The 144,179-nt window shown below is 31.9% G+C and overlaps 6 protein-coding genes and 1 long non-coding RNA gene across 8 annotated transcripts in view; 2 read left to right on the top strand and 5 right to left on the bottom strand.

Annotated features, from left to right (window-relative positions):
- The window catches only part of LOC134724658 (transient receptor potential cation channel subfamily M member 3-like), a 17,892-nt gene extending 9,140 nt beyond the window's left edge, over positions 1 to 8,752 (bottom strand). For both annotated transcript variants that reach the window (XM_063587813.1, XM_063587814.1), the window contains exons 1-3: positions 8,617 to 8,752; positions 7,564 to 7,818; positions 6,181 to 6,355 (exon numbers count right to left, since the gene is read on the bottom strand). In XM_063587813.1, the coding sequence (XP_063443883.1) occupies positions 6,181 to 6,355; positions 7,564 to 7,818; positions 8,617 to 8,742 (556 nt within the window). In that variant the 5' untranslated portion in view covers positions 8,743 to 8,752. The remainder of the gene's footprint in view (positions 1 to 6,180; positions 6,356 to 7,563; positions 7,819 to 8,616) is intronic.
- Positions 8,753 to 29,390: 20,638 nt separating this feature from the next.
- LOC134726840 (uncharacterized) lies at positions 29,391 to 44,167 on the bottom strand. Its single transcript, XR_010108653.1, has 3 exons — positions 44,061 to 44,167; positions 30,654 to 30,822; positions 29,391 to 29,425 (listed from the first exon to the last, which is right to left on the bottom strand). It is a non-coding gene; the product is annotated as an uncharacterized LOC134726840 (long non-coding RNA).
- Positions 44,168 to 63,404: 19,237 nt separating this feature from the next.
- LOC134726171 (uncharacterized) lies at positions 63,405 to 63,845 on the top strand. The gene has a single exon (XM_063590573.1). The coding sequence runs from the start codon at positions 63,405 to 63,407 to the stop codon at positions 63,843 to 63,845; it is 441 nt and encodes a 146-aa protein (XP_063446643.1).
- Positions 63,846 to 69,233: 5,388 nt separating this feature from the next.
- Positions 69,234 to 94,183, bottom strand: LOC134726170 (C-type mannose receptor 2-like). The gene is made up of 8 exons (XM_063590572.1): positions 94,132 to 94,183; positions 93,022 to 93,110; positions 92,736 to 92,841; positions 92,246 to 92,474; positions 71,595 to 71,661; positions 70,483 to 70,588; positions 69,573 to 69,801; positions 69,234 to 69,264 (listed from the first exon to the last, which is right to left on the bottom strand). Exons 1-8 carry the CDS (start codon positions 94,181 to 94,183, stop codon positions 69,234 to 69,236), a joined length of 909 nt encoding a protein of 302 aa, XP_063446642.1.
- Positions 94,184 to 96,547: 2,364 nt separating this feature from the next.
- Positions 96,548 to 101,076, top strand: LOC134726169 (perlucin-like protein). The gene is made up of 5 exons (XM_063590571.1): positions 96,548 to 96,599; positions 98,022 to 98,110; positions 98,710 to 98,815; positions 99,507 to 99,735; positions 101,046 to 101,076. The coding sequence occupies exons 1-5, from the start codon at positions 96,548 to 96,550 to the stop codon at positions 101,074 to 101,076; spliced, it is 507 nt and encodes a 168-aa protein (XP_063446641.1).
- A 3,444-nt stretch (positions 101,077 to 104,520) lies between these two features.
- LOC134724657 (uncharacterized) lies at positions 104,521 to 119,580 on the bottom strand. The gene is made up of 6 exons (XM_063587812.1): positions 119,460 to 119,580; positions 113,101 to 113,287; positions 108,429 to 108,508; positions 106,410 to 106,487; positions 105,377 to 105,391; positions 104,521 to 104,892 (listed from the first exon to the last, which is right to left on the bottom strand). The coding sequence occupies exons 1-6, from the start codon at positions 119,509 to 119,511 to the stop codon at positions 104,678 to 104,680; spliced, it is 627 nt and encodes a 208-aa protein (XP_063443882.1). The 5' UTR covers positions 119,512 to 119,580; the 3' UTR covers positions 104,521 to 104,677.
- Positions 119,581 to 128,270: 8,690 nt separating this feature from the next.
- Positions 128,271 to 128,687, bottom strand: LOC134726168 (uncharacterized). Its single transcript, XM_063590569.1, has one exon. The coding sequence runs from the start codon at positions 128,685 to 128,687 to the stop codon at positions 128,271 to 128,273; it is 417 nt and encodes a 138-aa protein (XP_063446639.1).
- Between the last annotated feature and the right edge of the window lie 15,492 nt (positions 128,688 to 144,179).

Raw genomic sequence — 144,179 nt, 5'->3', positions numbered from 1 at the left:
CGTTTTACGGCCTGCAACGCGATAACGTTACGATTATTTCGACGTTTTGTTGGATTTTTTCACTTAGAACGCAACTTTGAATGATGAATATCGTAAAAACGAAGTCGGTGACCCTATCTTTATTTTGCATCATTATTACGGAAATTTGTGTATCAACAACATATAGTTTTTTAAGAAAAATCTATGGAGTAGAATTAGAGATTTGGCGATTTTAAGACAAATTTTAGAAGGGTTTTCGCCGATTTCATGTGCTTTCTATACAAATGTTCACCCATTTTGTAAGAATTCAATCAGTAATATTTCAAATAATAATTGAGATAAATGCATTATTTTTTCGATTTTCAGTTGTAGTTCAACAAGCCAAGGTTGTATGCAAATTTTTAGCAAAATCTGCGACATAGCCCATTTACTGTTCCTTGACCTTAAGTTATATAAATAAGTATTTGGAAGAATATGCTCATGGTATCATCAAATAATCATATTTATTTTTTACAGTACTTGCATCATTCATGACCTTAGGTGTGACTGGTTGACTGGAACTTCATTGATCTGTGAATGATCGGTGAATAATTTTCGACTGATCGATGACCCATAGAATCCGTCAGCTACGTAAGCTATGTGACAATGGTCAGCGATTGGTCCGTAAATCAATTGCATGAACGGATAGAAGCAAACTTTTTATATTGTCCTTTCGGAGTCTCGTATAGCTGACTATGTGGTATGGGCTTTGCTCATTGTTCAAGGTCGTACAGTGGCATATCGTTATTAATTTCTGTGTCATTTTCGTCTATTGTGGAGAGTTGTCTCATTGGCAATCGTACCACAATTTGTTTTATATCCACAGTTTTTGCATCCTCAAGCACGAATCTCTACGATTACAACTTAAATAACTAATTTGTAACCAGAATTCATGGTCACAACTAGATATAATAGCCATATATACAGTAATCAGAATATCGCCCGCCGAGCAAAATAAACGGCAGGGCAATGATGTGGTTGTCAGTAATGAAGATGATATATACCAAAATCCTTCCAACAGAATAACTACTTAGAACAATTACATTTAGATTATCGGACCGTGTAATTATTTTCGGGTATTAATATTCAAAGGTGCAGAAAAATATAAAGTATTGTAAACAAGACATTCGTGAAAAAAAAACATATGATTGATATTCATGTAACACCGAAGTGCTGACTACTGGGCTGGTGATAAGATGTGGAACCAAACAACTTGCTAAACCTGGTTTTGCTATTGTTTGCAGCATTGCTTTTGTCAGGTTGTTCCAATTTCCTGGATTTTTTACATCGTATTTTGGAAACGTAAAGAGCTAAAGAAGGAAAATGAAGGTATGTTTAAGGTGCAGACATAGATGAACAGAATTTTGTTTAATTGTAACCTTATTTAAACGTTACAAACTCATATAATCGAATGATTTACACTTATTAGTTTACATGTTATGTCAGTTGAAATGTGATAAGATGAATATTTTGAATATAATATGTAAAGATTAAGAGTGAAATTATTAGCAATTACAAAAAATCAAAATAAATCAAAAGAAGAGAATAAACAACATTCACTTTGGGATATCGGGTGTTGTAATTAAATAAAATATGGTACTACGATACAGCAGAGGGATATTTAAAAGGTTTAGTTTTATAAATACGTTCATAATTATTAAGATTTTTATAAAAAAAAATTCAGTATGAAAATTTTGTCAAATTATTATTCTTATAAAAACGGTGTAACCGGTTGCATATAATTGGGTGCTTTTTCCCTCCAAATTGCGTTGGATTTCATTAATTAATTCAGCTCAAACTTTTGTATTCAAAGGGAACTAACTCTTTCTATTAAAACAATTGTTAGTTTAAAATTAGGATCAGTTATGTCATAAAATGGAATCCACCACAACAGGAACATATATATGTTAGACATACTGTTCCCAGACCACAACAATAGTATTCTTCAAATATCGTAATATTTATTATATTTAAATGTTATTCTTTATTGTTCCTTAAAACAGCTCAGTATAACAAAAAAAAATCAAAAATGCACAACATTGGAGAATTGTATAATTCAATATGTACATGCAGATATTGTTCTTGTTTTAAAATCATTATAGAAAGGAATGTTAGTTCTTTCATATGTCATGTATTTGTAAATTGAAAATAAAGAATAAATTTAGTTAATACGTTATACAATTGTTTTTTTATTCAGGTTTTCGCTTTAGTCAGGCAAAGTCTCCATTACAGACAGCTTGTTTCTCTCACTGTTATTATCTCATATTTTGAGGCAATCATGAGTCTTTGATTCGAATTATTGGTTGAGGTAACTTAGGTTGAACAATTATGGCTTCATTTGTAATACTGGCGAATTTTTGCTGACTATGCGGTATGGGCTTTGTTCATTGTTGAAGGCCGTACGGTTACCTATAGTTTTTAATGTTTGTGTCATGTTGGTCTTTTGTGGATAGTTGTCTCATTGGCAATAATACCACATATATTTATATATTCTGTAGTGCATTTGCAGATCAATTGGCATATATTTAGTGCAACAAACACGAATAATACACATATTTGTTTATAGCATATGGAGTCAAAACGAGTTTCAATTTGAAGTAAATCTAGTTATATCACACATTAAATCTTTAAACATGGAGTTGAAACTGATTTCAATTTGCATTAAATGAAAATTTATTGTTGTATTAAATTTGCAACTCGATGTTTAATCAGAATTAAAACCACAGTAAACAGCTTTCTGTTTGGAATATCTTTGACTTTAATTTGTAGTAAATCATGTTATACAGATATCCTCTACATTAAATTTGAAGTTGTATGTCTATTAAACTTCAATAAATTTGAAAAATACTGGACAGTAAATCAGGTGTCGATTCGTGAACTTACTGCATCCAGTAAACTATTTGTAAACTACTATTAAATATTGCGTTTACTTGACCAATAAACTACCAGGAAAATAATAAACTCGGAACTTACAACTAGTTTTCAAGTAGTTTATTGATTCCTTAAACTAATCATTTCATGCAGTGTATTTTTTTACCTGTTTTGTCAATTGAAACTAATGGCCTACTAGTATATATTATACATGTATATAAATGTTCAATTCACAAATTATATTGGTAAATATTCATAAATGCACTGTTGTAACACGTCACTGTTGGTGGCATGTATTTATTATTTCATTCACTGTCAATTTAATTCCCATAAAAACAAAATATGTCAATAAATCTTGTGACAAATAAACAGAGAAAACAAATAAGCAGCTTATTCTTGTAAATATTTTAAAAGTGTTTTTACATTAATGGTAAATGTACCTAAGGTTTATTTATAAAAGTACTTAGTACTACTTTTATCAAACATTTTCATTGTCTAGTTTAAATTTTGATTTGAGACTCGTATCGAAACATTCGGCTTTAATGTTTACAAAAGAAAATGTAATAAACTATTGTAAGTACAGTTTACATTTCTAAATATATGCAAAAAAAAAAACCACGATAGAAATATCAAAATAGTTCATTAACTACTGTATTTTATATTACATTTTTCATCAAATACCGATTGTTCATAATTATACAACACATTATGTACAATAGCACTGTATAATTTTCTTATGTACATTTTGTTGAAAACAGAATCAATCCAATGCAAACAAGGTGAATTATGTTGAAATATCCAGGTTATCATCAGAGTTAAATTTATGAAGACACTGTAGATATAGGGAACGAAGCAACATCAACAATAATATTGATATCCCATGGTATGATAAAATGTTTCGATGCATTGGGCAACTTTTTAATTCACCTTCTAGTTAAAATAACGTTTTCCTTTCTTTTATTATAGCTGCATGTTATCTATCACACGGGTTTTTATAGGCGACATTGTTTTACTTATATATTAATGTGAAATGAAAAAAATGTTTAAAGTTGAATATGTATCATATCTATATAGGTATATTTCGCCCCTCTTCTATATATATAGAGTCTAACGGTCAGGTCTTATATGCAAAGTCTTAAAAGCGGGACGAAAGATACAAAAGGGACAGTCAAACTCATAAATCTAAAACAAACTGACAACGCCATGGCTAAAAATGAAAAAGACAAACTTAAACTGGGAAATCGGTCATAAGCAGACCTGTCCACATGTCTGGTAAAGAGAATACCTGCCCACAGGTCTTACCAGGAGCAGAACTGTCTACAGGAGCAGATACGTTATAAGAATCAATCAATAGCAGAATTATCCACAGTTTGGTCTGGAGCAGACTTGTCAAAATGTGTGCAGCAGTCCTAAAAAAACAAACCTCAGGTCTCGTCTACCAACGACGAAGTTAACTTGCTGTTCTGCTTAACATTTTTCAAGTTGAATAGCAAAGCAGTCAACAAGCCTGCTCCAAGTTAACTTTTATACAGGATAGGACTGCACTCATCTGTACTGTAAGCAATAAGTTATTTCAAGTGCATTTGGATACTTACTTTTTTAAATAAAATTTGATTAATAAAGGAGTTTAGATATTGAAATGCTTCTTTGTGTTGGGATATACATTTTTTTCTTCATTTATTACGATCTAATCACACCAAAACAATCGTGGAATATAGTTACTTTTGTTGTATTGTTCAATAAAAATATGATGATTTTTTTGGTAAAACATACTTAATATTTTGTTTGCATTTTTTGTGTTCTTCTACCGGAAAATGTAGTTATTAGTCGCAATGAACAACATTTCAACACTCATTGGGTTTGAAAAAAATCATAATATAAACAAACAATACTTGAATACTATTTAAATTTTGTTTTATTTGTATATTTTTCTTCTCTTTTTCTTCTAAAACTTCTCTTTATGATTAAAAATAAAATGTCGAGCTTCTGTACTTGAACGATTCGACATTTCCTGTGGCGTCATTTTAATTGAATGAAACGAAAGATATATTCCTTAATTTATATGAATTCAATATGTGGCACACAAGGGTTCAATTCAACAGAAAGGTCAATCCGTCTGACCTGGTCAAAGATTTTAACTATTAGTCTGATGGATCGGTGACTGATCGATGACCAATGATTTATCGCTAAAATAATAATGCCTACGGGTAAAAATACTGTAGTAATGTCCTAGCTAGGCTGGCCATATAACGAGGAAACTATATCTTTTTTTTTTATTCTTATAAATTCGTAAATCATCGAATAATTAAATATTCAGTGAATGAGAGACAACATTTGAATACTAGATGTTCAAATCTGGCCAACTAAAACAAGATAAAAAGAAATTCATTCGGTCAGAATTGATCGAATTCTGAGGTCTCGGTTTTGTTCTCGTCCTGATCATGTTTGTAATAGTTGAATATGATATTAAAAAAACTGTCAATAAATCAATCAACATGGCTCATGTATAAACGATATGAATACAGCTAAGTAGCCAAACAAAAAACCCACCTAAAACTAATCATATTCATTATGCACATAATTTGTTTTACACATTTAATGCAAACACAGACGACGCAAAAGAAAGATATTCAAATTTGCTTTAACTTGTGATTTTGTATTCTGAATTTATTATTACTGCATGAGTTCTGGAAAAGTCTATGGTTGGTGTACAGTGTCAATTGTGGATTGAAATGAATTTTCTTTGATTTAGTCTTATCACAAATTAGGAGGCAATTCATTTATGCATCCAACAATGCTACCCTTATTGACTTCTTAAAAACGAAACTGTTCTTTATAAGAATAAGATTCTCATTAAGTTTATAGAAGTTAAAAAATATGAAATAAACGAAAATCTCGTTTTTTATGTTTCGTTCTAACTAGAAAAGTTTCAATTATTTCCCTTTGGGAAACCAAAAACAAATGTGTTGCATTCAAGATCTGTGAGATAACATTGTGTATGAAATGTGCTGCTTTAGTTATATTATTAAATTTTAAAGTATATTGTGCTAAATCAAAACGAATGATGAAAACACTTTTTTTTACAACCCAATACTAGTATCTGAAAGACTCACATATACATGGACCTAACATTAATCAATAATCAGTTATGTCAACATAGAAGTGTGTCTTAAATTCAAATTCATATAAAGCAAACATTATTCGTTATATAAATCGTAATCATATAAATTAATTACAAAACCACAAAAAAACACAAATATTTATCAAAATTTTCATTTTGCAACGCTTTACCTTCCATGTTATCAAGAAATAACTCTCCGTACAGTTGCCAGTATGGCAAGTAAACAATCTTTTTCAACAACTGCCATTCAAGTTCAGAATTTGGAAACAGGTTAGCTTGTGTTATAATCCCAAAGCTTACAAGAACGACCATAAATATCATGATGAAGAACTGTATGTCTCTTACCTAAAATGATAATAATTGACAAATAAATCAGTTCAAGTTCTAGACGGGTATTTAATTTATTGCATAATTTGTTATTGATATCTGAAAATAATGTTTGTATACTAAATTATATTCTTATTGTAAATGCTTACAATGCACGAAAAGTACCTCAATAAAAGTACTTTTCTGCTGATCATTTTATTAAAAAAACATAGTTTTAAAAAAGATTCATTGATTGATTTTTCGTTGTTTAAATTTGCCCCTGACATCTGTGTAACGTCTTTTACTTTTTATCGAGCTTAGAAACACTAACGCCCTTTTAAACAAAACTGCATGACTGTATAAAATTCACACATTCGGTCATCCATTTACAAAAATAGTGTTACAGTGTTATCAAACTGCACATATGTGTTCGTACTTTACATTCTTTTCACCTCTAGAGTTATATGTTAAAATTTCATTTTTTTTCAAAAAAAAAACAGCTTTTCAGCCTGTCACGTTGATGACTTGTAACCCTTTTAAAGCCGACTTCTTGGTTTGAGTTTTTCCAATAAATGACGTTGTTATAGATCTTTAATTTGTTATTTTGACAAATTAGAATGGATCGAATTGTGTTATTTGGACTAATTATGGTAAACAGAATCATTTGATTGTCTATTTTGATGAACAGTGCCAGCAATACAAAAAAAGGTAAAACCCGATTACGTTGAATGGTTACTGCTGCCTGCATGTAAATACTTCACTAAATAGTGTTGTCGGTCAACATTGTCAAAATTAACACCTCACTATCAAAGGTTCAAAAAATCAAAACATGGCTAAAAAAACACACCTTCCTAGCCATCCCTTTTTGAAGTAACACTCAACCTGAGTTAGAAATAGTAGGTCTTTAGTGTCTGCGTGTCTGGTAACTTGAGAAATCTTTAGATAAACTTTGGTTAGCATGATAGCAAATTACAGAGTTAGCTCCCTTAATTGGTAATTTCTAGTGCATTGTAATCAAATTTTAACTCCAATTACCAGAACAGGACAATGAAACGAGTGGTATATTTTTGCATCATAATACATTTTGAACATAAATTAATGTCAACCCGAGTGGGTTTTTGTTTTTTGTCATGTTTTCACCACTGCCTGATTCTTAGGTAGACTAGCACTTAATAAGATTGAATGAAATTTTCGTTTTTTTTTTATATATAGATGATGTTACAGCGTATCAATTTATTTTTACTTACCATTTTTCCAATCATGATAACTTTTGGGCCAGTGTACTTAGCCACATAGAAAAAATGCAATGTGCGCAAAATAAAAACTGCCAGACTGATACTATATGTCATAATCGCCAACCAGAAGTTTTGCACAGAACACACGAGTCTTAGTATAAATGCTAGTATGAAACATAAGTACATTGCCGCATCAAATTTGTTCCAAGCATTTCCCCACCAGCTTTGAACTTTGTACCATGCCGAATATTGCTCATGATTCCATATCTAAACAAAATACAAAAAATATGTTATGAGGTAAATAATTCCATCCGCTTTAAAAAATCAATTCAATACCTATTTTATTCCATGACAAGCTTTTCTGAACTAACCTTCAACAGGATCGCATTAAATTTGAAAACTGAAAACTTTTTAAAAGTATCTATATTTTACTTTTATTGTGTCTTTATACTGCATATTGTGTCAATTAATGTTACCTTATGCAATACAAATGTAGATATTCCCATCTGTCTTAACATATGAAATTGTTTTATGCACAATACAACATACAAACGTGTTGGTGCAATAGCAATTCAGAAAAATATCCATTATAATAGAGAAAATGACCTACATTCACGCAATTACATACAAAATGTATCACCCATCAGTCCTTAATGACAGGTTTAACCGTTACCATTTAATCTAATATAAATGAATCAACTTGACGATTTAGAAAACCAGCGGCATACTTTATGACGAAACAGTCAAATAATAAAATAGTTCATTTCTGGGCTTCTGTCTCGGATCATGCCCACGAAGAACGTTCCGGTGTAACTATAACACTTATATTCTCAAAGACAAAACAAATCAATCAGTATAAGTTTAATCGATTGACTTTTAATTCGTACATTTGCACTAGCCGATTTTATATGATTTCATCGAATGTTACGTTTAAAATGAATTTATGGGGAAATATATTCTAGTAAATTCCATTATTTACATGTAATAGGGAGTCTTATATAATCTTTTTCAACAAACATGATTATCCGTTTAAATATTTTTTCTAACGTGGGATTCCAATTATACCTGTCGCATTTCTTCTAATATTACTGTAAAAATCCACAAAAGTGTAAACATTTCGAGCGAAGACGGTGGTTTTACGGACACTGGGTGACAATCTGTTAGCACAAACGTTGCAAAACAACACACCATACAGAAATAAGCAATCTGAAATAAAAATAGCACCAACAAATCAATATTGATAGCAAAAGTATCATTATCTTGGAATTCGCTTATTCATCCTTATTCATATTATCATCCATTTGTATTTCATTGCTTTACATTGACAGCATATTGAAGTTGTTCCAGAAAAAGACAATTGTTACTCAATCCGTTTAAAATCAATCAAAAACAAACATAAATTTAACAAATACATACACACACACATGTATATTGTCAACGTCACATATACTTTTTCACTTTTTTTGTCTTTGGAATATGTTGTTTGTGCTGTATTTAGACCCTGTATTTTAACATGCACACGTATACAAATTGCGTTTTTTTATCCAACGCAATTATAAGTTTGAACGTAGTTGTCAATTAAGACTTGTTTATATTTTTTCGTTTGGGCTTGTATCATATTTTCCTTTCGGTTTATATGATCCATTCATCATATTTTGACTCTTTAAATTCAAGAGTGTATCTTAAATTGAGGGAAAGTATATGGCCTTCCAAATACCGTTTCGATTCATAACATCACTGAATAGATATTTATTGTCGAAATCCGGATCTGGTGTTTTAATGTTTTTGCACCTCATGCTTGTGGTATAACATCTTTACCGCATGTTTATTGTTTTGTGTTTAATATTAAATTAATATTAAGATCCATTTTGTAACATCTTGTGATCAATTGTGATTGTGACAACCGCCAATTGCAGTCAGTAGGGTTTCAGAACATCAGTTGTTCGACCTGTTAGTCAAATGCGTTTTGTTGAAATATACTTTTCACTTGTTTTGGTCTTTCGAAAACAACGAAATTGTTTTCATATGCACAGATATAAAAATTGCGGTTTTTTATCCAACGCAATCATAGGTTTGAACGTAGTTTTCAATTTAGACTTGTTTATATTTGTTTATATTTTTTATTTATGATCTGTTCATCCTATTTTGACTCTATTCTAAATTGAGGTAAATTATATGGCCTTCCAAATACCGTTTCGATCCCTAATATCAATGAAGAGACATTAATTGTCGGTAACAGAATCTGGTGTACAAGTTGTTTTGCACCCTAATATGGTAGTATAACATCTTTGCCGCAAGTTTATTGTTTTCTGTTTAGTATTAAATACAATGTAGACTTGTTCATATAAATATATCTGACGTTGAAAGGTAACACCCTGCCAATGAAAGCTTCGTTTTGATGAAGCCCATGTGGTCGTGTGGTCTAGTGCGCCAGTTACAGTGCAGGCGATTTGGTGTCACGATATCTCAGTAGCATTGGTTCCTATCCCGGCGAGGGAAGAACAAAAAATTGATAAAGCAAATTTACAGATCCAACATTGTTGGGTTGATATTCAGATGTTTATTACACAGCCATATACACCATCACTGCTGGTGATCCGATGGATACATCTGTTGTAGAGTTGTCACTGGTTCAGGCATACTTATAAATATAATTATTTCTGTGAATGTATCTTACTTTAATTTGTAGGATCCTTTACTAACTATAGATACTTTAGCTGATCTGTAAAAATAACATCTTCATGCCTTATATATCATATACTGTAGTACGACGCTAGATTAAAACTGACGTGGAAAGGTTACACCCGGCCAACGGAAGCTTCACTTTTACAAACTATTAAAACCACGTGAAGTTTGTAGGAATATGATTGTAATTGACTTTCAAATATGTCCTGCTGGCAGAAATCTTTACATTTTCTGCTCAATTCAAACCGTTGTAGGAAATTAGAACTAACAGGAGAGCTAAAGCGCAAGAAATACATTGTACCTAGGTTATTCAGCTATGAAAAATCAAGTTAAATATGAAACATTCCTGACATTTTATCATGTTTATAGAATGGACTGTCTATGACAAATTTGGATGAACCAGAGCTGTGATATATACACATATGTTTAGTTTCTGACACTATATACTTGCCATTGCACTGCATCAAAATAAAACCCCTATATTAAAAGAGACAAGAAATAACTTTGGCATTTTCAGCATTGAACTGTATGCCCAAAGGCTTGAAGTTCAACCTTAATGATAACTATGAGGTTAAAAGATAGTATTTTCAGAATTCTATAAAATAAAAAGGTTAGAGTCACCTAAGTATGTTATAGTAACACACTCAGGGTATATGGCTCATATTCTATAAATTTAACTTGTTCCAATGAGCTCACTTATTTTTCTTTGGTGTGGGATATATACGGGTGGGTCTTGAAATTTTAAAAGGCGTTTTCAAGGATGAGTGCTGTCCAAAATTTGTAAGAGGTTTAGACTTTATTTATTTTTTTCTAGATTTGTTTCAAGTACTTTTCTTTAGACAGTCAATCTATTGTTTTTTTTTTAGAATTCAACACCACAAGCAAGTATTGATACATATTTTTTTTATCTTCTGTGCCACATTAATTGTTTTCATTAAAGTGGGCGTCAGAATAATTTTTTTATGAAAAGAACATATACAATTATCATTCCTTTATTTTTGACACAAGTTGAGAAGGTTTTAAACCCGCCACATTCTGTATGTTTCTGTACCAAGTCAGGAGCCTGTAATTCAATGGACCTTGTTAGTTGCTATATATCATATTTGTTTTCCGATCAATATTTTATTGATGTATAACATGTATAATTAAGGCTGTTACTTTTTTTCCTTTGAATTGTTTGATAACATTGTTTCTTGGCCTTTTATACATTGTAGCTCACTATGTGATATTGGTTTTTACTAATTTTTGTAGGTCCTGCCTGACCTTTAGTTTTTGAATTCCGTGTAATTTGGTCCCTTGTTGAGATTTGTCTAGAGAGTTGTCTCATTGGAAATCATACCACATCTTATATAATTTCAATTTTGTGTGTTGTCCCTATTATATAATGCATCCTTCCCCCCCAAAAAAAAATGTCTCTACTGAAAAAGTTTGTTTTGACATTCTAAATAGAAATACTTGTTTTCTCCAGGTCTCTTGATAGATAATAAAAATGTAAATTTAGAAATTTAAAAACTAATATTAGATCTTATAAAACAAAAGTGAACAATACAAAAAAAGGTTTGAAGTTTTGAAGTATAAACTGTGAAATGACAGATCATATGTTGGAACCAGCTCATTCAAAGCAAGAGTTTCAGCTGTAGTTCTATAAAAGAATTATGTTTTATCTGGGTTAACAAGATATTGTGTTACAGCTTATATATTATAAATGTTTCCTATTTCATTTTCCACCTGTAACATAAACGTACTATATTGTTTGTGATCTGTCATTTCCTTCATTTCCAGTTTTTCGAACTATAATTTGAAAACTGATACAGTGATTTTTGTCAAATTTTATCCAAATGTGAATGAACTTACAAAATTGATCAAGTTAAAGTTGGATTGTATTCCGCTTTTTCTAAGGAATGATGTTAATTTAGTTATAACTTGTTTAAATTTAAAGCAGTGATTTGTTGAACTTCATGTGACCTGATCCAAAGGTCAAATATGAAATGTAAAAAGGAGGGATATGTCATCTAAAACATGTCTCACTAAGTTACCTTGTTACAGGTTAACAAGAAAGCATTGCTGGCACCAGGCACAATTTATCGTAGACAGTTATCAAAGATACCATAATTATAATTTAGTACGACAAAACCTTGACAAAAAGAGACTTTGGCAAAAGAAGAATAGCTCCTTAGTTCATTTAAAACGTGACATATTTAAAAGAAAGGTAAAGCTTCATGGCATATAATTAGTGACAGCCATATAATAAAAAAGAAAGGATATATCGTATCCAGTACATGCACAACAAACACCACATAAAAAGCTAAGGAACAGTTCTTTTATTGCGGTTCTTCATCTAAAAGGGCCCCAACACGGAGAAAATCAAAATCTTACCTCACTACAATTTATTTCTAATTTTGATGAAACAAAAATATACGATTAAATTCTAAAATTGAAGGCATATTTAGTCTGTTTCTCAGTTATGATGTGCCGTGTTAGGTGTATCCCAAAATGTATTAACCAGTGCAGAACCCTTTGCTGTATAATATCAGATTATTACATGACATTTTTCATAACGCATGTATTATCAGCCGAAGAGCAGCATGGCTGCTATTGACCGAGGGCGGATAATACATGCGATATGAAATATGACATGTTATGATCTTTTTATCACATGCTTCAACAATAGAGAAAAATCAGAGATGCATATACTGATCCTCTTACGTGGTTCCCAAATAGAAGTTCAAAGAGTGAAAAATTCACGGATTTCGGACCCCAAATTTGGTACATTCAGTATGAAATCTTTATTATCATATGCCTCAACAGAGAAGAAAAACATTTAAAAATTGACGAAACGACAAAAAAAAATAATTCAAGTATACATAATGACACTGTTCGCTTAAGTCAACTTTTTTGTAAAGTAACTTTCTAAATTATGTTTGGAACTTTTTAAAAAATGCATTTATTTAATAATTTGATTGTAATTTTTTTTTTTTTTTTTCTTCATTATTTTACAAAATACACTTTCCAGTATTCTAATAATTGTTTTGTACACTACTTTGTAATATTTTTCAATGAAAACGTAGCATTGATGTGTATTTTCCGCAATTTGCAGAGTATCACCGGAAGGCCATGCGATATTGTTACGGAAAGGCATGTGATAACACTCGAAGCATGTGATAAACTTTTCATATCAGCCCGCTTAGCACCAATTCGACAAATATGGAATATACGTTAATTTAATGCTATTATCATACAGTATAAATCATATGTTATTCAGTCTAAGTATCTGATAAATATAGGTATATTGATATCGCTTTCATGAAATGTTTTGGAGTGAAAATGTCAACGTGGATAAGAACGAGGGTCAAAAATACGTGGTATGCGTCTCATTTAAATTTTGTTATATACTATTAGTTTAAAATAAAAAGCATGATGTGGCATATATAAGAGAAGTTATATTAAAAATAATTACACCAATTACTTTAAAAATACAGAAGACTAACATATTGATAAGCACAGGGACATGGTGAAACTGATATGAATTGTGTTAAATTGTAAAATTAGTAAAATTGGTAAACCAAAGACAATATAAATTGAAATTTGCCCCCCCCCCTTCCCCCCCAAAAAAAAAAGAAAAACAAGATGATGTCATTTAAAAAGAATAATATGGTTAAAAAGAGTTATATTCTCGTTATCAAGAACCTCTGATATAACACAAATATCGGCATATGATGGGACGAACATGCTAAACCTTTATGTGTCTCCACAAACAACTATTTCATCAAATGTCAGTGGTTATTGGTATTAATTTCTCAGTTGTATTACCAAGGTGTTCCAGTGGAAAGCGTTTGTATAGTAAAAGCCTTACTTCAACTAATTGAAATGATACATAACAAATCTCGTCCTGTGGTGGTTGGTCATAACATCCATTCATATAATGTACCTGTGCTAAGAAATGTGTTGCAATTGTTTAATCTGCTGAGTTCTTTTGATAACTTAATTCATGCATGCATTGACATTTGAAAATTGCGAAACATGAAATACCAAATGCTGAAGTTCAAAATTATAAGCAACACATATTAGTTTAAAAGTTCCTTGAGATTGTTTATGATGCTCATAATTCTGAGGAATATGTAAGAATTGTATATAAACGTTTCCATCTTAAACTAAAACAGGCATGCCTAAACATGGTTTGAAAGGGAAAACAGCAAAAGAGTTCAAGAAGGTTTTTTTTTCTAAAAGAGAGGAATAGACTGTACATGTGCTTAAAGACTGTGAACATTTGCCATTTATATGCTAGAATTCTGTAGATGTTTGATTTAAAAAATTTACCTTTTGAAACACCCCTTAATAATAGTTAATTATGAATAAAATTAAAAGTTTTAACAAAAAACTGAGTACCAAATATTAGGGATATGTTATAAAAATTGCTATATCCTTTAGTAATTACTCTGTCTGTACGTCTGTCACAGTTTCCTATTTTGTACAACAACTCAAGTTAACAAAAATATATACAAAGGCAGGTATGAAATAATAGGCAGATAATATTCAAATAACAAATTTCCAGTAGTCTAAATCATAATATGTGACTGTAACTTATTAAACAACTTAGTGTATATATATAATGGCACATCTCTTAAAATGTACAAAAAATGATTGGATAAAACAAGGGAGACGTTTAACTTTATCCCATGGCTGAGCGGGAGACATTTTCTTTAGTTTTACCCTCTCGTGCAGACAAAGCAAAAAATCGTTATTTAAAATGCAATACATCAAATGATTAAAGACAATGATCCAATTCTACGTTTTTGCCCATAATGAAAAAAGAAAACACATTGCTTCACCACTGCTGATTTTTAAATGTCTGTACTATGTTATTATGTACGTGAAATCATGGTCAAATACTTTGATTTTGAAATTTAACAATATAAGTCAATAATGATAGAAAATTTGCATAATAAATTAAATAACACATAAAAGATAATTGTAATTGTGCCTGTAATTGTTAAAACGTATGATATAAGTTTAAGCCTATAAGATAATACACACCAGATTATATATAAAGAAAATGTAAATGTTTCATTTTAACCAAAAATAGAAATTTAGTAATATCAGTTTGACTGTTTCTTTCCACGACTCTTAAACACATTTATTCTTAATTGTGACATATTACTTTTACCTTGAGTTTTCCAAATATGCAGTGCCAAGCTCTAACTGCTCTTGTGACTCCGCTAGATTTGATAATGATTTAAGCAATGCACTTGCAAACAATGCTGCATCTACAATATTAAATCGAATACTCTTTAGAAAAAAAAATTGAAATGATTTACACAGCTTGCTCAATATGTTGTGTTTAATATTCCCCATATCAATTTTTTCCTACTGACTATTTGATTCGAGCTTCAACAATACAAAATGTAGATCTTATATGAAAAATGTATGGCGTACTGAATATTAAATTCAGTAGATTATGTAATATGTATATAATCATGGAAGTAAAAATGATAATGGACACGGTGTTTGAGACACATCAACCCAACCAAAGAGCAGAAACAGCCCAAGACCACCAATAAGACTTCAACACATCCTCACCCAGAAAGATGCTTCAGCTGGTCTATAAACAGGGTAAATAGTGTTGGTTCGTTTAATTGTATAAATGATGATTTTATCTTACTATTTATAAACATGCATTCAAACGGAAGAAGTTGGAGTCATACACATGTATAGTTGTGTCTTGATGTCATTGTTAATTTATAAGCTCATAATTACAAATAATATTTTGCTCCTTTTTCTGCAATAGATGAAGTATACAATCTTTCCGGTTCATCAAAATTGTCAAAATCAGGAGATCTGTGTCTTCAACATGTTTACATGTCACATTTGACTTAACCTTTGATTTATCTGAAAATAATATTTTTTAATCGAAATAAAAGATATATGATTTGTTACGACCAATAGACATTTGCGGAAACTGTCATACACCTACGATAAGGGTTACAATTACACTGACAGGTAATATTTAAATCTTGGGCTTTCTCAAAGTGTAAATATAAACAGTCGATTCAAAACAATGTAACGAAGGTGATGTTTTTCTGTAGTTGAACAACGCCTTTTTTTCCTTTATATGTGCATCAATGAATAAACATTAATAATTATATACGGTGCTATCTAGGTTGAAATACTCTAACTGTACAAAGTATGGTAGAATGAATATTGCTTGGATTAACAAGTACCTCGTACACTGTGTTTTTGTTTGATGTATTTCTAGATGTGTCCTTCTGATGGGTTAAGCCTCTTTGAACTAGTTTTGATATTTCGTTCTTATGTTGTAACATGTTCAATCCGCCACATTCTGTATGTATGTTCCTCAGTGTCCTAAGACACTAGCCGGTAATTCAGTGGTTGTAGTTTGTTGTTGTATTACATGCTAGTATTTGTTTTTCGTTTATATTTTTACAATGAATAAGGCCGTTAGTTTTCTCGCTTGAATTTTGTTTTACATTTGTCCTTTCGGGGCCTTTTACAGCTGACTATGCGGTATAGGCTTTCATCATTATTGAAGGACGTGCAATGACATCTAGTTGTTTAATTGTCATTTCGGTCTTTATTGGATGGTTGTCTCATTGGCAATCATACCACATCTTCTTTTTTATAAATCTATTTTAAACTAAATTTAACATGAGACATACAAAAATATTGCAATTGTCGTTGTAGAAGCTAGATAGGACAATTGCTGAAAAAAAGTCAGCAAGACTTAGTGTCAGGAAAGGTGCAATAAACGGGCCCCAATAAACCATGAAGTATTTTGGCATGTTTATGTTAAGACATACATTCTCACTTTTATTTTGTTTTAAAGAGAATGAAGAAATACAGCGGACGGGTGGTTTTGATCTATTTATTCTTCATGAAATTCACTTGCCGTTCGGTATATTTTCGAAATCTTTCATTTTTCACGAAGGGGACACAAACTTTTGTCTACGTTATTGGTTTCAATAGAAAAAAAAAAACTTTTCGAAGAAAAAAAAACAACAACATAAAAAAACTAGTAATTAACGAACTTATCTAAAGAGAATGAAGAAATACAGCGGACGGGTGGTTTTGATCTATTTATTCTTCATGAAATTCACTTGCCGTTCGGTATATTTTCGAAATCTTTCATTTTTCACGAAGGGGACACAAACTTTTGTCTACGTTATTGGTTTCAATAGAAAAAAAAAAACTTTTCGAAGAAAAAAAAAACAACAACATAAAAAAACTAGTAATTAACGAACTTATCTATGTCGGAAATATAATTTAGACTATTCGCCGGACTAAGTTGAAATGTACGATTAATAGGTGTACTCAAATAGTTTTAAAACCTTATCTATATTTTATCAACATGAGCATTAACACCTGTTCCGAGACTGACACTATTTTCATGGAATTATAATATAGAGTGCACTGACGACGCAGCGGTAGATCCAGCCATTTTCAAAAGGGAATTCCAACACTGGTTAAAAAGGGGGAAGGTCCGACCATTTGCCACCATTCAAAAGCATTGATTGTCAAAAAAAGGGGTGTTCCAACCACGTGCACCGGAACAGCCCGGGATCTCTTACAGCGACGTTGTTCATTTCAACACAAAGTTTATACGCAAATTTGATCAATTGATTGATAGGGACAAAAAAAATATGCAAAAGTGTAGCAGGCGAGAAGAAATGGTTAAAAAGATCACAATCTATGTATGTCGGCAAAACAACAGTTGTGGATACAAAGTTGCAATCGTGCATAACAAAACGACACCAACATTACTATTTCAAATGTACTGCACTGCTGCGAGTGTAACCGTCATGTTATGTCACTTGCTCATCGCATTTCCCTGAAAGTTTCAAAGGCAAATAAAAGTTTGTAGAGTATCATCTAGCGGTTAGAATGGTCAATATCTAGAAAATCGCTTTGGACACATACAATTTTAACGTGTTGCTTTCATTTTTTTTAAACTTGAGCAGACACCAGAAATAAATGTTGTTTTTTTTTGCTATTTTCTTTATGTATCTTGTTTAATTTTGTTTTGTATATTGAGATGACCCCTTGTTTTTGTCACCCGTAAACGTAAGTCTAAAGTGTAATCCTAGTTATAACCCTAGTTTCCGCAAATGTCTACTTATAACAAAGTAACAGGAATACTTGAGATGTATTCATGAAGATTGTAATTTTTTTTTTCTCAATTGTGACCGAATCAAAATTAATTCGATTCTAAAATTATAATTACGTATTCAGCATGTTCAATGATTGAACTAACTAATTAATTTTATTGACTTAACCGTGAACAGTTTTAGCAGATAACTATCGTCGCACCGTGAATGAATGGCAATTAGCAATAAAACATGGAGTTATCAAGAACTTCCATATAATTTTTGACACTCAAAAGTAACTTTATTCCGCTTTTTTCAACGACCTTATTTGAACATTGTATGACAACATGTCCAAGGCTCTTTATTATACCACGTTTACTAGTAAGACAAATAATCAGGGGCCGTGTCAATGAAGCTGTCATAAGACAAGGACGCGTCTTAGTCCTAATTCAGGTTAAAGAAAATCTCCTTAAATAAGATATATCCTTAAATATGGTCATAAAGTTAGGATATATAAATAGGTGTCTTAGAATAGTCCTTAAAGTTACGATGTCCTAAAATGAAATAAAAAAAATGAATATTGCATTATCTCAAAAATAAAAATACTAATACAATAATGAACTATTATGTTATAAGATTTGAACTAATCAAAAAAAAAATTTTCTTAATATATGTTAAAAATTCAATTATGTGACGTTATTTTCAGTTTGTAGACAAATGTAATCTTTAAAATCCTTTCAATTATCAACAAAAAGCGTCCTTAATATTCAGTTTTAGTTTCTTGGAATAATAAGCATGTGTATTACAAAGGTTTTTTGTGCATGGGTGTGATAGAACTGACTTGATGCACATATATAATTATATTGAGCTATTGCGGAGTCATTTAGTTAAGTGCTTTACTATAAACTTAAATTGTTTTTTAGACACAAATTTATATGAGATGGCATCCATAGTAATTCTCCAAAAAGTATGTTTGACGATGTTATATTCATAATATTGTCACGCTAATATATAGAATAAGTTGTGCTGTCCTTTTTGAAGCTTAAAAATAATATCATGGTAGGTACCATTTGTTGTACCTTACCAAACGGTATGTTAATTTAAATGTGAAAAAACGTTTTTTAATTAGTACTTATTCAATACATGTAATGGAATCGAGTGGACCCAAAGACAAAACTGATTTACATACTTAAATTAAATTGAAACACGCGTATAGCATTTAACAAAGTTGTGTGACAATTTAATATGTTCTCGAATGAAATTCATTTATATAGTTTTATAATGTATAATACTATAATAACGTATCTACTAGTATTATGTTAAAAAAATTATTTTGCGTAAATTATTTTCCAAAAAAGTGTCATATTCCCTACCTTCACGCATATAGTGAAATACAATCAAATATCTGTCATTTAATTCTCTTCGTTATTTTTCAATTACATAAAATTGTTAGGAGTTCGTAGTTAGGACTCGCCTAAGATAGCTTTGTTGTACATCATAAGACATGTCCCAGACACATCCATATGTTCTAAGACATATCTTTGGACCTATCCTAGGATACTTTTATTGACGCTGTGTGGTCAGTAGTGGAACAGTGGTCTGAAGACGAAATAAATCTTTATTTGAAAGGTGTTAGGTGCAGATTCATATGACAATAAATAATTTGAACTTGCATTGTATTTGGTGTTGATTGTAAAGAGGTAGCTACAAGAGGATGTTTTGTACATATTTCATTTTCTGTAACCTGTGTCAGTTGAAAGGTTACTGAAATGATGTTTTTCTTTTGCAGAACCTAAATGTAAAATGTACGTCTAACAGTAACCTTATCAGTTGGGACAAAAACAAAAATATCCTTGGCCCTTTCTTATACATGTTATAGCTATATATATTGTCTATTATGTTTGATTTCATGAGTATGAGAATGTTGTATATGTATTTCAGCTATGTTCATTTCGAAATAAAAAAAAAAAAGAATCTACGAATTTCTTATCATCTTTTTCTTGTTTCGTCCATTTCGAGCAGTAGCAGGCAATGACACTTAGTATGATCAGAGGTATGTCATGAAAGTAATGCCTTTGTTTCGAATTCAATATATGTTTGTTTTCAGACTTACATGTACAAGTAAATTTAAAGCACATAAATGTGATTTTTTTTATTCTTTGGTTAGTTTGAAAATTAGCCATGTTAGCAGTGACAGACAATTTATTTGAATTGGTCAATTTCATGTAAAATTGCATTGGAAGCCCTCTTAACACTACAGTACTTGTCTTTTTAGCTAAACTGGCCAAACGGGCTAAATGAACTTTTCTTATTACTTTGTGTTCGTCGTTCTTTGTCCTGTTTATTATTTTCTACGAAAATTGTCTCCTCTGAAACTACTACAAAGTAGGCCAAATTCAACAAAACTTGGTCACAATCACCATTATGGTATCTATAATCTATTCTAGTTTAAAAATTTGTCTGATGACCCTAACTGCAAACTAACATGGTTGACATGCCTAATCAAAGTACTAAAGAACTGAAATTCGGATGATCGCAAATTCTTGTGGAGGATCACAAGTGCTTGTCTCAGATAAAAAAAATACATCTCTATACCTGAAAGTGAGGTTATAATACATTTTTTTTTTCTGAGACAAGTTCGTGCGTGGATGATAAATTCAACCGCATCGTAATAACTATAATATTGTAGTGAAACAAATCAGTATACTCTGGTTGTTATATATTATATTTATATTTGTAAATTACAGTTACATGTATTTATGATTTCAATCCATTTATATATCATTTTATTTTACTATATTGATAATTTACTATATTAATAATAGTGCATTGCAAGTGCATGGTGGACGCTCTTCTGTAATAATTATATTTTTTTAATAGATTGAATTTGAGTAGACATTCATAATTTCCCGCAAAAATATGTCTCATGTGGAGTTATCTGTCCTTGAGAGAGAGCAAAGACCGATAACTCTTCTTTGGAGACTGCAAACGTGCTTGAGATATTTTTCTGCATGCGTTAACAAATATTTTTTGTACGTGTGCATAGATTTGACGTCAAAACATGTTCTAATATCCATTGACCATGTTTTGCCTATTACACATGTATCTGTATCTAAAAAAGTATAATACAATATAGATTGAGAGAAATTTTGAATTGAAAACAAATGAAAAATAATCAGCAAAATAAGTTCAAAATAAAGAATACTTAGATTGGAAATAAGGAAAGTGTCAAAGAGACAACAACTCAAACCAAAAGACAGAAAACTGCTGAATCCAGCAATGAGTCTTCAACACAGCAAACAAATCATGTACCTGAAGGCTTGCTTCAAATTGCCCCACAACAAAATGTGTACTAAGTCTGATAGTGAAAATTGACACCACGCTACTCCCAAAACATATAAATCAAATAATAGAATTAAAAAAACATACATGACTTAACAAAGCCTCTTGATTTGGGACAGGCGCAATGTGGGAGAGTGTCCGAAGTGACGAAGGTGAGACGTAGGTATATTGTTTTTGACATATTAGAAATCTGTAAAATTTGTTAAAATTCATGATTATAATTTGGTCAGTTTAAAAGGAACCATGAACATAATTACAATACACTTGTTAATAATGCTTGTTATTTCCATGTAGATTATATATTAACCAAGAAAAGCACAGCAAACTTGTCCTTGTCCACAGTCAATATACTTCTTTTGATATAAACCTGAATCAATTTCATACAAAGACTATAATTTTATAATATATGTGCAGTTTTAAAAGTTGACTATAAAATAATCATTCACATGTCGCAGAGTTTAAAAAGTTTTTTTGGACCTCAGTAATCTTTTAGTCATGTAATTGTTCAAGCATTACTGGTCCAGTCAGTGGTTTAGCAGTCTTTTACACTATGCGTATTACAAAATTCCTACATCTACGTTACACTGGTCATTTGGTCCAGTAATTGATGATATGTTACGGGACCAAACCATTAATTACTGGACATTGCCACATGTCTTTCGGATCTTGGGAATAACTGATCATGTATAATGACGGGTGATTTTTAAGTAAACATTGGGACATAAGATGGGTACATAATCCTTAGATCTGACAGTAAATCGTAATAAAATCAATATTTTCAATTGTTTTAAATTCAAATGTCATTTCTCCACAATAACGAGCTAAATGTCAATGGGCCTGATGAAGTTGAGTTTTCCGTGGACTTTTGGGAGAAATGGAACATATTAGCGATAAAGAAAAGGGGAAGATATTACAATACATGGACACCAGCATGAGCAAGAAAAAGCCAGGTATATTATGTTATAAAGTATATTCATATATATTACTTGTTACAAATGTGTCGAGGTTTTTGATTGGATAACAACACAGATATGTCAGTATATTTTCAGGAAACTGCCGCGGTAAAAATGTGTATATACGAAGAGACATGTATTGTCGAAATGCGCATCTGGTGCAGGAAAATTGGTACCGTTAATGTTATCACTATGTAACGTAGTCAAAAGCTATACAGAACACTTCGACATGTCAGAGGCTCACAAAAGGAAAATAATGACGTACGGCAGATTCCATTTAAGAAAGTAAAACATGAGCATGTTAGGCAAAAATCATAAGCAATGAACTTCTATTTTTGATTACATGCTTTATTAATAAAGATAAAGACAATTTGACCAAAAACAATTATGAGCATCATTATTTTTAAATAAACGAAGCATTAACTATTATGTTTCTGACATAAGATTTGACAGACTTTATTATTTCTGGCATGAGATTTGACAGACTTTATTTTCTGACATAATATTTGATAGATTTTATTTTTTCTTACACAAGATTGACAGACTTTATTATTTCTGACATAACATTTGACAGACTTTATTATTTCTGACATAAGATTTGACAGACAAATTGAGTTTCTGACATAAAATTTTGACAGTCTTGATTCTGACAAAGATATTTTGACAGATAATATATATATGTTTTATTTTTACTGACATTGGGAATCAAATCCTAGATGAAAGTCATTTTTAAAACTCCTAGAAAATACTGCAGCCTAAAATCTAACAAGATTTCACTACAGGTTTAATAACTCTAACTGTTAGCAAATTCAAATATTTCAGACATAAGAAAACTAGTTTGACAGATGGATGTAAAATTAGCAGCCGTTCGTATATTAATTTTCAAAAAGTGTGTCACCAAATGAAACAATTTTCGGAATTGATAATCTGTGAGCAACACGACGAATGACGCGAGCGGTATTGAAACTGCTTAGACTTCCGGGGTACTCTATGAGTGCATTTCAGTTATTTGTTTGAACTAGTAACGTGTAGTTTTTATAGTTCTGTTTGCAGTTTCAGTTGACTTGTTAGTCATTTCGTCGGTTTTTTTTGTTATACCGCTGTCAGTTTTTTTCGACTTATCTCATTAGATTGTGCCCTGTTGGCGTCCATCTTTTGTTTTGTTTTCTTTTTTACCAGTAAACTATAATGTCGTCGATGATTAAAAGTACGTAGAAAACACGCGCGAAAATAACGGGCATTTAGAACATGATCAGATGAAGTTTTGTAAACGATTGCACGACTAGAGAATTTCAGGAAAGGTATCAATAGTCATAGGGACAATATATCTAGCTCTCCCTCTTTTTCAAAACCCATTATTATTATTTTTTCTATATTAGTTTCTATTATTTTGAGTTGTTTATACTACATGTAGAAACATACATATACTATATACTCCATAAAACATACAAAAAGAGGGACGAAAGATGCTGAAGGGATAGTCAAACTCATAAATCTAAAACAAACTGACAACGACATGGCCAAAAATGAAAAAGACAAACAGAAAAACAATAGTACACATGACACAACATCGAAAACTGAAGAATAAACAACACGAACCCCACCAAAAACTTGGGGTAATCTCATGTGCTCCGGAAGGGTAAGATGTATGACCGCCGATTATAGTAAAGTTGGAATTGATTGATAGTAAATAGCAAATACACTTTATTTATAGTATATGTTCAATTTACACAGAAAAGGAGAAAATAAGTGTTATGTCCCCGAGAACCAATGAAAAATATGTATAAGTTTAAACAATCTGAAACAGACGTCTTGTTTTTGACTTAAAAGTCCGTCCAATGACGGGAAAAATATACGGACGCCTAACCTTAGTTTTTTTCTAAAATAGCCGAAACGTAAGACTCATTAGCGAGGTTGAAAAATCCGACTATACATGGTACAAACAAAGGCATGGTGATTAGTTTATAGTAGAAGAAAGAAAAGCGACACACAAAATAAGGTCTTCTGATTTAATAGTTTATATATGTTATAGATAATAATAAATACTGCACCTTCTGAAATATTTGAATCTTTGGTTATTTCCGTCTCTTTATATATGTTAAAAGCTCCGTCTTTAAGAAGTCCCGCTATATGTTTACCAACATTTGTAAAATGAATTTGTGCAGCTTCAATTTTTTCTTTCTTGTCATTGGGTTTAGTACCGGATATCTGCAAACATTAAAAATTTTTACCAAATCATTTCATGTTTCATTTACTTTTTTTTCAGCAACTACTCTAGGAACAAGTTTATCGCCAATTATCCGACTGTTTTATATCAACAATAATGATATCAATAGAAATCAAGAACAGATGAGTGATCAATCTCGTTGAATTTAAAATTGAGATACACCTTATAATAGATAACTATTTCCCAATATAAGCAATATGTACGTAAGTAACTGTATGTAATTGAATGCTTAGGATGACTATGTCGATAGCGTAAGGCATTTTTACGGGTTGGATAATAATATCAGTTATTTCAATTATTCGTAGTCTTTTTTGTCTTATGTTAATAAATTTCACTGTTATATAATAAATTTTAGACTAATCATCATGAAGATATAATGACCCTTCAGACGCACCTGTAATAACCCCAGTTTTTGTTGAAGTTCGTGTTGCTTAGTCTTTAGTTTTCTATGCTATGTTTGTGTATTATTATTTGTATGTTTGTCTTTTTCTTTTTAAGCTATGACGTTGTTAGTGTTTTTCGATCTATACACATTAAAAAAAGTATTGCAACACCTTGATGTTTTAAAACTTGAAAAATCAGCATCTTTTTTGGATGAAATATAATAAAATATGTGTATAATATTATTGAAACATAGTTTATGATAACATTGGCATTAAAATGAACAAAAAATGTTTGACAAAAAAATGACTTATTTAACTATAATTTAAATAACAAGATGAAGTGTTTTTTGTACAAAAAAAATGCATTTTACAACTTTTACTGTAGTCGAACTTTACAATGTCAGACATTTCAAAATTAATCTTCAGATGACTGTTCACATCATGGTTGATCGTTATACGCCAAAGAATTCGTACTTTGTGCGCAGCCTCCATTCAAACGGATAACCGCATCTAAACGTCTTCTGATTCCTGCCATTAATCGACTAATTTGTTACTAAGGTAGCAGCAACCATTTCTGATGAAGTGCATTGTTTATTTCATGATGTCTTTGAACTGGAGTGTCCTTTCGCCCAATAGTGTCCCAAATATGCGCGTTATGGTTCAAATCCGGACTACGATCGGGCCAGGAAAGATGAACCGAATTCCATTTGAAAATTGGATCTTCCTCGACGATGCTAATTTCCAACTTTGGCGACCTTTGCACTACATAGGATATGGAAAACTGTGTGTCTATTCGTTAGCAAAGGTCTCCGAAATGGTCTTATCGCACGATAACCAGTAGCGATGAGTCGATCTCGAACAGTTCTTGTTAAAAGGCTCCTGTATGGCCACCGCTCATTTTTTAGGATTGTTTTGTTTGCAATGGATTTCCTTCTGATCAATCTTCATTTTGCTTGATTTTCCCTAGCAAATGTTATAGGGGTCTTCATTATCTCGGAAGGTCTTTAACAGCGTTTATTGCCTGATTTTATTCTCAAAACGACTTATAGTGGAATGGTGATGACCAACAATACGTACAGTTGTTACAGCGACATCCTTGTTTCTCTTATGCTGATAATCTGCCATCTTGCTGCAGTAAAGAGTTGTCAAGGACCCTTTGCAAGGTGTCAATCACATAACTTTAAAAACTTAGTTATTTTAAGTGTTGAAAGCAATGAGGATTAAAACATCTGTTTTGCTGTTTACGGGTACAGTAGCTGCATGTGCAGATAAACACTTATCGAGTCGATATTTATTGATTAAACTCAGGTGATACTTAAATAATGCTTAACTAGTTCTATTTTATCAAATTATATCACAAAAAAAGAAAGGGTATTTTTTAAATTTCAATTTCAATTTGGTGTTGCAATACTTTTTTCCATGTGTATATATGTTTGAATGTCCCTCTTGTATTTTCTGCCCACATTTTACGTTATAAATAGGAGTAGTTGAATTCCTGGTCTGACATCTGAAATCAACGACAGTCTGCTACGTGCCCTATTTTCAACTTTCGATTACAATCACAAAAAAACGATAATTCGGTTTACAGCCAACGAGCTGAGAGCTGTCAACATGTCAATGCAACTGTAGAATTAGGTTGAACATTGAGTTCTTATTACATAGACTCTTTGTTTTTAATTTGGCTAGTATAATATGTGAGCATATAGTTGAACTGTGTGTTGTATCTTTGGCAATCTAATAGATGAAAGCTTAACTTTTGAATTCAGCCTTGCACATATTGTGACAACAAATACACATTCCGTAATGGAACAACAACTTCCGACGCACAAAAACTTAATATAAGATTCCTGTTTGAAATAACAAAATATTTATATCATTTTCATATAGCTTGCGACAAGACTGCTTGTGGTCAGTCGAGAGTCTATTACGACTGGAACATATAATAAGTGAGCATTTATATTTTTTTTCAGATCTAGAAAATTTAAAAAAAATGGCGTGGTAACGGAACGGATCCCTGAAAGTACAATCAAACGTAAATACAATTTAGTTTCACTTTAAGTGAAAATGTACATTTTTTAGTCTAGGCAAAATGTAATCCTCTACTGTCAATGAAACGTAATGTTGGAGAAATACAGGGGAGACAAGACGGCTAGTTTACAGTCGAGAGTCTAGTGCTCTACTGCTCTAAGTGAGCATTTAGGACAAAACACACAAACAAAATTACATAAATCAAAAACTGGTTATAGGAATCACGAGTAACTCGATTATACTGCAAAATTAGACAAACTTTTGTAAATGTACAGAAAATACTGAGTTTAAACCACAAACGAAACAACATAATGCCTGAAAGAGGGATATATAAAAACCGAACCACGTCGTCTCCAACAGAGAACATATCCTACGGCACTTAAAAAAGAAAAATCATAATATGAATGTTAAATATATAAATACCGAAACACGTCGTATAGCACTTGGAATTGACGCTCAGCAAAACCGTCAATTTCGGGAATAGGTCACGTGTCGGTACTAAGCAGATCAGACGGCGTTGATATTAAACCAAAAATTATGACGTGGTAAAAATGTGGTTAATAAATAAAGGCAGCAGTAGTATACCGGGGTTCTTTAGTCACAAATCGATTAAGAAAAAACAAAACCGGATTACAAACTAAAACCGAGGCAAACACATCAGCTTTAAGAGAAAAATTGAGGAACACCGATCGAAGAGCAAAACAAAACAAAAATAACGCCAACATACATAGTAACGAACTATTTGATTACAACTGTCATATTCTCGACTTGGTAAAGGACATGTTTAGAAATAATGGTAGGTTGTACCAGGTTAAATGGCTAGCCAAACATCCCGCTCCATGAGAAAAAAACATCGCTGAAATAAAAACACTACGTGACAAAAAAAACAGCAAAAACACACGGAAGAAAATTTGTCACATAGAAACGCACAAACGACACAACAAGCAAACCGCAACAAAAAAAAAACAACGAACATATTCCATTAAGGAAATCCATCAAAGGATATGAATAATATAGTGACGCGTTTACGTAATTCACACGCAATCTCGAATTTAATACAATAATTTTTCCAGTATTCGTTCAAAATTTTTTCATAAAAATGATTAATGGTAATCGTTATTTTGTTTAAATTTATTAATTTGATATGGGACGAATACTGTGAATTCTTCGATTAAGACTAGGTTTGGTGGTTGTTATCATTATTTTTCGGCGGTGTTCTGAATAAATTATTGTTTAATTTCGCTAAGTTATGTAATATATGTTCTTACTACATCTACATACGAAAACTCGAATATTCTGTTTTGAGGGTGTCTAGACTTGAATGAATATGTCTTCTTCTTAGTGCACTTTTTTCAGTATATTTCTTGTATTGCCTTAGTCAGCTAGATACTCTGATACATATATTTTATCTTTTTGTCTTGTATGATATTTAATCTGGTCTTTTATGATAATATTCTTTATAACTCAGTTAGTAAATACTAGTTTGTCCCTACACGGGTTCTGAATTTCCTCTAAATTCTCGCACTAGTAACATGAGTAAGTGCATTTTTGTTTAAAACGATAATTATGATCTTAACATCTGATTAGAATGATATAATAATTTGAAGTCATGTTAACATGGTTAAGTATTCGTAGACGTCGAATCGTCTAGAAAGTTCTGAATTACCCGCAATTAATCCAATTACTGACTTTGTTACAAAGTTTGTTATTTGGAATGGCGATTCAATATTAGGGAAAGCCAACAAAAAATGTTTTTTATCAAATTGCTCAACCCAATACTTTACCAAAAAATAATTGTTTCAATTTCGTGATATAATGTACCATGCGCTACAACAGCGTTAAATTTGTTTGAACGATAATTACTTGAAGTTCTTACTGACGATTCAAATATGGAAGAAGATGCTTAATGACGATACAAAAATAAAATGGAATGGACTTTTTCTGAATTAAATATATATATTGATATAGAAAGAAGTGGTATATGTATATCAATACCGTTGAAGCACAATGTTCTAAGCTGACACGAAGGAGTTCTCCAGCCTGAACCTGGTTCTTCCATGCCGGTTCCTTGTCCGTGTCATGGCCCTTGCACGGGTCCGATTCCTTGTCCGTGTCATGGCTGTTGCCCTGAGCCTGGTTCTTACCCGGGTCGATGAACTAAAAAAAACATTTTGAGCATATATATGTTTCTTGTTTTGATTAGTTTCACTACTATTGTCTTTTTAGTTTTTAGTAAGTAATTTATTACCTGAGCTGTATCTTCCAAAATGTTTTAGGAATTTTTGGTCCTCAATGCTCTTCAACTTCGTACTAAATTTGGACTTTTTAATATTTTTGATTCGAGGTTCACTGATGAGTCTTTTGAAGACGAAACACGCGTCTGGCGTAATATGAAATTTTAAACCTGGTATCTATGATGCGTTTATTTAACATAAAACATTGACAGCAACATTTACACTAACGTGAATTGATGAGGTACTTTCCTTTTTTAAATTTTCCTCGGAGTAAAGTGTTTATGTTATTATTACCACTGGTTTGATGTATCTGCTGATTGACTGATAGTCCCCGATTACAACAGGACCAGAACCCGGTCCTTCGGTCATGGCATGACAAATACAAATTTAAGATTATGTTTAAAATTAAGGAATTATTTTAAATCATGCATATTCCTGAATCTTGGCATGACTTCTTTTGTCCTTTTTAATAAAAAAAAAACCTGGCCTCGAGTGCACTGAAGAGACATTGATTGTCGAAATACAATCTAATTGAAATTATCCTCTCACTTGCTCATTTTTAAATGATTGATCGCTGCGAGTGAAATATTTAATTTAAATTAGATTGTACAGAAAAGATTTGTTTTAATTATTATTTTTTTATTTTATTTAAAAAAAGATACATATAGTACTTTTTATGTTATTCTTCGTGAAAGTCAACAAAAAACAAGGATTTCGTGTTTTGTCTTTAACCTGTAGTAAAGTTGTTGTTGGTTTTTCTCTTAAATATTTTATTTTATACAGTATGACATTAGTGTGAATTGAATTGTTTCATATTGTTCATCTGAGGGATTTTTATAGTCGACCATTACCATGAATACTGAGGATTCCGAAAAAAATTCAAAACGGAAAGTCTCTAATAAAATGGCAAAATCAAATGATAGAACACATCAAACGAATGGACACCAACTGTCATATTCCTGACTTGGTACAGACATTTTCAAAAGGAGGAAATGGTGGATCGAACCTAGTTTCATAACGCTAAACCTCTCACTTGTATGACAATCGCATCTAGTTCCATTATATTTACAACAATGCGTGAAAAAACAGACATAATAGATAAATAGTCAATTCTTTTTTTTTAAATTTTGTTAATGTTATATATTAAGTACCTTCATGTAATGATCATGTAATCCTAGATAAGTCATACTCGTTAAGTCTGGACTGTTTTGTAATATCATTTGAAAAATCGTTGGTTCATCAGATGTCATATTTTTAGCTTAATTCCTTCTATATATAACATGCATAAGATTATATGATGCAGTATTGTCGTTGAATTCCCTGGAATATAGTATAACATTTGTAAAAATAAAAACACAATCCAATCGGCTTTCGTTGAATTTTTGTATGTGAAGTTAATTTGAAAAATGAGATAAGAGGCCAGGTACATGTCTTTGGATATCTTGATGTAAATTATGGACTTTTAGTTATAAATGCATCATTGTCCCTTGCTTACATTTGTTTTTACTATAGAGATGAGATTTAACTATGAAATAGTGTCATAAGATGATGATTTGGTGTTTCAGATGTTTCAATTATCTAGCAAAATTAAAACAACCTTTATCAAAGACAACAACATAATTTATATGTTTAGTAAATAATCATAGATTCCAGGATTTTTTTTTATAAACGCCATACGCGCGTTTCGTCTAATAAAGACTCATCAGTGACGCTCGGATCCCCAAAGTTTAAAAGGCCAAATAAAATACGAAGTTGAATATCATCGAGGGCCAAAATTCCTAAAAGTTACGCCAAATACAGCTTAGTCAATCTATTCCCGCAAAAGAAAAGCCTTAGTATTTCATTTTTTTGTGTAAACAGTTAGCTTACAAAATATGACTACATCAATGATAATTCATGTCAGCACATAAGTGTCGTCTATTGGGCTGGTGATACCCTTGTGGAATTAAAACTCCATCCGCAGTGGCTGTTAACAAACTCAACATAGATAACAGGATTATATTTTGTATCTACCCCAGATTCGCGTAAACGGTTTATTATAAACTCGAATAAACAGCTTCAACTCCATTTAATTGCATAAAACTCATATGAACTATTCCATCCGTATCCGTTGTTCTTGGGAATGTCATGGTATGCATTGGTTTTTTATGGTTTAATTTTTTTTTTGGGGGGGGGGATGGTGCTGGAAACACCTGACCATCATCTTTGAGTAAGTATTAAAGTTGTATTAGTCGATTAACTAGTTGATCCATTAACGAAAAACGACTGGTGTTGACTTTTTTTCTCTTAGAGTAGTATGTTCATGTTTGCTCAGTGAATAAAAACAACATTGAATGTCAGTGTGTGTGTATAATCATTGCTTTGATTTCGAAACTGATATTTCACCGAATCTCACTGTGGATTTTACAAAATCACAAAAATAAGTGAGACGTGTAATCTAGAATTCTTTAAATAGAACATTTTTCATCCAAACACCTTCAGTCATGGTTTCCTACATTTATTTTTATCGTAAGGTCATATTTTAAAGCTTTTACATGTTTACTATTTAAATGCCAAACATTATTTTGAAATCCCGGAGAATTATGATCATCGGATACTGTTCACAATTGAAATATTGTATATTTTAAAGTGTCTTTCAATAGTCAAACTTTCTTTGGCCTGTTATTCCCTTTTTTTTAATCGAGAGTGGAACTCGAATGCGCAGTTTATTAATTAAATCAATGTTTCTTTTGTCACTCAACAAACTAGTTTTACTTATAACGCTGGTGTAACAAAACTCATTCAAAAGGTGATGACGGAATACCATTGATGGACAATGCTTTCCAAGTTGCGATAGGTGAAGTTCAAATATTAGTATATCTATAATATACGTGTATTGTGTACTTAGCTTTTTTGCCGTAATGAAACACCCAATGTGTTTGATTTAAAACTCATCATCAATGTATAGTCAAAGTGTAATTGTTTTATTGAATATGAGAATGTCATGCCATAGATGGCGTTGTCAGTGCATTTTTCGACTTTTGAGTTTAGTTGTCCCTCTTGTATCTTTTACCTTTCTTTTGCCATTTGTTTTGTGTTTTGCGCAAAAATGTCTAAAATTTCGCTCCACGAAATTTGTCAGATATTCATGTTGTGAGAAATACATCTTCAACTCCTCTAGTCATTTGTCCGCTAGGACAAGTCAAAATGTTCACGTTTTTTAAATGTACAGAATCAACAGATGATTACCTCAGAGAATTAGAAATAAAGTTTAAAAAGTGTTTGACGCCATGCTTAACTTCTTATAGTTGTTATATGAACAACAACGTTGGATCATGATACCAATATGTAACGAACAATGACGTTACGTTATAATAATTTAGTTTTGGTCGTAACGCGTCTTTTGATTGGCTGACGTTGTTTTGTTCACCCACTTATAGACATAATTTTATCATGTGACCGTGACGTCATCAACGTTTTTTTCTTGGTTTATTCCAGTTCAAAATGATATTATGAATTAAATTAAAAGAAATTCTGGAATAACATCAAAAATGTGTTGCACACTAAATAAAAACATATTTTAAAGTGTGCACCACATTTTTGATGTTATTCCTTCATAGACTGAAAAATATATTACAGTCATTCCTTAAATATCAATGTGTTCCCGATAAAAAGGTTCATAGTCTTGAAAAGTCCCAAGATGGATAAAAAGTAAAATCACAAAAATACTGAACTCAGAAGAAAATCAATTCGGAAAGTTCATAATCACATGGCAAAATCAAATAACAAAACGCATCAAAAACGAATAGACAAGAACTTTCATATACCTGACTTGGTACAGGCATTTTCAATTGTAGAAAATGGTGCATTAAACCTGGTTCTATAGCGCTAACCCTCTCTCTTTAATAACAGTCTCATCAAATTCCGTTATATTTACATGATGCGTTAAATAAACAGTCACAATTAATAAAATAGTCAAAATATGGGTACATCAGTCATCATAGCATACCAATTTTAAAAGGGACAATTTAACAGAACACAAAAACATCTATCTACGAACACATGGATTGACTTGAGTGTCTGACGTCATAAATTTTTTTTATACGTCACATAAATTTGTTGTTCAATGTGCATACAAACAGTTTTAAAATTAACATAGGCAATGTAAGCATACAGAGTTAAAAAATCAAAAGTAAGAACAAATTACAGAAATAGACCGAGATTTAAACTAGTCCAAAAGTTATAGGTAGAATTTATGAGAATCCAGAAATAGTTAATTCCACTACGCGATTGAATGATTTTGACGTTTGTGGTTAAACGTATATAGTAATTCGTAATAGAAATATATCATAATGACATATAATAGACAAAAATAATACTGACGGGATTTTTTAAAGTAGAGTCACGTAATAAGAACAAAAGAAATACAAAGAGTCGCATATACAAAACAAACCACCAAAAAATAAAAGCCAATACACACACATTGACGAGATGTATAAGTACCGAGCCACGTCAAACAGATATCACATAAAAACATTCAACAGTAAAAGTAATATTAATAATAGAACAAATACCAATGAAAGAACAATAAAACATGTTGTTAAGATGATAAACAACATCAGTACGCAGAATCTATACATCAAGACCATCGTGTATTAAAAGAGCTAGATAATGCTGCATTTAGAACTCTGTTTTCTATTCAATTTTTAAACATGTATTTATATATGATTGCGTCAATAAGTGAGGTTTTTCATTAAGCTTAAATCCTAGACAATAAGCTAACCCCTAGACATTTAGTAGTTGCCTAAATGATGTGATGCATCATTCCTAAATCTTAAAAAAATATGTGCAGGCATTCAGCTTATTGCCTTATATATATATAGTCCAGACCGTATGAGTATTTGGACCGTAAGCGTACGGTCTGGACCGTATGCGTACTTTTTGAAAACACGTATATGGTCGGACCGTACGCTTACGGTTTGACTAATATTAAAAAAGATGGTCAGGTTTATTAGATACAAATGCATATATATAGCAGATCAACATAACTTAACTATCAAATTAATATAAAAAGGTTCAATTGTAATTGAAAGAAAAACTTTATATTTAACTTTTATTAAACTTCACGCTAATTAAATATGTTAATCACTTGTATCTAGCATGTCGATCAGCAATACATTAATTGAATTATGATCAGTTTAATTGAAGATATCGGAAGAAGATATCATGTGGGAGGTCAATTGTTTTGGAATATTTAGCAACTTAACCACAGAATGCAAATCCAAAGAAACATGCATGAACTGCATACATGCAAATGTAAAAAAATATTAAATTACTTTAATTGTGTCACCTTGGGCGATATTACCAAAATAGGATTCAGATTTACAATTAAACAAATACTTAATTTCAATTGTTCGTTTGTTCTTTTTATCTTATTGTAATAAATTATCAAAAACAATTTGTAAAACTAAAAATCACTAGTAAAATAAAGATTGTGAGAATTACTTGTTTCAATTTAATTAATTACCCTAATGATAAAATAACATGTACGGTCAGCTCGTACCGGACCGTATACGTATACGGTCCGGACCGTACGCGTGCGGTTCAAATACTCATATGGTCTGGAACATATATGAAAGTAAATAAAATACATTTACTAATTTATATAAAGATATGTTTTACATTATTAATAACAGTATGTTAACTAAAATTTAATAGATGGGTTGCTGCCACGCGAACACTTAAAGTTTGTTTCACAATTGATTTGTTTGTTTGAATAAAATTTTGCCTACACACGATCTTTTCCCTAAACGTTTTTTTCATAATTACTATTTTCACAAAGTGATAGTAATAGTTCAAAAGCGTCATGTGAAATATAAGCACATCCATTATTCAGTTGTTTAATCGTGCGGTTTCTGCATCCATGATCTGTTCATAATATCATGAGTTCCTCCAGGACAACAATCTCTAAAACCCTCCAATAGTAAAAAGTGTCATACCTTTTTAAATTGTAGTACTCTTGTTTTGCCTGCCTTTCTGATGATTCTAAAAGTTAAATCTATGCCAAAAGGTAACGGTAGTTTTTTATGTTGTCACCTAATGCTTATAATCCAGATAATCAGTGAAAACGACAAGATGGCATGAATATTTAGCAAAGAGAATTACTTATCAAATAACAAAATTATGTGTTGATTCTGTTTAGGATATGAAAAAGTACTAAAACTTGAAGATTTTTCATATGCTTGTATATTAATATTAGTAATATAATTATGAAACTACTTTATATCAAGAATATATCACCTAACATGCACCCATTCCAGAGTTCATTTATTGCCTAAAAATATGTTCGGCAATCGACTTAACAATCATCATCATATTTCAGGAAACAAGCTTAATGCCTCAGAATTTCAAGCAATAACTTAATGCCTAGTGATTTTTTGGCCTTTCTAACATGTTTTGATTTAAGCGTCAAGGGTGAGTCTTCTGTATATTTGAAATTTCAATCCTGGTATTTATGATTAGTTTATTTGGCTTATTGTCTAGGTTAAAGTTAAATGCCGATTTTCACGTATTGCCGCTAACATATATATATATAAATGTAAGGTAAGACAAAATATCAACGTCCTGTAACAACAAAGTATTATAAGATGCTTCAATAGAGGACTCTTTGCACTGATTTCAAAACAGTTTTACGTGTCAAGACTTAAATAGGTTTAAGGTTTTTTCTATTTTTTACACGATTTATCTTTTTCCGGACATGATGATTATTTTTTTTCAATCAACGTGTGGATCATTTAGTCTCAGTTTTTTATTAGTCAAAATTGGATTCTGACCTCGAATGTTCTTGCTTCCCACTGAATTTCATATTGTGAATAAGGCCGATCATGCCTGATGACATCACATAGAAAGAACACATCTTGTTGCAGATCATTTGAAAAGAAGTAAAAAGTGTGCCTACATATTGTTTCAAAATATTTAGGGAAACAGATTAAAGCACTCTCTGTACATTTAAAATATTTAAAATGCTCGGCCAGCCTCGCGTTTGAGATTAAAAAAAATAACTGTCTCGAGAGGATGAATATCGTAACACACTTTATAAAGTGGTGGAATATATATATAACAGGTCACTCCCGGATTCATATTATCATTTTAAGCAAGTATTAGTTGAATTATGGTAATAAATCACAGCTTCTGGTTTAAACAAAACAAATGTCCAGAGTCGTATAATAGAACGTGTTACACTGAGTCCAAAATAAACAAATGTTTTTTTGCATGGAAAAGAATTCAAAAGAAATGTTACGATTTCATTACAAATTAATTTCTTTAAGTAGTTCTCATCCAAAATTACCAGAAATATAAAGTGAGGGTAGTCATATATTAAATATAAATGTTAATAGCTACTTCCGTTTGGAACAAACACTTTACATGTTCCCTATTTAGAAAACATGATTCATAATTTCCTATTGCTTTATCATATTCAAAACTTAACTACAGGGACCTCTATAGTCAACCGTCATATGGAAAATTACTGTTTTACCTGTAAGTGTAATCAGGCGTACAACTTATCAGTTGACTGACCAAGCCACTACAATTTTAAACGTTTGTTGATAGATGAAAATGAAAATCATCATTTTAACTAAAAAGAAGTGACTTAAAATGGAGTTTCTTCATAAAAATTATGAAACGAAATTATTTTTACATAAAACTAGAATGTATTATTTTCCAAAGATTAAAAGAAAATTAGAATCTACTCGAGGATTGATAGAAAACTGTATTTATTAAGGGTCCCATCAATGATTTTTATAGAAATGTTCTGTCTAATGAAATGAATCTCAAACAGACCTGCATAATATAGATCTAAACAATTTTTTGTTGTATGATTTCATGAAAAAAAAAATCAGGAGGAACTTATCAAAAATATTTAGTTTTGATTAAGAGTTATAAAATTCAACACTCAAGTTTGAATAAAAAATGATTATGGTTGTTCTAATAATGAATACATGTACATACTTTGTACAAAACGAAAGCCCCCCCCCCCCTCTTATAGCCATACACATGCACAAGATGAATTGTGGGGTCCAAAAGAGACACATGGTAACATTTTGAAACTGCCGCAAGTCTCCCATTTTGGTAAAGCAAATTGACTGGCAGTTTTTCGAAGAGCAAAACTTTGAATGCTGTTTGTCAGTAACTTTGGCAAATTTTAAAGGTGAAAACACTTAATTAAACAAATCAAAATTAAACTTCTTTTGGAGTCATGTGAAATATTCAAACTTAAGTGCACACAAAATAGATATATTCAGACAGCTTTACGACTGTCCAGAGACAAATTCAGACATTATTTAGAACGCCAAGAATATGTAAAGACTAATCGAGACAAATTTAAGACAGTCAATAATTGGTCCAGACTCAACAAGACTGTTATCAGATGATAAAGGAAGTGTCGAGAAATTGTAAGACAATGTTCATACTCTCAAGATACTTGTCAAAAAAATTCAAGAACTTTATTAGACAAATGCATACTATGTTCAGATTTTTTTTAAATAACTCAGACCGATAATAAACGTCGAATAAAAATCCATGCAAATTCAGACAAAAAATGGTCTTTTCAGACTTTTTTACTTTTGTAGTGTAGCCATTTAAGAAAAATAGGGATACTAGTGAATAATCAAAATCACTACAAAAGAAAGTAATAGATAACAAAAAACACAAAACTTATGACCTTGTCTACAGTTAAATTAGGGTCCATGATCTCAAAACAAAATACACCACGTCTCAACAATTTACAGTTATCAGTAACCTCAACATTCAGTTTACCAAAATATTTGAAGGGAAAAATACTATAAAACATTAACCCAACACTTTCTGTCTTTTTTTGGAATCCACAAAGCCGAATATGTAAAAGTCAAAAGATTTATAAGAACCGAAATAGTTAAAGAACTATATAACAAAAAATGCCATAAACACAACAGCCAAATCTATAAGAAACTAATGGATCGCTTTGATCATATGTTTATGTGAGTAAGTAAGTACATTTTTTATTTATAGTGACATGTGTAAATCAGCATAAATATACAAATTTATACAAAATATAAATTACATATAATACACCCGGCCCAATGGACCAATATATATCTCCCTTTACTTCCAGTTCAATATAAATGTTATAATATCACGTGTCAATTGCCAATTTTAATTTAAATACAGATAATTATAGTTTTTAAAAGAATTTACGTTTGTAAAAGTTCATATATTATTCATCTAAAGTTTGTGAAAAAGTTTAAGAATGTTAACTGGAGTAAACCGTTTTTTGTTTGTTTGACGCTGCTAGGTATTTGGGTTTTTTCCTTAGAGGGTTCAGCGTTAGAAATGTTAATTTCCCCTGGTCATCTAGTTGCATATACTCAGGTACCATTACTATTATGTACCTCGCTAAAACAGTTTGTCTGTTATCATAATTAACTATAAAATATGCAGTTTATAAGAAAATGTAGCTCACTTTCAACATTTTGTGAACTTCAAAATCGACATTCTGATCGGTAATATCTCTCATCTAAACTGGGCTATCACAGATCGCTCGTGTTTCGTTACATTTAGCTTTACATAGTGCGGTAGTTAAAAGTTTGTTTGAAAGTTTAAGTATGATCGTAGATTTGGCTTATTCATCAAGAAAGTCTCCATAAATCAATGTGATAAGTTGGTACAATTTGTTTAAAACTTCTTAAATCTACCATTGTTCTACTTTCGTAATAATGTATCATATAAAGTTCAGTGAAAATATCTTTAGTGTCACTCGCCCTATTGTGACACCTATATGTTACAGTAAATAGGTGAATCTAGGAATTACACGTAGTTTCTAAACATTTTAGTAAATACCTGTAATTACTAGTCGAATTAGGGATTACATTTACATGTATTTAGTTATTGTTTCAGTAAGTACTGATAATCTCTGTGTTTTTAGTACTGTTTACAGCTATTACTAACTTAATATTTATTTTTACCCAAATTTAAGACCTAGTTCAAGGAACAAATAAAAAAGTAGAGGAATAGGGTTTGTTAGGCTTACTTTCAGGTGAACAAACCAAGGTATTTTAAGACTACATGCTCTTTATCTAAAGTTAGTGTATTGAAACTGGAAAATGGTATTCTCATTACTTTTGAAACTCTGGGTGTTCTCAATCACATTAAATATTTTTTTTCAATCGCGACAAAAGACATAATCATCTTATGGGTTTCTTTCTTGTAAGAATTTGTCAAGCCCTCGCAAATTAATGCTTGCAATAAAATTGTATTATACTGGTCATATTGCAGTCATCACAACAGTTCTGTGGGAAATAGGAATATCAATGCAAGTTTGAAATGCATGTTTATTGAATGACTTCATAAACTGAGTGCATGAGGAATTACATGAAATTCCTTAACTTATATAATAACATTTAATTCCAAATTTCACCTATTTACTGTAACATATATATGAAATGGGTTCACAGCTTAGATCAACGAAAACAAGTCTTTGCTAGAGTAATGATCAGATGCTATCAGAAGCACATGTTAAAATAAAGAACCAATGAGGTTTGATTTCTATTATTATTACTATAATTAATACGGTAAATAACGACGATTCAGCGAAATAAAAAAAATAATAGCCCAATTTTATTTCTATCTTAGATGATATTGATGATCATGACTATACCAAAAATCCACAATTTAATATAAAATTTAAATAGTTGAGATACATTAGTTCATACGGTTCATTAAAAAAACTGATTGGGTATAAATGTGAAGTTTTATGGTCATGAAATAATGATACACATATATACTTGTTTAAAATATTACTAAAATTTTACAGTTCAATAACATTTAAAAATATCAAAAGGCTATGAAAGGATTACTAGGTTTATTGACCAGATACTTAAGAATTCCCATTGCGGGCTGATAAAGGTACCTTTATTGACTGCTTCCGGAATGTTATCACATGCCTTTCCGTTTATTTCCGTGACGTTTATCACATTGCAACTTCGTGCATTTCCGTAAATTTGATTGAAAACGCGGAAAACGGCAATTGATAAGACTTTTCCAAAAATAGTTCAGGAGCAAAAATGAATTAAGTTAAACTTGTTTTGAAAGATATGAATGAGGTGACAATATTATTGAAGAACATGAAAAAACAAATAAAATGCTTGTTATCAATAAAACAATTAATGTAAAGAATTTGTCTTGGTTGTCTGTAAATATTTTCTGAAAGTTCAAAGACAAACACAAATTAAATTTTAATATTTCTTGTCTGTATATCTTCTGCTGAAGTATATGATAAAAAGATAATTACATGTCATTTTTCATATCAGACCCTTTATCGGCCCTCGTTCCTGATATCAGCCATCGAGTCTCCGGCTCTTGGGCTGATATCACAACCTTGGGCCGATAAAGGGTTTAATGTGAAAAATGCCATGTAATAATCTATACTTATCGTTTATACATTTTGAGTATTTCGTGTTTATACAACATTTCCCTTGTAATGAGAAATAATGTATTCACCATTAATCAAGATTCAGAAGTCTATAAATGCTATTATCATTGTATCTGCACGTCTTTTTCATTCTTTGTATCCTTTGAAGTCATTTAAAGGTTAAAGTTTCAAAATTTCTTCCATTAAATCATTTCAATAGACTTAGTGTTTATTTCAGTTATTTATTAAAAACCATAGTTCTTAACGTGAAATTACAAAAAAAACCTTTGAAATTATTTTGTAAAAAATAAAGACATGTTCAGAATAAAACATACATCAAATAAGCGTAAACAAAAATTCAACATGTTCAAACATTTAAATGTAATATGACTAATATCTAATAAAAAAGATTGAAAAACAAAAATATGCAGGCCATAGTATTCAAAATGAATGTGAAGTTATTCGTTTAAAAAAAATAACAGTACTAGTAGTGTAGTAGACAACTCTATCATTTAAAAAAGAAATTGAAAAAAAAAGGTTTTCAATTTGCTTTTTTGCCATAATCGACTGTTGTGTGAGTGACATTCGTAAAGTTGATTGGTTAAAATCATTTATAATACTTTAAATTCGACTTTTTATCAAAGCATACACAGGGTTGTTTTTGTATTTATTTTTCTTTTGGAAATTTGCTTGAATACGTGAATAGAGCTATATAAGTGTTATAAAGACAATTAGTAAAAGAGATGAAAGAACATTAGTGCATCAACTGAATTGTTGCCCCAACTACGATTTTACAAATAACTCCTCAATATTGATAGTCAGTATTCATAAACTTACTTTAGTCTACCCTTAAAGGGGCACTAGCTAAGAGATATACAGTCCGCCAAAAGTTAAGCACCACCTATTTGAATTGCATCTAAATTTAAAAAATTTAAAAAATCAATTATTCCTTGAAACAAAAGAAAACATTCATGTAGCAATTTTGCTAACATATACCATAAACAAATCACAAATATAATTTTGGTCAATTATGCATTTAGATTTTACGTTCAAAGAAAAAGTGTTATTTACACAAATCGGAAACGGAATTTAAGTTTCACTGTAATTTTATGTTTTAACAACAATTGTTTTTACTCTCCTTTTAACGTTAAAACACTGATTTAGATTTACGTTATACACAAAATATAAAAAAATACTTTGTGTCCCAGCTTAGATAAAAAAAAATAAAAAGGAATGAGAAACCTTTCTTTTTTCTTATTTTTGAAACTACGATGTTTGTACGAAGTTCAACTTTGTCGTAATTTCAAGGCAGATAGCGGATTCGGGGGTGGGAGTAAACAGGTCGTTTACCCTTGGATTAAAAAGAGTATCGTGTTTTAGCTTAAATCGTCAATATTGTCTTTGGTCTTGCTCCACTCGGGGGTATTTATTTTAATTTGATAGATAACGCCCCTATCAAAATCCAGGAACCGCCCCAAAAGGTAAAAATAGATTTGAACTGTGCAGTATATCATAGGTAGTTAATGCACACCTTTACTATGCATTATCCAGATTATACCACAGTAAGAGCAAATAGATTTTTCTCTTGTCATGTGTTAACAACAATTAATTACCCAATATCATTGAAATTTTCTAAAAATAATCTTTGGTATGATCAACAAATTTAATATCGATATTTGAGTCATTAGCATGTGTAACAACCTCTCTTCCGGTAAAAGTATAAACCAGACGTCTCATTCCCGTTACAAGCCTTCAAAATGTTAGTTGAGGAAATCTAAGACATTCATCAACAATTGCCACTTCTAAATCGACAACATATTGTAAAGGTGGGTCTCTGCGATTGAGATTTCAGCCAATCAGACATTTTCGATAGGTTTTGTGTTTGGATACATGAATGGTCAAAAGACAGTGTAAATGGCTTTTTGCTCTTTAAACTCGGTTACAATGCTTGCCCTGTGAAGTCATGCGTTGTCGTTCATGTACAAAGGTCGTGACCATGTTTACGAAAGTAGGAAATTAGCGAAATGAGGAACTAAAATGTTTTTATGCACCTAATATCTGTATGTCTGTCCGTTTAAGTGACCCTACAGCATATGCATAGCCGGCTTACATTGGTATAAGCAGCAACTCCGTACTGTAACACACCCGGACCGACTGAAACATTGGAAAAATGATGTTTTGGTCATAGAACGTTTTATCTCCCCGCGAAATTCGTATTATGGCGTCTACTGGTCGAAACATAAATCGTCTCTTATTTGACCAATGAGTGTTTTGCCAGCCTCTCAAGTTCAAGCATACATAGTCATTATCAAATTGAAACCTGCAGAAACAGTGCCTGCATGTTGTGGAATGTCTCTTGACCACATGATTTACCCTTCAAATGCCTCTATGAAGTCGACGGACCAGTGTTCGCACACTTACACGACCACCTGTAGAAACATTGTATTTGTAAACGCGCAGATGGCATTTTATAAAGAGTTGCATGCCAGCTTTATCGGAGTTCAATCTTTTTGGTCGTAATGAATTTACTAAGTGTTTGTTCAAAGGTATTCATAACACCAAACGTTAATAATTTTTTGTTGTAATAGTTAAAAATATATTGCCAGTTATATATAGGTGGTGCTTAACTTTTGTCGGACTGTATATTTACAAATTTAGAGTGTATTTTGTTTTGTCCAATCATTTAAGAAAGTGAAATAGTGAAATAATAATTTGCTTTTATCAACTAAAATGGTTCAAAAAAAGCTAATAAATATTGATAATGAATTATTCACTTGCAAGTGAAATCTCAACCTCATCAAATCCGTATTCATGTGAACTCCAATTTAACCCCAAAGAAAAAGATAGAATACGCATGCATTGCCCGTTTATGGTTATGTTAACGAAAAGAATGTCAACATTGCAAGTGGAATAACAGTAAATAATATATATATATAAACTCATTCGTTTTAAAGTGTGTTATGATGAGTTATACTGATAGATCTAGTGATACGTTAATTAAAGGGGCATGATATTCGAAATATAAAAAAATATGATTTTATTGTTTAATCATTAATGAAAACATTTAAAATAGAATTCGCCTTTAGCAACTTTGTTCAATTTTGTCAAAATAAGTTAAAAAAAAAGTACTTACGCTGATGAAATTTTCACCTGCCAGTCCGAATTCAAGTCAATAATTTGAATTTGACATCTTACATAGAGACGTGTTACGCATGATGCAATAACATAGCTCAGTTATTAAAGGGAAACGGATGTCAATATTGAAAGTGCAACAAGGGTGAATCATTTGATTTATTATACAACAACTCTTCCGTTTGCAGATTAAAACTAAAATTAATATAATACATTTTACCTGTAAAACGACATCAAACAAATCTATATAAATCAAAATGCTAAGAAGTATTTATGGGTAATATAAGACTTTAATGATTTGAATATACGTTTAAGCATGTTCTAAATCAAATATGAGAATTTAACTCACCTCGAAAATCATGAATTTGACAGCTAATGTCCCGTTATGAGCTGGTTTCAATTAATGGTGTGTAACACATTTCAATAATACATAAAATGGGGAAATGTTGAAACAGATGAAAAATAAGCGTTCACAATAAAGGTTGACGTTTTTTATGACTAAGCATGCGAAGAAAAAAAATACATGTGTCATCTAATATGTTTTCCTACTTAATCTCTATTCATTGACTTAAGAAATTTAGCAACAATCAAAAAGGTTGGATCAATTTGTTTTATGAATTCATATCAAAAAAGCATTTTTAAAAGTCTTGCATTCTTTACTAAAACATATGCTTAAACCCAAATGTTTACGATAATGTATTTTCAACATATAAGCGTACGGGTCCGTGTATATGTGCGTCCATTTGTTTTTCATTTTGAAATATAAAAAAAACAAAAAACAAAAACAAGAGTGTTTTCATTTTTCGTTTTTCATGTCTCGAAAACCAAAATGAAAAACAAAATTGTTTTAATTCTTCGTTTTTGATTTCTCGAAAACCATTTTTTATTTTTTAATTCTCGAAAAACAAATAGAAAAAACAAAAAGTGTTTTTATTTTTCGTATTTGATTACTCAAAAAAACAAATAGAAAAACAAAACGGTTTTTCGTTGTTGATTTTTCTAAAACCAAAATGAAAATCAAAAGTGTTTCTGTTTTTCGTTTTTTATTTTACTAAAGAGTTTTGTATTTAATTTCAATAATTTCTCGATAAATAATGTAAAATGTTTTCATTTTTTGTTTTAAGGTCATTGATAGTAGATATTGCCAATGTAAACAGCCTGGTGTTCTTTCGACATAATGTAGACAAAATAGACCGTATGACTTAAAAATTGAACTACGGTGATACAGTAATTGAAGACTTTCAAATAACCTTAATTATATCTTTGTTAAAGAATAAATTATTATATCTAAATATTAAACGAATCACAAATTTAAATTGTTTAATATAATATTATATAAGGATGGTACAAAAAAATATTGATTATAAAATCACACTAACAAATGAGGTAACTACTTTTAAAACTGACAAGATAACTAGCCCCGTCGTTAAAAAATACAGTCGCAGACGGTTGTTAGATCAATTACGTTTCAATCGAAGAAAATGCCGACGGAAGCAGAAGTCTTTAGCAATCTAAACAATAAGGATGCGTGAGTTTAACTTTTGAAGTTTGGTGATAATCTAAGATGATAATACAGAAGCGCTACTTGCCTCTATTTTAAATAAAGCAAAATATATGTCCGGCGAGATTAGGGCTCAAGGACCCTAGAAGAACTGGGAAAATGACGCAAACTCTTGCATTCTAAACGTTTCTTTCGGGTCCATTCTTAATCTAAAGCGCAAATTTTGTTTTATGTATTTTATTATATTCGGGTATCGGATCAAAATATAAAGATACAGTGTAAGTATTTTAGATGTAACATATACAGTTCCTACAAGTTTTTTATTTTCACAATCAGTATAAAATTGAGAATGGAAATGGGGAATGTGTCAAAGAGACAACAACCCGACCAAATAAAAAAACAACAGCAGAAGGTCACCAACAGGTCTTCAATGTAGCGAGAAATTCCCGCACCCGGAGGCGTCCTTTAGCTGGCCCCTAAACAAATATATACTAGTTCAGTGATAATGAACGCCATACTAATTTCCAAATTGTACACTAGAAACTAAATTTAAAATAATACAAGACAAACAAAGGCCAGAAGCTCCTGACTTGGGACAGGCGCAAAAATGCGGCAGGGTTAAACATGTTTGTACATCTCAACCCTCCACCTATACCTCTAACCAATGTAGAAAAGTAGACGCATAACAATATGTTTCTTTTGTATCCCACAGTTATACAAAAACCATTACACCAAACGTATTGAACAATAAACAGGTATTACTGGACTTTGATATGGAACAATACCTAAACAAATAGTAATCCATCATGGTCCTAAGTTTAAAGAAACCCTAGCACATCAATTATAACCATAACTTCAAAATAATTATGAATTCCACTGAGGAATACGCCAGAGTAAGGGCTTACCTAGAAGACGTTGATCGGTACACCTTTTCAAAATGGGTATAAACAATCAGGTATCTAACAAAACGACGCATTAATAAGTTGAAAATCTTCATGAATGATCGACACAAGTTCGTTTTCAGAGACAATGAGGCTAAAATATTTCTATTGATGACAAGTATGTTGTTATTCCAGCGGTCAAAATTTCAAATTATACTGTCTTTGTGTGTAAATCGTATTGCTACGAATGGCTTGTAAAAGTTTTAGAAATAAATAAGCACTCAGGTAATCCGACATACAAAGACATATTTTTTTTACAAGGATGAGATTTGGGGGATTCAAAATAAGTAATTCTTGGCTTCAATGAACATTACATTGAATGACATACTTGAGGCCTTACCCTGGTTGTATTGAATACCTAAGCTTCACAAAATTCCGGTACATTGCCGAATCAGCTGCATGTTCCACCAAAAAAAAAATCATTACATTCACTAAAAATCTTGCTCCAGTGAAAGAGGTTATTTAGAAATTATGTAAAACTGTTTACTCGCGTAGTGGTATTAACCATAAGTGGATTCTTAAATGTCTTTAAAAACTTCTAAATAATTTTAAATCCCGGTCTTTTTCTGAAATTAGCACTATCACAATTTTTGATTTTTCAACCCTGTATACCACCATTCCCGATGTGAAATTGTTCTATTCTAATGTTTGCACACTCTGAATGACAAAATTATTTTCCTGTGCGGAAACTAATATTCTGAATTCCAAACTGTATATACCATGTTTACATGCATTGCATACATACACGATATTTAATTAAGTTAAGTAAATTTTATAACACATTTCAATCATGGAGCTCATACTTTTGATACATTTTAAAGTAGTTAAGATGAAAAATTAGCTAAAAAGTCTTAAATGAAATAAAACTCATGAACAAGTTTAAAACAAAATTATTAAATTATAGAAGGAATGCAACACTAAGAGAATACAGAAGAGCAATTAATCACCAAAAGACAAAGCCAGAGAACAGATAAAACAGGAAACGATAATCAATAAGACAAGTATCACTGAAAACTAAATATTAATAAGAAACACGGACCCCCAAAAAACAAGGGATATTTCTATTTCATATCATTTGTTGTCATATAAAATACCAAAAAATACATTGAAATCATTGGCAATGCTTACCTGATTGATGGTTTGTGATATAGCAGCAACCAACATAACATTGTTTTCGATTCATCAGAAGCCATTGGAATGTTTATAGGATTAAACGACCTTGTCACTGACAAAAAAAACATTATGATTAACTGTTGTGTTTCTGTGTTTTCAACAGACAAATACTCAATACATACTAGTATTTGCAGTCTCAAAATTGGTAAAATCCCTCTGATGATTTTAAGCATGTACAAAAATGTATCTATACGAATACCCTCTTATGTTTCTTAGCATTTATCTGTCTCGATACATATAGTTGACACATATTATATTTGAAAACGGAATCCTAGCGCTTCAATGATACGTTGAAAAAAGATGAGACAACTCTTCTTAAGATACGAAATCAGTTAGCAATTATAGGTTGCAGTCAGGCAAACAACTATAAAAAAACCATACAGCTTACCAAGGTATAAAATGAAAGTCGCTGGAATGTCAAATGAAAAACAATCATTTTTTTTTGTGAAATACCAAAAGGTTACCACTGAATTTCAATCATCATACTTCGTACAAACGCCTTACTGTTATTTCATCAACAGTTACTTCAATGACAAAAAAAACCCACTTCCTCGTGTGAAATGGACCTTTTTTGATTAATACATTCAATTGATTTTTTGTCAAATTCATTTATTCATTTTAAGGCTGCACATATTGGAAACCTTCTTGGATAGCCGTTTACATGTTACATGTCGGTTTATTTAGTACAGATATACACACATCCATTTTTTTTTATATTTGATATTTAGATTTTATGTAAATAACTGGATATTGATGGATTCCATAGTGCACGAATATGCTTGTTAACTTGAACATAAATATTCAAAGGCAAATCTATCATACGATGTTTAACCATTGTAAGCGCCTTAACAATTTAAATTAGAAAACTAACTGCCAGATTGATGTATTTCCAGAATAATATAGAAAAAACAAATATTATATACAGCAAAATGATCTGTTAAATGAGTTTGTATTTTATTAAATTAGGGTGCACATCAATGAGACATCAACCAAACAACAAAAATAGTGAACAAATCAGGAATACCACTTGAAAGGAGAGATAAGCATACATTTTATGGTTTAAACATTAATTACATAGCAATAGATAGTACAGACAGGTTACATATGCACAGAACCATTAACTAGTTGTTGCATGAATTCTTAGAAGTTCAAAGAGAGTGAATCTTAAAGCATATTCATAAATTATAGGGTTATATTTATAAGTTTACTGTTCACAAAATTTTGAATTTTTGAAATACAAAGGCTTTTTACCTCAGACATAGATAACCTTAGCTGCATTTTGCAAAACGTTTAGGATTTTTGGTCCTCAATGCTCTTCAACTTCGTACTTTTTTTCACCTTTTTAACTTTTTCAGACTCCAGCCTCAATGATTAGTTTTTTGTGGACAAAACGCGCGTCTGGCGTATATACAAAATTAAGTCCTGGTATCTATGATTATGAGCTTATTTACTACCACTGGGTCGATGCCACTGCTGGTGTAGATTTATTTCTCCGAAAGTATCACCAGCCCAGTAGTCAGCACTTGTGCCGACATGAATTATCATTGACCAGATATGGTCATATTTATCAATTTACTGTTCACAAAATTTTAAATTTATGAATTACAATGTACTAAGACTTTCTACCTCAGGCATGTCAGGCTTAGATAACCTTGGCTGTTTTTTGCAAAAATTTTAGGAATTTTGGTCCCAAATGCTCTTGAACTTCGTACTTTATTTTGCCTTTTTAACTTTTTTGGATTCAAGCGTCACTAATGAGTCTTTTGTAGACGAAACGCGCGTCTGGCGTATATACAAAATTTCGTCCTGGTATCTATTATGAGTTTATTTATTGGAGCTAAAAATGCAAAAAAATATCTTTGGAAGAGTTTACTATTAGCATATGTTATACAAGATTTTGGTTTGTTAGAAAAAGAACGCTTGGAAACATACGTTTTCTGGGTATATATAATACAATTGTGAAGATTTATATCCATATGCATTAAAGAATTAACCATTTAAATTCAAAAAGGGGGATACGTTTTTTTGCGTAATCTGCTAGAAAAAAAGGGGATCAGAATATCATTTCAGGAAAACACTATAACACACACTTTATAAAGTTAAATAGTAATTATCATCGATGTATCCTGTCTATCTAAAACAAAAGTCCATTCAGTCTTTTCAGCAGTCAACAATGATACCAGAGAACACTTTCCCGACATTCGCGAAAGGTTGAAATAGCCAACAAGATCAATACGGAAAGTGTTGAACCGATTATTTTGAATCAATTCCAAATATCTTAGGGATTGGTCTCTTTTAGGTTCATGTATAATCTTTTTTAAATGTCAGATATTTGATTAAAAAAATCACTACATAGAAAGTAGATATTTGCGCTTTAAAAGATACGACTTAGAATTTAATGACGTGTCTATTGATGAAGCATTCATGCATGTTGCCCTGTTTCATTATTGGGGGCTGTATCAATGGCGTATATGTAAAGCAAAATTTTGTCATATGAATATTGCCAAACAAGACAATATTTCATGAGTATGTATCATGATATTTTGTTCTTTTTATATGTCAAACTGTCCGTAGAGGGACAAATTTTCATTATGAAATACATGTACCTTAGCTTGCATTCGTTTTTATTCATATTAAAAAAAAATATATAATTCAGTCAAATATTTCTAGTCGAGTCAAAGAAACCATTGAGGAGTCACTTGAAAATTGAATTTTGCTGTTTTTCTGCATTTTTTCAGGGTTAAGAGCATACACTGTGTCCAGGAATAATGTCATGTATTCTTGTTATTTGAAAGCTTATCAACAATCCAGTTAAAATTCCTTCTCAGCGTATCGGTCAAGTACACAAGCAAGGGGCATATTCATAGCACACTGACAGCTATTCGTCCGAATACTTATGTAATATATGCCATAGACGATATACAAAGTCAACCATATTGTACCGTTGTTCCAACTTAATAAATCGATTGAGAAACAACAAATCCTGATTACAAACTTAATCTGAGGGTATCACATCAATATAAGAGGAGTACAATGACATAACTAACACTAAAATGCAACACACACAGAAACTAACTATAAAATAACAATATCCATTTTACTAACTTGATAAAGGACATATTAAGAGAAAACAAAATGGTTTTGTGGCTAGCAAAATCTCTCGGTTTAATAGCATTGATAAATGTAACAATAAATTGACAACACATTTCATCTTCATTATTATTTTGAACAGTTTGCTCGTTTTTTTTTATCTGAAGATGTTCAAATCGTAATGTAGGATTTTTTTCGGTGTCTCAATTATGATAATCCGAAGGTCGGTATATTTTTTTAAGCGTTTATGCAATATCTCTCAAGTAAAATCCCACTGGGATTTTGTTTTAGATACTAATCTCAACAATCTTATATTTCACCATTACACAAGAACATAAATATATGTATTATCTAGAGTCGGGGAAACAATCCACCAAATTGTTGAGAATTACAGGTACATCTCAGGTAACTTATCTTTGGTCTTTTTCTGATAAAATCATCATATAGTTCGTGGCCTTGATAGAGTAAGGTATTTACGAGCTGTAAACCAAATTATATTGGGGAACTGGTATTAAAATGGCATAATTTAAGACATTCAAAAACTTGATTGGGTTATTCGTATTATTTGATTTACTTGAAGCTTCTTTGAGACTGCGTGTTGAGAAATTTTATAACAAATGTTCATATAGTATTTAAACTGTGGTCCTGTTTTACATTTTTGAAAATTACCTTCAATTGATAAAATAGCATCTGATTTTACTGTAGTCATATTTGGTAAAACGCAATTGTATATCAATCGAATATCCACAACAGAAAAAGATAACGACATATCAATAATCCTTTCAAAACAAATATTTTGGAAACAGTTCCTTGAAAAAAAGCACTAATTAGTTTATATTCCATATATGCACTGCACGTGTTATCTACCTTCTTTGTAAACAAAGATACTAGTATAGAAAATCATTCAGGCGAAGACATGAATTATATCCGGATTTAGGAAAATGTGTGTACTAACATAATTAACCATAATTTAAGATGTTTTATACTAATGTTAACGAGGCCGGGATAAGGTATCGGTATTTGATGTATATATTAACAAATGTAAATATGTTAATAAAACTGTATTTTAATGTAAAAAAAACAACTACAAAAAACAACTTTATCGTGACCTAACGATCCACATCAACAACCATCGGAAATTTGTAGCGCATGTGTTGTAAAGTCTGCTTACTAGATGTATAGTAAAGCGCGCCGCTCGATTGTAACGTCACTATAGTTGACGTACTTACTTTAGCTTTCATTACATTATCAAACCAGCAAGACGTCTTTTATTTTACTTCATGCCATTGTACGAAATCTTACCCACTATACGTAATATTGGTGCCAGATGAAATAATGGAAGCGAAGATGAAAGCCGTCCGAGCGGGGCACAAAGGAGCAGTTGAGAAACTTCTTAGGAAATTCGAAGATATTCAACAAAGTTAGTACATAACCAACCGTATACTAAGTATAATTTAGTAGGGCTCATTCAGAAAAAAAGAAAGGGGATTGGAGTAACGATATTTTGATTACATTAGCTTTCATCTATGAAAGCGGATTACGAAGAAATTTCAACGCTATTAAAAGCAGTCACACATAGGAAAAGAATTTTAGAAAATATCAACGAAAAGATCTTTGAGCAAACTTCGGATGAAGATGTAGCAGGGGAAATACAGGAATCAGATGAGTACAAGTACAATTTAGAATATAAATTTCGACAAATCAGAAAATTAGCCAAGTCAATTCAAAATCAGAGTTTTCCCGCAAATGAATCAATTTCATTAAATTTGAACCCTAATGCCGATAATTTTATACTGAATACACAATCAGTTCCATCTACATTTATTAGTCAACCTTCAACATCAGCAAACCAACAATATGCACATAGCTCAAATTCACGCTCATCGTCTAACACAAACAGCGAGTATCACAAGCTTCCGAAAGTAAACTTGCCTATATTTACCGGAGATATACTAGACTGGCAATCATTTTGGGATTCCTATGAAACCGCGATCCACACAAATCCTACACTGAGTGTTGCACAAAAATTCAACTACTAGTACTTAAAGTCCTCTTACAAAGCGAAGCGTTAAAAACTATAGCTGGTTTTTCCATGACGAACACAAATTACGACAAAGCAATTTCATTACTCTAGGAAAGATACGGGCAAACTCCAAACCTACATGCAGGCCTTACTTGATTTACAGGCTCCAATTCATACAATTTCTAGCCTCCGTAGTTACTTTGATAAGACAGAAACTTATGTTAGAGGTCTCGAGTCACTTGGACAGACAGATGATACGTATGGATAACTACTAGTTCCTGTTATTCTAAATAAATTACCCGCAGAGATACGTCAACATTTAGCACGAGAACACAGATTCACAAACTGGACACTATATGATTTACGCAAAGAGCTTCTCGACGAACTTAATATTATGGAAGCCGGAAAATTACCGGATAAAGTAGAAAGACCACTCGCTACCGCTACTTTTTTAACTAGTATGAAGTCACGTTCAAACTCAACATTCGGAAAACCTGAAAAGTCAGTTTCGGATAAAAAGCCTTTCATTAAGTCTTGCATTTTTTGCCATGCAAATGGGCATATAGCCATTAATTGCACAAAAATCATATCAGGGTTATATTTATAAGTTTACTGTTCACAAAATTTTGAATTTTTGAAATACAAAGGCTTTTTACCTCAGACATAGATAACCTTAGCTGCATTTTGCAAAACGTTTAGGATTTTTGGTCCTCAATGCTCTTCAACTTCGTACTTTTTTTCACCTTTTTAACTTTTTCAGACTCCAGCCTCAATGATTAGTTTTTTGTGGACAAAACGCGCGTCTGGCGTATATACAAAATTAAGTCCTGGTATCTATGATTATGAGCTTATTTACTACCACTGGGTCGATGCCACTGCTGGTGTAGATTTATTTCTCCGAAAGTATCACCAGCCCAGTAGTCAGCACTTGTGCCGACATGAATTATCATTGACCAGATATGGTCATATTTATCAATTTACTGTTCACAAAATTTTTAATTTATGAATTACAATGTACTAAGACTTTCTACCTCAGGCATGTCAGGCTTAGATAACCTTGGCTGTTTTTTGCAAAAATTTTAGGAATTTTGGTCCCAAATGCTCTTGAACTTCGTACTTTATTTTGCCTTTTTAACTTTTTTGGATTCAAGCGTCACTAATGAGTCTTTTGTAGACGAAACGCGCGTCTGGCGTATATACAAAATTTCGTCCTGGTATCTATTATGAGTTTATTTATTGGAGCTAAAAATGCAAAAAAATATCTTTGGAAGAGTTTACTATTAGCATATGTTATACAAGATTTTGGTTTGTTAGAAAAAGAACGCTTGGAAACATACGTTTTCTGGGTATATATAATACAATTGTGAAGATTTATATCCATATGCATTAAAGAAGTAACCATTTAAATTCAAAAAGGGGGATACGTTTTTTTGCGTAATCTGCTAGAAAAAAAGGGGATCAGAATATCATTTCAGGAAAACACTATAACACACACTTTATAAAGTTAAATAGTAATTATCATCGATGTATCCTGTCTATCTAAAACAAAAGTCCATTCAGTCTTTTCAGCAGTCAACAATGATACCAGAGAACACTTTCCCGACATTCGCGAAAGGTTGAAATAGCCAACAAGATCAATACGGAAAGTGTTGAACCGATTATTTTGAATCAATTCCAAATATCTTAGGGATTGGTCCTTTTTAGGTTCATGTATAATCTTTTTTAAATGTCAGATATTTGATTAAAAAAATCACTACATAGAAAGTAGATATTTGCGCTTTAAAAGATACGACTTAGAATTTAATGACGTGTCTATTGATGAAGCATTCATGCATGTTGCCCTGTTTCATTATTGGGGGCTGTATCAATGGCGTATATGTAAAGCAAAATTTTGTCATATGAATATTGCCAAACAAGACAATATTTCATGAGTATGTATCATGATATTTTGTTCTTTTTATATGTCAAACTGTCCGTAGAGGGACAAATTTTCATTATGAAATACATGTACCTTAGCTTGCATTCGTTTTTATTCATATCAAAAAAAAATATATAATTCAGTCAAATATTTCTAGTCGAGTCAAAGAAACCATTGAGGAGTCACTTGAAAATTGAATTTTGCTGTTTTTCTGCATTTTTTCAGGGTTAAGAGCATACACTGTGTCCAGGAATAATGTCATGTATTCTTGTTATTTGATAGCTTATCAACAATCCAGTTAAAATTCCTTCTCAGCGTATCGGTCAAGTACACAAGCAAGGGGCATATTCATAGCACACTGACAGCTATTCGTCCGAATACTTATGTAATATATGCCATAGACGATATACAAAGTCAACCATATTGTACCGTTGTTCCAACTTAATAAATCGATTGAGAAACAACAAATCCTGATTACAAACTTAATCTGAGGGTATCACATCAATATAAGAGGAGTACAATGACATAACTAACACTAAAATGCAACACACACAGAAACTAACTATAAAATAACAATATCCATTTTACTAACTTGATAAAGGACATATTAAGAGAAAACAAAATGGTTTTGTGGCTAGCAAAATCTCTCGGTTTAATAGCATTGATAAATGTAACAATAAATTGACAACACATTTCATCTTCATTATTATTTTGAACAGTTTGCTCGTTTTTTTTTATCTGAAGATGTTCAAATCGTAATGTAGGATTTTTTTTGGTGTCTCAATTATGATAATCCGAAGGTCGGTATATTTTTTTAAGCGTTTATGCAATATCTCTCAAATAAAATCCCACTGGGATTTTGTTTTAGATACTAATCTCAACAATCTTATATTTCACCATTACACAAGAACATAAATATATGTATTATCTAGAGTCGGGGAAACAATCCACCAAATTGTTGAGAATTACAGGTACATCTCAGGTAACTTATCTTTGGTCTTTTTCTGATAAAATCATCATATAGTTCGTGGCCTTGATAGAGTAAGGTATTTACGAGCTGTAAACCGAATTATATTGGGGAACTGGTATTAAAATGGCATAATTTAAGACATTCAAAATTTTGATTGGGTTATTCGTATTATTTGATTTACTTGAAGCTTCTTTGAGACTGCGTGTTGAGAAATTTTATAACAAATGCTCATATAGTATTTAAACTGTGGTCCTGTTTTACATTTTTGAAAATTACCTTCAATTGATAAAATAGCATCTGATTTTACTGTAGTCATATTTGGTAAAACGCAATTGCATATCAATCGAATATCCACAACAGAAAAAGATAACGACATATCAATAATCCTTTCAAAACAAATATTTTGGAAACAGTTCCTTGAAAAAAAGCACTAATTAGTTTATATTCCATATATGCACTGCACGTGTTATCTACCTTCTTTGTAAACAAAGATACTAGTATAGAAAATCATTCAGGCGAAGACATGAATTATATCCGGATTTAGGAAAATGTGTGTACTAACATAATTAACCATAATTTAAGATGTTTTATACTAATGTTAACGAGGCCGGGATAAGGTATCGGTATTTGATGTATATATTAACAAATGTAAATATGTTAATAAAACTGTATTTTAATGTAAAAAAAACAACTACAAAAAACAACTTTATCGTGACCTAACGATCCACATCAACAACCATCGGAAATTTGTAGCGCATGTGTTGTAAAGTCTGCTTACTAGATGTATAGTAAAGCGCGCCGCTCGATTGTAACGTCACTATAGTTGACGTACTTACTTTAGCTTTCATTACATTATCAAACCAGCAAGACGTCTTTTATTTTACTTCATGCCATTGTACGAAATCTTACCCACTATACGTAATATTGGTGCCAGATGAAATAACGGAAGCGAAGATGAAAGCCGTCCGAGCGGGGCACAAAGGAGCAGTTGAGAAACTTCTAAGGAAATTCGAAGATATTCAACAAAGTTAGTACATAACCAACCGTATACTAAGTATAATTTAGTAGGGCTCATTCAGAAAAAAAGAAAGGGGATTGGAGTAACGATATTTTGATTACATTAGCTTTCATCTATGAAAGCGGATTACGAAGAAATTTCAACGCTATTAAAAGCAGTCACACATAGGAAAAGAATTTTAGAAAATATCAACGAAAAGATCTTTGAGCAAACTTCGGATGAAGATGTAGCAGGGGAAATACAGGAATCAGATGAGTACAAGTACAATTTAGAATATAAATTTCGACAAATCAGAAAATTAGCCAAGTCAATTCAAAATCAGAGTTTTCCCGCAAATGAATCAATTTCATTAAATTTGAACCCTAATGCCGATAATTTTATACTGAATACACAATCAGTTCCATCTACATTTATTAGTCAACCTTCAACATCAGCAAACCAACAATATGCACATAGCTCAAATTCACGCTCATCGTCTAACACAAACAGCGAGTATCACAAGCTTCCGAAAGTAAACTTGCCTATATTTACCGGAGATATACTAGACTGGCAATCATTTTGGGATTCCTATGAAACCGCGATCCACACAAATCATACACTGAGTGTTGCACAAAAATTCAACTACTAGTACTTAAAGTCCTCTTACAAAGCGAAGCGTTAAAAACTATAGCTGGTTTTTCCATGACGAACACAAATTACGACAAAGCAATTTCATTACTCTAGGAAAGATACGGGCAAACTCCAAACCTACATGCAGGCCTTACTTGATTTACAGGCTCCAATTCATACAATTTCTAGCCTCCGTAGTTACTTTGATAAGACAGAAACTTATGTTAGAGGTCTCGAGTCACTTGGACAGACAGATGATACGTATGGATAACTACTAGTTCCTGTTATTCTAAATAAATTACCCGCAGAGATACGTCAACATTTAGCACGAGAACACAGATTCACAAACTGGACACTATATGATTTACGCAAAGAGCTTCTCGACGAACTTAATATTATGGAAGCCGGAAAATTACCGGATAAAGTAGAAAGACCACTCGCTACCGCTACTTTTTTAACTAGTATGAAGTCACGTTCAAACTCAACATTCGGAAAACCTGAAAAGTCAGTTTCGGATAAAAAGCCTTTCATTAAGTCTTGCATTTTTTGCCATGCAAATGGGCATATAGCCATTAATTGCACAAAAATCACAACCATTGATGCACGCACAGCTGTAATTAAGAGAGAGAGACTATGTTTTAACTGTCTCGGTCGTCACAAATTAAAGTTTTGGGAAATCGAGTCCCTTGGTATAGAAGACAGTAACACAAATACAGAGCTAGAAGAATTTCAAACGATTTATGAAAACTCATCAGGGTCCTTTCTAGACAACAAGTATGTCGCCAAGCTACCTTGGAAAACCAACCACCCGCCATTACCGTCAAACAAAGCAGTCGCCTTTCGTAGGACTGAAAATGTAATAAGACGTCTTAGTAAAGAACTGTAATTGTTACAAAAGTATCGAGAAATCATCGAAGAACAGGCAAAGCGAGGGTTTATAGAGAAAGTCGAGGATGATTTAGTTAAACCAAATACCAAGTTACATTATATCCCGCATCACGCAGTGAAGAAAGATTCCGCAACTACACCTATCAGGATCGTGTATGACTGTAGTTGTAGACAAACACCGGATACTGCAAGCTTAAATGATTGCCTACTGAACGTACCTCCGAAGTTGAATAATGTAACCGCAATACTTTTAAGATTCCGCATGAATACATACGCCGTATGTACAGATATTGAAAAGGAAATTCGAAGATATTCAACAAAGTTAGTACATAACCAACCGTATACTAAGTATAATTTAGTAGGGCTCATTCAGAAAAAAAAGAAAAGGGATTGGAGTAACGATATTTTGGTTACATTAGCTTTCAACTACATGTATGAAAGCGGATTACGAAGAAATTTCAACGCTATTAAAAGCAGTCACATATAGCTATAGGCAAAGAATTTTAGAAAATATCAGCGAAAAGATCTTTGAGCAAACTTCGGATGAAGATGTAGCAGGGGAAATACAGGAATCAGATGAGTACATGTACAATTTAGAATATAAATTACGGCAAATCAGAAAATTAACCAAGTCAATTCAAAATCAGAGTTTTCCCGCAAATGAATCAATTTCATTGAATTTGAACCCTAATGCCGATAATTTTATTCTGAATACACAATCAGTTCCATCTACATTTATTAGTCAACCTTCAACATCAGCAAACCAACAATATGCACATAGCTCAAATTCACGCTCATCGTCTAACACAAACAACGAGTATCACAAGCTTCCGAAGTTAAACTTGCCTATATTTATCGGATATATACTAGACTGGCAATCATTTTGGGACTCCTATGAAACCGCGATCCACACAAATCCTACACTGAGTGTTGCACAAAAATTCAACTACTAGTACTTAAAGTCCTTTTTACAAAGCGAAGCTTTAAAAACTATACCTGTTTTTTCCATGACGAACACAAATTACGACAAAGCAATTTCATTACTCCAGGAAAGATACGGGCAAACTCCAAACCTACATGCAGGCCTTACTTAATTTACAGGCTCCAATTCATACAATTTCTAGCCTCCGTAGTTACTTTGATAAGACAGAAACTTATGTTAGAGGTCTCGAGTCACTCGGACAGACAGACGATACGTATGGATAACTACTAGTTCCTGTTATTCTAAATAAATTACCCGCAGAGATACGTCAACATTTAGCACGAGAACACACTATAATATGTCAGATTCACAAACTGGACACTATATGATTTACGCAAAGAGCTTCTCGACGAACTTAATATTATGGAAGCCGGAAAATTACCGGATAAAGTAGAAAGACCACTCGCTACCGCTACTTTTTTAACTGGTATGAAGTCACGTTCAAACTCAACATTCGGAAAACCCGAAAAGTCAGTTTCGGATAAAAAGCCTTTCATTAATTCTTGCATTTTTTGACATGAAAATGGGCATATAGCCATTAATTGCACAAAAATCACAACCATTGATGCACGCACAGCTGTAATTAAGAGAGAGAGAGGCTATGTTTTAACTGTCTCGGTCGTCACAAATTACTAAAATAGCTGATTGCAAATCTACAAGCACGTGTAAAAAATGCAACAAACGTAGTATATGTACTAAGAATAACAGTATGAACGAATCACATGAACAAGTAAACGAAGATAATGGTAAAACCGTATTACACTCCTCCCTCGCACCACATAAAACATCAAATGTTATATTGAAAACCGCTGTCGCTTGCGTGAGCACAGGCACACAGTCAACGGATGCTAATATTTTACTAGACGAAGGAGCACAGAGATAATTCGTCACAGAATCACACGCCAGAAAACTAGATATAGGTATAAACGGGACCGAAATAGTTCATCTTTCTGGATTCGGAGAGCAAAACAGACAAGTTAGGCATATGCAATAGGCAACGATTTACCTACAAACTGACGATGTAGAAAACATACCGCTCGAGGTACTTATCATTCCTGAAATAGTATTACCAATACAAACGCACATGAAATCAGTAGTTAATATTAGACATTTGGATGGCTTGAAATTAGCACATCCAATTACCGAAGATAACATGTTTGATATTATCTTACTTATTGGGGCAGATTATTATTGGAGTATAGTAGGAGATAAAATCATAAGAGGTAATGGACCGACTGCCGTCGAGTCTAGATTGGGATATTTACTTTCTGGACTAACGACAAGTATTAGAGAATCAAACAGAAGTTCAATATTGAACGTAATCGTGTCTCACAAAGCAGAGGAATGTAATTTAACAAAGTTTTGGGAAATCGAGTCCTTTGGTATAGAAGACAGTAACACAAATACAGAGCTAGAAGAATTTCAAACGATTTATGAAAACTCATCAGGGTCATTTCTAGACAACAAGTATGTCGCCAAGCTACCTTGGAAAACCAACCACCCGCCATTACCGTCAAACAAAGCAGTCGCCTTTCGTAGGACTGAAAATGTAATAAGACGTCTTAGTAAAGAACTGCAATTGTTACAAAAGTATCGAGAAATCATTGAAGAACAGGCAAAGCGAGGGTTTATAGAGAAAGTCGAGGATGATTTAGTTAAACCAAATACCAAGTTACATTATATCCCGCATCACACAGTGAAGAAAGATTCCGCAACTACACCTATCAGGATCGTGTATGACTGTCGTTGTAGACAAACACCGGATACTGCAAGCTTAAATGATTGCCTACTGAACGTACCTCCGAAGTTGAATAATGTAACCGCAATACTTTTAAGATTCCGCATGAATACATACGCCGTATGTACATATATTGAAAAGGCATTTCTCAACGTAGGACTAGATATTGAAGACCGGGACGTCACCAGATTTTTCTGGTTAAGCAATCCAACAGACCCAAACAGTTGTATCACGACTTATAGGTTTAAATCTGTATAATTTGGAGCCACCTGTTCACCATTTATATTAAATGCTGTTTTATCAAAACACATCAACAACCACCAGCCAGAATTTACTGAGAATTTAATGAGAGATTTATACGTAGATAATATTGTTTCTAGTTTAAAATTCCGAAAATGAATTGTCACAATATTTCAAAGTTGTTCGCAAATTATTTACAGATGGTGGATTCAATTTACGCGCATGGGCATCAAATAACAAACTTTTACAACAACTTGCAGAATCTGAAAAAGTTATCGACACAGAACAGGTAGTCAAAGTATTAGGCTTGCGTTGGAATACAGATCAAGATACACTAAAGTATGCTGAAAATATTCTAGACACGGAAATAGACCTCATCACGAAACGCGAAGTACTTAGAGAATCGTCCAAGATTTATGATCCCCTCGGGATCATCAGTCCAGTTTTCGTACGAGGTAAAATGTCTATGCAAACACTTTGGGTGAAAATATGAAATGGGACGAGCCATTGCCTGATCATATGAGAACAGAATGGATTGACATCAGAAAAGATATTAATGAAGCAACAAAGACCGTTATGCATCGTCACTTCTTTACAAATTGTTCGGATTCTAACAGCGACAATGTGATACATGTATTTATGGATTCTAGCATGAAAGCTTACGGAGCTTGTGCATACCTAGTTTCAAAAGGGAAAAGTTCACTCTTAATGTAAAAAAATCGAGTAGCACCGTTCAAACAGCTAACAATTCCAAGACTAGAACTAATGGCAGCAGTAATTGGAAGTCGACTTTAATCTCATATTTTGTCTCATATCAATGTTAATCGTGTAATATTATGGAGCGATAGCCAAATTGTCTTGAGCTGGCCGAGTTCGAACAAGACGTTGAAACAATTTGTCGCTAATAGAGTGAAAGAAATCAAAGAACTGACTGAAAAGTTTAAATGGAAATACTGTCCAAGTGAATCCAATCCCGCCGAATTACTATCAAGAGGAATAACAACTCAAAATTTTAGAGACAACATGTTATGGATGAACGGCCGGATTGGTTAACGAACGAATATAAATGGTCTGAATGGAAAATAGATGAAACGCAAATTATGCCAGCAAGTGCTCAACAAGAAGTGATACGACACGAATAATGAGTACACACAGGGTAATGTTGTGCTAATGCGGCGTAAAGCAACCAACAATCAATCAATCACAGTACTGGAAAACTTAATACGCAAGAATTACAGAATACAACGTATACTTTGATACAAGAGGTACAACGAAGACACTTTTTGGGAGTAAAGCTAAGCTTACAAAATGGAGAAACAAAGACACACAACTTAGTGAAACAACTGAAACTTTATTTGGATACGGACAACTTGATTCGTTGTGAAGGACGTATTCATAACGCGCCATTGGATGAATCTACTAAATTTCCTTTACTGCTACCTGCAAAAGATAGATTAACTAGACTCATTATAATGGATGCTCACACTTCACATTTACACTCAGGACTGTCAAGTACCGTCACACTACTCCGTAAGACATATTGGACACCGACTATACGACAAGTTGCGAACAGTATCTTACGCAAATGTGTAACCTGTAAAAAAGTTAAAGGCCGACCGTTTACAGCTCCAGATCCGCCGCCTTTACCGAAGGACAGACTACGAGAAGCACCGCCGTTCACAGTAACGGGAGTTGATTTTACCGGAGTTCTGACAGTGAAAAACAACGATGGAACTACAAGTAAGGCTTACATATGTTTATTTACATGTGCCAGCACTCGCGATGTGCATTTAGAAGGGGTGGACAATTTAACAGAACAAACATTTATCCTAGCATTTAGAAGATCGTTACCGAAAACGATGATATCCGACAATGCTACTACCTACATTGCAGCCGCTAAGCATATAGAGAATCTCACACGATCAGTGTCACTTACAGAAAAAAATTGAACAACTATGGTACAAAATGAACATTTATACCAAAACGCGCACCGTGGTAAGGTGGCTTTTGGGAAAGATTGGTAGGGATTACAAAAGATTGTGTTAAGAAGGTTTTGGGACGTTCCCTTATCAATATAGAACTTCTTAAGAAAATTGTGACTGAAGTTGAAACTATTATGAATGACCATCCGCTAACTTACGTATCGTCAGATCCTTTAGATGAACCGCTAACGCCATTACATTTACTTTACTGACGTCAGATCACAACACTTCCATACCCTGATAATAGAGACTTTGAGCATTCGACACTTGAGATGACTCATCAATCTGTGAATAAACTGTCTCGATTGAAATATCAAATTATTCAACAGTTTTGGTACAAATGGAAACACGAGTATCTTACCTCTCTTCGAGAATATCATCGAAACACCGGAAAGGACGATCAAACAATTAAAGTTGGAGATGTAGTACAAGCGTACGAAGAATCACCGAGGACAAAGTGGAATCTAGCCGTTATTGATCAACTGAACATTGGAGGTGACGGGAAAACGAGATCTGCTGTTATACGAACAAAAAATGGACTCACTTCACGTCCAACAAAATATTATCCTCTCGAAGTGTCAGAAAATAGAGACTTTACTATAGACAATAATTGTGATCTCAACAATCCTTCTACTTCTAGAAACTTAAGCCGTAAAGCGAAAAGTGTTGCCATAGAGAAACTTAAGAAATTGACAAAAGGAAATAATTCATAATCAATGACTGTAAATTCAATTCAAGGTTAGTTTTCATATATAGACAATAACTCATTTCAGAGACTTCAGAGTTTTCAGTAATTTTTCAAGTGTCAATTTATTGATATTGTAGTTTTTAATATTTTTAATTTCATCTTTTGCGCGGCCCGAGTATGTTGTAAAGTCTGCTTACTAGATGTATAGTAAAGCGCGCCGCTCGATTGTAACGTCACTATAGTTGCCGTGCTTCCTTTAGCTTTCATTACATTATCAAACTAGCAAGACGTCTGTTATTTTACTTCATGCCATTCTACGAAATCTTACCCACTATACGCAATAGAATGTTAACTATAATTATAAAAGTCAGACAACTTGTTTTTAGGTGTGCAAATAGGTTTCAATCAGCAGTTATATCATGTAGCAGAGTGTTTGCAAGTCCTTCCAAAAACGTTTTGTTTTTTATACTGTCATAGTTACTGCTGTTTTTTTTCAATTGAGCGCCGATCTAATCTTTTGTCGAAAATTGACACTCATGAATCGAACAGGTATAGTTTATCAAAACGAAATATTGCATGCCACTTGAGATAGAGTTTTGTTACTAGAGATACATACCTACAACCACATATATCTAAAGTATCACCTCATATTTTTTTTCGGCAAATTTTCTATAATGTAACTACATTTATACGAAGCATCCAATCTATTGTCGGCTAATGTCTGTGAATTAACACAAATCAGAAAGCATAACGGAAACATTTCTCTAGCTTCCCATGCTATTGATTATTTAATCATGAACGTGACATATTGTTTTCATAAGAAAAAGAAAAACAGAGATTTCCGTGATAACGACATGTGTTTTGAAATTACTTTATCAGATATACACAAGACAAATACTTTGGGAAACCATCAAAGTCAATATAAAATCCGTTCAGATAATTTAACCAATAGAACCAAAATAACACGTTACAATTGTTTGAAGTTTTTTAATTACAAAATAAAATGTACAACTTCAACGGATGAATAATTTCAAAATCAGTCTGTTCCTGTTGTATCCTACAGTTACACCAAAACAATTGCACCTAAAATACTTAACTATAAACAAGCATTGCAGGACATTGACTTAGAACAATTCCTAAAATAGAACTCCGACATGTGACTGTTCCCACTCGCCTTATAATTACAGCCCCTCTGGTCATGTTATAACTGGGGATCTAAACATAATTCTAATATGACGTCCTTCTTTTGCTTTGAAAACAACGCTGTTTTAAATTCTCGATATATCTATACTTAGCGCAGACTCCGTGGTGTTCATAATAATGACTTTTCCAATATACTTCCCACGTAAATCCACATGTATTGAAACATATTTGCAAACCCTTTGTCGATTTTATTGTTTTAAAAATTGCAATTAAAAAACAGAAAAAAATTCTTTTATTTTTATTCAGATGCATAATAAAAGAAGTAATGCACAAGAGCACGGAGAAACCAACACAATAAAAATAAAATAAAACTCCGGGAAAGTCTATTTATACATGACGTCATACATATGAAAACGCTAGAGTTGACAGTTTTCTGTTACGTGAACTATTGGAATGTCGTTTACTATTGTATTAAAATTTATTATCAAGGTAGGTTTTGTTTGATTTTCTATTTTATTGCATGATTTGCCTTTTTACCGATTTCAACAAGTCATCATGGCAGCTCCTTAGTTATGAAATGTCAATTTTGGATTTGACGGCAGCTAACGAGAAAAACCTGTAAATCGAAATGACAATTGCTGTTTTTAAAAATGAAACAGATTTTTTTTCAGCGGTTGTTTACGAAATAATTCATTCAAGCTACGGATCTATTAGAATGTTGAGCTTTATCTAACAGGGAGTTAAAAAGAACAGCCACACACACAGCTTTACCCACCCTCGCGTCAGTCTTTTTAATGATCGTATTTGTCCTATTAGAATCGAAATAATTCATGGAAGCCATAGACTATTGGAAATTTACACAAGGCCTGGGCCGTGATATTCGTTAATTTTATCCATCGCTAACGCTCAGGATAAAATTCGAATATCACGGCCCAGGGCATGTGTAAATTTCCAATAATCTATGGCTTCCATAAATTATTTCTTAATTCAACATGAAAATCTCCGAAAGTTTAGAGAACCCCAACACATCAATTGGAACCATAACTTCAAAATAATTATGAATTTCAGTAAGGACTACGCCAGAGAATGGGCTAAGTGAAAAGAAGTTGAACTGGACACTTTGTCAGAATGGGTTTAAACTATCAGGTCTCTGATAAAACGTCCCATTCACAAGTTGAAAAACTGTGTGAACGATCGACCAAAGTCCGTGTTCAGAGACAAAAGAGGCCATGAAATGTCAATCAACTCTTCGTGATAAGTATGTTGTTGTTCCTGCGGACAAAGCTTCAAATAATATATTCTTTGAATGTAAATCGTATTACTACGAATGTCTTGTAAAAGAATTGGGTATAAACGAGCACTCAGGTAATCCCAAATACAAAAACATATCATTTGACAAGGATGAGATTTTAGCAAATCATAAGTCCTTCATGGCTTCAATAAACATTTCATTGAACACCAATTCGGAGGACTTACCTTCTTTGTATTGGAAACCAGAGCTTCATAAAATGCCGTACACACAACGGTATATGACTGGCTAATCTTCACGTTCCACTTAGGAAGAGTCCATTAGATTGGCTAAAATTCTGTCCACATTGAAAGAGGGTCTTCAGAAATACTGTGAAACGGTTAACTCGCGTAGTGGTTAACTATATGCGGATTTCTTAAAAATTCTAAAGAACTTCTAGACAATTTTAAATCTCGGTCTTTTTCTGAAACTAGTTCCATCAAAACTTTTGATTTGTCAACACTGTATACCACCATTCCCCATGTGAAATTGAAAAATCGCCTAAAAGAAATAACCCACAATGCCTTTCAACATAAAAATGGAAGCATACGCTATAAATGTATTACTCTGGGATTGCATAAGGCATATTTCGTTCATAGTGACAAACAAAAAAGTAAAACATGCTACACAGAAGATCAAGTGGTCAGTATGTTGGAGTTTCTAATCAACAACATATTTTTCGAGTTTGGAGGTAGACTTTTCCAACAAATTGTCGACATTCCTATGGGAACAAACTGTGCGCCTTTTCTTGACGACCTCTTCTTATTTTCATATGAATCGGAGTTTCTCCAGACACTTGTCAAAAACAAGAGAATCAAAGAAGCCAGATTATTTAATTTCACTTTCAGATATATTGATGATGTTCTTTCCATAAACAATCCGAACTTTTCTGATCGGGTTCCATTAATATATCCTCCAGAACTAGAAATTAAAGAAACAACAGACACGGCTTCCTCCGCCTCATTTTTAGACTTATATCTCGAATTTGACTTACACAGTCATCTCAGTACCAGAATCTGACAAACGAGACGATTTTAATTTTGAAATTATAAATTTCCCCACCTTAGTAGCAATATACCAACTTCACCTGCATATGGAATATATATTTCCCAACTTATTCGATATTCAAGAGCTTACAGCTCCTACTCAGACTTAGTAAAACGTCATCAGTGTCTGAGAAGAAAGTTGATGAAGCAGGGGTGTGTCAAAGAACGTCTCGTATTTTTCTAAAAAAGTTCATCGGAAGGTACCAAGACCTTATTGATAAATATTCCGTATCAATTTCTCAAATAATACACGACGGTCTTAATGTATAGATTCTGGGTACTGATGTTGTTTATCATCTTAACAACATGTTTTATTGTTCTTTCATTTGTCTTTGTTCTATTATTAATATTACTTTTACTGTTGAATGGTTTTATGTGATATCCGTTTGACGTGGCTCGGTACTTATACATCTTGTCAATGTGTTTGTATTGGTTTTCATTTTTTTGTGGTTTGTTTTGTATATGCGACTTTTTGTATTTCTTTTAACGTGACTCTGTACTTTTAAAGATCCCGTCAGTATGGTATTGTTCTATTATATGGCATTATGATTTATTTCTATTATGAATTACAGTATACGTTGAACCACAAACGTAAAAATCATTTAATCGCGTAGTGAAATTTAATATTTGTGGATTCTTATTAATTCTATATATTACTTTTGGACTTGTTTAAATCTCGGTCTATTTTTTTTGAAATTTATTTTTACATACTTTTGATTTTTTAACCCTGTATGCTTACATTGCCTATGTAAATTTTAAAATTGTTTGTATGCACATTGATCGACAAATGTATGTGACGTTTAAAATTTTCTGACGTCAGACACTCAAATCAATGAATGTGTTCGTAGATAGTAGATGTTTTTGTGTTCTGTTAAATTGTCCCTTTAAAATTGTTATACGATGATGACTGATGTACCCATATTTTGACTATTTTATTTATTGTGTCTGTTTAATGAACGCATCAATGCAAATATAACGGAATTTGATGAGATTACCATTAAAGTGAGAGGGTTAGCGCTATAGAACCAGGTTTAATCTACCATTTTCTACATTTGAAAATGCCTGTACCAAGTCAGGAATATGACAGTTCTTGTCAATTCGTTTTTGATGCGTTTTGTTATTTGATTTTGCCATGTGATTATGGACTTTCCGAATTGATTTTCCTCTAAGTTCAGTATTTATATGATTTTACTTTTTAAATGTTAATGAGTTCCTTTGTTTGTCTGAACTTTGCTGGAATATAGTTTGTTTAGCAAGCATTACTTTTCATCCAATAATAAGTACAACAGCAAATTATTAGATCACGAAAAAAGAACAACTCTTGCAAAAATTTTCTGTATGTTTCTGTTTACTTATATCTCCATAATCATTTGTTGATTGCATTTATACAAAAGTAATGGTACCGATTCATGTATAAGATGCAGCCACCATCCGACACCAGAGACTCCTTTTATCAGTCTAAAAGTTTAAAGAGGCAAACGGTATCATAGAGCACTAGGTTACGTTTTATTGATTTTGTCAATTTTATATAGTATGAAAAAAATATCGATTGCCATTAAGTTGAGTCAATTTTCCGTCACTTCGTGTTGTTGGTTGAATATGCTTTTAACCAATCTAGTACCCTTGGTACTCTAATATCCTTATGAAGGTTGATATATGCTGTAATCTCCTAGCAGCAATCCTTTGATCAAATTTGTAGTGAGTCTTACATGTAAATGCTTCTAAAGACCAACAAAATATCATGTCAGTTGCATATTTAAAAACTTGATGAACCATTTCTTACGACATTCCATGTAACGATGAGGCTCTCTCAATATCTTGCAATTAACATACATAAATAACTAAATATCAAATAAAAACAATAAAGTTGGTGTGTATATATGTAATAAATAAACTGACATGTAACATGATATGAACAAATTCCTGACAAGTACGGCTATCCAAGAAGGTTTCCAATATCTGCTGCTCTAAAATAAATAAAGAAAAAATTGCAAAAATAATCAGTTGTTTATACATAGTAATCTTTTTTTTAATGTGTGGGATTTATTAGTTGCCTTTTGTTTTAAATCTAAAAGTTTTCGAAACAAAATATCAAAACAGATAAAATCTGAGAGGCCATTGTTTTTCAAAGTTAAGAATAAACAAATATATGTTGATTACTCGATAGTTGGTAACAAATTTAAACAAACTTGGGAAAACAACATACTTTGAAGTTATGAAAAGCACAGTGTTAAAATTATTGTTTTTAAATTGATCTCTTTTAAATATTACGTACACCATTTCACAGATGTAGGTAGTTGGTACTGTACAAGGACCATCTGTCCAAGAAAAATTGAAGCCTATAACTGGATCAACTCTCATAGCTACACAGTTCTCGTTTCCCCCTCTGTTGTTTGGTTGGGTTGGTCCCCAGTTGAAATATGTTGCTTGCTTGCCGTTTGCTATCCAGTGAAATTCCCCTTCAGTTACAAGGTCATTTAATCCTATGTACATTCCAATGGAATCTAATAAAAAAAATGTTGCTGCTATTTAACAAAACATGTTAGTTCCATCAATAGATTATTCATTTTCAAAGTAACGCTGTTTTGTTTTTTTGTATTTTGATAATAGAAGATATCATAGTATAAGTGCTCATGAGACAAGTCTCCATCCAAGTTACACTTCGTTAAAGTAAATCATTAAAAGTTAATGTACAGTATTTAACATAAAGCCTTGGCTCACACTTAACAACAAGTTATAAAGATCCCCCAAAATACTAGTGTAAAACCATTCAAACGGGAAAACCAACGGTCTAAACTATTATATCAAATACACACCAACAGTTGGGCAACATGATATCATATTTATAGTGTACCATATCATTTTCCAGGCTTATCGGAAACTGTGTTTCTGTTTAAGTATTCTACTAACTACTATTCAAACAAATGAGCGTGATGTCACTCTCTGTTTTGTAATGCATTGTTGTTATATGAACATAATTTAGACCAGGTTCTTTTTTTATCTCCACTTTAAGTTCCTCATTTGTTATTTGACTTGATATGAAACATAACAAATCGATAGTAAGTGAGACAGCCAAGCTTGATAACACATTAAACAAGTGGCAAAATTGTATTAAGGTAAAGCAAGATAATGAAGAAAGTTGCGATTCAGCATTTATGATAAATCTAACGTCTACGCATCCTTACTTATTTTGATCATTAAATCTGTAAGAAACTGTTGTGTTTTTGCATCATCAACGGTAGCTAATGATGCAGATCTACCATACTGGCGGCCAATCACTTCACATAGTTTCTGGGAAAAGATAGAAAAGTATTACTTACAAATTTCAAATCAAACATTTATTTATCATATGGATGTAATATTATACCATAATATCAAATGAAAATTTTAACATAATTTCAGTTATTTCTCTCCCTTGAAAAACAGCATGATTCCGACTTGCTTAAAAACGTTTAAAACAAACGGCAAAAAACAAACATTTATTTATCATGTGAATATAATATTATACCATTATATCAAATGAAAATTTTACCATAATGTCAATTATTTCTCTCCCTTGAAACACAACATAATTCTGACATGCTTAAACGTTTAAAACAAACGGCCATTTTATGTACCGACTGCTTTGATATGAATTGGAAAAAAATATGCTACATTTATAAAATATACTGCCGCTCCTAGTATTATGTCAATGATCTTATTCTAAGGCTGTAGTTACTAAATCTTGTTATTATTTTTAAATTCAAAATGTTTGATATCATATTCAAGATCCTAGGATGAGAAATGAGATGCAACCGTAGTTTTCTGTACTTTAAAACTCGTGTATCAACTAAGAAGATACGAATCAATATTAAACAAAACACGAAAGGGATTCACATAACATTAAAAGTGGCAAACACTGGATGTGTTTAAAGGGCTATCAACTTCTGCTTTGCAAACATTATTGCCCGTCATTGGAATTCACACTCATTCAAACTCGATTATAAGACAATCTTCATACAACGTTCAATACATAAAGTTTAATCACCAGGTTTAATCCACCATTTTCTACATTTGAAAACGTCTGTACCAAGTCAGGAATATAACAGTTCTTGTCCATTCGTTTTTCATGCGTTTTGTTATTTGATTTTGCCATGTGATTAATGGCTTTCCGTTTTAATTTTCCCCTAATTTCAGTATTTCTGTGATTTTACTTTTTATCATATATCAAAGTAATATAGTTGACATTATAATTAAAACAGAAGTTTATGATACTAATTTTCGATACCCAACCTTTGCTCTTTTCATTTTTACTCACCAGTGAATCGGCAAATGTCTCGTTTTCACGGCTTAGAAAGAAACACTTGTCTTTATAATGACTCCAACTAGTAGGACATGCACAAAATACTGAAATAAAAGTTGATTTGCATCACGACGAAACCCTGTTTATTGATTCCACTGGTTGACAATCAGACTAAAAGCACATGGTGTTTTATCCCAATAAATCAATAACTGCTCGTGCTATCTATAAAGTTACTTCATTACAACAATATGACTAATCAATAACAAATTTAGAAGAATCTTGATTTATAACCCTATTTAACGTTTGTACCTTTTATTTGTAACTATGGTTAATATATATTTTTGCTGTTTGATAGTTTTATATGTTTACAAAACGTTTAAACGTACAAATGAAGCCCTTGATAACAAATCTGCTTCGAACAATGCATTTACAAAGTAAACTAACAAAAACGCTATGACATACTTTGCTTCAAACAATAATAAAACGATAAACTCATAAAAGCAGGAGGCGTATAACTATGTACGCCGAATTTGCGTACAAAATGGGAAAACATTAGTTATCATTTGTTTCAATTTAAAAAAAATACGCTCACAGTTATTGGGGATGTATAATTGACGTTCAAGGCAACAATATCATTGGTGTTATATTCGTGCACCATTTAATTTGACTTTTTGGTGGGAAAGAATTATGTATGTGTTCAACATTTCAATTGATTAAACAAAAATAATTTCAACTTTGAAACATTCAACAAAGATGAAATCAGCAATAACTATTATGTTGACTGATCCGGTACACAGACAAAAATATTCTTAAACAGGTTAAACAATCAAGTATTTGTCTTTCTATTTATTTTCAAAATTATATTTGTATCGGGCTATATGCCTATCGGCAGGCTTTGAGTTTTATCACAAGGAATGCTCTGATGCCATTCGTCTATACCCACGAAATACTTTAATTTTTCAAAAATGACCACATTAAGCTATTGATATGCATGTCAACACCGAAATGTTGACTACTGGGCTGGTGATACCTTTGGGTATGAAACGTCCACCAGCAGTGGCATTCATTTCATAATAAAATGCAACATTCATGATGATATGAGTTTCCACAATAAAGTGCTCATGTAAATGATTGAAAGCTAGCAAAAAACCTTATTTTAGGTATTGAATGTTTATTTTAGTAATTTAATAGGTTTGTAAAAGCGTTGACTGTTTTAAAAGAATGAAGCGCAGAAACAAGATGTATTTCTGACACCGCTTAGGTAACCCAAAAAATTGAAAAAAGAAGCATTCAGTTCTTAAAAAAACAAACGGTGACTTACCAACGGTGGCTAAAAATACCAGAATACAAAGTTTCATCCAAACAAGAGTCATTTTGATATATGAAGCAGGCGTTAAGCTACTGCATGTTGCATTTCTATAGGCAATATTTATATTAGTTATTTATCTCATGTCTGATAAGTTCGTGATGTCAAAGAAACTGCAAACATATTGGAATGTGGGTGTGAAATTCGGACATAAACAAAGTCAAGGTCCCCTTAATTATTAATGATAAATGACAAATTTTAAAAGACTGGTGTTCGTACAGACCAATTTGATAGAAAGTTCAAATTTTAGAACAAGTTTATTTGGAATATAATTTGGAACATTTATCAGGATAAGGATAAAGGCCAAAGTTCGAGATGTCTGAATTTTTGAAATTTGAATAAGGATATTTATCAATACATGAAATGAATTGTTAGAATATAATCGGAATATCCATTATGAGACCTTCTGGTGAATTTCATTTAGCTAGACGAGAATTGGGACGTACACATTTATAAGCCTGATTTAAACATTTGATGCGTTTGTTGTACAAGTAGAAACATTTAAACAATAAGCACCTTAGTATTTGCACACGAAAAATATTTTCAGCGTAAGCTTCAACCAATCCGCATTTATATATTTAAGTTAAAACCAGGGGTGAAAATGATATATGTATTATACATTGTCTCAGAGGAAATAGCCTCTTGCCCTACAAATCTATCCGAGTTGATTTTTGAGTGACATATATAAGAAGATATGTTATATAATTTGTAAATAAATATGCTTTCTCAGAAAATAATGATAATAATAAAACAAAACTTCCCTCTTGTGAAAAATGAAAATTTCATTATTTTTCCTCTATTCACATTTTAAAGTCAGATATATATGTATTTGCCTTATATGACTGAGTGGACAAATTGAATAAAACAAAGCAAATTACATTTGTTTTCTTATAATATAACTTGTTAAACAAACATACATACACATTTACATTTTTAAGCAAAGAATCGGCCGATTGTTTACTATTTTACAAGATTGTGATACACAGTAAAACTAGTCCAAAAGAGGGGTGAAAGATACCAGAGGGACAGTCAAACTCATAAATCGAAAATAAACTAACAACGCCATGGCAAAAAAATTAAGAAAAAAACAAACAGACGAAAAATAGTACACATGACACACCATGCAGCCATAGCAAACTAAATAAGCAGCACGAACCCAACTACAAAATAGGGGTGATCTCAGGTGCTCCGGGCGGGTAAACATATCTTGCTCCAAATAAATTATGTATTACTTTCACAACATAGGACAATAGTTATCGCTTTTGATTTAAGGACATTTATAGTATAACTAATCGCCGTATTTGAATATAAAAAAAGGACAACGCGTGACCGAACGACGCATGGATTAAACGAGTGCGCAGAACGAGTTTTATCCATGTTGGCGTTCAATCACAAGTTGTCTTATTTTTGATGTTCAAATACGGCGATTAGTTATTCTTTTTGTTACATTGGCAAATGCCTTTTTTTATGAAATTAATGTAGAAAATGTAAGGAACTATATCCTTTTTCCTACGCATTGACAATTTGTTTTGATTCGACTTTATCGACGTCTTGACAACGCCTATTGTTGTATGACGTCAGAGAGTGAAATAACCAAGTTTATTTCAAATGTGAAATTATCGGTTTTTATTTAACTGGAGAATCAATGTAATTCATTGCAACCAATGTAATAAATATGGATAAACCTGGTTTGTTGTAGAGTTCGTGTCCTGTAGAGGTGTGACGTTTTCACCTCGTCGTTTCGGCATGTTTTATATACTTACTTTCGTCGACAAATTATTTTGAATTTTAGAGAAAACAATGTATGAAAATACATAACGACTTATACTCAATATTAACCAGCAAGGCTGTAGTGGTTGTTATGAAAAGATTTTGTTGTAGAAGTAACCTTGTTCTGTCTCTTACACATAATGTACATGATTATGTATGCATATATGACATTAAAAACAAAAGAACAAAAACAGGATGAGTGCATAAAATCCTGTTGAAATGAGAAGCAGTATAACAATAGCTGTTACTAATAATACCTGTCCTGTACATTATTAACGATGATACCAATCTTTGACTGTCATTCTGCATATGATACAAATATATATGTATATAACTTCACAGCTATAGACGAATCCATGGATATGAATCAAAAGCCAAAAACAAGAATCTTGAATGTTTTAATTCATTATTATTTGTTTGTTTGATATTTCTCTAATATATTTAGCAATTGGAGGTTACTTGTTTACTTAAGCTTGTAAAAAGTAAGAAAACGGGTGAACAGTTGATTGGTTAATTTCTATGGATGGTTATTTTCTTATATGCAATGAAACATTATAACAGTTGTTTTCTTTAGAACTGGACAGAAAAAGCTTTACTCGTGCCAAGTATCATGTTTTATAAGAAGCAACTAATATAATTTCGATTTATCAGGGGAAAATTGATTGTGGTATTACCTTATGTCTGCTTGTTTAGTTCACAAATCGTTGTCAATAATTGTCGGAGTTAGATGCGACTCTCATACAAGTAAGTTTAACTAGCTATAAAACCATGTTCAATCAAACTTTTTTCATAGACAAATGCCTGTAGGTGTAATATCAACATAGATATCCCCCTAAACGCGTCATCAGTTCAATCTATAATGAATACAAGAATAATGATTTCGTCGCTATATAGATCCGAATTTGTGGTATGAGTGGCAATGAGAAAACTCTATAATATTCCCCTTTTAAGTGATGTATGTGGCTAGTTCTTTGTTTACGCTTGTTCACAAATTATGTGAAAAACGGACATCTGAAAAGTATGGAAAATTGTAAACATCAAATCAAAATAAGGTAAAAGTAGCTATTTTCCTTGGATTAAAAAGAGGGGATTCAAATGAAAATCAATTACAGAGCATAAATTATTTTACAACATAAAAGAAATAAAAGCCCTAACATAGCGTATCAATTATAAACTCAATATATTGATGCCGCTAAAACGTCGTTTATAAAAATGTAAAGTTTAAAATGGACAAAAGGAGGGAAATTCTTTTCAATACCCCTTTACTATCAGATCAGTTTTAATATCGCCAATCTCATCACTTATACGTCTGTAAATTGCGAATATAGTGCATGAAATTTGTAATTTTGAAGCTTTCTTATTTTTTTTATGAGTTCTAAGAATATTGTCAGGCCAATATATACACGTTTTTAAAAACAAGGTAACAGTGATATTACATTATCTAGAAAATAGCGTATTTAGACATCCATTGTTTAAAAAAATAGGATTGCGTTTTTTGGTAATGTTTAAAAAAACATATATGAAGTGGTATTCAATATTATAAGAACATTAGGCCAATCATCAAAGTTAATGTCTGATGGTGTCCTCACCTACACATAACTGTGTACCATCATTTCTTTTTAAAACTTTCAATTGATATAATAAAAAACTCAAAAAAATCGCAATGAAGTGATACCCAGGATATCATATGATTTCGTTTACATGTTTATACACCCATAGAACTCTTTTTTAAAACTTTTTTGCATTCGAGCGTCACTCATAGATCTTTTGTTTTAGATGAAACGCGCGCCTTGCGTTTATATCAAATTAAGTACGGGTATCTATGATGAGTTTATTTACAACCACTGGTTCTATGCTACTGCTGGTGGGGATTTATTTCCCCGAGGGTATCACAAGCCCAGTAGTCAGCACTCTTTGTCCTGGGATGAAACATCATTGATATTGATATATTCAATAATCAACTTTTTACAAAATGTTGATTTTTTAAAACTAATGCTTTTCTACCTCAGGCATAGATTACCTTAGCTGTATTTGGAAACACTTTTAGGAAATTGGGATCTCAATGCTCTTTAACTTCGTACTTTAGTTGGCCTTTTTAAAAATCTCTTTTAGGTCCATGCGTCAGTGATGAGTCTTTTTAAGACGAAACTCGCGTCTGGCGTATATATAAAATTTAGTCCTGGTATATATGATGAGTTTATTTACAAGTACTGGATCGATGCCACTGCTGGTGGAGATATATTTCCCCGAGAATATCACAAACCCAGTAGTCAATCACTTTTTATGCTGACATGAATTATCATTGATATTGTTATATTTATAAATTATCTGTTTACAAAATATTGAATATTTTGAATACTAAGGCTTTTCTACCTCAGACATAGAATACCTTAGCTGTATTTGGCAATACTTTTAGGAAATTAGAATCTCAATGCTCTTCAAATTCGTACTTTATTTGGCCTTTTTTAAAAAACTATTTTTGGATTCGAGCGTCACTGATGAGTCTTTTGTAGACGAAACACGCGTCTGGCGTGTTTATAAAATTTAGTCCTGGTATTTATGATGGATTTATGTCTTTTCCTTTTTTGCATGACATTGTCCGTTTATTTTCCAATCACGAGTTTGAATGTTCCGTTGGAATCGTTTGTCTCTCTCTTTTATTGAACTGCAGGTTACAGTTATGTAGGATGTTAATAATTAGAACGATAATATTCCACTATTTGACAATATTGAAACTCTTGTTACAAGTATTTTAGAAGCAAATACAGTATTAGTTTCGATTATGTTGAATATATATTGTGTTCTTCCTGATTGGGACATATCATGATCAATGCATTGCCAAAAAAGAAAAACGGCGAAAAGACAAACAACGTTTCCCTCATCGAAACATTAATATGATAGAGCAACATAAATTCTCGTAAAAGTTTTAAATATTCATTGCACCAAAACTAACCTTCTAACATTCTAACACATGTGCTATACAACAACATATTTGTACATAAACTGCTAACTACATGTAATATAGTGCTAGAAACTGTCTTTGTATTTGCCCTGTTATAGATTAGAGGCTAGCTGTTTTGGAACCAAAACTCGAACGGTCGACAACCAATTCATAACAATTTCATTACATAATTTTAAGCCTTTAAGTTAGACAAAAACTACACATGAACTAAGAAACCGTAAAGAGATTACTGAATTTCATATATAAACTTGTCATTTCGCATACACATCCATTAAAAAATAAATATATTTGTCAACATTGTTAGATGTAATTTCTGAGTTCCCGTCTAAATACTTTTTGTTATGCTATTACAATTAATTTTATCTAGCAAATATGAAGAAGATGGAAGAAATTTTCAGAGAGTTTTACTGTTTTGCTCTATTCTTAGATTGGCTGTGATCTGGGGGTTAACCAACGGAAATGAACCAGTGCCAATTATAGTCATTCGTACACGAAAATGCTGTGAAATAATTTTGTTTCAAGACCTCAAGATGTTATAAAACATACAACGTTATTTTAACTTTTTATGATTTTAAGTTAAAAAAAAATAACGTTTGTTTGCATAACGATAAGTCCAAACTGAAAAAATATTTAACAAATTGATACCGGAAGTTAACGTTCCTTATTCATTTTTTTTCCGTATTGGCCCCGTTCGAAAAACAATATGACCTCTTGATTGATATCGATAGGGTAACGTCATTTGTATTGTGTATGCTAATTTATCTGTATTATATAAGGGCAACAATAGTATACCGCTGTTCACAACTCATAAATCCATGGACAAAAAACAAAATCGGGGTAACAAACTAAAACCGAGGGAAACGCATTACATATAAGTCTGGTTTTACTTTTTCCTCGTATTTTTAAATAATCTAATTTTTGTTCCAACAAATGTTCTATATAACAACCCTTATCTTCATTTTCTGATAAACGTTCTTATTTATGTTCTTACAAATGTTTTATATAACAGCATTTACCGCACTGGTACTGATAAATGTTCTGATTAACGTTCCTATTGTTTATATATGATACCTTTCGAAATTTGGTTATGGTCCTAATTCTCTACCATATTGTAACATGTCTACCGTTTCCTTTTACATTCTAAAACATTCTGACATTGAAATCAAGATTATTGATAATTAGATTAGTCTTATCAAAATTAAGATAACTCACAAATAGTAGTATAAATATCACCTAAACAAATGCAAATATCAAAATTAGACTGAGCTTTCATATCATAAAATGTCTCCTGTTTTGAAGAAACTTTTTGTACTTGCAGTTGTCGGAACTGTTGGTAAGAATATTTATATAAATCATTGAACAACGTCTTAAAAATTGACTGATATAATTATGTTTATCTGTTCACAAAATTCTGAAAACTACGAAATAAATAATATCAACATATACATGTATATATTTATATCTTATATTTTCCTAAACAAACGGCTTCAAACTAGAATTAATGATACAATTGACTATTTCAAAATGAAAACTTCGCATTTTCCATTTTTCAATCAGTAATGTTTCATCTTAAGGCGATTTTGCAGAGTCAGTACGTTACACACGGGCACGCTCCAACAATACTAACTTTATTGACAGAAGTGTACTCCTTACACAACAACTACACAAACAGATTAACGAGGAAGAACGTATCGAATTAACTTTAATTACGTTACTCAGTTAGAATTGGTCCACCGATACAACATAATTGCGTCTCATCTTATTAGCGACATGTTGTCCAGTTCTTAGTAATGGTATTTGACTGACTGTTGCTTTGCAAGGCTGGAAAAAAAATAGAAGACAACTTCTAGATCGATAACCCGTATCTCAATAAAAAAATAGCATGTTGATAAAATTGCATAAGCTCTTCATGTTGTTATGTTTTTCTGCTCGATAAACATGAATTGAACTGATGTTGCCAATTTGCGTCCTTTATGCAAACTATGTTTATTACTTATTAATATAATTAAATTTAAAATTATGACACGTACTAATGCAATGGTAAAACTGTTTCAGTATTGTGCTCATGTTCAAATGGATGGAACCATTATGAAGATAAATGTTTCTTTCTAAGCAAGGACAATGAGACATTTGGCAATTCACTGGTATGTTGATATAATGAATAGAAGTCTTAAAAGTACATGTTAACAACGTTTAAATTTTATGTAATTTGAACCAAACTTAATTCTCAAATACAAACGTTTAATATTAACCATCATGTACAGATCGATTCAAAACATTTCAGGCTATAACTGGTTGTTCAACTATAAGTTATTGCAAAGGAAATGACACACTGCGTTGTCTATGTTTAGCCGTTTTGTGTTGGATTTCATTAAACATTTCTATATTTATTTTTCTTCCAACAGTTTTGATGTAGCTCGAACTGAACGAAATTAGGTCCATTGGTAATTCTCAAATGATGATAAATTCAAGAAATGTATATAGGCGAAAAGGATGAAGCAGAAAACCTCAAAATAATTAAAAGAAACTGGTTGTAATGACCATCCCTTACTTTAGTTACATCCCAGCTTTAGTAAACACTTGTTAGACCTGCTAACAACCTATTAAAATAAACATTTGCCTTATATATTTATTATACTATGTCTTTATTTTTTGTCAGATGCTATGTGAAGTGATAGGTCGTCACTATGGAAGATCTGCCTCTTTGGCCACTGTTGATGACGCCAAAACACAACAGTTTCTTACAGATTTAATGATCAAAATAAGTAAGAATAAAAATGCAACATATATATTACAAGCATGATGAACCAAAACGTTTAATTATTCTTCTATGGAACGTTTCTTTTTGAATTTAGGTTAAAGCTTCGTCTTGTTTGGGTCTACATGCATGATAAAAGTATACTTTCATGCTTTCGGAAGTTTATCTGTATTTGTGTATGTAAATATATTTTACCTTTGATATTGTTTATAAAATCCGTTTGCAAGTTTTAAACATATAAGACAGCATTTTAATTAGTAAGCATCTACTTCGTATCAAAATTTATATTATCTACCACTTCGTTGGTGGCTTTTGAAATAATTCATTAATTAACATGCTGGACTGCATCAAAACAAAACACGAATTAAACAAATCGATCAGATAAATGAACCGGTATAAACGGCGAATACACTTTCACACAATGTTTCTCCAAAATCAAAAACCGAGCAGGGGTGCAACATTTTTCTCATTTACACTTTTTCTATAAGTTTGAAATCGTTTGAAATCCAGAAATAAAACTTCTTGTTTTTATGCGTTTCTATCATACGATTGTCATAGAAAAAGATTTCTTCAGAGGGCAAATTAATTTTGAAAATCTGTAATTGTTTTATATAATCTCCAAAAATAATGTTAATCTTTCTATGCCATTTTTCCCTTTGAATTATCAGATTCCATTGGAATGTACATAGGATTAAATGACCTTGTTACTGAAGGAACATTCCACTGGATAGCTAACGGCAAGCAGGCAGCATACTTTAACTGGGGACCTACTCAACCTAATAACAGAGGGGGAAACGAAAATTGTGTAGCTATGCGAGTTGATCCAGTTATAGGCTTTAACTATTCTTGGACAGATGGTCCTTGCACAGTGCCAACCACATACATTTGTGAAATGGTGTAAGTATTATTGCCAAGAAATACATTTGACACTGTATTACGCGTTGATTTTGTGGACGGCTTTAACAACACAGGAACAGAAGGTCTTTGTACATTTCCAACCGCATTTGTCATGTTTGAAAAATGATGTTAAAAGAAATCGAATAAATTAAACATCAAATTTTTGTGATTTTTACAAGAGCTAAAACAATGGTTAATTTGTATGGTTTTTTTTTTCATCGTCTAAACCGAATTACCAACACATGGTGCATAATTTAAAATCTCATAATGTCCTCTCAGTCTAAAACTTTTCAACAGCCTGGTTGTGTTAATATTAAGCATATGCACTGAAACGGTAATCAACACATTTCCGTTATGTTATGTGCATGGTACAAATCGCTATATGAAATTATATACTAGTCAACAAAAGAAACGATACAAGATTTTTTTTCAAACTAAAGATGAAATTTTCCATTCATTGGACCAATATTGAAGGTTGTAATACTTAATCATTATGGAAATATAAATCCGTTTATAAAAAATATTTTTTGCTTTCGTGACGATTTTAGCGAATTATTATTTTTTTTACAAAATTTACATAAAACGACAAATTTTAAACACAGAAGTTCCAACTTATGATGCCAACCTCACATTTTAAGGTAAAGACAGTGTTTGCCATCAATTTGTTTTTAAAAATCATACAGTTTTTTGGTTTATTTGTTAAGCAAAATTCGGTTTCACGAGAAATCGTTAAAATTTATACATTATCAACTGATTTACCATACACAGTATGTGTTAAATGATATTCAAAAAGCGGTAACAATCTTAAAACTATTCTGAAAGGTTCAAAATTCACTGTGTGTTGATTTCATATCTAAAGCATTGATTTGAGACGAAAATAAAAAAAAAATTGCATTATTTGATATTTTAAAAAAACACCTTTTCTCCCAGAAGTTTGAAGAAAAAAAATATGTCAACTCATTAGTTACAACATGAACATAACTTGATAAGCATATTATATATTTTCAAACAAATTTGAAATTTTATTTAGTACTTAGAGAATTATGTGTCGATTTTTTATTCAACTTTCCGCAAAACTAATTTACACCCTATCATCGTTCACATGGAATTTAGATACTTTCCAACAAGTTTTGATTTTAATTATCATATGTGCATACATTGCAAATAAAAGCTTTTTAAAATAGTGTATCTCATTTTGTTTTATATTTAATACTTTTTGATAAATTTTATTTCAAAGTCGTGTATCGTTTCTGTTGTTGACTAGTATATCTAAAATAAACCAGGAGTTTTATATAAAAAAAAGGAGCTTGTTTCGTCTAAAAAAGACTCATTATTTATGCTCGAATCAACAATGTAAAATCGTCAAAATAAAGAACGAAGTTGAAGAGCACTATGAACATTAAGTTATTCATATTACCTTTTATGAAGTTTTCGGTTTTTCGATTTACATAAACAATAATATGTGTATAATTCCTTTCTGGATTGTTTGTTGTATACATGACTGTCAACAAAATGATTTCGTTACCTTAAATAAAGTCAAAATTAGTATACCGCTGTTCAAAAGTCAGAAATATATTGAGAAAACTAAATCCGGGTTACAAACTAAAATTAAACCGAGGGAAACACATCAACTATAAGAGCAAAACTTATACACATTAGAACACTTAAGTGCAACAACAAACAAACGACAAAGTAACTGACATAAAAACAAAATATAATTTTTGTCATTTTTTATATTGTTATTTGGACGGAGAGCTGTCTCTTTGGCACTCACACCACATATTCCTATATTTATACAAGATAACAACTGCCATATTCCTGACTTTTTTAGAAAAATACTTAGAAAATTACTTACTTCATAACTGATATAAAAAGAACAAGTGCTATGATTGGCAAGCAGAAAATGGTCCACCACATACTTATTGGCGTTAATATGTGCATCTAATGATCACCATTCTAACATGCCGTCCTTCAAACGCTTTGAGTACACACCCGTGGTAAAATGTGAATATATTGCTAGGGCTGTTCCTATTGTACTCGCACGTCATATGTATTTTAATGAATGAGCTACCCGATGTCATAGAACAACGACGTCAGAATATAAGCATTTTACGGGAAAATACACGCTTGTGAAACCGAAAATCATCACAACAAGAAAACGTAAACAAACGATGCTAAAATGTGATATAAACCAATTTTTTTTTTAAACATTTAAGACATTTGAGAAAATTAGTCATTAAATTCATCCAAAACTATCTAAATACATGATTGTAAACAGTTTAAGTATGTCACTTATTCAGTTTGTTCCATTCTTTTACGCGAATTGAATGGTGCGTTTATTTATGGGAACGGCAAATATCAGCCTCCACCTAGAGCGCTTTGATCCAAAAGAATTGCCGTATTTGTCCTATTAGAATCGAAATAATTCATGGGGGCTTGAATATATCTATATTTTACCACGGGTTGTCCCTTTATGCCGATATTTTACCCCTCGCTATCGCTCAGGGTAAAATATTTCTCATAAAGGGCCAACCCGTGGTAAAATCACGATATATTCAAGCCCCCATGAATTATTTCTTAAATAGACCATTAGCAATGCAGAAAATTCATAAATCAAAACGAAATATAGTAGACATTAATATAATTGAAATCTAATACAAATGTAAAATGATTCAACCTCAAACGCTATCGATATTAGGTTTGCTAAAACAAATAACTTAACACCAATTTCATATAATATACACCAACAAAAGGTAATCATTTAATAATAGGTTCTTAATTGGTTCTAAATGTTCATCGTTTTTGCTGTAAGCATCAACTCCTATCAGAAAAGAAATATCCAAATTGAAATAAATTTTGTTAAATAAAATAAGCTGGTGATTTTTTTCAAATATTTATCTATTCATTTTAGGGCAGCAGATATTGGAAATCTCCTCGGATATTGACGCGTGAATTTAACAAACCTTTTACATGTCAGTTTATTTATTAAATTTATACCCATATTTTCTATTGTTTTTATTTCATTTGTTTTATTTGATGAATATTAAGAGTCTCTACACTTTGATAATACAACAGAGAGCATGCCGGAGAAGACGAGAGAAAAAACATCCGTAACAATGTATGAAGTTGACTAGCGTTATAGCCACGCGGTATTCCCCCAAAGTGTTGTCAGTTGCATTTACAAATGCTGTTTAATATCTTGTGACTATTGGACTTAAGTTATATTAATGTAAACTAAAACTGGTATTGATCGATAATGATTTACTTTTTTTAAATTGTTGTTTGGATGGAGAGTTGTCTCATTAGGATTCACATAACATATTCCTATATCTTTTGATGGCTGAGTTGCTTACTAAATTTGGGGATACAACATTTCATTTAATTATATGTAACTAAAAAAGCTTCTGTAACTCACAATTGTAGTTACAACGCCTCTGCTAAGAAGAATATAGCAGTTGTTTATCTAACTCATTATTGATTAAAAATGATTGATTTTGTCAGCTTTGATGGAGTTCCTTTTATAAAATTAACTTCGAGTTTGGTATGTTTGTTATACTTACAAAGACTTTACTGTTCGTCATAGCTAGAATATATCGCACAATGAGACATACATCAACTTTTCACTAAACAAACATGCGTTCTTTTCCACTGATAATGGAGGTCATACTAAAATCAGAAATATAAAAATGGACTAATAAAAGCCAGACTTGCAACAGGCGCAAAACTGCGCGGGGTTGAACATGCCTTGTGAGATAAACAGTGCTTGTCGTTTGTTTATGTTTTACATATTTGTTTTTCGTTAATTTGTTTATATCAATAAGGCCGTTAGTTTTCTCGTTTGAATTGTTTTACATTGTCTTATCAGGGCCTTTTATAGCTGACCATGCGGTATGGGCTTTGTTCATTGCTGAAGGCCGTACGGTGACCTGTAGTTGTTAATGTCTGTGTCATTTTGGTCTCTTGCGGACAGTTGTCTCATTGGCAATCATACCAAATATTCTTTTTTATAATGTTTGATGGACTTATTACTTTTGATTGTCTCTGGTTCTGATTTTGTAATTTATAACCGAGTTTGTATTTAAATGAATACCCCGATTGGTGCTGTATATGGATATTTGTACCATTCCGAAGCACCTGCAATCACTACTTTTTTTAAGTGGTGTTTTATAATGTTATGAAATATGTACTTTTGTTTGTTTGCTGGTCTTTTTTTTTGCCATGGCGTAGTCAGTTTGTTTTCGACTAATGCGCTTGAATGTCCATTTGGAATCTTTTGCCTATCTTTTTAATGTTTATGGATTTTTGATTCGTTTAGTATAAATGAAATTAATTAATTTATAAAATTAATGCAGATATATTAGAATGTGAGCTGTTTTATAAACATTTTATGGTATGACAGTAGGACGATTTGTTTATTTTTCAACATTATTAAAACGATGTGAACATTGTTAAGATATAATAAATATTCTCTTAAATCACGCTTCAATAAAAACGGAGAAGAATTGTAACTAGAATTGCCATTGCAAGCAATAGCAGATGTCACCCTTCCCCCATATTGCCACTAAGCGGCAGCCATTTAAAAAAATGTTAAACAGTGAATGCACAAATATACATGGCAATTAATCTTTCTGTAAATTTGTTTAGTTCATTTAGAGCATTTTAAAACAAATCTCATTCATGCCGTTTCCATGAAAACAGCAGCCATTTTGAAATGTTCAAAGTCACAAGTCTCATCTATACTTGCCAGTTAACAATAATATCAAGTTATACAAAGTTCAAAGCATTTTGAAATTTTTTGACATTTTTGCAGTTTCCATGGTAACGTTGATCTTTTTGGAAATTCCAACATCAAAAGTCTCATCCAGACTTACCATTCTACAATCATTTAAAGTTTCATCAATTTTGGAGCATTTTGCAATTTTTGCAATTTTTGACATTTGCGATGGTTCCTATGGCAACAGAGACCATTTCCAAAATTTCATGGCATATACCACATTGATACATGGGAGGGACCAAACCATCAAAGTTTCAATCAATTTGACCTACAATTTTAAGAAAGTAAATGTTACGTTAAGGTTTTTGGATCATATTGACCTGTTATGTATTGTTTCCATGGTAACGGCAGACATTTTCGAAATTCAAAGGTCAAATTCCACAGCTACCAATGTTGCTCATTGTCACTATGGAGTTTCAAAACATTTGGAGCATTTTGATGTTAATGAAATGTTTGATGTAGTTTCCATGGCAACATAGTACTACCAATGATTGATGAAATCATCCAAAACCAGTAAATGCCGGGCACCTACGTTGTATTAAAATAATACTAATGATTCTAAGTTTAATTATGTCCAAATAATTCACAAATACCAAAAACTGGATTTTTTCACATTTGTTCCGTTTCCATGGTAACGGCAGCCATTTTTTATGTTCTTGAGACCTATTTTAGTTGACCATCATGAAGATTGGTTCCAATGGCTTTGAGAAAACTACTGGACAAAATAGGTGGAAGAATAATAATAATACAGAAATTGAAACAGAGGAAAAGCAATATGTCACCCGACATTGTCGATCGGGTGAAACTATTATAATTTATGTAGTTGAATGCAAGACAAAAAATCTAATATTAAATCAAGTTCTTCTTGTCTAACGTGCTCATTAATGTTTAACCTATTGTCGGTAAGAAAAGAGACAACACAGTGCATTAACAAGATTTGAGGGAAAAAGTGTGAAGCAATTTCAAAGTCACACATCAAAAGTAGAAATTACAATTCAAACTGACTCTGGAATATAAAATACACAGAAAATATCTCACAAATGAAGACACGAATAGTATACTATGGATTGGTTTGTGTTGATGTGTCACAGTCGTATTTACGGTTTGGTTTGTGTTGTTATGTCACAGCCGTATTTTCGGTTTGGTTTATGATGTTGTGTCATAGCCGTCTTTTCGGTTAAGTTTGTGTTGTTATGTTACAGCCGTATTGACGTTAAGTGAAATCTCATGCTATTCATATACATTACTACACAAAAACCATTGACATTTTAACCAAAGATATGTTCCCCCTTAGATATCAATACAGAATCAGATATCTAACTGAATTGGAATCGGATTCTGAAATTCGAAGATCTCTTTAAGTTTTTTTTTATTTTTGTAAATTAAGGTGAAATGCGATGCATTTTTAGTAGCAAAATAAAGCCTAGATATATGACGTTGAAGCACTCAAAACTGGGTTTAAGGTATAATTAAGAAGAAATTATTTTATTGATTTTGAATTAAGATTCATGAAGTGATATGTTTCAGGATAGGAAGAATCTTCAAAGCAAATCCATTAAAGAATTAATTTACTAAAAAAACTCATGGTTTATTAATTAAAACGTATCTCGAACAATGTCATAGAAGTGCAAATACTTGAATGTGAACTAGTATCATGTTATCAACAGTACTTATGACTTAAGTCGTCTGATGCTATATAATCATTTATTTTTAGACTTTAAAGAAAATCTGGTAAGACAGCAAATGAGACAACTGCCGTACAAAGTCTGAATAGTTTGGGTGTTAACAAGTTAATAGGAAACTGTACCGCCTTTAAAATGAGGAAAACCCTGTTTTAAATCCGCATAGTAAACTATAAAAGGGCACGGCATACTGTACGTTTTAACTTATTGTATTGTCAAAAACGAGAAGAATGGCAAAGGATATGGCATATATCTGAGGGCCTCAATGGTCAAGTGGTATAAATTGATCATCTAGTGTACCACTTGTCTGCAAGCACTGATGCTGTGAGTTCATATCAGCACGTAACAAGTAAGTGCGTTCGAATCCAATCCTTATTGACTAGGTTTGCTAATTTTCATGTCACAGATCAGTGGTTTTTCTCCAGGTTATGTGGCTTCTCTCAAAAAATGTCAAAGAGAAACCGACAACATAATGGAAAAAAACACGACAGATAACATAAAAACAAAACACTGAGTAACGTGAACCCATTAAAACATCGTGGGTGATTTCTTAGGTGTGTCTTAGGTTGATACATTGTACCCTATGCGATATTGTATGAAACCAAAACTAATAATCTCATTGTAAATTTGTAACTGGCGATTGTCTGTTTAAGTTTTCATAAAGTATTCACAACAATAGCTGCGTTCGATATCACAATGGATGACGTATCGGCCAAGTGCTACTATAAAAAAGAAGATGTGGTATGATTGCAAATGAGACAAGTATCCACAAAAGACCAAAATGACACAAACATTAACAGTTACATGTCCCAGTACGGCCTTCAACAATGAGCAAAGCCCATACCGCATATAGTCAGCTATAAGAGGCCCCGATAAGACAATGTAAAACAATTCAAACGAGAAAAACTAACGGCCTTATTTATGTGAAAAAATGAACGAAAAACAAATATGTAACACATAAACAAACAACAACCACTGAATTACAGGCTCCTGACTTGAGATAGGCACATACATAAATAATGTGGCGGGGTTAGAAATGTAAGCGGAATCCTAACCCTCCCCCTAACCTGGGACAGTGGTATAACTGTACAACATAAGAACGAACTATAAAAATCAGTTGAAAAAGGCTTAACTCATCAGATAGACAAAAAATACAAGTGGACGTTGCCGGGTACCTATACATCCCGACACAAAAAGACACCATGAACAGATCTGAGAGTACTCGCAGTTATCTGACAGCTAGTTCAAAGCCATTAACAACTAATAAAAAAATCATGCCTCTAAGACTAAGCAATCAATCCGTACACATTCAACATACAATGGATTTAGTGTAAAGACGTCATAAACAGACAGAGAAAAACATGACCTTGTGCAATGCCAAGTTACAGGTATCGACAGATTGTAGATCCATGATAATGTATGTATATAACATACTAGTTATATTTAGTTAGCTTTTAATCTACTGACAACAAAGTCAATATTATAGCAATAAAAACAATATTCAATGATCTTATTACAGTGTTGAATATGTAACTTTTAAGAATAAGTTTATTTAAAGGGACAACAAGTTTACATGGATCATTTCTAAATTTCCGGGCACGGTTAACAACATTTCCGTAAAAATGAGGATATGCTATCCCGTTTGAAATACGTTTTCTACAGGTACAACCAAACTTAAAAACCAAATCTTTATATCTATGGAAAAATTTAGTAAAGGTTTTAAGTAATTTGTGGTAACGATATCTCTGGTTTAATAATTTACCAGTAATACATAGATTGCGTTCGTTAAAATCAAAAACGTCACAACAGACACGGGCATAGCGAACAAGTTGTAAAATATAAACACCGTAAGATGGTGCCAAAGGAACATTACCATCTAAAAATGGAAAATTAACAATAGGGAACGAAAAATCGTCCCTTTTGTCGTAAATTTTAGTGTGTAGTTTCCCGTTTAAAACCAAAATATATAAATCCAGGAAAGGACAGATATTACCGAATACATTTGATTTATTTAAAGTAAGTTCCTTGGGCTAAATTACAGCAGTATATTGAGAAAATTCTTGATTATTTAACGAAAAAATATCATCAAGATAACGGTAAGTGTTGTTGAATTTATCAATTAAATGCAATTTTGACTGGTCTTTACTGAGTTTAGTCATAAACTGTGATTCGTAACAGTACAAAACAAGTCTGCTATTAAAGGGGCACACTAAGTGCCCACGGGGATACCTACAACCTGTCTAGTATATAAATACCTACTAGTATACAAATGAAAATACCACTTTGAAATATTTTGTTCCAGAAGCCCCTTTTTTTCTACCTTCATCATGAACGCTCACGCGGAAATAAATTTAATTACCAGCAGGCAATTAATAAGCTGTTTAAAAAAATTTGATAAAGGAAAACCATATTTATCTGCATTTGATTACTTATACATTGGTGTGACATATTTAATTCTTTTAAAAAAGAACATTCCTGATTTCCGTGATCATGACACGTGTTCTGAAATAACCTTTATCAGATGTACACAATACAGATAGTTTTGGAAAACATGAATATTAAATCAATTTAGAGAATTTAAACCAAAAGAGCCCAAGTAACATGTTACCATTCTCTAAAATTGTACAATTACAAAATGAAACGCATCTACGGTTTTCAATTGCACTATATGGTTTGTATCTAATACAGATATATATGACAGAAGAAAGGACACATTTCTTAGCTTTTTTTCAAAGAAATCAATACACTTTTAAAAAAAAGGTGGAATCGTCTGAAAGATTTAAATGCTAATGCAGAATTTGGTTTGTCTGATATACAATGGATGAAGGAACATCATTTGTTTTAACCTTCTTTTTTTTTAATTTTACCAATAATAACAACAACTCGCATATTATTAAATCATGGAAAAGAACAATAACTCTTGCAAAATCTTTCGTTTTGCGAAGTTAACATCTTTCCATAATCATGATATTCATTTGGTGATTTCGTTCTGGTTTACACAAGATATTCAAAATGTTGAATCACTTAAATTAATGTTGAAGTCACGTAATTGTTAATTTACACAGAATGGATACCGATTCATTTACAACATGTAGTTACCTTCATCAGGTATTCTGATTTTAAAGTCTAAAACATTTGCAGTGTTTGATAAAGTTGATTCATTTTGAACAGATGCTATTGAAAATATGTCCTTCAATTATCGAAATCTAGCCAAAAATTGTGTTTAGAGTTTCAATTTGATGTAACCACAACATTACAATTATAATATTTTGTTCCTGTTTATCTCCATCAGGTTCACCAAACAACATGATTATTGGAAACAACATTGATTGTAATATCTTTTAGAGGACCAGTAACACTTTTTTGTGTTATTGTGTTATTTAGTTTTGCATGATATGTAAAATTGTATTCATTTTTCTTATATGAAGAAAAATGTAGTTAAGGTTTACAGTATTTTCTGACGAGAGGCAGCTACGTTTGAAATACATGAATGCTAAGTTGGTAGATAAACGATAATAGCTCATAATTTTTACTTTAAACAATTAGCCTTATCATTTTTATATTCGAGGTAACTTAAAATTATTTGTGTTCTTTCGAATATCCATGTAACACAACGGGCTCTCAGAATATCAATCAATTAACATAAAAACTTAATATCAAATAAAAACAACAACATAGTTGGTTTGTATATATGTAATAAATAAAATGACATGTTAAATGTAAAACAATTCCTGACAATAACGGTTATCCAAGAAGGTTTCCAATATCTGCTGCCCTAAAATAAAAAGATAAATATTTGAAATAATAATCAGATGTATATCAAATAATATTAATTTCAAATGTGTATGATTTTTCGTGAAAGTAGTAACTGTTGACACATTAACAATGAAACGTTTGAACTAAGTAATTCATTAGTTGTCTTTTTGTTGTTTTTATATTATATTTATTTTTGTTTATCATGGCGTAAGTTTTCACGTTTATATTGTTTCTAATTGTCCATTCCAGCCATTTTTATGTCTTGGAAAGGTGCAAGGGTTTGATTCTTTGTTGAAGGCCTGACAGTGACTTAAAGAAGCTAATTGCTAACGTTTTCTTGAAAAAATCTGTCGCATTGGCACTTTTACAATTTCTACTAATTTCTATAATTAATAATTTTTTAGCATATTACGGACGCGTTAATATGTGTCTACTCCAAATATCAAACGACGGATCCGGTGGGGAATTATGTACATACAAATTAAATGTATTCGGAACAAAATATTCGGAGATATAAAAAAAAGAACTACATGTATACTTGTAGACGAAGAGGACTTTTCGAAATCATTAAATAAGTGCTGATTACTCGATAGTTGAATTTAAATCTAAAAAACATAAAAAATTTCATTTTTTTGGCGGTGATTAAAAATCACATTGTTAAAGCATTGCGTTTTAATTGACTTGTTTGATATAATACTTACACCATTTCACAAATATAGGTAGTCGGAACTGTACAAGGGCCATCTGTCCAAGAATAATTGAAGCCTATAACTGGATCAACTCTCATAGCTACACAGTTCTCGTTTCCTCCTCTGTTGTTTGGCTGGGTAGGTCCCCAGTTAAAGTAAGTTGCCTGCTCGCCGTTAGCTACCCAGTGAAATGTCCCTTCAGTTACAAGGTCATTTAATCCTATGTACATTCCAATGGAATCTGTGAAAACAAACAAAACAGTTTTGAACACCAATCAAATATAGGTTGATGCTATAAAAAAAATGCTTTATTCGTTCAGTCAAATATACATTTTAAAAGTTACGTAGTGAAATTTGATTTTCATCAGGCATGTTTTTTGCATGTAATTAAATCAGCCAAGTTTTACCTCACAATAGTGGATGTATATATTGTTAGGTTAAGCATGATAGTGAACAAAAGTTTCATTATTTATAAAAAAATCTATTATCTTTACATTCTTACTTATTTTGATCATTAAATCTGTTAGAAACTGTTGTGTTTTTGCATCATCAACGGTAGCTAATGATGCCGATCTACCATACTGGCGACCAATCACTTCACACAGTTTCTGGAAAAAAGATAGAAAAGTATTTCATTCAAATCTCAAAACAACACATTTTTGGATATGATATGATATGATACATTAATTTAAATGACAAATTTTAAGTTATTTCTATACCTTGAAATACAGCACAAGTTCGAGCATGCTTACACGCTTAAACGGGTAATTCTTTTCCTTTTTACTCACCAGTGAATCTGCAAATGTCTCGTTGTCACGGCTTAGAAAGAAACATTTGTCTTCATAATGACTCCAACTAGTAGGACATGCACAAAATACTGAAATAAAAATAATTATGCATGTATCCGTTCATACAGAAAATGAATGTTGAGAACTGTACATTATATTAATAAACAAATGATACAAAGGAAGTTATTACGTTTGAGAAAGGAAGTCAAAATCAAAAGTTAAAGAGTTATAGTCTGCATTACATTTTAAGTGATAAGATGTATTCGACACTCAGTTGATTTGCATTACGATGAAAATCTGTTTCAAGGGATTCCACTTATTGATAATCGAACTAAAAGAATACGGTGTTCCAATAAGTTGTCGCATCTATAATTGCTCATGCTATCTATAACAAAGTTCATCACAACAATATGAATATTCAAAAACAAAGTATTGGGTGTGGATGTTATTGGAAGGGATAATTTAATGATATAAGGTCTAGACCATGGAAATACTGCTACATTTTAACAAGTCTATGCATTATTTATTGTTTCTCTAATGTGTTTATGTAATTTAGATATTTGTTTCACTATGCTATGAATTATACATGTTAGTTTTTGATTGGATCAAATTGGTGAACATGTATTTGTCAGCTATGCTTTTCCTCACATTTTCTTTAACCCTATTGCACATTGATTAAAACTACACGGATAAACATTCAATTATGAACTACAGATTAAATCTTGAAGAATTGGTTCAATTATAGTAATTACATTACAGACATTGCATGTTTCATTATAATACTTTGTTTTGATTCGCTATGAGTAGTCTTGAATCATTCTGAAATTAACATTCTTTTCAAAATGAAATGTAACATTCATCATGACACGAGCTTCCGCAAAAAAAAATGCACAGGTAATTAAAACAAAAACTTGCTAGATATATCTTATTTTCATGATCCTAACAACAAATGTAATCATAAGGAATTAATTCTTCTTTCAGTAATATTATACGGTTTTGAAAGCATTGGCCGTGCGTACATTGTTTACACTACATGTACTTCGGTAAACGCTCTTATATCATAAAAAGAAATTACAAAAGAAGCATTCAAATGTGGAAAAAGTGACTTACCAATTGTGGATACAAATGCCAGAACACAAACTTTCATCAAAACAAAAGACATGTTGATATATTAGGCAGCAGATTGAATATTGAATGTTTCATTTCAAGAGGCGATATGTATATGCGTTAATAATCGCAAGTTCGTGATGTAAAAAACTGGAATAGGGGTGTAAAATGTTGGGCCAAAAGCAAAGTCAAGGTATTCCTGAGTTAGTAATGATAAATGATGAACTTTTATGAGACTGGTATTCATAAAAAACAATTTGATAAAAAGTTCAAATTCTAGAACAAGATTATTTAGAATATAATTTGGAACAGTTATCAGGATAAAGATTTCCCTCATCGAAACATTAACATGATCAAGCAACAAACATTCCTGTAAAACTTTAAATACTCATTGGAGCAGAACTAAGATGAAAGAGGGAGTATATCTAGGGAACTATAAAAAAAAATTACTTCGGTATAACAGACTGCACACTTGCCGTAAATAAATAAGACGAAAGAGGGAGTATATCTAGGGGACTATAAAAAATATTTACTCCATAATAACAGACTGCACACTTGCTGTTAAAAAAATGATGTACGACAAACTAAAAAACAAAACAAAATACCAAACCAAATAATAAATTTAAAGCCTGTCATAGACATCAAAATATTGAACCCTTATTAAAACTGGCGGTGAACAGATGTGATCCGAAAGTGTAAAAATAGAAATTACCTAAAACAAGATTAAGTTAACTGCAGTGTGTATATTGCTTTTATCATACCAAGACAGTCATATTGACAGTTCCTAACCTTTGCTATCATTGTTCACCTGGTGCAGATTAATTGGAAAACAGGCATCGTGAACTAAATTAAATTTGTACTTGTGTGATATGTGTGTATCTTCTAACAAATATGAGTTTCAATAAAACGTTTGTACACTGATAACTACATGTACATTTAGTATATTAGTGTTATTAACTGTTTTTATTGGCCCTTTTATAGATTATACTTAAGCTGTATTTCCCTTGAGACTCGAAGAGTCGATGTCCAATACAGCTGATCGATAATTTTCAATAGGACCAATACATAATAATAGTTATCAAAAGTACCAGGATTATAATTTTTTACGCCAGACGCGCGTTTCGTCTACATAAGACTCATCAGTGACGCTCAGATCAAAATAGTTAAAAAGCCAAATAAATACAAAGTTGAAGAGCATTGAGGATCCAAAATTCCAAAAAGTTGTGCCAAATATGGCTAAGGTAATCTACTCCTGGGGTAAGAAAATCCTTAGTTTTTTCGAAAAATTCAAAGTTTTGTAAACAGAACATTTATAAAAATGACCATATAATTGATATTCAGGTCAACACCGAAGTGCTGACTACTGGGCTGGTGATACCCTCGGGGACGAAACGTCCAAGTCAGTTCATAAAAGTTGTATCAAATGTTTTTCGGTCTTAAAATTAGACAACAACTGCACATAAATTAAGAAACCGTGAAGAGGATACTGAAATTCATATAAGAACTTGTCTTTTCCCAATCACATCATTGGATTTAGTTGTCAATATTGTCAGATGTAATCTCTGATTTCTCGTCAAAGTACTTAGTGTCATGCTATTACAATTAATTTTATCTATCAAATATAAAGAAGATGGAAGAATTTTTCAGACAGTTTTATTACTTCTTTACTCTATTCTTAGATCGTCTGTGTTCTGATGATTGACCAACGGAAATGAATTAGTGCCCATAATCGACATTTGTTCTCGAAATGGCGGTGAAATGACTTCGTTTCAAAATCTCAAGACGTTACAAAACATTGAACCTCATTTTAACTTTATGATTTTAAGTTAAAAAAAATGTTTGTTTGCATAAAATTAAGTCCAAATTGTAGAAATGTTTAAGAAAATTGATACTGGAAGTTCACGTTCCTTATACATTTTTTTCGTATTAGTCACCGTATTGGTCCCGTTCAAAAATCAATATTAACTCTTGATTGATATCGACAATGTCACGTCATTAGTATTGTGTATGCTAATTCATCTGTATTATGACTGATTTCCTCGTATTTTTAGATAATTTAATTTTTGTTCCAACAAATGTTCTAAATAACAACCCTTATCTTCATATACTGATAAACGTTCTTATTTATATTCTTACAAATGTTCTATATAACAGCATTTACCGTACGTGTACTGATAAATGTTCTGATTAACGTTCCTATTGTTTATAAGGGACCTTTTGAAATTTGGTTCTTGTCCGAATTTTCACCCACATTATAACATGTCTGCAGTTTCCTTTCACATTCTAAAATATTCTGACATTGAAATAACGATCATTGATAATAAGTCTTATCAAAATTGAGATAACTCACAAATAGCAGTATAAATATCACCTCAACAAATGCAACTATCAAAATTAGACTGAGCTTTCATATCATAAAATGTCTCCTGTTTTGATGAAACTTTTTGTACTTGCAGTTGTAGGAACTGTTGGTAAGTATATTCATATAATTCATTTAAGGTAGATCACAAGTATATATTTTTTGAGACAGAATTTTTTTTAAATTTGCCAAAATGAAGATTTTACTATGCTCTTTTCAAAAATTTAATAAAAAAGTATGGGTCACCGTGCTATTTTTGAAGCTATGAGTCGTTGAAAATTGCAAAAATTTAGTTAGTTTGTTCATGAAAATACACATTAGTGTGCATAAAATCAATTCTATGAGATATAATTTTGAATTAAATTGTGAGAAGAAAGGTTTCATAATATGTTTTAAGAAAATAAAAAGAAAACATGGTGTCACCGAACAAGTGAAAATAAAAACAATCCCTATTAGACCAGTATAAATTTTGTACTAAAAGAGTTATCTCCCCTGAAATGGCTCATTTGAAAAAAAAATGATTTTAAAACCAAACAAATTGATATTTGTTAAAATATTTTGTATTATACAATTAATTAACAAGTTTTCTTTAAATAGAAAAAAAACATTCTAACCATTGAATTGCAAATCTGTCTCCAAATTTGCAGATTTAGGCATTTAACTAGACCGATTTTGTACTGAGATTGTACAATCCAAGATGGCGGTATACCATCAATCTACCTTAACCTGTTTAATGAATTTCGTCTTAAACTTTGACTGATATAATTAAGTTTATCTGTTCACAACATTCTGAAAACTACGAAATAAATAATATCAATACATACATGTACATGCTTATTTTTTATATTTTTCTATATAAACGGCATCCAACTAGAAACTATGAAACAACTGACTTTTTCAAAATGAACACTTCGCATTTTTCATCCTTCAATCAGTAATATTTCATCTTAAGGCGTTTGCAGGGTCAATACGTTACACACGGGCACGCTCCAACAAAACTAACTTTATTGACAGAAGTGTGCTCACTACACAACAACTACTCAAATTGATTGACGAGTAAGAAAGTATGGAATTTACTTTTATTAAGTTACTAAAATAGAATTGGCAAACCGATACGACATGATTGTGTCTCAACTTATTAGCGACATGTCTGTGTCTGCACTTATATTTAGCGGGATGTTTCTGCTATCTTAGATCCCAAGCTACTATACTACCTATTCATTCTGTAGGTTTACCGATGGTGTCCTATTCTTAGTGATGACATTTAACTGACTGTTGCTTTGCAAGGCCGGAAAACCATACCGAAGACAACTTCTAGGTCGACACTCCGTATCTCAATCAATATCGTGTCCATACAATTCCATAAGTTGTTCATGTTGTTCGGTATTTCCTTTTTTTCTGCTAGATAAACACGAATTGAACTACTGTAGCCTTAATGAACTTCCTTTATGCAAACTATATTCATTATTTATAAATGTAAACGTCCATGGTGAATTATATGACTAGTACGTATTCAATTGTAAAACTGTTTCAGTATTATGCACATGTCCAAATGGATGGAACCATTATGAAGATAAATGTTTCTTTCTAAGCAGGGACAATGAGACATTTGGCAATTCACTGGTATGTTGATATAATGAATAGAAGTCTTACAAGTACTGACATGCTAACAACGTTTAAATTCCATTTTGTATGAACCAAACTCAATCATTTAATACAAATGATTGATATTAACCGCCATGTAGCTGACAGTATAAAAAAGAAGATATGGTAGGATTTCCAATGAGACAACTATCCACAAAAGACCAAAATGACACAAACATTAACAATTATAGGTCACCGTACGGCTGTCAATAATGAGCCAAAACATTTCAAGCTATAACTTGTTTTTAAACTATAAGTCCTCGCAAATAATTCACTGCGTTGTCGTTGTTAAGCCGTTTTGTTTTGGATTTCATCAAACATTTCTATATTTATTTTTCTTCCAACAGTTTTGATGTAGCTCGAACTGAACAAAATTAGGTTCATTGGCAATTCTCAAATGTTAATAAATTCAAGAAATGTAAATAGGCGAAAAGGTTGAAGAAAAAAAAATAATTGAAAGAAACAAGTTGTAATGACCATCCATCACTTTAAGTAAAATCCCAACTTTCATAAACACACCTATGAAAATAAACATCTTTCTCTAATATTTATTATGATATGTCTTTATTTTTTGTCAGATGCTATGTGAAGTGATTGGTCGTCAGTATGGAAGAGCTGCCTCTTTGGCCACTGTTAATGACGCTAAAACACAACAGTTTCTTACAGATTTAATGATCAAAATAAGTAAGAATAAAAATGCAATAAACATTACCACCATGATAAACCAAAACGTTCATTTATTCTTTCTTTGGATCGTTTATTTCTGAAATTAGAAAATGAGCGATCTCGTTTTTCAGACAGTGATGCTTGATTTTCAAAAGAACTAAAGCTTTGTTTTGTTTGGGTCTACATGATAGAAGGAGTCTTTCATATTTCAGGAAGTTTAATTGTATTTGTGTATGATGTTATTTTTTTTTACCTTTGGTAATGTTTACAAAACTGGTTTCAAGCTTTAAACATATAAAACAGCGTTCATTAGTTACATGTAGCATCTACTATTTGCCAAAGTTTAAATTATCTACCACTTCGTTGGTGGCTTTTTAAAGAATTTATGAATTTGCATGCTGGACTGCATAAAAACAAAACACCAATTAGGTCGATAACATAAATAAACGGGTATAAAACAACAGCGAATACACTTTCATACAATATTTCTTCAAAATCAAAAACCGACATTTACACGTTCTGCATAAGCTTGAAATAGTTAAAAATCGTATACAGAAATAAAACTTATTTTTTTAATTTTATGAGTTTCTATTCATGCAATTTGCATAGAAAAAAGATTTCGTCAACAATTTTGTAAATAAGTAATCGTTATATATATCTCCAATAACAATGTTAGTCTGTCTAAAACTATTTTCCTTTGAACTATCAGATTCCATTGGAATGTACATAGGATTAAATGACCTTGTTACTGAAGGGACATTTCACTGGATAGCTAACGGCAAGCAGGCAACGTACTTTAACTGGGGACCAACCCAACCAAACAACAGAGGGGGAAACGAGAACTGTGTAGCTATGAGAGTTGATCCAGTTATAGGTTTCAATTATTCCTGGACAGATGGTCCTTGCACAGTACCAACCACATACATTTGTGAAATGGTGTAAGTATTATTGCCAAGTAATACATTTGACACTAAAATACGGTTGATTCTGTGGACGGATTAAAAACACAAGAATAACAGGTCTTTGTATATTCCCAACCGCATTTGTCATGTTTGTTAAAAGAAATGGAATACATCATACATCTATTTTTTGTGTTTTTTTTTAAATAGCTAAAATAATGGATAACCTGTATTGCTCTTTTGTTTTACATCTTTTGAACCGAGTAATCAACAAATGGTTCGGAATTTAAAATTGCATAATGTCAACAGCCTTTGTTTTTCCTGGAAAATAATATTTTAAATAAACCAGGAGTATCTACAAAAAGGTAGCTTGTTACGACTACAAAAGACTCATTATTGATGCTCAAATCGAGAAGGTAAAAACGTCAAAATAAAGTACGAAGTTGAAGAGCACTACGGACACAAAGTTATTAATAATAATTTTGTCGGTTTTTCCCTTTCTGATTTACATAAACAATAATATGTGTATAATTCCTATCTGGATTGTTTGTTGTATATATAACTGTCAACAAAATGATTTCGTTATCTTAAACCAAGTCAAAATTAGTATACCGCTGTTCAAAAGTCAGAAATATATTGAGAAAAAAAAATCCGGGTTACAAACTAAAATTAAACCGAGGGAAACACATCAACTATAAGAGCAAAACTTATACACATTAGAACACTAAGTTTAACAACAAACACACGACAAAGAAACTCACATAAAAACAAACTATAATTTTCTTTTGTCATTTTTTAAATTATTATTTGGATGGAGAGCTGTCTCTTTGGCACTCACACCACATATTCCTATATTTATATAAGATAACAACTGCCATATTCCTGACTTTTTTAGTAAAATACTTAGAAAAATTACTTACTTCATTACTGATATAAAAAGAACAAGTGATATGATTGGCAAGCAGAAAATGATCCACCACATACTTATTGGCGTTAAGATGTGCATCTAATGATCACCAATAGACCATTAGCAATGCAGAAAATTCATAAATCAAAACGAAATATAGTAGACATTAATATAATTGAAATCTATTACAAATGTAAAATGATTCAACCTCAAACGCTATCGATATTAGGTTTGCTAAAACAAATAACTTAACACCAATTTAATATTATATACACCAACAAAAGGTAATCATTGATGAATAGGTTCCTAATTGGTTCTAAATGCTCATCGTTTTTGCTGTAAGCATCAACTCCTATCAGAAAAGAAATATCCAAATTGAAATAAATTTTGTTAAATCAAATAAGCTGGTGATTTTATTCAAATATTTATCTATTCATTTTAGGGCAGCAGATATTGGAAATCTCCTCGGATAGTGATGCGTGAATTTTATAAACCTTTTACATGTCAGTTTATTTAATAAATTTATTTATTGTTTTTATTTTATTGCTTTATTTGATGAATATTAAGAGTCTCTTCACTTTGATAATACAACAGAGAGCATGCTGAAGAAAACGAGAAAAACATCCGTAACAATGTATGAAGTTGACTAGCTTTATAGCCACGCGGTATTCCCTCAAAGTGTTGTCTGTAGTTGCATTTACAAATGTTGTTTACTTAATATCTTGTGACTGTTGGATTTCAATGATATTAATGTAAACTAAAACTGGTATTGACCTATAATGGTTTACCTTTTTATTAATTGTTATTTGGATGGAGAGTTGTCTCATTGACACTCTCACCTCATCTCCCTATATCTGTTGATGGCTGAGTTGCTCACTACATTTGTCGATACAACGGAACTAAAATCACATTTCATTTAATTATATGTAACTAAAAAAGCTTCTGTAACTCACAATTGTAGTTACAATGCCTCCACCAAGAAGAATATGGCAGTTGTTTATCTAACTCATTATCGATTAATAATGTTTGATTTTGTCAGTTTTGATGGAGTTCCTTTTTTTTTAAATCAACTTCGAGTTTGGTATGTTTGTTATACGTACAAAGTCTATACTGTTCGTCACAGCTAGAATTTATCGCATACATCAACCTTTAACTAAAAAACATTTGTTCTTGTACACTGATAATAGACGTCATACTAAAATCAGAAATATATAAATGAACTAACAAAAGCCAGACTTGCAACAGGCGCAAACATGCGCGGGGTTCAACATGACTTGTGAGATAAACTGTGGGTGTCGTTTGTTTATGTTTTACATATTTGTTTTTCGTTCATCTTTTTGTAATATGAATAAGGCCGTTGGTTTTCTCGTTTGAATTGTTTTATATTGTCTTATCGGGTTTTTTATAGCTGACTTTGCGGTATGGGCTTTGTTCATTGTTGAAGGTCGTACGGTGACCTATAATTGTTAATGTCTGTGTTATTTTGGTCTCTTGCGGACAGTTGTCTCATTGGCAATCATACCACATATTCTTTTTTATATTGTTTGATTGATTTATTACTTTTTATTGTCTCTGGTTCTGGTTTTGTAATTTACAACCGAGTTTGTATATAAATAAATAACCCGATTGGTGCTGCATGTGGATATTCCTTTCATTCCGAGGCAGCTGCAATCACTTCTTATTTGTAGTGGTGTTTTAGTTGCGGAGTTTTTAGTTTTCTAGAGGTGTGTTGTGAAATGTGTACTATTGTTTGTTTGCTGGTCTTTATTTTTGCCATGGCGTAGTCAGTTTGTTAACTAATGCAACATTTGGAATATTTTGCCTCTCTTTTTTATGTTTATATGGATTTTAGATTCGTGCAATAAGAGTTAACTGAATGAAACAAAACGATATTGGCAATTTGACAATAAAACAGTAAAACTACTGTTTAGCACAAATGTTATCTTAAAGTTTATAACTATGTGTAATCAGGTATAACTGTTTATTGCTGTTTAGATTACAAATCATTAACTTATGATTACCATCCTAGAAGAGAGCATTATGGAATATCATGTATATGCAACACCTGCATACGGGATATATATCTCTCATTTGATACGATATTCCCGTGCTTGCATTTCCTATCATGATATTTTGATAGAAGGTTGCTGCTCGCAAGGAAGCTATTAAACCAAGAGTTTCAAATGGTGATTTGAAAAGCATTCCTTCGTAAACTTTACGGACGCCATTACGAGTTGGTTGACTATTATGGAATAACCGTTTCACAAATGATATCGGATATGTTCCTTACGTCGTAAATACAATCCCCTTACCCTTCAGGAGCACCCCTAGTTTTTTGAGGGGTTCTGGTTGCTTATTCTTTAGTTTTCTATGTTTTGTCTTGTGTACTATTGTTTGTTTTTCTTTTTCAGTTTATTGCCATGGTTTTGTCAGTTTATTTTACGATTTATGAGTTTGACTGTCCCTCTGGTATCTTTTGTCTCTTTTTATATAGTGAGAGATATTATGGACATACTTATGCAAATCGTGATACAAGCATGAAATTTGGTATAAAGGTTGACTAAATGGTACTTTTATGAAACCAGCTGCTGGTTATAATTTGTTTTCGTTTTTTCAAGTAAGCCATCTATCATATTGCAATTGGCGTAATATATATAATTGCCTACATCTCCTAAATCCTTTGAAAGCTGTGTTATAGGTATAGTCCAATGTTAGTTATGATAAAATTTAAATACCAGTAACTGAAGTACGATGAAACCATACAGTAATGAAAAAAAGTGACTTCTAGTTTCAAATTGGCGACGAAAACGTAGCAAATGTCATTTTTTATCATTTCAACCAACCTAACAAGAGATTTATCTAACTTTGTTCAGTACAAATACCTAGTTTGGTAAGAAAAACAGGATGCTTTATGCAATAGTTATCTGACAGTTGACAATACACAAACCCTTGCATAAAAGGCCAGAACGGTGGTATTTACGGTAACCAACACAGCTGGATATCTTTTACCCGTATCCATAGGTTCCTGACACGAGGATACAATGGCAACTGTCATTGTTTTATTTAGTATATCAAACCCAGTGTTTTTGTCCTGGTTTATGTACCTGAAAAATGCATAAATCCGGTTGAGCCCAATATGTCCAACGTAATATGCTTCTCTTTTGATGTGCCGCAGAAGAAAACCTCTGGTAGACAGAATAGCCTAAGCGCAAATAATTCAAATTATGCCTCGTTAGCAGCAAATGTTGATGTTGTTGTCGGACATACTTAAGGCAAACAAATACTTCTATGATGTTCATGTTTGTGTCTCAAAATCAAGCGGTAATTTAGAAATACTTCCCATGTCTGCCAATCTGACATTTTCGTTTTGTTGTCCTATTCACAGTTAAAACTACAAGTTGTTAAAGTCTGTAAAGCAAATCCATTACATTAAAGATATAAAGATCACTTCAATGAAAACTTTAAACTGAGTGACACGAATTCCACAAAAAATCAGAGGATGATCTCATGTACACAGAAACATGAGAACTGTTTATCATTACTGAACACCTTGTCGGCATTTTCGCTAATACTTCAGTTATATATTTTATTTTAGATCGAAATAAATTATTGTTAGTAGTGCATCGTAAATCTCTTCAACGGTTTCGGTACTTATACATCCTCTGATTTCAAATGGTTGGCTTTAATCGTTTCCGATGAAAGTTAATCCAGAAAATGCGTCGGACGCATAAAATTTTTACACGTGTTGTTTTCATTTTTTTTTTTTAATTTACAATATCAAGATCAATATTGGTTGATCATCTAATTTTCAATGTCCTAGTGCCTTGAAGACGTTTTAAAACTTGTACAATTACTTCAGTAAACACTCAAAGAGTATTGAAGTTTTAAGGAATATTGACCCATCTTGATTCATCAAGTAATGGAAACAAACCATTTATTGATTGATAGATTCATTATTTGTTAAAGGATAACAAAGGCAAGTCATTGAGAAGACAAAAAATAACAAAGTGACATTAGGTGTTATGTTGACAGCACAATATTTTATTTCATCTGTCAGCCATGTAACTGATGTTTTCAGTGACGATATCTCTTTCTGTCACAGCGTTTTCTTTTTTTAGTAGTGGTTGCCTCGGTTAGTGTTGTAGTTGTAGTGTCTGCTTGGCTAGCTGTTGTTGATTGGTTGGTAGTCATAGGTGGACATCCTTCCGGTATCGAATCGGTTACACTACACGTATCTCTTCCTACACATGATGATGGCAAAGAACACGGAAGGATTCCCGAGGAAGTAACTACAACAATAGTTTGAATAATCATTACCAAGTGAAATAGATAAACATCAAACTGACATTTTTTTAATTCACCGTAATTCAAGTTGGTTATCGTGTTTAATCTCTTGACAATACATGTAACAAAACTTACAGGGAAAATATCGTTATAACTATCACGTTGTCAATCAATACTTTAGTTTTTAATATGCTTAGTGAATTTTCCCCTCTGTTCCTCCTAACACAAGATCTCCCGAAAAAATATGTTTGTTTGTGTTATCAATTTTCATTGCAACCGACAATGTCCACGTGTAGTCAGATGATTTATCATGATATAACATGCATGTTGTCTAATCATGTGTTACTAAGAATATTAATATTGTTTGACTTCGTCTGAAAAGTCACTTCAAAAGCCCTCAGTTTTTTTCAAAACTACAACACGCATAAAGAACGATGTAGTATCTTCTCATTTATATTGTATAAAACATATAGTGCTATGTATACTTGCATGATGCTCCCGGTGCTGTAAGGAAATACAATTTGGTACTTTTTAATCTATTCACATAGGTTTGATATACATGTTTTGTTATTTTCTTGACAGAAGAGAGAGTAAAAACACGGTTAAATGATCAAATTGCATGTAAAATTTAAATTTCCAGTTTCTTAAAAGATATGAATTAGCTTTTTTTTTAAATTCATTTTTCGTTATACGAAGGATTCTCTGATATTTTATCGTATGTTTTTCTATGTTGTGATGTTATGCTATTGTTTCAGAAAAAAGGAGAAGGTTTGGGCCCATTAAAACGTTTAATCCCGCTGCAAATGTTTGCACCTGTCCTAAGTCAGGAATCTGATGTACAGTAGTTGTCGTTTGTTTATGTAATATATACGTGTTTCTCGTTTCTCGTTTTGTTTATATAGATTAGACCGTTGGTTTTTTCCCGTTTGAATGGTTTTACAATAGTAATTTTGGGGCCCTTTATAGCTTGTTGTTCGGTGTGAGCCAAGGCTCCGTGTTGAAGGCCGTACTTAACCTATAATGGTTTAATTTTTAAATTGTTATTTGGATGGAGAGTTGTCTCATTGGCACTCACACCACATCTTCCTATATCTATCTACAAAAGGAACTATAAATATATATATATATATATATACAGTGAAATCATTAATATGTGTTGGATACCAATTTCCGTTGATTTCGAGAGTACAGTGGAACCTCGAATTTTAATGTTCAACGAGTAAAAAGAAATGAAAGCAAACTTCGCCAAAACAACAACATCCATATCCACGAAAAATGCTAGTTTTCCCCAATCAACGAAAGTTGTACCCATGAAAATAAATGAATTCACAGTACGTATATATTTATACCAAACCTGCATATGAATAAGGCTAAAGTGACGGTTCGTGAGGGCAAACACTGACAAAAGAGTCAGAACAATCGTGATTATTTTTCAATAGTATGAACATTTATTTTACAAAGCTGATTTGACAGACTAAATGAACGTATTAATGAGAGGATAAACAGTGGAGAATTTGTTTACCTATAGCTATATATTCAAACGTGAAATTGACAGGAAACCTACAAACTTGACAAAAATCAAAGTTCTCGTCACCATAATCTAAAATTAGAATTATTAAGTATTATTCTGATAACATGGTCAAATTAAAGCAAAGAAGATAAATAACATGACGACGAATTCCTTCGTTTTAGTTTCTCGAGAGTATCACCATCCCAGAAGTCAGCACTTCTTTGTTGATTTGAGTTATCATTTATATATATGTTTATAATTATAAATTAACTGTTAACAAAACATTGAATGTTTGAATTACTAATGCTTTTCTACCTCACGAATAAATTACCTTTGCTGTATTTGGCAAAACTTTTAGAAATTTTGGTCATCAATGGTCTTCAAAACCATACTTTATTGATCTTTTTAGCATATTTTTATTGAATGTCACTTGAACAATTCAAGCGAGAAAACTGACGGCTTAATTTAAATACAAAATATTGAACGAAATATCTCATGCCGTAACTAACGAAAACAACAGAACAACATTTCCCCTGGAGAAGGACAAAAGAGAGGAGAAAGATACAAGAGAGACATTCAAACTCATATATCGAAAATATGCTGGCAACAACATGGGCTAAAAAGAAAAAGAAAAAAAGACAAATAATAGTACAAAAACACAACATACAAAACTTAAGACTAAGCATCACGAACACCAACAGAAAGAGGGGTGATCTCATGTGCCTCGAAAGGGTGAGTTGATCATGCTCTTTATGAAACAGATTTTCCATAACGATAAACCAACGCGTAATCGCGTTTGAAACATTTACGAGGGATGATTTCAAATTCTTCAATTGCAACTCTTAGTTTAAAAGCTTTCTAGTGAACAGCTACCCTTTAGCAAGGAAATTATGACAGGAAATACAAGCCCGGGGATAACGTTTCAATATTGTCTATTTTTAGTTGTTAATCAAGATATGAGGCAGACTTAACTGCATCTGTTGTAATCATTATCTTTAGTTCGATGAAATATGCGTTCAACATAGTCAGCAAATTTTGAACTATTGAGACAGAGAACATCATCTATATAGCGGAAAGTAATGATACCAATTATTGCTAACTTCTCTTGTTTCTTCCTTAGCAGTTCGTATGAAGTCAGACTCATAAGAATAAAGATAAAGAAACATGTCCGCAAAAAGAGGGGCACAGTTGGTTCCCTAACTTTGAACAAGCACATACAGAATGTATCGTGGTTAAACTAGGCTTCAAAAGCTGCCCTAATCCGTTACAGTTATACATAGAATATTGAAATCTAAAACGTTACAACAGACACGTCCAATAAAGGAAATACCAATAGTGAACGAACTATCAACCCTTTTGTATTTTTAATTTTAATATGAAGTTTCCAATGTAAAAATAAAATATCTTAATGTTCGAAAGGATCGTTTTTACCGTCTCTATTTTATTTACTTCAAGTAAGTTCCTTGGGAATTCAACGGGTCTTTACTGAATTTGGTCAACATGTTATTCATTACAGTACTAGTATAAGTCTGCTATTTAAGGTGCGCAATTAATATCCATACGAGTACCTACAACATGTCAGTAAACGTTATTGTCAAAACGTAAAATAATATTATCAAGGAATTACAAGCTTCAATAATAATTAGTACACCTATAATAGGCACAATACCGTTGTTGTAGGACAATCATATGGTACCATCAGTTCAGTGAATTGTACTTGTTAAATTATTATTAATTGAGTACAGACGATTCAGGAACGATTTGTTTCGAATTTTTACATAACAATAAAAAAAAAATCCAATTTAAGTTAAGAGTGGGTTACTTGGGAAGGAGGGGGCAGTTAAAAACTGTTTGAATTAAGTTTTTGATTCTATATTAAACTTTTGATGTCGTGCCTAAAGAGTGTCAGATATTTACATAATATGGTATTTTTTACAGTAATCGAGTCCATTATACTAAGTGTGATAGCTTTTGACAATACTCTACCATCAAAATTCCTAAAAAGTGTGATTGTTTTCAATTGTTACTTACTGCCAATTGCAAAATTGACTTGAGTTGTGTTCCCACTGCTTTTGAAGTCAAACACATAACATTGGTACACGTTATTGTCCCTGAATATAAAGATAGATACACTTATTACACTAGTTGCAATGAATTACATAGATTTCCCAGTTGATAAAAAAAACGATAATTTAACAAAACTGCGTTTATTTCACTCCTCTGACGTCATACAACAATAGGCGTTGACAAGACGTCGATCGATGACGTCCGATCAAAAAACAGTATGAATTCGTAAAAAAATTGCTTACATGTTTAACTTTAATTTGATAAAAAAAACATTTACCAATTAAAAAATAACTAAAGAATCAAATTATCAAAAAATATTCAACTCGTGACCCAACAACACTGATAATTAACACATGCACAGTCGTGACTTACTCGTTGAATATTTATCTCTTCTCGATTTATCCGATTAGTTATGCTATACAGAATATTGTGTATCGATTATGTTTGCAATTTCTAACAACGAAGAAACTTTGAAGTGACATAAACTACGAAATCGAAATAAAGATTAAAGAATGATTATCTTATATTCTAACATTTAAAATAGTAACTGGTGTGTAATAAAAGTTCCATGAAAACAATCAAAGTAGTAAACTTTTACCAAACTAAGCTCAAAATAGTTATATATATATATATATAATAAAAACTATAAAACAAATTCCCATACGTTTCGGCCATTACGGCCTTCTTCATTGGAATAAATTACAACATTGAAACAACAATTACATCACTTGGATACATTACGTTATAATAACTTTTATGACGTTCATTTGCCGCGTTTTTCGCTTTTTCAATATAAATATATTTATCATCGTTCATACATTGTGTTGAGTCCTTCAGGTTCTAGAGTTTTTAATTTTTTTTATCCAAAAGGTTTCTTTAGTTTTTCTGTAAGTTTCTGTCCCAAATACTCTTTCTATGGCGGTAACTTTTAAATTTGTTATTGAATGATTGTTCTGAATGAAATGGTTGGCTACTGGATCTTCTGTTTTCTTTGTTCGTATTTTTGAAAAGTTCAATAGCATTCGTTGATATAGTGTATCACCCGTTTGTCCTACATATATAACTTTTTCACATTTTGTACAATTAATCGCATATATCACGCCTACGGTTTTACAATTTATTTGTCCCTGAATGGTATATTCTTTGCCGGTGTTGTCACAAAATACCTTGGTTTCATTTAAATGTGAGCATAGTGCACATTGTTTACCACATGGTCCACATCCATTAGTTTGCTTATAAAATAATACATTATGCTTTTTGTGTACTAAGATGTCTTTTATGTTGTTATCACGTTTAAATGCCACGATAGGCGGATCGGGAAATATTTTCTTTAGTCTTTCGGATTGATGGAGAATTTTAAGATTTTTTCTAAGAATGGAATGTACATTTGGAAGCGCATTGGAAAAAGTAATTACTAAAGGTACCCTGTTGTTTTCTTTCTTCTGTTTGTACTTTAATAGATCTTCTCGGTTTAATTTGTCGACTTTCTTCAATTGAACTTCAGTGGACGAGTTATTGTATCCACGTTCTTTTAGGTGCGTTTTTATTTCTTCTCTTCTTGTTTTGTAATCTTCTTCTGCTGAGCAAATTCTTTTGACACGAATGCCGAGTCCATATGGTATAGCATTTTTTACAGAGTTTGGATGGCTTGACGACACATGTATGTATTGGTGTTTATCTGTTGATTTTGTATAAAGATCTGTTTTAAGTTGTCCGTTTTCTATGTGTACAAACACATCAAGAAATTCAATTTTTTCAGTTGAGTAACGCATTTCTGTTTTAATTCGCGGATGCAAACTGTTTGACATTTCGTGAAATTTTTTTAATTCATCTAAACCATGTTCCCATATCCCCCAGATGTCATCAACATATCTCCAATATGAAAATGGTTGTAAATTGCTGTTTTGAAATAAATTTTCTTCCCATTGTCCGAGGTAGGTGCAAGCATAATTCATGCCTAGATGGGAACCAATAGCTGTTCCTTCAGTATGGGAACATGGTTTAGATGAATTAAAAAAAATTCACGAAATGTCAAACAGTTTGCATCCGCGAATTAAAACAGAAATGCGTTACTCAACTGAAAAAATTGAATTTCTTGATGTGTTTGTACACATAGAAAACGGACAACTTAAAACAGATCTTTATACAAAATCAACAGATAAACACCAATACTTACATGTGTCGTCAAGCCATCCAAACTCTGTAAAAAATGCTATACCATATGGACTCGGCATTCGTGTCAAAAGAATTTGCTCAACAGAAGAAGATTACAAAACAAGAAGAGAAGAAATAAAAACGCACCTAAAAGAACGTGGATACAATAACTCGTCCACTGAAGTTCAATTGAAGAAAGTCGACAAATTAAACCGAGAAGATCTATTAAAGTACAAACAGAAGAAAGAAAACAACAGGGTACCTTTAGTAATTACTTTTTCCAATGCGCTTCCAAATGTACATTCCATTCTTAGAAAAAATCTTAAAATTCTCCATCAATCCGAAAGACTAAAGAAAATATTTCCCGATCCGCCTATCGTGGCATTTAAACGTGATAACAACATAAAAGACATCTTAGTACACAAAAAGCATAATTTATTATTTTATAAGCAAACTAATGGATGTGGACCATGTGGTAAACAATGTGCACTATGCTCACATTTAAATGAAACCAAGGTATTTTGTGACAACACCGGCAAAGAATATATCATTCAGGGACAAATAAATTGTAAAACCGTAGGCGTGATATATGCGATTAATTGTACAAAATGTGAAAAAGTTATATATGTAGGACAAACGGGTGATACACTATATCAACGAATGCTATTGAACTTTTCAAAAATACGAACAAAGAAAACAGAAGATCCAGTAGCCAACCATTTCATTCAGAACAATCATTCAATAACAAATTTAAAAGTTACCGCCATAGAAAGAGTATTTGGGACAGAAACTTACAGAAAAACTAAAGAAGCCTTTTGGATAAAAAAATTAAAAACTCTAGAACCTGAAGGACTCAACACAATGTATGAACGATGATAAATATATTTATTTTGAAAAAGCGAAAAACGCGGCAAATGAACGTCATAAAAGTTATTATAACGTAATGTATCCAAGTGATGTAATTGTTGTTTCAATGTTGTAATTTATTCCAATGAAGAAGGCCGTAATGGCCGAAACGTATGGGAATTTGTTTTATAGTTTTTATTATACAATCATTCAGAGACTTTATGTATATATATATATATATAAACGAGTCTAAATAGAAAACTACGTTCAAACCTATGATTGCGTTGGATAAAAATCGCATTTTTTTTATACGTGTGCATGTCAAACAAATTTCGTTGTAGAAGGGTCTAAAAACAGCACAAACAACATTTTCCAAAAGACCAAAAAAGTGAAAAAGTATATTTCAACAAAACGCATTTGACTAACAGGTCGAACAACTGATGTTCTTTAACCCTGCTGACAGCTGTCATTGACGATTGCCAAATAAAATTGATTACAAGATGTAACAAAATGGATCTGAATATAAATATAATACGTCACAGAAAAAAAAATTGTTAACTTGTGGCTACGACTTTGTGCCACAAACATTCGATGTCAATATTTCTTTAGTACACCAGATCTAGATTTCGACAAAATATGTCTCTTCAGTGATGTTAGGGATCGAAACGGTATTTGGAAGGCCATATAATGTACACTCAATTTAAGATTGACTCTTGAATTTTAAGAGACAATATAGGATGAACGGATCATATAAACCGGAGGGAAAATATGATACATGCCCAAACAAAAAATATAAACGAGTCTAAATTGAAAACTACGTTCAAACCTATGATTGCGTTGGATAAAAATCGCAATTTTTATACGTGTGCATGTCAAACAAATTTCGTTGTAGAAGGGTCTAAAAAAACACAAACAACATTTCCCAAAAGACCAAAAAAGTGAAAAAGTATATTTAAACAATATATATATATACAACTCGTCTAAACATCAACCCAACAATGTTAGATCTGTAAATTTGCTTTCGCAAATTTTTGGTTCTTTCCTCGCCGGGATTCGAACCCATGCTACTGTGATATCGTGACACCAAATCGCCTGCACTGCAGCCGTCCCGCTAGACCACACGACCACCTGGGCTCTCAAAAAAAGAGCTTTCGGTGGGCATGTGTTACCTTTCCACGTCAGTTTTAACCTAGCGGCGTACTACAGTACATGATATATAAGGCATGAAGATGTTATTGTTACAGATCAGCTAAATTATCTATAGTAAAGGATCATACAAATTAATGTAAGATACAGTCACAGAAAATAATTATATTCATAAGTACGTCTGAGTCAGTGACAACCCTACAACAGATGTATCCATCGGATCGCCATCAATGATGGTGATACAAGGCTGTGTACATAATGTATATACAACTCGTCTAAACATCAACCCAACAATGTTAGATCTGTAAATTTGCTTTCGCAAATTTTTGGTTCTTCCCTCGCCGGGATTCGAACCCATGCTACTGTGATATCGTGACAACAAACCTGTATGTTCTTTCAATAGTTGGCATTGTTTATTAAATTGAATATTATTTTGAAAAATAAATATGTATTACATGTAATAAAAAGGTAAACAGACTATTAAAGTTACCTTAAAATGAGGAATCTTCCTGCACGGCGAAAACATGTTGTATTCCTGATTGTTCCAACTATATTCAATGAACTAGAGATTCCGTCGTTGTCAAAAGACCAATTCCCAAGACGAAAACCATTGCCTTCAAAATGAATGTTGAATGTTTGACCTCTCAACTCACAAGGAAACTCACAGTTGGCTTGACCTGCGAAAAAAAAACACTGGTTATTTTCATCTCCATTTATAAATTTAAATTCTACAATCGAAAGTAAATGATCGAAAGTAAACTTGAATGGGACCTTTCTTGAATGCAAATGAGGTGTCCTTATCAGCTAGGTGGGTTCTTTTTTCGCATGATAAAATGTCTTTTTGTTGATGTTTCGTTGATATACCTATTAATTCGTTTTACTTCAATATTAGATTCATTGAGGAGAATACAATAGTTGGCAAAGGTACCAGGATTAAAATTGAATACACCAGACCAGCGTTCTGTCTACAAAAGACTCATCAGTGACTCTCAAAACAAAATGTTTATAAAGCCAAACAAGTACAAAGTTAGAGAGCATTGAAGACCAAAAATTCCAAATAGTTGTGCCAAATACGGCTAAGGTAATCTGTTCCTGGGATACAAAATCCGTAGTCTTTCGCAAAATTCAGAGTTTTGTGACAGAAAATTTATCGAAAAGACCATATAATTAGTATTCATGTCAACACCGAAGTGCTGACTACTGGGCTGGTGATACCCTCGGGGACGACACGTCCACCAGCAGTAGCACCGACCCTAGTCAAAGGAACCAGGATTCGTCTACATAAGACTCATCAGTGACGCTCAACACACTAAGCAAATTAAGGTCATAGGAATCAAGACAGTCTCGTATATTTTTTTATTTTATTTAAGATGATATATGGCATTTAAACAATATTGCGTGTTTCGTGATCTCTTTTTAGGTTGATATATTGGGGAAGGGGAAATGTGTTATATCAAAATTTGTAAAAAACTAGCAGTGACTAAAACATAGTCCAAGGACAACATGAATTAAATTTAGTTATAAATCGTCCTCACCCAAAGATCTGATCCTTGCTCAATTTTGATTATACTTTATGGCAATGTTGTTTTATATGCCCTTCATTTGTTTGAAAATTTTTTTGGATTTCAAATAGTGTTGACCTGAGCATCTCTTAAGATACATTTATTGTGAGAATGCGAATCTAGTGTATCAATGTTTGATCAGTGAATGGTAAAAGATTGGTGGTAAAATCTGAATTGTATAATTGAACAGTACAAGTAGGTAAATTCCTGATACAGAATCAAGATGAGCTATTGGTTTTTGTTCTGTTAATTATACATGTTATATGAATTTAAATATCTTATATATACATCATTCAGACGAAGTATATTTGTACAGTTATATTTTGCATTGAATGAATAAGCGTTATTTACCTATATGGAGTTATTTTCTTTCAGAACGTCAGGTCATTCTTTTTCAGAATCAACCCGGACGATACCATGTATCAATGGTTTATGCTCCAAGGCATAAAATAATGACCTGTGTAAGGTCATTATTTTCCTTGATAAACATGCAATCTATAATTTACTTCAAACATTTATTCGTCTAATAGTTTTTTGTTGCCGATTTGGAAATTTATTTTCTAAAGTTCAACCGATGATAGATGTAAACGAAATCGTCATCGTAAACCCGCAATTTAATTTTAGAAACAAAATAACGTGAAGTTTTGTTGATTTATCGCTATAATAAAGAAACATTATCATATAGGTCAGATGAATTTTAATGTAGACTTTCATTAAAATAAATCCAGATTTAACACATTCGTGTGTAAGATATTGAAAATCTTATTGAGTCAATTTGAATAGGTTGATTTGTTTTTGGTTGCTTGCTTAACGTCCAGTGGCAAATATTTCAGGCATGTTCAGAACGATACACACTGAATAGGAAATCATATTGTGACCTACATGTATTTATATTGTTATTCGTGTCAGTTCTTAACTTTTTAAAATTGATGTATACTTTTTACTCTATCAAATGATCAACTTATATTCTATTGAATAACATTAACGTAACTCACGAAAGGGTCGGGTGCGGAGGGTATATAATTTTATCCTGATTATCTTTAAATACAATGTATTGCTATTCGAGAGACAATCTTTCTGAATTTTTCTTTCGATTCAAGTAAAATGTTTAAATAAATAACAACTTTTCCGCGATAGAAGTAACATAACAAATAGAAAAAAAAAAACCTCCCCTTTTTCCATAAGCTAAGTGGTACAATAATTAACTTACAATGTGTCTTGTATTTGTCATACACCGTTATCGGATGGCAACAATACATTTGTGTCTTACTTCATTCAGTAACAGTAATATTTTTATTGTGTACGGATAATAATTTTTAAAAGTTTTATATCTAAATTATTTAGTGAGTTTTATTTCACATTTTAAAAGAGCCGCAGGGGGTATTTAAACCTGAACGCATTAGAAAGGAATATCCCACTTTTAAGTGTTGTCGGTAAAAAAGGATACTAAATTTTACAAATCTTTATTAAATTAATATTTTTGACGGTATATAAGTCAGATAATGCATATTTTAAGGTTTTTCCTGTCTTGGAACTCATCTCGGGGTGTCAGAATTGTTCAAAGAAAGACCTCCCTCCGGTCGGTCTTTCATTTAATCAATTCTGACACCCCTCGGTGTGTTCTACGACAAGAAAAACCTTAAAATATGCATTATCTATAACATAATCTTTGACACTATTTTTTTTGACAGAATACACTTTATAATCACGGCATACCTTTCACCTTATTAGTGCTTACATGAAATGTCTAATTATCAGTCTATGGAAGAAGCGTATCGATAAAAACTTTTCTTATATCAATGAGCGATATTGTCTAATATCAATAGTAAATATGCAGACATTTCATGCGGAAAGTGTTGTTTTCGGCAACGAAACATTAAGAAAATACTCACTTTAAAACTAATTGTTCAAATATAAACAACAATTGAGTCTAAATATTCATTCAGAAGTTAGTTAGAAAGCCAAAGTTTATGTCCGTGTAAAATTTGAAGTGCTGTGTTTTTCTTATATACATAAATAAATACTTTTAAAATATCAATGCGATACTTTTAAAATATCATAGCGGTGTTTTTGTTATATCGATATTAGTAATTATTAGTATTAATATTTGACTGCTGTATCCATATTTTGACAATTTTACCTATTATGACTGTTTTGTTCATACATCGTTGTAAATATGACAGAATTCGATGATACTGTCATACACGTGACAGGTTTAGCGCAATATAACCAGGTTCAATCCACCATTTTCAAAATTTGAAAATGACAGTACGTACCGATGGGGTTTAATAAACAATGTCGTAATCAAATAGCTAAGCATCAAAATCATTGTTCACATATATATACATGTACATGTATAACATTTAGCAAATCTATATTGAACGCACCGAAATAATATATATCAGATATGCTCGCAACGCATGCATGGAAGACTTTATTTATTGAAAACAATGAAACTAACTTTTGACAAAGATGAATAATACTGTCCTCGTTCATATTGATTCGACAAAATTTGGCCTGTGCATATTTGAATCTCCTTGTTTTATATAAATTAGACTGTTGATTTTCCTGTTTGAGTGGTTTAACACTAGTATTGTTTTTGGTTCCTAAATAGCGTGGTGTTCGCTGAGAGCCAAGGCTCCGTGTTTAAGGCTCTACTTTGATCTATAATGGTTTACTTAAAATAAACTATTACTTTGATGGAAAGTTCTCTCATTCGAACTCATGCACCATCTTCTTAGTATATCTATAAATCTTATATCAGATAAACCCCTTATAAATCACTGCTTTCCTGTCCTTCAAAACGTCATTTGGGTGCTGAATCTTTTGTTAAGTGCAATAAAAACAAACACACTTCCAAAGCTTTAAAGGTAACGACAGTTATGATGGTACAAGAACAATTACGTCAATAAAAATACCAAATAAACAGCACTGAACGATCCAAATGTATAAAAATAGAAAAAAATAAATACACATTTCTAACGTCAACAGACATTTACATCTTATTCATTTGTTTTCTAAACATTTTTATGTTGTATTCATTGAAGAAATGAATTTATAACACGCGATACGGATTGTTATTTAAACGATCGATTACTAGTCAAAAACGCAAGTAAAATCTATGTGGTAACAAAGCAACGGAATGCCCTCACGGTCATCGCGATGTAAAAGAGCGTCCAGGCGGCGAGCTGATTATGTTCATAGTAATATCGATTTACCAACGGGGAAAGTCTTTGATATTAAAAAAAGAACTGTTTTCCTTCTCAATATTTTTTCTATGTTAATAATAAATACATTTTCTTTTTGACAAGATTTTTGATTTTCGTTGTATCTGAAGTTGTTCGATTTATAGTCTGGGGCAACTCAGTTGGTATCTTCAAAGTTCGGGACATCACCATTTGTACATTTTAATTTGTTTGGAATATTAATTTTACCATTTGAATATTTATTGTTATTTGGAGCTGTATTGGATTGGACTGTTTGAAAGAATGTTTTTTTCAAGTAATGATATGTATGGTCCGCAACGAAGTTGTCGGTGCCATATAGCTTTACCCTTGTTCGAAATTCCGTCATTCCGAAATTCCGTAATATCAAAATTCCGTCATTCCGAAATTCCGTAATTTCGAAATTCCGTAATTTCGAAATTCCGTCATTCCGTAACAAACCATTATACGGAGTTTTTTTTTAAACGCCTTCATATATTGAGCTGATTTTTGTGAGTTAACCATGATGAGTTACAGATCAAGGTTAATTTGTGTTCTGCTTGGCTAATTTTTGCAGAAATTTGTACGGGATTTGGACTTTGATAAATTGTTGAAAATCTCAGTTATACAGATTTATGCTAAATGCTTTCTGATATTTGACTGATTTTGTTTTTGTATGTGAGCTAACTTTGATGATTTGCAGATGACATTTAAAATTGTTTTGCTCCGCTAATTTTGGCCAAAATTAAGGGTTAACAACTTCGAAAATTGTTGAAAATCACAGTTATACTGACTCTTTTTCTATACGCCTGTAGATTTTGAGCTGATTTTTAACATGTGAGACTACCATCATGTTTGTGTCCACATTTGTTATTGAAATTGCAGATTTTTCAACATTTCAAGACGGGACAATTCGTGTTGCTTTGACATATCTAGTTTTTGTCTCTTCGATATTACCCATGTGGATAGGCTATAGCAGTGTGACCTCAAGGGCAGATCCAGCCGTTTTCAAAAGGGGGTTCCAAACTTAGGATAAGGGGGCAGGGTCCAACCATATGTCCCAATTCAAATGCATTGATCGGCCACTGGACCTACTAGTATATTAGAATCTAATAGGTTGGTAGTCTATTTACAACCGCATTTAAATTCCACCATTGCATCATCACTTCAAACAGAATTAGTCGGTTAAACCATGTGATTGAAAACAATAGACTGAACAGGTTGTTAACACTTTCGAATATCAATAGGGTCAAGCAACATTTTTAAAATGATAAGATGGTGTAAGCGTTAATTTTGTTACAGATACGAAATTTTAGTGATATTGATCCTCAAACATTAAGCCGGTCATGAACTAAGTTTGGGAATTATGTTTGCGGTTCTTTTGACATGCATTGTGACGTGTCATCGTTTTAATTCTATATTAGAAAACTATAGCAGTTATATTAGAAAAGTATCGCATTCATAAATTTTTGATATTAAAAAAATATCGCAAGATATAAGACACACATCGCATTGATATTTTAAAATATAGCAGTATCTTTGACTTATAGGCGATTTTGACTTATGCAACAATTGAATTCATCTCAATTGCATTCCACATAATTTGCTACATGATATTAATTGAATTTGTACATCTACAAATGATAAATCGTGCATTTCTGTCTCATTTATTTAACAATTCAATTTTCTCGTTTAAATACACCTTGCTTGGTATAACTTAAATTAATTCATGGAAATTATTCAGCAGACGTATGTCTTGTTAAATGTCAGCCTGTTTTAAGAAAAGAATCATTACTTTATACCGAGAAATCTTCGTTCTTTCATAAAAATGTAAACTTCGTCTGAGATTTCCCACAATGCAACTCGTTGATAAAAGACAATATCGCTCATTGATATAAGAAAAGTTTTTATCGTAACGCACCTTCCATAGACTGATTATGTGTTACTGTTTCCACAAAGGACAACAAAAGTAAGCAATGCGCATTACTGGTATGCAATTTGCGTCTCAAATTTAAATGAAATTCAAAACAAATTTGTGTGTTTGATAACTTGAGTATTTATCCCTATGTATAGTAAGTTCTTACCTTTAGAGACAAAAGATGATATAACAATGGTTATCCATACTTTCAAATACATGTTAAGATTAATTCGAAGCAGATATACATGTACATGTACATATAAGACTATTTAATAAATGTAAATCAATTGAAATGATGTGTTGCTTGGTAATGATTTTATCTGATGATTCGTTCTTTTTTTAAATACTTTTCAACCATCTGTTACATAACAAACAACGTTCAATCAAGGAAGTGTGTACTTTAATAATGATGATTTGTGCTAATTTTTATGCTTGTATCATCCTTTGTAAAATTCTCTTGATGTTACTTTCTAATTTCTTCCACTTCTATGCGGGTATATAGATTTACAAATTAAGGCGCAAACATGGTCAGTTTTGGTTGATACGGTATCAAAACTACTGAAAAGTTGTTGCGTATCAGTTTTGAATAGAAGGAGGACATGCTGGCACGTAAAATGTATGCAAACAAAATTTTATTGTTATTGTATTGCAATACTGCTGTAATATACATTAAATCCTGACATAAAAAAAACATGGCTGATTTACTATGCGGGTACATAGATTTACAAATTAAAGTGCACATATGGTCAGTTTTGGTCGATGCGGTCAAATAATTTTATAAAAATTGAAATATTTTTGATTGTGGCAACATAGTTCATGGACGTATAACTAACATATCATATACGTCCCTGCATAGATATACATAATAAAGTGCAAATATGGTTGAAATTGATAGGTATTGGAAAATATATTCATTGCCCGTTATCATTGTAACTGAGATTGTTTTTTAATTAATATATAAAAAAGAAGATGTGGTATGATTGCCAACGAGACAACTATCCACAAAAGACCAAAATTACACAAACATTAACAATTATAGGTCACCGTACGGCCTTCAACAATGAGCAAAGCCCATACCGCATATAGTCAGCTATAAACGGCCCCGATAAAACAATTTCAGATCACAGATAAATTTGTGTAACAAGTAACGGTTTATGCTTTATGCGTACTTTATTTTCAAATATTTGTATTTAATCCTGTTTATAAAACGGAAGTAAAAACTATGCTTTATTTTCGATGTTTATACTTCGAAAAGAGAATATTAAAACATATTTTTAAAAGATCTATGTTGAGTGGTCCTGGTTACAAGCTAACATGATATTGAGCAGACCAGTCAAAAGTTAAATTGGGAACAGGTCTGGTTTCGATCGGAATATACAAAGCAAAAGTTAAACGTTAACTTTATGGCAGGACTGGTTTCAAAGTTAACTTATTTTAACTTTATGGCAGGACTGGTTTCAAATGTAACTTATTTTGACTTAAAGACAAGACTGGTTTCGAATTCAACTTCCCATAACTAATAACAAGATTGGTTCGAAGTTAAGTTTGATCAATAGCAGACCTGTTTCCAAGTTTACCTATTGGCCAACTAAAATAGTCCTTGGACCAAGTCCGCTTTTCAAGTTAACTTGATTTTGGTCCTAGGACTGGTCAGAGCAGTCCTAAATCCGGTCACAGGTTAACTTTGACCAGTCCAGATGACTGGTAATCAAGTTAACTTGCTGAACAGGTTAGGACTGCACCCATCTGTAAAGATATCAATGGAACTCCTTTGTGAAAATGCAGAAAATGAATGACTAGGACTATTTGTAAAACAAAATTCAATAAGATAGATACTAATATTTGACAGATTCATGTATAAGAAAGATAAAATTACAATATATGTGTGTATTTTTTTTTATAGCTAACAGCAATACCGCGTCATTCTGAAACCAACCTTTATTTAAGAATGAAAAACAACATTTATGATGACACGTGCTCCCACCAAAAAAACTCATAATAAACATAAAAAAAATTAAATCGAAATCGTGTTGTTCGTGAACACAGCAAACACAATGTTATTATCCCGTAAGTATTGAATGCTAGGTAAAGAAATGTAATAAAGTTGCAAAATCATTGATAGTGTAAGCTTTATAATCCAACAAATCTTCAGTTAACGCTTATGCACTCAAATACATTTTAAAAAAGTATTCAATTCTTTAATCAAGGGAGCCATTGTAAAGTACTAGCTTTACTGTTTTCCATTTTGAGTCTTGACCTTATATGGTAAAAAATAATAATATTTGAATTTTACTTTCTGTATTTTACTTGAACACAATTCGATCTGCATTAATTTGGGTGAATAGGGTTCTTGGTCGGATTCGGAGTAAGTGTTTGTCCCGTTGTCTCGCGCCGTAATTTAAAAATATTATAAGATATTTCTAAGAGAGTTTTCTTTACAATCTTGAAATGCGTTGATTTCCAGTTAAATTACTCATACAGGCTAACTAGTAGACGTGGATCTATGTCATTTTGTCATATATTCGTTGGTTTATATTCAAAACGTCTAAAGAGAGAATCAGACAAATCTAAGAAAAACACCAATGACATATAGATGCATTTACAGATATATTATACATTGTCTCATATTAGTACGTTAGAAACAGACGCATACTTAAACGCTGACTAACTGAACAAATATTTTGGCGGTTAGATTCAGACCAATCATTACATTAAGTGAATGGACGGTAACGCCACGTGCACATATTTCTCGAGTTAGATGCAGCCTAATCATTACATCAAGTAGATTGACGGAAACGCCACGTGCACATATTTCCTTACTTAGATGCAGACCAATCATTTCATTAAATAGATAGACAGCAAGGCCACATGCACATATTTCCTTACTTAATTTCAGATTTTGCGTTGAATATCATTACGTCAACGTGGTCTTAATGGTCACTTTTAATGTTTACCCGAGTAAATGCGCGTTTCCTATGTGCCCGTTAAGTCATCAGTAAAAAGACGTTTACCTGAGATTTAACGACTTTATTTTGATGTGCATTTGAAAGTAAAGGCAAATTTTGATTATCGCGTTAACTATTGTGTATAAACAAAACAAACTTCGTGTACAGTTGCATATTTGTTCATTTTGTTACTTTAATCATATTTTATTCCAAAAAAAATGATGTACATGGCATACACATATAAATACAGTGATAACATATTACAAAAGGATTCGGAAACACGGTTTCCCTTATATTAATCCGTCTCCCTGTAGAAAAAAGATAAAGGGAAATAACTGCAAATAAAACAGTTGATTTTTTTTCATCAGATCTTTCCTATATATATATGTACCAGCGGTTGAGTGTGTTTACAGGACTTTGTCAAGACTGTCTCACCCAATTACGATCTTTATCATGCACGAACGACGCTATTAGCCAGGACGCTTCGAATCTACCAAAAATTGTTGCACTTGTTTAAACACGAGTACATTTTCCTCTTAAATGAGGTTATTGCAGCCAAATAGGAGTGTTTCTATATTGTATGGGAAGGGAATTTTTTCTATCGTACGTTTTCGGACAAGGGAGTAATTATTACACTCGAGGAGAAAATGCTTACTGCTCTCGATTCTACCCTAGGTACAGTTTTTACTTTCTACAAGATTTCTCTTAATTAAATGTTCGTTCAGATTGCTACAATCCATCCGAAGTCTGGCATGAAGTATTTGTCCTTTCCTGTCTCCATAAAAATAATAATTTGGCATTTTTCTTACATTTTGATTAAGGTAACTTTTAAGTGTAAACTTAGATGGACTAAGTCTGATATCGTCCGGAATAGCATTCCAGGATCGAATAACTGAGGGGAGAAAAGATTTATGGTAAAATGCAGTTCTACACTTTATATGTTGCGTGTCATTCGTTCGTCGTGTGTCATAATTATGAATATTGAACAATTGTTGAGGGATAATGTCGCTTAAATAATCAGGGGTCTTATTTTGAAACATTTCATGAAATTTTATAATTTTGTGTTTTTTTACGTCTTTCTGATAGTAACTCCCATCCTGTTTCGTCGTATAATTTATTTATGGACGATAACTTGGTACCACCAGTAACTATCCTAGCCGCTTCAAGTTGCATATTTTCTAGTTTGTTACTTAAATAGTCTGGAATGTTGTCCCAAATGATATCTGTATAGTCAAATAAAGGTCGGATAAAACTTAAATATATAGTTTGTAAATACTTTCTTTTCAATTTGAATTTCAAGGCACGAAATAAATTTAATCTAGGTGTTATCTTTTCAATTATTTTATTGACATGAGAATGCCATGAACCATCCTCATGAAAAAATAAACCAAGGTGTTTATGGCTTTCTACTTCTGAAATCATATCATCATTCATATAAAGAGGTGTATGATGGGGTTTAACTGATTTCTTGGAAACTGTCATAGCTTCAGTCTTTTTTGCATTAAAATTTACCAGCCATTGGACTGACCAATTGTTTATAGTCTCTATATCAGAATTAAGTTTGATCGCTGCTGCATATTCATCTTCAACTACTATGAAAAGGGAAGTACCGTCAGCATATAGTTTTATGTTACAGTCTATGTCGTTTACAATGTCATTTATATATACTAATAAAGTAAGGGGCCTAATATTGATCCTTGAGGGACGCCAGCGTTTACACCAAAAGTATCAGAGGATTAATCTGAAATAACAACTTTTTATTTTCGATTTGATAAATAGCTCATAAACCACTTTAATAGGTTTCCTCTTATTCCAATATTTTTAAGTTTATAAATAAGACATTCATGCCAGACTCGATCGAAAGCACGACTTATATCAAAAAAGACAACACTAATCTCTTTTCCTGCGTCACGAGCTTTGCCAAATAAATCTGTTATGTGTAAGAGTTGGTTAATTGTAGAATCTCCAGGCATGAAACCTGACTGGGCACTTGTTATTATTTTATGTTTTGTTAAAAAGTTAAAGAAGTGCTTAAAAACACAACGTTCCATACTCTTACCAATGATCGACAAAAGTGATATCGGTCTATAGTTTGACACCAGTTCTCTATCACCACTTTTGAAAACTGGTATAACGCTTGCTAATTTCCAGGTTTCTGAATACACAGCTTCACGTATAGATTTATTGAAAAGCTGAGCCAGGGGCCTACTTAACTCTCGAGCAGCATACTTCAGAAGCCTACCGCTAATTTCATCAGGGTCCGTCGCTTTAGTGACATCTAACAAAGACAAGTGATCAAACTCTTCCTCTTCGGTTATTATAATATTGTTTAATATTGGTATATCATCGGACATGGGGGTATTAGGAAAAGACGCTTTAGAATTATCCACGGTAGCTTGCTTACAGAAAAAGAGATAAAATGCGTTTGATTTTTCATTATCGTCTTCTATATATTAATTATTTACTAACAAAGGGGGGTAATTTGACGCTTTCGAAGGCTGTCCAGATAAACGTCTTAAAAGCTTCCACCAATTCTTAACATTGGTTTCTGGATTCTCTAATATATTTATTTGTTTGTTGAAAAAGTCAAGTTTAGCTGTTTTTATGAAATTTATGCATTGATTCCTAACATACCGAAATTGTCGCCAAGAATCAGCAGTATTATTCTTTTTTGCCATTTTATGAAGTCTTTTTCGGCGCCGAATTAGTTTTTTTATATGACCAGTTAGCCATGGCGGGTCTTGAGATCTAAACTTGACAAATTTACAAGGTATATGTTTTGCAGATATTTTTAATATAGTTTCTGTAATTTTTGTCGCGACAACATTTACGTCATTATTGTTAGTCCCAATTAACTTCACTTAGATCAAATTTATATTTAGTTAGGTCTGCGTGGTCATAGTCCCAAATCTTCCTATTAAAAACTGTATATGGTGTTTTTTGAATGTTTATTATGCCACTCACAGGACAGTGATATCTTACATTAGCTTCCAAAATATTATCACCGACTTCAGTATATAAAAGTATGTCAGGATCATTTACTAAAATTAAATCCAGTAAAGATGAAATGGTCTCGCAGAAGAATATACGCTGATCAATTGCTTGGTTTAGGCCGTTTTGCAAAATAATATTTGTAAGTTTTGTGTTTCGATAAATCAACAAATTTTCGTTGAAATCGCCCGTTACTACTATTTTATCAATACCCGAATTGAAAGCATTTTCTATGGACAAATTCATATTATCCCAGTATTGCGCATTAGAATCAGGGGGTCTGTAAAATACTCCAAACAGACATTTACATTTTTGTGTGTTAATTTCTATCCAGAGACACTCAAGATTTTGTATTTCAAGATCATGACGTCGTTTACTTGGTTTATTATCTTTTACATAAACTAAGACCCCACAACCGATTTTGTCTCCATCCCGATCCTTTCGATATGGAGTTTTAAAATTATCTAATTTTAATTGGCTGTTGGGTATCAGCTATACCGGACTTAAGCCATGTTTCGGTAGGTAAGATTATGTCCCTGTCCCCCAGCTCAGCTTCGACTATTAATTTTTTAGGGAGCAGACTTTGTATATTTAGGCATGAACAAGTCAAAAGATCTTTATAACGATCAAAATCTAACATATCAGTTGAACTATCGTTATGGTTATGCATGTAGTTATTCGGTGAGTCGGACGTTGGCACCGGATTTAGTTCGATATCACCTGCCGTATAAATAATTAGAAAAATATATAAAAATTAAAAACCAATTGTTCAGAGAACAATTGAAGGTCTTTCCATTGAAAAAAATGTATTTTAATATGAAAGTTGTAAAATTAAGTTTAAAACGTCATTTCAATCGTCAACTGATAGGTTATTGTACGCTGATTCCAGAAATATATGGTTTCTATACAATATTTTTTTTAAATAAGGGAGATAATTTGTTACTTCCGGTTTGAAAAATGTTACTTCCGATAATATTTAATTGACACTGATTCCAAAATGATCTGGTTCTATATACTTTTTTATTAATAAAGTACAAAAAATAGCTACTTCCGGTTTACACAAGGTCACTTCCGGTTGTTTTTTTCAAGGTTAAATGGTTTGATACCTTTTGCCAAAAGTCTCATGGCTATATCATGTATACCTATGAGCTGAAAGCAAAGGTCAAAAACTAGAACGTCAAATTAATCTATGACCTTGAGATCAATTTCAAGGTCATAAACCAAGGACCTCAAATCAAAAGACCATAGGTCTTAATAATATTTGGTTAATCAGTTATATCACCAAACGCGTATTTTTAAATACAAGAGGGGAGAAAACTCACTTTTACGTTTAACGTACTCTTGCAATCAAAATTTATGTGTTACGACATGTCGCAAATAACAATTTAGAAAAAATAATATGTCGATATCTTATACGGTTTCTGGAAATTAGTGGAAATAAGCCAAATTCAAAAATTAGTATATGACCTTGACCTTTGACCTTGACCTAATTTTTTTTTTTTGGACCAAGGACCTCAAATCAAAAGATCCTTGGTCTCTAGCACTTATGGTTTTCAAGATAGAAATGCATATCACTTATATCAAATGCATAAGGGGAAATAACTCTCATATGGAGCGTTCATATCACTTCGGTCAAAATAGGACAAATCATGGGAAGGATATAACGAGCAATTTTGTAAAATAAATTTGTCATAATATTTTACGGTTGCGAAATAGATGCGCTAACAAGGAAAACAGTGTTTGTGGAGATAACTCCTACAAAAAAAAGTATTCGTTTACGCAAGGTAAATTTCAAAAGCGCATAAACTGTTCGATATCATATACCAAATATCTAAGCAACATATTGCGAAACAAATGTTTATCGCAAGAAGAAAATTAGGCGGAAGAAAAAAAAAAAAAAAAAAAATAATCAGAAGAAAAACAATAGGTCTTTCCACAGAAAAGTGGAAAGACCTAATAACTAACAAATCGATAAACAAATGTCATTTGTATTTTCATATCTACCCATCAAAGGAGTTGCTTTTTTGGTGTCTAAAACCCATCTTGTACTTTTTAAATACGAATTCAAACTTGATAGCAAACAGGTAGAACAACTTTGATTTTTAAAATTTGTGTTTAATTCGAAGTATAAATATATTGTGACAGCCTTTGTGCCAATTTGGGAAAACAGATAAACTAATATAACGGTATGTAAATCGATCGATTGAGGCAGTCGAGTAGACCTGACATAGTGTAGCCAAACACGTGCCCTATATGTATTTAGGTCACTTCCCATTCTTTACATTTAGTGTAGACGAATATATTACAGAACAAAACACATGTTGGGAGCACTACAATAATAATAATATTAGTGGTAAGAAAATGATAAGAATAACACTGATTCACACATCCGACGCCGGGACAACAAAAAGGAAGCAAATAAACAGTAAGTAACAAAAATGTAATTATATAAACAAGTTTTAGCATTTTCTTTGGCTTGGGAGTTTAACCCATGACAGGAAAATAAATAAATTGTACACAGATCACAATGCACGATAGAGAAATATTAATGCACATTTTAATTTCAATTTGAGGTATCCAAAGAAAGATTAACCCTTTGTTCATTTATATCTGAATTCATAAAGTGATTATCATTTAGAAAATACCGTCTCAATTAGTCACACACCTTCATAAAAAGAAAAGGCGGGTGTTACAAAAGGACAAAAAAATGATCACCTATACATGCACGCTCAACTCGTTCTCAAAGAATCACTGCATCACTTAATATAAGTTGGGAAATCATTGGTTTGGTTTGATTTGATTTGTTTTTGTATGTATTCCCGCTCGCCAGTTTACATATTACTGCCAAAATAAAATAAGCTCACCCACACATCCACACACATTGTATAAACACATTCATTCCCAATTCAATATGTAAAGGTAAATATAGAATGACAAAAACACAAAGTAAATTAGACAGAGTCAAACTGAACATGTTTAATTTTATTAGCGTCCACCGTTTCCATCTCCGGTAATGACATACATAGCATCATCATCATGTGTTAATACTCGTTCTCTTGTAGTAGCTGGTGCTTCGTCTGGTTGTTCGGACCATTCGGTTGGGGTTCAATTTCAAGCTCATCTACATGTAACATTGCAATGAAATCATCATTATTTCGTACTATGTGTTTGTCATCTTTGTTGTCTACAATATATATTTTGCCGTCGACCACCCATGTTGATTTAAGCTTCTTGTTTCGTACCAGAAATCTTGCATAGTATGCAAGTTTACTTCTCAGCATTGTTAATTCTTGGTTAATGGAGACATTAGCAAGTTGAGGGTTTTGTCTGTTAAATTTGCTCAATCGAAGTAGAGATTCCTTAACTCTATAACTGGAAAAACGAATGATGATTGGGCGCGGACGATCAGAATGTTGCTTCCCAGTGTGGTGACTTATTACTATGTCACTCTGTGACATTTGGACATGCATTTGGCTTGCGATTTGGAGTATTTTGTTGTCAGTGTTTTCACTATAAGAGAAAGGAACCCCTGTAAAACGGAGCATATATTTCCTACTATGCTGCTCTATGTCATCGCATTTGTTTTTAAGAAATTTTATTTCTGCCTTTAAATTGTTGCTGACTTCAGAACTTTCATGAACAGTAATAATATCCTGAAAACTTTCCACTTTTTTGTCAAGATCATCATATTTCATTTTTAACTCTTTTAACTCGCGTAGAACAGGTTTTTGTTTTTCATCAATAAGGTTTTATGTAAGTCACCAACAAGAAATTCTTTCACAGTTTGTGCTATTCTTACAATGTCTTCCTGACTGATGCTTACTACAGGTGCAACTGTGGAATTACTCATGCTAGTTTCAAATAAATGCTCATCAGATGAAAAGTGTAATATATCTACAGAGTCTGTATCAAACGTTTTTTGCTTTTTATCTGTTTGTAGATTTTGGGGGGATGGTTGAACAGATGGGCGACGTCTTCGCTTTTTAAATTCACTGTTTGTAGTATTAGATTTCTGCATCAAGGATTAAAGATCCGTTTTACATAGTTAAATACACAGATGATCTAATAAGTTGCTGGCATTAATAAAAATAAAAGTTCTTGTAGAACAATGGTCACATTGGCATTCGGTCCACTCGACTGAGTATTAGGTGTGCATTATGTTTTAACAAATTATATGTCTTTTGAAAGTCTCAAATTATATACAGTTTATACAGTTTGTTTGTGCATGACTTACTAATTCTTTCCTGTCATTGGATAATTCAAAACAAAATGCTTATTCGCATTATTTTACTGAAGATTCGACCTGATATATATATCAACACGTCTTTCCCATCCGAGCATGCGCAATTTGTGACAATTACAATTGTTACAATGACTTTTATCTTAATATTTGTCGTATATGTGTTAAAACCCCACTGTACAGAAACAATTAAAGTTCGAAACATTAACTTATATAAATACCAAAAATCAGTAATTTTCAATAATTATTGCGGATTTTCCATTCCTTCTTGTCAAAAGTTTCAAATACAAAGATCGACGCACAAAAATATTTGAAACATATGTTAAAAAAAAGTATGACTAAACTATGCGTACATGTGTATATGTAAAATTATGTTATTTACAGCAATGATCAACATTCTCTTCACAGCAGATTCATCTAGGTTATATTCAAGAAATAAAAATGAATGACAGAGCTTTCAAATATTTTTGGTGGAAACATAACAAGCAAATACAGTTCAAGTTTTAATGAGAAGCGTAAAAGAAGGGGGTATTTGAATGGCAGTTAGCGAAATAAAATTGGCATTTCACGATGAACGAACAATTGAAAATTTCCTTCACGTCGATGTCTATACTAATTCAACGAAACATGCGTGAATAATGACCTTTTTTCCGGCTGCACGTGAAATAAAAATGACAAAACACGTTGCACAAAGATAACCATTTACCTCTATCTTTTATCGATTTGAGTTTACATTTGTTTCCTGTGCCTATTCCGGTATCTGATTCAAAATTTGATTGAAATGTTATAGAAAGGGCCAATCGAGGAGAGATTACTACGTATACGTAATAAACTAGTATTGTACCTAAATCTGATGTAGAGAATCCTAGAATTACCAAACACTCAGAAAGAAATGACTTATTATTTCTGATTCCGAAAGAGGGTAACATAGAAAAAGGAAAGTAAACGTAGCGGGATTTTTTTGGCCATGTTTTGAATATTTAATAAATTGCCTGATTTAAAATAAAATGTCATTTAATGATTTAATTAACCAATCTTAAAACATCCAAGACACTCTTTAACATTGTTCTGATTAAAATGTCCTAGTTATCTATTCCTACATGGTATTTCTATTCACAAGAGTGTTTTATTCTACCTTTTGATTTGGTAGTAAATTGTTTCTTGTGTCCTAACAGAACACAAATATGTTATATAGATAGAGAAAAAACTTGGGGTGATCGCAGGTGCTCCAGAAAGTAAGCAGATCCTGCTCCACATGTGGCATCCGTCGTTTTGCTTATGTTATAACAAATCCGGTAAATATTCTAATTCGGTATGACTCAATCATGAAAGGGAAGGGAATTGTAGTTTCGACGTAAGGAACATATCCGATATCATTTGTGAAACGGTTATTCCATAACGGTCAACAAACTCGTGATGGCGTCCGTAAAATTTACGAAGAGATAATTTCAACTTCACCATTTGTAACTCTTTGTTTAATAGCGTCCTTGTGAGCAGCAACCCTCTATCAAGAAAATCATGACAAGCAATGCAGGCACAGGAATATCGTATCAATTGGGAGATGATAAAGGTGCTGCTGGAATGTTGCTACTGAGAAATGGATTATTCACCATTGGAAAGCTTAAATCATATTTTTTGTAGTAAAGTTTTGTGCTTGATTAAAACTCTATAATTTCGTTAAGTTATTTTTATTTTCATCCTTGAGTATATAAGAAAGTCAATCAATATGAACTTTAATTATCCGTTGTCTGATGTGTGCGTGATAACAGATTGATGTGTGTACGTGACAATTTTCAGACAATACTGAAGTACTTTTGTAACAACTGTTTATAATAACGTGATCATTATGTTGATATATTTTCAGTTTTTATCGTTGATGAGAAAGTCAATAGAAAAGAACTATAATTTATGCAATATTAAGATATTGTTAGACATAAAAATCCTAAAAGTGCACAAGATACGGCAATAATTACCAGACACTCAGAAAGAAATGACTTATTATTTCTGATTCCGGAAGAGGGTAACATAGAAATAGGAAAGTAAACTTAGCGGGATTTTTTTTGGCCATGTTTTGAATATTTAATAAATTGCCTGATTTAAAATAAAATGTCATTTAATGATTTAATTAACCAATCTTAAAACATCCAAGACACTCTATAACATTGTTCTGATTAAAATGTCCTAGTTATCTATTCCGACATGGTATTTTTATTCACAAGAGTGTTTTATTCTACCTTTTGATGTGGTAGTAAAATGTTTCTTGTGTCCTAACAGAACACAAATATGTTAAATAGATAGAGAAACGACTCTCAATATTTTACTACTGCCATTCAATGATTGAATTGGTCAATCTTCAAACATCCTAAACACACTATAAATGAAGGACGAAAGATACTAGAGGGTCAAACTCATAAATCGAAAATAAACTGACAACGCATGTCTAAAAATGAAAAAGACAAACAATAGAACACATGACACATCATAAAAGGATAAAGAATAGGGATCACAAACCCTCCCCAAAACTTGGGGTGATCGCAGGTGCTCCAGAAAGTAAGCAGATCCTGCTCCACATGTGGCATCCGTCGTGTTGCTTATGTTATAACAAATCCAGTAAATATTCTAATTCGGTATGACTCATTCATGAAAGGGAAGGGAATTGTAGTTAAGACGTAAGGATCATATCCGATATCATTTGTGAAACGGTTATTCCATAACGGTCAACAAACTCGTGATGGCGTCCGTAAAATTTACGAAGAGATAATTTCAACTTTACCATTTGTAACTGTTTGTTTAATAGCGTTCTTGTGAGCAGCAACCCTCTATCAAGAAAATCATGACAAGCAATGCAAGCACGGGAATATCGTATCAATTGGGAGATGATACAGGTGCTGCTGGAATGTTGTTACTTAGAAATGGATTATTCACCATTGGAAAGCTTAAATCATCTTTTTTGTCGTAAAGTTTTGTGCTTGATTAAAACTCTATAATTTCGTTAAGTTATTTTTATTTTCATCCTTGAGTATATAAGAAAGTCAATCAATATTAATTTTTATTATCCGTTGTCTGATGTGTGCGTGATAACAGATTGATGTGTGTACGTGACAATTTTCAGACAATACTGAAGTACTTTTGTAACAACTGTTTATAATAACGTGATCATTATGTTGATATATTTTCAGTTTTTATCGTTGACGAGAAAGTCAATAGAAAAGAACTATAATTTATGCAATATTAAGATATTGTTCGACATAAATATCCTAAAAGTGCACAAGATACGGCAATATTTACCAGACACTCAGAAAGAAATGACTTATTATTTCTGATTCCGGAAGAGGGTAACATAGAAATAGGAAAGTAAACTTAGCGGGATTTTTTTTTGACATGTTTTGAATATTTAATAAATTGCCTGATTTAAAATAAAATGTCATTTAATGATTTAATTAACCAATCTTAAAACATCCAAGACACTCTATAACATTGTTCTGATTAAAATGTCCTAGTTATCTATTCCGACATGGTATTTTTATTCACAAGAGTGTTTTATTCTACCTTTTGATGTGGTAGTAAAATGTTTCTTGTGTCCTAACAGAACACAAATATGTTAAATAGATAGAGAAACGACTCTCAATATATTACTACTGCCATTCAATGATTGAATTGGTCAATCTTCAAACATCCTAAACACACTATAAATGAAGGACGAAAGATACTAGAGGGTCAAACTCATAAATCGAAAATAAACTGACAACGCATGTCTAAAAATGAAAAAGACAAACAATAGAACACATGACACATCATAAAAGGATAAAGAATAAGGATCACAAACCCTCCCCAAAACTTGGGGTGATCGCAGGTGCTCCAGAAAGTAAGCAGATCCTGCTCCACATGTGGCATCCGTCGTGTTGCTTATGTTATAACAAATCCAGTAAATATTCTAATTCGGTATGACTCATTCACGAAAGGGAAGGGAATTGTAGTTAAGACGTAAGGATCATATCCGATATCATTTGTGAAACGGTTATTCCATAACAGTCAACAAACTCGTGATGGCGTCCGTAAAATTTACGAAGAGATAATTTCAACTTCACCATTTGTAACTGTTTGTTTAATAGCGTTCTTGTGAGCAGCAACCCTCTATCAAGAAAATCATGACAAGCAATGCAAGCACGGGAATATCGTATCAATTGGGAGATGATACAGGTGCTGCTGGAATGTTGTTACTTAGAAATGGATTATTCACCATTGGAAAGCTTAAATCATCTTTTTTGTCGTAAAGTTTTGTGCTTTGATTAAAACTTTATAATTTCGTTAAGTTATTTTTATTTTCATCCTTGATAATATAAGAAAGTCAATCAATATGAACTTTTATTATCCGTTGTCTGAGGTGTGTACGTGGTAACAGATTGATGTGTGTACGTGACAATTTTCAGACAATACTGAAATACTTTTATAATTACGTGATCATTATGTTGATATATTTTCAGTTTTTATCGTTGATGATAATATCAATAGAAAAGAACTATAATTTATGCAATATTAAGATATTGTTAGACACAAAAATCCTAAAAGTAAACAAGATACGGAAATCATTATGACCAAAAAAGTAAAAGTAAAAATATTTTCTTTAGATTGGAACCACAGAGTATAGTTAGTGTTACATGTAATATGTCTTGGAATGAAATTGGGTTTTCAATTGATATTTTGTATTGTGTCTTTGTATGTTATGCTGAGACACTTGTTATAAAGAGGAATATAGGTATGTATACCTATTTAAACGTTTAAACCCTCTGCATTTTTTGTTTGCACCCGTCCTTTCCTAAGTCATGATTTTCTTATAGATTAGACCTTTGGTTTTCTTGTTTAATGTTTTATGAAAGTCAAAAGGTTAGAACTATAATTTATACAATATTAAGATATGTTCAAACACAAAAATCCTAAAAGTGTACAAGATATGTCAACCATTATGACCGAAAAAGAAAAAGTAAAATTATTTTTTTCTTTCTTAGATTGGGACCACAGAGTATAGTTAGTGTTGATATGTCTTTGAGTGAAATTAGCTTTTCAAATGATATTTTGCATTGTCTTTCTATGTTATGCTGTGACACTATTGTTATAAAGAGGAATATAGGTATGTACCTACTTAAACGTTTAAACCCTCTGTATTTTTTTTTGCACCAGTCCTTTCCTAAGTCAGGATTTTTACGTTTGTTGGTGTGGTTTATTTGTGTTTCTCTGTTTTCTTATAGATTAGACCGTTGGTTTTCCTGTTTAAAGGTTTTAGGGTAGTCATTCAGGGGCACTTTATAGATGTAGCTGGCTGTTCGATGTGAACCAAAGCTCCGTGTTAAAGGCCGTACATAATTTGACCTGTAATGGTTCATTTTTACACCCCAAGGATGACTGGGGTATATAAATATGGTCACTTGGTCTTCTCCCGACCGGTAGTAAAACGCTTGCCGAAGTGGGGCGTCCGTTTGTCTGTGCGGGATTTATCAAGTTCGCAGTCACGTCCGATCAGAAGGGGGACGTTAAATCCGACGCCTCGTGTAAAGACAGTGCCACGCTCTTTGCACGTTAAAAACCCTTGCAACAACTCTTTGAGGGGTCCGTAGGTGGCCTGTTGCAAGGCAAAATTACTGTCCCTATCCAATTTCCCCTTATTTTCCAGTGGTAATCCAAATTTTCCCAACCATCATCCCAGATGGCCTCTATTGTATCATCCTACCTATTGTATTTATTGTGAACTTGACTGTCCTCGTCCTGAATATACATGAAATATTTGCCACTGGACGTTTAGCAACCAGCAGTCAATCAATCATGTTCATTTTTACAAATTGTGAAACAATTAAACCTAAAAATTCGTGGTTCTTAGGTACCCACGAAATACACGACAATTAGTATCCAACGAAACAAAAATACACAGTACATAGTGTGGTAAATTTAGATACAGTACGACATAAGAACGAACTATAAAAATCAGTTGAAAAAGGCCTAACTCATCAAATGGAAATAAATACAAGTGAACGTGGCCGGGTACTTAAACATCCCGACAACAAAACGACACAATCAACAGATCTGAGAGTAATCGCAGATAGTTATCTAAAGCCACTTACAACTAATAAAAAAAATCATGCATCTAAGACTAAGCTATCAATCCGTACACATCCAACATCCAATGTATTTAAGTGTAAAGACGTTATAAACAGTCAAAGAAACACGTGACCTTGTGCAATGCCAAGTTACAGGTATCGAAAGATGGTAGATCCATGACTGTGTATATTTATATAACATACTTGTAATATTTAGTTTGCTTTTAATTTAGTGATAACACAATCAAATATGTATACCAATAAAAACAATATTCAATGATCTTATTACATCGTTGAATTGGTAATCTTTTAGAATAAGTTTATTTAAAGGAGCGATATGTTTAAAAATATCATTTCTAAATTTTCGGGTACAGTTAACATCATTTCCGTAAAAATGGTTTGGATTTAAGGTTTATGCAGGATACGGTTAAATCAGGTTTCACTGTATAACACTTCTGTTAATATCCAACAAAATATTTTAAATAAACATGTAACACAGAGGTCCGTCAATCTTAAAGAATTGAGTGTAAACCTTATAAGCACAAAATCATAATTTTGAACTGAGATGTGAAAATTGAAATTATGAAATAACAGAGCAACTCTTTTAACTTTAATTTTGAATTCATAACTAAGTAAGTAAGTTTAACACAGTATACCTTTTTCTGGCACTATGTATATAGCATGTGGATATGTAGTCCATTTTAACTTCCTGCATGAAACGAGCAGCCAGTGTCACAAAAAGATGATCTAATAATAGAAAATAAACATTTATATGCACATCAACAATATATTAGGTTTTATATTTTTATTATTTATAGTTGATTGGGAAACCAATTTCTCCAATTTATATTGCTCCCTGTTCCCATCTGGTGTGAGTGTTGCCGTGTAGCGGCATTAGTCTAGTCTCTTTCGATATCTACAACGATGTCTCTTACGTGCAAAAGGTATTTGAACTCCCTCTTAACAAAGGTAGACCAAAAAATCAGTCCATAAAATTTGCTTCCCGAACTGACGGGGATCGAACAGGAGAGTTGTAAAGTCCGATACGGTAACCACCACACCATGACTCTCATGCAATATTTTGCATGATATTATGCAGTAAAAATATGAACAAAAAATTATTAAGACAATTTAAAAACAGCTACCAAACAGAAATGAAAGGATTTTTATTGACGGCAAAATATTTGTACAAACAATACTGATTTCCATAATTGATTATCCTTAGAAGGGGCATTTAGGCCTGGTTTTGGCCCATGAAAACAAAATATCTCAAATTGGCACATACTGTTTTAAAATTCATAGGGTCAAGAAATATAAATGAAAAACATAAAGATTTTATCTGATGACGTCAGAATTACGTCAAAATAAGTTCTGTTTTCACAAAAACGATGAAAAATACAGAATGCATGCAGTTTTTTTTTTCTTTATTTCCGTTGTGGAAACATTGTGCGCAGCCAAGAAAATAAAAGAAAACAAAATAATTTAACAGAAGCCTTATTGCAACTATTGACATAATATCACTAACTACAAAGTTGTTTCGTGGGTGCGCACATACTTTTTCAATCTTAAATATACTAAAATATACATTCCCCATTTCCATTCTCAATTTTATTAAAACTTGATGAAAAACAAGGAACAAGGAAAGTCAAGAAATTTTACAAAATATGCAAATTAAGTCATGATTTGTTGCAATGGTTATTTGTTCAATGTTAAATTAATTTTGTTTTGTGTTTCTGAATACCTTGTTCGTAATTCCAGTTTTCAGAAATTAAAAAAAAAATTGTGGAACTTTTAATTTGCAGTAATTTTTGGGCAAAATAAGGGCCTTATCGCCCCTTCTTCTTTATTACAAACTAAGACTAAAAATTACTACACACTTAATTGTTTAGTCTTTTTAAGGCGATACCAAACACCTTGATAATACTCCAAAACTTGCCACTTAGTCCGGGAATATTTCGAGGTCTATCGTCCTATGTCGCCCCATTCTCCAGATATTGAACTGTTTTTCATTATTGTTCCAGACACGTTTTTAGATTATTATAGTGTGGCATCATATTTACTGAAATTTGTTGTCAAAAAGACGTATTTTAAAGAATATAGACCATAAAAAATAAAGTCTAGGGTACGGCAACTTGCTTGTATTGTCAAATTTACTGTATGGCAACTTGTTTTCAACTGTATGGCAACTTGCTAATTTTAGAATAGTTATTTACCGTACTTTCAAATAAAATAAAATTTTAAGTTGAAATATCTAAGGTGGAAGGAAGGGGGGGGTACCCTTTTATGTTAAACTGTTTTGTCCTTTTTAATGTTTAGATTTGTTAAAAACTGTTATTTGACTGATAAATTTTTAAAAACTGTTAACCGTTTTCGATCCACTGCATGTCTGTAATGTTGTTAACTGTTTATTTGAAATTAAGATTCCTGTTATCTGTTACTTAATAGTTTAAGTGCTCACTATTTTGACATCATTTCTTCTGTTACCTGATCTTAACTATTATTTACAAGAATCACATTAAAATTTGCTGTCCGTCTTTTTCTTTACTTTGATTTCGCAAAGGAGTGACACAAACATCATATATGTAACTGTACATGCCTTTAAAAAATCTTTGAGTGTTGTAAATCCTGATAAAATTGAGAATGGAAATGAGGAAAATGTCAAAGAAACAGAAGCCCGACAAAATAGAAGAAAACAAACCAACGCAGCGAGAAAATTATACACTAGGGTGGGGTGTCAATTCACAGATAGAAAAAAAAAACTTAGAACTGACACTCATAATTTTTAAACGCCCTCTTTCCCTTTCTTCCTTATAAATAAGGTATAATATTTGAATTATAAATGTGTATATTTATTTAAAGAGAATCGTCTATAGATTTGATTTCCAATAGTAATAATGGTGAAATATAATCTCTTTTTTTTGTGTAACCACGGCAACAATCAGCAATTATTTGATACCAAATGTTGCAATATAGGGGGTTTAACATGTCACAAAGATCTCAAAAACTTGGTACAAAGGGAAATTTCAATCAATATGAGTGATTCCTTTCCTGAAACCATAGACATATAAGATAAGATAAGAATGTTAATATTCTAATCAAGAACATATAAACGGCATCATTTTACAACACAATATGATTAGAAAAAGCAAAACAGAAAACATATATCTGTCAAGAGGTAAAAGAAGTCATATGCATTTCTGCATGTTTTCCATAAAATTGAATTGAAAAGATCGAGCGTCAAATCTTTGTTGAAAACCAACACAAAATTCCTAAATCTGGCGGTACGGATATGAAAATTAGGTTGCAATAATAATTGATCAAAGTCTTAAGCTAAGCTATTAACCCCCTTCCCCTCTGTTTTCTCCATGGAACGAATGCCAAAAACAAAACGTTATGAATTTACAACAAACAACGACCACAATAATAAATATAGATTCTTACATTGGTACCAGTGGATTATCGGATTTATCCAATCGAGATAGTTAAATTATCAACTTTCAAATTTATAATTTAACTATCGAGATTGGATAAATCCGATAATTCACGAGTAACTATGTAAGAATCTGTTTCTCTAATGATTAAAAAGTTCTTTTTTTTTTTTGTTAACCGAAAATCCCCTTCGAGTGCCTTTCACATTGCACGAAGTTGTCAATTTCATTAACACCTGTTATAGCATATTTTGATTCATCCAGTTTGCTAAAAAGGTCATGACCCTTAAAATCATCCAATGATGTTCTGAGATCATCGGCAACCACACGTTGATTAAATTTTTTTATACAATTGGTTCGGAAAGGAATAAATGTCCATAGAGTTAGAGAACCGTATTTATCAAATGTTCAAGAATAATAACCATATTTATCAAATGTTCAAAAATGCAGTCAAAAAACGTAATTTTTTGCTGCATATTTATCAAATTAAAAAAAAAACTATGTACGTTTTCATTAAAATTGGCACACATAACATTAGCTACCCTGTAACCGTATCATTTGCCCTTAAGGTGGTACCCAACACCTTGACTAAAATTTATTTGGCTCGTTTAATTTTCATACAATTTTTACAAAATACTTACTTTGACCCTTTGACAAAAATATAAAAATTTTAAAATTTTTGAACCAACCGTTTTATCAGAAAAATTACACTGGTTATATAGCAGTTTGACGAACACTATGTTTGATCATTCAGAAGCTTAAGATTCCTTTAACAACACAACGTAATAATTAAAACGTTTAGCTGATTTTATAGAGTTATCTCACTGTAGTGTTAGGTACCACCTTAAAACAAGTGTAAAATATATCTGCTAGTATTTTGCAGTTCTGATGATGGACATTTAGTTTCATTATCGAAAAGCTTTCTCAACACTGTTGCTTGACTTCACTCTAGTGAATGTTCTGTTCAATCACCATGATATCCATGTGATTGAATTAATCAACTTTCGGAAATACATTATTAACACGATTGTATAACTTTATTGTAGTATATTACCATTTTATGTTTGAACTGTTGTGCAAATATTACATTTGTAAAGCCGAAGCGTATTTTTTCTCTTTAATATATAAAATAGGTTTTGGTTAGAGTGTACAGATCATATTGTGCGGAAGATAAAATAGCATTCGATGAACCAGATGGTCTGCAGGGGGTGTATATTTCGGGGTTAAACAGAACATACATGTTGATATTTCTCAACCCGATACTTGACATAATTACATAATTAATTTGTCCTTCACAGTGATTCTCATCTTATTTCCGGTCTAAATAGTGTTTACTAAATAGTGCTTACTTAACCCCAGACTTAAAATAATTCCACCATTATTTGTTAGTTTGTCTCTACATCCATAGATACAAATGTTGCAGTATTAAAATTTTATTAGACAAGGGGTTCGGTTATATAAGACACACCATATGCACTAGAAGAACATTTGATCCAAACTCTGGAATCCTGAAATTTTCTCTTTATCAGCAATATGTAGTGTTCGATATGAGGTTATTAGTTTAATATGACGGAACACAACTGTTCTTTATAATACTGCTTTCACTGAATAATCGAAGGCTGGTTTAACTGTTGATATAGAGATTAAACGTACATTTTGTAAGAAATTTATCATCTAATTATTTTTAATTAAAATTATTTGAAAACATTATAATAACAAGTAGCAAAATGGATAACATACTTCTTGACTTTGGAAGTAACAAATTGTCGGCGTTCCAATGAGAACGAACAGTGCGCCTCTCCTTGTCGACCTTTTCTTATTTTCACATGATTTGGAAGTCCTTTAGACACTTGTCAAAATCAAAAAGAATAAAGAAGCCAGGTCATTTAATTTCCACATTCAGATGAATTGATGATGTTTTTTCTATTCACAATTAACAACGTCTCGTCCTTTTTCTTACAAAAAAGTTCATCGGAGGCTTAAGGTACCAAGACCTTGGTGATACAAAAAAGTTCATCGGAGGCTTAAGGTACTAAGACCTTGGTGATACATTTTTCATATCAACTTCACAAATGACACTCGATGGTCTTGAAGTATAGATTCCGTGTACTGACTTTGTTGATTATCTTAAAGTATTCCTTCATTTGTCTTATGAATATAACTTGTACTGTTTAATCTATTGGATACATATGACGTGGATGTGTAATTATACATTCCATCATTGTGTTATTGTTTTATGATAATATTTGTGTTCTTGTGCATGTTTCATTTGTCTAATATTCTTTGTCAATATGCAATTTCTTTGTGTTTTTTAATACAATTGACGTGCCTCTGTACTTATACCTCCTGCCATTTTATTATTATTTTACTGTAAAGCATTTTGTTCTCTTGTCTTTCATTTTTGCTAAATATGCGCTTGGTCATTATGTCTTTTGGCGTTTCTTAAATACACCTAACGCGGCTCTTTACTTGAACATCCCACCTTTTTTCTTTTATGTTATGGTACATTTTTGTATCCTTTTCTTTAATATTTGTTAATGTGCTTTGTCTAAATGCCTTTTTGTGCTTCTTTGTTTATTTTAAAGTGATTAAGAGTATAACACAATCATTCTGATAACTGCTTTTCCCCATTTTTGACATTTATAACTTGTTTTTACCATTTTTGTATCAAGACAGAAATACGGCAGTTGTTATCATGTATTCTTTTGATGTGTTTGAGCTTTTGATGTTGCCATTTTATTGGAGAATTTTGGAGTTCATAAGTTTTGTGAACTTACTTTTAAGCACAAGTCTGACTATTCATATCAGTCAGTCTAAATGTTCTGGCCACGTTTTATCTCTCTCACATATTTCAAGAATTCATAGTTTTATTATTTTTTTTATTATTCATGGTTTTTGTTCATCGCTTTTTTCATATGAAGTATAATATTTTTTTCATTTGATAATATGAATGACATGTTTTACGTGAATATCATACATTGTAACATTCAACTATGTGTTTATCAACATGGGGAATCCCAAGAGTGTAATTGTCATCAGTATTTCTCAAAATTATATACCATTATATCAGAAAATACCATTTATTGTTAAATTGATATTTACGAACAAGCATACATCCACGGTAATATATAAGCTCCTAATTGTTTTTCTTATATAGCTGAATGAATTTATATTCGATTCATAAGCACACAGTAGGTTTTGGAGCTGATTTTAAATCTTTGAAAGTTTTAAAAAAAAATTCATGATGATAAAGTGTAATATATTATGCGTACAAATGATATGTATGCAGGCGTTGTGTCCACTCCCCTCAGTGCAAATGCCTTTTTAATGAAAGGAACAGTAAGCTGCATACTATCAAATGAAGATAGAATTAATTGTAATCTATCTGTTTCAGACAAGTTAAAGTATTCTGGACATATATTATTTATATCTTTTTCAAGCTGATTACGTAAAGATTTATTAATTTTACATGTACGACCTTTGTGTGTCTCTGTCGTATAAAAAGTAAAATCACAAAAATACTAAAATCAGAGGGAAATCAAATTGGGGAGTCCCTAATCACATGGTTAAATCAAATGACAAAACACATAAAAAACGAATGAAAAACAACTGTCATATTCCTGACTTGGTACAGGCATTTTCAAATGTTGAAAATGGTGGATTAAACCTGGTTTTATAGCGCTAAACCTCTCTCTTTGTACGACAGTCTCATCAAATTCCGTTATTTTTACAAAGATACGTGAACTAAACAGACATAATAAATACAATAGTCAAAAAATGGGTACATCAGTCATCATCGTGTTACAATTTTAAAAGAAACAATTGTGCGTGTCTGACGTCAGAAAATTTATACGTCACATAATTTTGTCATTCAATGTTTATACAAACAAATCTTAAATTTCACATGGGCAATGTTGGCATACAGGGATAAAAAATCAAAAGTATACATGTAAGAAATAATTTCAGAAATAGACCGAGATTTAAAATAGTCCAAAAGTTCTATAGAATTATAAGAATCTACATCTTCCATTATACGTAATTAAATAATTTTGACGTTTGTGGTTCCACGTAATTTCTAAATTAGAATAGAAATATAACATAATGACATTTAATTGAACAATAACATACTGACAGGAACTTTTAAAGTACAGAGTCACGTTATCCCAACCAAAGAAACACAAAAAGTCGCATATACAAAACACACAAGCAAAAATGAAAAGATAATACAACCAAATTGACGGGATGTATAAGTACCGAGCCACGTTAAATGGACATCACAGACAACAATCCAACAGTAAAAGTAATATTAATAATAGAAAAAAGACAAAGTCTGAGTATGAGCTGCAAGATCTTGAATAAAGAATGAGTTGGAAATGTATATCCCATATGCAAATGAAGTTGGTATGTTGCTACTAAGGTATAGGAAATGTATAACTTCAAAATCTAAATCGTCTCGTTTGTCATATATTCTGGTACTGAGATGACTGTTTAAGTCAAATTTGAGATATAAGTCTAAAAATGAGGCGGATAAAGCCATGTCTGTTGTTTCTTTAATCTTTAGTGATCTGGATGATAGATATAGTAATGGAACTAAATCAGTAAAGTTTGGATTGTTTATGGAAAGAACATCCTCAATATATCTGAAAGTGAAATTAAATAATCTGTCTTCTTTGATCCTCTTGTTTTGACAAGTGTCCGAAGGAACTCCGATTCAAATAAAAATAAAAAAGGTCGGCAAGGAGACCCGCACAGTTTGTTCAAATAGGGATGCCAATAATTTGTTGAAAAGTCTACCTCCAAACTCAACAAATATGTTTTTGATAAGAAACTTCATCATACACAGGCAAAAATTGCTCACGTGAATTTTACGTGAAAAATTGCATGTGAGATTCACCTCAAACGAGCTTATACATAAAACTCACGTGCAACTTTTCATGTGAATTTCACGTGAATTGAAATTCACATGATTCTCACGTGAAAAAATTCACATGAATTTCACGTGAACTTTTCAAAAACAAATATTGGTATTTTTCATGATTTTACTTTAATTTAAAAATCTAGATGTTGTTTGAAATACTATATTTCAAAAAATCATGTGAATTTCACGTGAACAAATTTCATGTAATTTTCATGTGAAGTTCACGTGCCTACGTGCAAATTGATGCAATCAACATCTGCAACGTTCTACATTAC

Source organism: Mytilus trossulus, chromosome 7, assembly GCF_036588685.1.
Source record: "Mytilus trossulus isolate FHL-02 chromosome 7, PNRI_Mtr1.1.1.hap1, whole genome shotgun sequence".
In the NCBI taxonomy this organism is placed as follows: domain Eukaryota; kingdom Metazoa; phylum Mollusca; class Bivalvia; order Mytilida; family Mytilidae; genus Mytilus; species Mytilus trossulus.
This window is presented reverse-complemented; position numbering and strand designations above follow the sequence as displayed.

Excerpts from the sequence above, each read along its gene's own strand:
- LOC134726171 (XM_063590573.1), top strand. The coding sequence starts at position 63,405 with ATGACTCATCAATCTGTGAATAAACTGTCTCGATTGAAATATCAAATT.
- LOC134726170 (XM_063590572.1), bottom strand. The coding sequence starts at position 94,183 with ATGTCTTTTGTTTTGATGAAAGTTTGTGTTCTGGCATTTGTATCCACA. Across the intron at positions 69,802-70,482 it reads AGATTTAATGATCAAAATAA|ATTCCATTGGAATGTACATA; the intron begins GTAAGGATGCGT and ends TTTTTTTATTAG. Across the intron at positions 69,265-69,572 it reads ACCTACATCTGTGAAATGGT|AGCAGCAGATATTGGAAACC; the intron begins GTACGTAATATT and ends TATTTATTTTAG.
- LOC134726169 (XM_063590571.1), top strand. The coding sequence starts at position 96,548 with ATGTCTCCTGTTTTGATGAAACTTTTTGTACTTGCAGTTGTAGGAACT. Across the intron at positions 98,111-98,709 it reads AGACATTTGGCAATTCACTG|ATGCTATGTGAAGTGATTGG; the intron begins GTATGTTGATAT and ends ATTTTTTGTCAG. Across the intron at positions 99,736-101,045 it reads ACATACATTTGTGAAATGGT|GGCAGCAGATATTGGAAATC; the intron begins GTAAGTATTATT and ends TATTCATTTTAG.
- LOC134724657 (XM_063587812.1), bottom strand. The coding sequence starts at position 119,511 with ATGTATTTGAAAGTATGGATAACCATTGTTATATCATCTTTTGTCTCT. Across the intron at positions 113,288-119,459 it reads ATCATCTTTTGTCTCTAAAG|GTCAAGCCAACTGTGAGTTT; the intron begins GTAAGAACTTAC and ends TTTTTTTCGCAG. Across the intron at positions 106,488-108,428 it reads AGTCAATTTTGCAATTGGCA|ATTATGGTGACGAGAACTTT; the intron begins GTAAGTAACAAT and ends TTCTAATTTTAG.
- LOC134726168 (XM_063590569.1), bottom strand. The coding sequence starts at position 128,687 with ATGTCACAGAGTGACATAGTAATAAGTCACCACACTGGGAAGCAACAT.